Here is a 144,179-nt window from a genome sequence, read left to right on the forward strand (position 1 = left end):
AGAGGCCTAAACCAAAAGCTGAACCCTTCTCAGCAAGCCTGCAGAATCTAGCAACTTAATTCTCACCTTCAACAGCCTTGCTGTGCTGTTTGCTTCTAGCTAAGAACCCTGTGCTAGAACCCAGATTCAGACCCAGAAAGCAGAGCTGTATCCGGAACCCATCAGATCCAGTCCAAAGGAGTGAGCAGACCAGAGGCAGTGATGTGAGCGGAACCCAGTGACTGAGACCTGTCCGGTGGTGAGTGAAGTCAAATCCTTGACCAGATCTTTCATGAGGCGCATTCCATTCCAAAGCCTAGGAGTGAGTATCTAGTCTAGAACTGTCTTTAACCAAGCTCTTAGTTTCATCCTCTTTCAACCTGTTCAGAACTGCATTATAGAATCTTGTGTCCATCCTGTTGATTCCAAATCTGTATAGCGCGATCTGTCATTTTGATATCTTGACTTTTTTTCTGAAAATCTACCTCCACAAAAACCTCTGTAACTTTTGAACCACACGTCCTGAACCGAAATTTTAAAGCTAAGATCCTAAGCTTTCCAACAAACCCAAAACAACATTAGTTTTTCTGTAATCGCGTTTCACGCACACGGAAAAATTGCCACAAGTTGCAATTTGGCTCAATTTAATTTTCTGTCAAAATAGCTGTTTCTTGTTCTCAATTGCTGAATTTCGTTTTCAATCTGATAATCATTCATGAATCATTGCTAGTGTTGACCTGAACCAATCCAAAGTAACTGTCACTAGTGCTGAATATCCTTTAGTGAATTAAAATCAGTTTAGCATATTTTCCCTTTCATGACAATCACATTCAGAAGTATTTTGCCTGTTTTAAAATCATTCCTGTGTCTCTCTAAGCTTGCTGGGGGGACTGGGATTGAGCTGCATTATTGATTGTATCCCTGAAACCTGTTTGCCCTCATTTCCATCTCTTCATATTGCATACTGGGGGAGTGAGTAGTCACAGGGGAAAAAGTGATTATCTTGTCTTTTGATTGAAACCATATCAAGTTTATTTCTGTGTTGCATTTTTCCCATTATTGCATTTCTTTGAATCCATATAAAGTATTCTCTGACACAGTATCCTTCCTATTCCTACTCCTTACTGATTAAAGAGATAGTTGAGACTGTAATATTATCCATTGCTGATTACCGTTCATTTTCATAAGTGTCCTATACCGATATTATTTTATTCATAAAAGTGTGATATATATATTGTTTAATTCTTAAAATAAACCTTTTATTTACAAAACAAACCTACTTCTTGGCTCAGTGAGGTCAGGGGGATTCAAAGACAGGGGCGTTACATGAGGGTTCATCATCCAGATTTAAAGAACTTTGACAAAAAAAATATAAACAAGGGATTCTATTGGGCATCCCATACTAAGCATTGACTTGGTTGGAGTGCTGGATTGGAGTCACTTACAAACTCCATGTAATCTTTGTAAGTACTTAATCAAAGCTCAACTACGCTTCAACAAGTCCTTCCTCAACTTAACAAATTGAGGGTTTGTTGAGCTCAACTTGTTTGACAATTTCTATTTGACCAATGGTGGTGTTCAACTTACCTTAAATTAATGCTTGGTAAATGTTAATTTAAAGTTTGTTTACCAGCATTGGTGTTTAAAATGTGAAACCCAGACACTGCTATTTGGAATTACTAAATATTGATTTGCAATTTCTAATATTGAGTCCTTGAAATGCTGGACAAATTCAATTACTTAGTTTCAATGGATCAGATGAATAGTTTGGGTACTGTTCATTTAAAGATACTGCAATCTACTGAAACTTAAGGCAGGGTGCTGAAAACTGGTAGCAGCAATCTTTTGGTGACCTGGTGGATTCTTGAAAACCATTTCATGACGGCAGTCTGCCAGAGATTTCCCCATGACACTTTAACTTTAATGCTACCCCGTTAGGACTCTTCCATTTCACGGATGATAATTTCAAAAACTGTAGCTTTCTATTCCCAGGACTGATTATACATAATCATGTTGTTATCTTCATCATTGTTCCCAATGATTCATTCACACCATGCATGAAAAAATATTGTTTTGGGATCAGTATCATCCCTGCTAGAGATGATGCCCCATGCAGACCTCATTTTAATACAAAGGTGTTTTATTTCCCAAATACAAATATCCTGGGGTGTGACTGTACTATCTCTCTTCCACAAACAATGACCCTTTTTCCTCTAGAGCAAGGGCACATTTGAGCGTGTTTACTCAGAAGTCCATGCAATGCTCTTCTGGGAACAATCCAATATTTACACATACACATGTTTCTTTTTTAAGACTCTCAAAATAATGTCAAATGGCTGGTGCTGTGTTTGAACTAAACATTCTAGAAACAAAACATATAGGAGCTCATTTTGCTCCATTTCATAATTTGGAGTTTGGGAGCCGTTACGTGTGGACATATTTGTAGGCAATCCCATGCACACTTCTCTTTGTGTCTGAGACATAACTACTAAAATGTCTTTGCTATGTAGCTTTTTTCACTACAATGCTAATATACACCTCTATGAGCCTCTTTGAGCAGGAAAGTGTACAGTAGCACCTGGAGCATTCCAAGTGCCAGATGGAATTACCAGTAAACGATCTCAGTACCAAATAACTGGACAGACTGAAAGAATATAGCAAAATACTACTTTATTATCAGCTCAATAAAGTAGGGAAAACTGGTGAAAACAGAAATTGGAGCTCACACACTATTGAATACATTTCAATTACACAAAAGCTTTATACCTCGATGTACGTCAGCTATGATGTCATCCTATGTGAAAAATAGTAAAAACCTATCGAAAGGATGGATTGGTTAGGAGAACATATATCCCTATACTTCATGAAGGTGTCAGTAACACAATTGGGCGCCCGTTAATTGGTAGGCACGCCTTCAACTACTTATGGCTGTATAAAATACAGATTGACAGCATAATAACAGCCGCGTATTGGCTTCTGCAACAATGTATGGTCCATCTATACATAGGCTCTCATGATTGGTCGGCACTGTCTTCCAACCTTGGACATGTGGCTCGTTATCAGCATGTGAGCAAAACGAAATCCAGATGCGGAAAAAAAAACAATGGTCACTGTCCACTTGTCCAATTAGCCTACCATCTCTCATTGGTTAGGCCCTAAACCAAGGCTTCTTCTTTGTAGTTGACGTTGCTGAGTTGTAAGTGATTTCAATCCGGCATACACCGAAGTCAACGCATAGCATGTAATACGCAACTGAAATCCTTATTTATTTTTGTCTAAAAGTTCTTTTATTCTGAACAATGTACCACTCATATCACACCCCTCTGCTGGAACAGCCCCGGTCACATTGAACCAGGAATCAGGCTGGTTTGCACAGTTAAAATATGTATTTATGTATTTACAATTTAATCACACTATGTTTTAATGGGTATACAATAATCACCAGTAATCACATTAACACTGAATAATTTCATTAATACACCAGGAGTAATAATGAACAAAACAATTCAACACAGAAATAATACTGTGTGTGTGTGTATGCAGATCAGATAGCACTGTGGTTAAAGGTTCCCCCTGCACACCCCTCAACCCCAAATAGGCAATGTAAAGAGATAGGAGAGAGCAGGTATTCAGGAATGGTAGAACTCAAACAAAATCACAATCCCACTTTCCCCCAGCAAACACAAGAGAAAACAGAATTGACTGTCAAGCTGTCTGAATGGCTTTTAAAGTTATCTTGAAAATGGATTGGGCAAAAACACTAATATGGTCAAAATTGCTGAAATTGCTATCAATTCTTTTGGGAGCCATGTTGGATGGTTGCACACAAACACAAACAATGATTCAATACCAAGAAACAATTTGAAATCCTAAAATTCAAGTCGGGAGCAATCAAAAGCTGTTTTACACGAGTCAGAATTTCCCAAAAATGAAATTCGCGTCAAACTTTTCATTGCGCGATAATCGGGATGCGGTTTTAGAATTGATTTAAAGCCGGGGATGTTATGTACAAGCAGAAGTTGAAATATTGTTTCTAGCACTAATACTGAGGAAGTTTTGGATGTTTTAGTGGAGGTCGTTTTTTCGTGATAGGTGCAAGAATGGAAAATGGGAATGCGCTTTTAAAATGACAAATGGGATTTCTAACACTAGAGGATAACTATGAACAAAACGAATCCCCACAAGAACACAGCCACTTGATCAGAATGACTGCTTGCCCAGGACTCGCCTTCTTCAGATGAGAAACGATCAGTGGAAAGATAGTTTTAGCGATACTATTACAGGAGGAAAATAGGCGGGATAGGATTCCTATCCACTTGCGCTTGTCCTGTCTTCCCCCACCCACTCCCTCCTATTCTATGGTGCTCTCTATCTCACCAATCTTTTCTAACTGCTTCTCCATTGACTATCCTGCTCTCCTCACTAAATCTGGTAGGAACAAGTTTAAAAAGGACATCCTGGTCTCCAACCCAGGCCTCCCTATCGCTGACACCTACACTAGTGCCTCCTCCAAGGAAACTCTCACTGACATCCTCTTTTTCGTGCCTTCTCCTGACCTATTGACCCTTCATATGGTCTCTGTGCTCTCTCCTTTCTCCTCTTCCCCCATTAATGGTGGCACCCGTTGGGATGTCCTCTTGGCTTCCTTCCACTCCTCTAAGGCCATCATTAATGTCTATGCTAATGGGACCGTCTTGGTCCAAGGCCCTCAGGCCAACCTTCACCTCTTCGATAGACGCTTCCCACGCCTCATCAACTTCCTCTCCTCTCCTGCTGTGCCCCCTCCTCTGTCCTCGAATAACTTGCCTCTTCCCTCCCTCCCCACCCCCTCTCATGCTCCTTCTTCACCTCCGCAGGGCGTACCTCTGATCTGTACCCCTCCCCGGAAGTCCTTCAAAGATGGCAAACTTCTCCACATTGCCACTCTTAACTCTTGCTCTGCCGTCAAACATTCCTCTGATATCTGCCGCCTTCTTGAGGAACTTGACCTTGACGTACTCGGTCTCACTGAGACATGGTTCACGGCCAGCTCTGTCACCAGCTTTGACACACTCCTACCCGACGGTTACAAGATCCTCTCTGTGCACAGGCCCAACCGTGCGGGGGGAGGTGTGGCCCTTATCTTCCCTGAGTGGATTCCTGCCACTGTTACTCCCATGCAGACCTACTCCTCTTTTGAATGTCTTGTCTGCCGACTCTCTCTCTCTCCTAGCCATTCCCTTACCGTGGCTACTATCTATCGGCCACCTGGTCAAATTTCCTCCTTCCTCTCCAAGTGGGCGGACCTCTCCTCCTCACTCCTGTCCTCAACCACTCAACTCCTCTTTCTTGGAGACTTCAACATCCACCTGGATGCCTCCTGTCCCCCCTCTGGACTCTTTTGCAACCTCTGCGACTCTTTCTCACTCTCTATTCTTCCGTCTGGGCCGACTCATTCTGCAGGGCACACTTTTGATGCCCTGATCTCCTCTGACCTTCCCCTCTCTGTCCCTCTCTCCACTCCTCTCTCCTGGAGTGATCACTTTCTCCTCTCCTCCCACCTCACCCTCCCTACCCCACAGGCAAAGCCACCCCGATCACTGCCACCTTCCTTCTCGGTCATCCGACCCATGAAGCGCGTGTCAGTTGAGGCTTTCGCTGCCACCTTCTTGCCCCCTCCTCCCCCTTCGGCTGACTCCCACCCTGACACAGCCCTCTCCACTCTCCACTCCGCTATATCTGATACTCTTGATATCCTTGCCCCTGTCATGAGAATCCGCCTGAAGCCCAAAGCCAAATGTAACTCCTGGTATGACTCGGATCTCGTCACCCTTAAGCGCAAGTGCAGGGTGGCAGAGAGGAAATGGCGTGCTTCATGTTCATCCTCTGACAAACTGGCCTGTCGCCTGCTCCAAAGGCATTACCGGCTCTCCGTTCTCACCAAGAAGAGAGCCCTTATCCAAGCCCGCATCTCTGCGGCATCTAACAATTCGGCCGAACTCTTTAAAATCTGCAAGGAGCTGGCCAACCCTGCTGCAGTCTCTACCTCTCCTGTCCCCTCCCAGGCCCTCTGCACGGCACTGGCCTCTCACTTCATTTCAAAAACTCAGGACATCCTGTCCTCACTCTCCTCCTATAACCTCCCCCCCTCTATTCCTTGCCCTTCCCCTGGCTCTTCTGCAGCCACCCCTCCTCTCTCCTTCTCTTCCTTTCCCCTTTTTTCTGCTGACGAGGTTTCAAGACAAGTCCGATCTATGAAAGTCTCATCAAAACAGGTCCACCCCTGTTCCTCCAAAACTATCAAGGACCACATTGACTCCTTGGCTCCTGCCCTTGCTGACTTCTGAAATCACTCCTTCGCCTCTGGAGTCTTCCCATCCCCTCTCAAGCACTCCCTTGTGCACCCCCTTCTTAAGAAACCCTCTTCCGACCCTTCCTGCCCAGCTAACTATCGCCCAATCTCTATCACTCCCTTCCTGGGCAAGCTCCTGGAGAAACTGGCCATCTCCCAGCTTAATCTCCATGCTGAATGTGTTGGTAGTCTTCATGACCATCAGTCTGGCTTCAGAGCTGCCAGAAGCACGGAAACTGCTCTCCTGAACATCCGTGAGGACCTGCTCTCGAACCTTGACTCTAACATTCCATGTGTTCTCATTTTGCTTGATCTCTCTTCTGCCTTTGATACTGTCAACCATACCATCCTGCTCAACCGTCTCCGTGATAACCTCGGTATCACTGGTCAGGCTCTGACGTGGCTGACCTCTTTCCTCTCAAATCGACCCTCCCAGGTCCAACTGGGGTCTTTCCTCTCTGACAACTTCTTCTCTACCTGAGGTGTCCCCCAGGGATCTAACCTCTCTCCCTGGCTGTTCAACCAGTATCTGGCACTTCTCGCCCACCACATCGCCGCTCTCTGCCCCTACTTTCAGTGCTATGTGGATGATACCCAACTCATTTTCAGGCTACCCTCGGCCTCCTCTTCTCCTTCCCTCATCTCTGACTGTCTTTCTGCTATCCAGGAATGGTGTGCCGCCAACGACCTCTGCCTTAATGCCAGTAAGACTGAGATTCTACTCATCGGCACTCCCACTCCCTCCTTCCCCGCTGCTCTCTGGCCGGCCTCTCTGGGCCCTCTTCCTACTCCTACCTGCAAGGCAAAAAACCTTGGGGTCATCTTCGACTCCACACTCTCCTTCTCTCCTCACATATCCGACGTATCTAAGAAGTCACACTACCAGCTACACCTCCTCAGAGGTATCCTTCCTTTCCTCTCCTTCCCCCAGAAGCTCACTGTCTCTAGAGCCCTGGTTCTCTCTAAGCTGGACTACTGTAACAGCCTCTATCTTAATCTGCCTGCCTCTACTCTCCGCCCTTTGCAACTCATCCAGAACAGGACTGCAAGACTTGTCCTTGGCCTCAAGCCCAGGGACCGTATCTCTCCAGGACTGAAATCACTACACTGGCTCCCAGTGACTGCGAGGATCAAGTTCAAAACCCTCTGCATTGTCCACAAGGCCGCCTGGGGCCTTGGGCCAAAATACCTTCAACTCTCTCTTCCTAAATATCTTCCTTCTCGAGCTCTTCGCTCATCCGCCTCCAACTCCCTCAGGGTCAGCCGCTTCTCCAAACAACGAGTTGGGGGCAGATCTCTTTCCACTGCAGGGGCCTCCCTCTGGAACAGCCTTCCTACCTCCCTGAAACTTGAGGAGAACCACCTCCGGTTCCGGAAGCACCTCAAAACCTTCCTCTTTGCCTCCGCTTTCTCTCCCCCTCTCCCCTGCTAATACTACTGAAACTGCACTGAATCTGCAACTGGGCCATTCACCGTTCTCGGCCCAGCCACTCTCCCCTGCACTGCCTCCACGGCAACCCCTGCACTACGGGACTGTGTCTGTATCCATACAGCCCCCCTTCCCAGCACTTGTCTGCACTTACCTCGCACTTGCCACCAGCTGGCCCTTGTTATTTATCCTGTATGCTGTATGCTTATAACCCTGTACTGCACTTTCCCCTCTCCCTTCCCCCTTGCACTTTTCCCTTCCCCTCTACCCTTGCACTTGCGCGATCTGAATGACACCTGGCCTAGTAAGATCGTTGTCTGTCTCCCCTTGCCCCCCCCCTGCCTCGTCGCGCCTTGAAACACTTGTGTATAGGTGCGTTACAAATGCCTTATCATATCATATCATATCAGGATTGAGAGTTCAGCCAATTCAAAAATACTCCTAACAATATCGGTTCTGGATATGAGATAGGATGGGTTTAAGATAGGAATTAACTAGAGAAGGTACATAGGCTAGTGGCACAGTTCTATCTATAGATACTCACTAGATATGTTTTGTAACCTTAAAATAAACAGAACATAGATATGACATAGAGGCAGGTTGAAGAAATGTGCGAGAAATTATGCCAACAAGGAGAGATGGCATAGAAAAGAGATAAGATTGAAAGAAACGTATAGTTCATTTCACCTTCTTCAGGCCATGCCCTTTGAAATACACAGTATGTGTCTTGTGAATTGACTTGTTCTGTTGGTTGAATAACTATTTCTCTTGATTCAGAAATTTCTCATAAATGTACTAATTCTTGCAATTTCTACAACTGCTTTCCACGTTATCTCTTTTCTATACCTTCCCTCCTTTTTTGCAGAAATTCTCATGAATGTCTTCAAACTGCTTCTATGTAATATTTATGTTCTGTTTATTGTAAGGTTCATGAAATGTGTTTCACTAATACCTGTACAATGCCACACAGATTCTTATTTTGCAGATACTAGTTCTGTTGCTGCACTTTGCTGTTGTAACGCTCACCTGATTCCCGCAGAGGCGCTGGTCTTGACTGGGTGAATGCCGTATCTTCAAAGGTGATGTGTAACACACGGTTGGCTCTTTGGGCTGGACCTCTGTGCACTGTATGTCTGACTCGAAGAGTAAGATGTCTGCAGATAGAAAATATGGGATTAATGAACTTGGGTTATTGGGTGCCTCTCTCCTCTTCCCTTTCTCTTCTCCTGTAGAACCCCAAAGGTTAACGCCCTCACCTTAGGTAAGTGAACGCCGAGCTCTCCATCTGCCTCGGGGCAGGGTGCCGTAACCAGTTTCTTCACTGGATAAGGGTGCAGGCCTCTTGACCTCAGAGGACTGCTGTCCGTCGTTAACTGCACGAACGGTAAGTTCTGCGCACTTCAAATGTCTTAAAAGTCTTTTGTAATGATATCTCTTGTTTTGCAGGGTTCCGGCGATGGCGGATGGCGGGCTGATGAGAGTTGAGGATCGAACCCGCGTGAGGAATAGAAGCGCCTGGAAGCACGTAAGTAAGCGCTTGTAGCCTGCTTCACGATGCGCACTAACTGTCCCTTTTATCTTGCAGGTACAAGTTCGGAACTTTAGAGAAGCTGAAGGGTGCTGGAATACCCACTGGATTCGGCGTGGGAAGGAGTAATGGCATGTGAGTAATAAAGTTGCCCAATGTCTTTAAACGCACCTTCTTTTGTCTTTCAGATGCGGGATGCAGCGCTGAAGGCCTCCGGAGCGTGCGAAGAGCTGGTAAGCTTTTGTCTTTCAGATGCCGGAATGCAGTGCGAAGACCTCCGGAGCATGCGAAGAGTAGGTAAGCCTTTGTCTTTCAGATGCCAGAATGCAGCGCGAGTCGTTGGTGACAGCCGATGGACCAGGTAAGAGATGCGCTGCCACTGAAGACCGTAGTGCTAACCTGTTCTTTCTTTGTCTTTACAGGTGCTGCTGAATACTGGATTCCAGGATGGTAAGCCTTTGTTCCCTTAGGCCCAGGATCAGAAGCAGAAGACATGATGAGCGTTCTGCTGCAGAGAATGCAGAATAACACAAAGCAAGATTCATCCATCGGGTGTGGTTTAAATAGCCTCCTGTAGTGCTTAGGTGTCTCCTTCCACAGCCACGCCTAGGTAAGAAAAGAGTTCCTGCTTTCCAGAAGAGTTCCAGTGTTCTGAACCTAGGGAGTGGCTCCTGCCCCACCCAACAGGAAAAGTAGTCCCAAACAGAAGAGGATCAGGGGTTCAACTGGCAGGTAAGTAAGCAGCATGGTCTGCTGCAGGTAAGTCCACCCAAGCATTATGAGCCCGGCGCTTCCAGCGCTGGGACTGGGCATCTTTATGAGCCTGGTGCCACTGGCGCCAGGACAGGGTCCAAAAGGTCCCAATTGGGACTGGCTGGCACTCGGAACCGGGGTTATGGGTCTGCTTCCAAGGGAGTCGGGCAAGTCCTGATCTTTTGGAAGCAGAGATCATGACAGCACCCCCCCCTCAAGGCCCCTCCCAAACCGGGCTTCTCCGGGGGTTTGGGCTTGTTAGGAAATGTTCGATGAAATCTTTTGATTAGACGAGGCGCGTGGACATATTCTGCAGGTTCCCAGGATATTTCTTGGGGCCCGTAGCCTTTCCAGTCAATCAGGTAAAATAGTTTAGATTTGGAGATCTTGGAATCCAGGATGCTTTTGACTTCAAACTCGAGTTCTCCATCAACTAGAATAGGTTTTGGAGATGTAGTTAGTCGGGTTTGAGGTTGCACGAGTTTTAATAGAGAGACGTGGAAGACCGGATGTATCTTCATGTGAGGGGGCAAGTCCAACTTGACCGCTACTGGATTTACTATGGTAGTGATGGAATAGGGACCAAGGTATCATGGGTTGAATGTGCGTGGTCCTTTTAGAGGTAGATATTTGGTGGATAACCAGACTTGATCTCCTACTTGATATTGGGGGGCTTCCTTCCGATGTTGGTCTGCTCCTTTCTTGTATTGTTCTTTAGCCCTTTGAAGGTGAGAAACAGCTTCCTTAAAGGCTTGGGTGATTGTAGAATGCAGGTGGTCTACTGCTGGTGTTCCAAGATCTTGGAGTGGATCCAACTCTGAGGTTCGAGGGTGACTACCGTATAAAAGAAAAAACGGGGTTTTCCCGGTTCCCGAGTGGACAAAGTTATTGTAGGCATATTCGGCTATCCAAAGGATATCTTTCCAAGTTTTTTCAGTTTGTTGTAGCATGCAGCGCAAATACTGTTCCAGAGTTTGATTGGTCCTCTCGGTTTGTCCGTCGGTTTGAGGGTGGTGGCTGGTCGAAAGTCTCACATCAATTTGAGCCGACCGACAGCAACTTCGCCAAAAATGAGAAATAAATTGACTACCTCGATCCGAAATTAGAACTGAAGGAAAACCGTGCAGTCGGACGATGTTTTCGAGAAATTCTCGGGCCAGAGTTGCTGCTGTTGGTAAGCCTTTGAGTGGAATGAAATGCGCCATCTTGGAGAATAGGTCCACGATTACTAGGATCGTATTGTATCCGGAGCATGGAGGTAGATCGGTGATGAAGTCCATAGAAAGCGTATGCCAAGGGCGAGGCGGGATGTCAATATGGCGTAAGAGGCCGGCTGGTTTTTCCTTTTGACTCTTGTTTTGGGCGCATACTCAAGACGGCTACCAGAAGTAGCGCTTGATCTTTTCCGAGGTCTTGGTCATACCGGGATGTCCTTCCATTAAAGAATCGTGATAACAAGAGATTACCTTTTTCTGTAAATCTGTGATGGGCAGGTATAACCGTTCTTGGAAATATAATAGGTTGTCCTTCACCGTAAAGTCCTTTCCCTGCAGATGCCAATTCTGTATGTCTGCTGGAGTTACCAGTAGCCTGGCTTTATCCTTAACTTCCTCTATGGATTGTGTGGCGATTACACCTAGAATTCTTTGTTCGGGAATGATAGGTACAGGTTTAGGATTGATCAAATGTTCTTCCACTCCCATCCGAGAAAGGGCATCAGCTTTACCGTTTTTTGTACCAGGTCGATAGGTAATTATGAAGTCAAACTCGGCAAAGAATAGTGCCCAACGGAGTTGCCTAGAGGATTGAACTTTTTGCGGTTTTCAAATGTTGCAGGTTTCGGTGATCTGTAATAACAGTAACGGTGTGTCGGGCCCCCAGAAGATAATGCCCCCAAGCCTTAAAGGTGGAATTGATAGCTAGAAGTTCCTTATCAGTAATAGTGTAATTGATTTCAGGAGGCGAGAATTTGCGGGACCAAAATGCCACGGGATGCAACTGAATGGTTACTGGGTCCTTTTGTGATAGAACTGCCCCCATGGCAAGGCTCGAAGCATCAGTTTCAACGATGTAGGGGAGTTCTGGGCGAGGATGTTTTAAGATCGGTGCAGAGATAAATCTAGTCTTCAAATTCTGGAAAGCTTGTTCCGCCTCGGTAGACCATTCAAAACGTTTGTTTTTCTTTAACAAGGCGGTGATGGGCTGGACTATTCGAGAGAATTCGGGGATAAACCTGCGGTAAAAGTTAGCGAAGCCTAACATGCTTTGAACACCTTTTACGAAGGATGGCGATGGCCATTTGAGAATTGCATCGACCTTCTTTGAATCCATACGCACTCCGCTAGGTGATAATATGAATCCCAAGAATTCAACTTCAGTCACGTTGAAAACACATTTTTCCAACTTAGTGAAAAGTTTGTGTTGACGCAATCTCTCGAGGACCATTTTCACGTGTTTCCGATGTTCAGTTTCCGATGAAGAATAAACGAGGATGTCGTCAATGTAAACAACAACACACACATCTATGAGCTCTCTGAGGACATCGTTCATAAAATATTGAAAGGCAGCCGGGGCATTGCAAAGTCCGAAGGGCATGACCTGATATTCAAATAGCCCATACTTGGTGCGGAAGGCCGTCTTCCATTCATCGCCCTCTTTTAATCGTACCAAGTGGTAGGCTCCTCTAAGATCCAGCTTTGTAAATATGCATGCTTTTCTGACTTGGTCCAGGAGTTCAGGGATCAAAGATAATGGATATCTATTCTTAACGGTGATCTGGTTCAGGGCGCGATAATCTATACAAGTTCTAAGGTCCCCTTCTTTTTTTGGAACGAAGAACAAAGCTGAGGAAGCAGGGGACTTGGAAGGACGAATAAACCCATTCGCTAGGTATTGATCCAGGTATTGTCGGAGGTGAAGATTCTCAGGCTCGGTGAGGGCATACATTCTACTACAAGGAGGAGTAGATCCAGGTATCAGGTCTATCTGGCAGTCATAAGACCTATGAGGAGGTAGAGAGTTAGCCTGATCCTTCTGGAAAACATCTTGGAATTCTAGGTATTCAGGATGTAACTGGGGAGCCTCCGAGGAAATTGCTGCCAGTGCAACACCAGGTCGAGGGTGACAAGTAGAGACACATTCTGGAAACTGAACCGTTCTTGCTCGCCAATCGATCTGAGGATTGTGCTTCTCTAACCAAGGAATTCCTAGAATAACCTGGAACTGAGGGGCCTTGATCACATCGAACACGATCTTCTCATGGTGTCCATCTTGACTTACTAGCGTCACTTCTTGGGTGGTATGCGTTACTGGTCCGGAGGCTATCTCCGTACCATCCACCGTAGTAATGACGTCCTTTACAGCCTTTGGACAAAGAGTCAGATTCATCCTCAAAACCATTTCATGATCCACATAATTGCCGATGGCACCGCTGTCGACGTAAGCTTCAATCGCATGTAATCGATCCGGATGTTCAGGGCTAATGAGGACCATAGGTATCACGAAATGCGAGGTCACGGAACTGGTTTTAACGCTCGGCAAGAGGACCTCTATTCTTGTCGGGCGAGGTTGTTTCCCTGCTCAGAGTTTGTGACCCTGGTAACTGCAGCTCCTAGTGCCTTCTTGGCTGGTTTCACTGGACAGTCTCGAAGAAAGTGCCCCGAGTTTCCTCAATAGAGGCATAATTGCAGCTGTTTTCTCCTTTCCCGCTCCTTTTGTGTTAGTGGTCCTTTCAGGCCCCCTATTTGCATGGGTCCCCGGAGTCTACTCCTTTGGTAGGAGTTGGTGGTTTGGAAAATACTCGAGCATCAAACTTGGAACGATCGGCCTTCCTGTTCTGCAGTCTGTGGTCAATTTGAACGACTAAGTCAATATAGTCCGAACAGTCTTGAGGGGGATTCACTACTTGGGCTAACACATCTTTGAGCTCTCCACGTAGACCTCTATAAAACAGCTTAATCCTTTTGTTCTCAGGCCATCGAGTTTCCACTATCAGTCTGTTGAAAGACGCAATATAAACCAAAAGGTCTTGATTACCTTGTCGCAATGAAAGGCGCTCATTGTCCAAGGCCTGCCCCTGTGAATGTCTTGCAAACAGTTTTTCCATACTGAGCTGAAAAGCTTGAAAATCATGGAGAACCGGATCATCTTGATTAACTAGAGGGATCGACCAGTCTGCCGCATTGCCACTAAGGTACGAAAGCACAAAAGCTACCTTAGCTTGATCAGTTGGAAAGGCTGCTGGCCGGCATGAGAAGTGCAACCGGCACTGATTAATAAATACTGCAAACCTCTTTGGGTCACCAGAAAATCGTTCGGGCGGAGCCAGAGGTACATTCCCAGGTAGGTTGATCTGCACTGGGTTCGTAGAGGATGTTGAAGGAAGATTTGCCCCTGATGCGGGTAACGGAGTTTGTCCGGCTTGTGACTCTAGCAATTGTCTAGCGAGATTGTCTGTTCGCTCCTTGGAAATAATCAGTTCCCTTCTTAGAGCATTCGTTTCCTGACGGGCTGCATGCACTTCTGCTCTTAGTTCCCCAAGTAACTGGGCTAGCTGGTCGGTATCCGAGGTTTCCATAGCGCCTGGGTGGGAGTTTTGCGGTAGGCTTTGTGTTCTGTAACGCTCACCTGATTCCCGCAGAGGCGCCAGTCTTGACTGGGTGAATGCCGTATCTTCAAAGGTGATGTGTAACACACGGTTGGCTCTTTGGGCTGGACCTCTGTGCACTGTATGTCTGACTCGAAGAGTCAGATGTCTGCAGATAGAAAATATGGGATTAATGAACTGGGGTTATTGGGTGCCTCTCTCCTCTTCCCTTTCTCTTCTCCTGTAGAACCCCAAAGGTTAACGCCCTCACCTTAGGTAAGTGAACGCCGAGCTCTCCATCTGCCTCGGGGCAGGGTGCCGTAACCAGTTTCTTCACTGGATAAGGGTGCAGGCCTCTTGACCTCAGAGGACTGCTGTCCGTCGTTAACGGCACGAACGGTAAGTTCTGGGCACTTCAAATGTCTTAAAAGTCTTTTGTAATGATATCTCTTGTTTTGCAGGGTTCCGGCGATGGCGGATGGCGGGCTGATGAGAGTTGAGGATCGAACCCGCGTGAGGAATAGAAGCGCCTGGAAGCACGTAAGTAAGCGCTTGTAGCCTGCTTCACGATGCGCACTAACTGTCCCTTTTATCTTGCAGGTACAAGTTCGGAGCTTTAGAGAAGCTGAAGGGTGCTGGAATACCCAATGGATTCGGCGTGGGAAGGAGTAATGGCACATGAGTAATAAAGTTGCTCAATGTCTTTAAACGCACCTTCTTTTTTCTTTCAGATGCGGGATGCAGCGCCGAAGGCCTCCGGAGCGTGCGAAGAGCTGGTAAGCTTTTGTCTTTCAGATGCCGGAATGCAGTGCGAAGACCTCCGGAGCATGCAAAGAGTAGGTAAGCCTTTGTCTTTCAGATGCCAGAATGCAGCGCGAGGCGTTGGTGACAGCCGATGGACCAGGTAAGAGATGCGCTGCCACTGAAGACCGTAGTGCTAACCTGTTCTTTCTTTGTCTTTACAGGTGCTGCTGAAGACTGGATTCCAGGATGGTAAGCCTTTGTTCCCTTAGGCCCAGGATCAGAAGCAGAAGACACGATGAGCGTTTTGCTGCAGAGAATGCAGAATAACACAAAGCAAGATTCATCCATCGGGTGTGGTTTAAATAGCCTCCTGTAGTGCTTAGGTGTCTCCTTCCACAGCCACGCCTAGGTAAGAAAAGAGTTCCTGCTTTCCAGAAGAGTTCCAGTGTTCTGAACCTAGGGAGTGGCTCCTGCCCCACCTTACAGGAAAAGTAGTCCCAAACAGAAGAGGACCGGGGGTTCAACTGGCAGGTAAGTAAGCAGCATGGTCTGCTGCAGGTAAGTCCACCCAAGCATTATGAGCCCGGCGCTTCCAGCGCTGGGACTGGGCATCTTTATGAGCCTGGTGCCACTGGCGCCAGGACAGGGTCCAAAAGGTCCCAATTGGGACTGGCTGGCACTCGGAACCGGGGTTATGGGTCTGCTTCCAAGGGAGTCGGGCAAGTCCTGATCTTTTGGAAGCAGAGATCATGACAGCTGTCTGGCTTTTTTGAATTTCAGATATGTGTACTGGTTCTTCTCTTTGGTTTCTCCAAAAATACCTCGCATGATTAAAAAACCCATTAAGGCACAACTCAACTGGTAATGTCTCACAGTATCTGCTTCTTTTGTATCATATGGCAAGTCTGCCCCATAGGATATCTGCTGTTGATTTCCGTAAACATACACTTTAATCTTTTAACAAGTGTGGATTTATTTCTCCTTCCGCATGTTGTAACCTAAATGTATATTTACATGTGGCTTAACCCAGACACTATTTGGATCAAGGAGTAACCCTACATATGTAAACAATGGTGTATGCAGACATCCTTCTACCACGTCAGTGCAAGGGTACGTTCAATATGGTTGTCTGAGTGCATAGCGTCTCTCATATCTTCAATGCGGTATTGAGACAATACCAGTTGTCATGCACAGTTCTTTCTTGGTGTTTTTGCAGTATGACAGAGGTGAGCGGTCAGGCACTATAGATGACTTGTCCATATGCCTCTCTACAAACATGCTTTGTGTATTCTGTTTCAGTGCTAAAGACTACAAATGCTGGTTTAAGTACTGCAGTCTGTACTGCACTTAAGCATATATCACACTACTATCATTGCTACCTATACTTAAACATAACCTAATATATCCTCACAGAATATATAATATAAGATCTGCTTATCTCATTTAAACTATATATTCTAATCCACTCTTATAGCCAATGCTACAATATTTCTTTTTATTATGATGGGAGATTCTGAAATAAGATGGTGTGTTACCTATTCTTCTTCCCCGCAGAGTGCAATGATAGTGCAAAGGACTAAAATGACAAAAATGTTCTGGCTATGAGCCGTATACTTTACAGTGTAAATGTAATGGCTCTCTACTGCCAAATTACGCTTTTGACAAACATCAGCCCTTGTGGAGCTCATGTTTCATGAGCACATGTCGTAAATGAATGGTGTAAAAGCCTTGAGTAAGGGTTTTACACCATTAATTTACGTTACAGCTCATATTGAAACATTTGTATGGCGGAGAGAAGGGGCGGAACGTAGTGTGTTTCCACCACCTCCTTCCTCGCCCCCATACAAATTCTACATCGTCTGCGTCAGCGAGAATTTTCATGCCGGCGCAGATGCTGGTGGCTGGGGGTCTGCCTACAACCGCATAAATCAGGCAACCACATAGGGATCCATAGGAGTGTGTATCATTGAAATGGAACCCTCCCCAAGATGTGAGCATGTCGGGGAGTGTTTAATTTCAATTGGGAACATGGCCTACCATGCAATCATGGTAAATCATGTTCCCAGTTGAAAGGAAATCGTCCCCGACATTCTCGCAACTCGGGGCAAGGTTTATTTTTTATTGTGAGTGCTGCTTTCCATGCGAACATGGCAAGTGGCACTCACAAACAAAAGTAAACTTTGCCTGACATTCCAGCCTGCCAGGCAGCTTTTACTCACTTTGCACTGTGGAGTGCTAGTGTGAAGGACAAAACGGTGTCATACACGTTTTTACGCCACCCTTTGCTCTTTACATTTGCACCCTGCAGTGCAAATGATGAACATTTGGCGGCAGAGAGTTATTTACGTTACAGGGTGAACATAATGGCTATACTCTGCCAAATTACTAATTTTGCCAACATGAGCCACTGTGTTCTTTAAAGACGGAGGAGGAAAGCATGGCAGACATGCAAACTGCTTTGTGCCCCTCCTACTCCTTGGCAGGGGTTAAAAATAGTCTGAAGCACTGAAACAAGGTCTAAAGGCATGACGCTTTCAGGCTGTGCTCTTGACCGTTTTAAAATGACCCAATCTATTTTGATTTAATTTTCTTTTTTATGTTTTCTTGATGTAAGGATTTTTTAAATATATTAAACTGTATTCACCTCTACTAGAATCAATAGGCTCCCGAGTATTAAATTGGATCAAACCACACATAAAATGATTCAAGCATTATACGTGTTCCTTTGAATCCGCACACGAATCGGCTCTGAAACGGTTGGGCCTTTTCGAACCACTTCGGAGCACCATTTGAAGGATTCGAGCCCAGTGCTTACGTATCACCCAACCATGGTTGTAATCGTCATCTCTGGTCCTGTCTTTGTCCTGACCCTACACTAGCATAATTACTAGTCATATGCAAAAGATGTCTGTTGGTTTCAAACACAATGATTGCTCCATCCTGCTCTCATCTTGTACACTATGTCATTATAGATTCGGAAAAAAAGAATAATACCGAAGCCAGGAGTGAGATGCATTAGGGAAGATGTCCAGGGTACACCTGAAATGCTTCACATGGGAGTGAACAGACCTTGTCCGAGCTGCGTGAGATGGAATTACTGCCTTCTTACAGCTAATGCCTCCCAGAATGATCTATGCCAGCACTGTTTACTCCAGAAGCACCCCAGAGGGAGCGTGCTTCTATTGCTGTTTTTCTGCTATTGACGGTCGCCAATGGCTGCACTAAATTAGCATTGCCGCTTTTGCTCGCATTGGTAATCAAACACAACATTCCCTTTGTGCTCTTGATCCGCTTCCATATTAAAATTCAATTTTCGGAACTCGCGTCAGGGTACACAGCCGGCATCTTACTCTCATTATGGGATATTTGTCGTTCGTTCCCACAAGAAAGCTACTCATGCTTATGCTTTTAACCTGGTGAGGCTCCTGAGATGATGAACATTTTAGGAAGCCATTAGCTGGTATGCTCTCGGGAGGCAGATTGCTCTTGGCGAGCACATAGTGTACACTTAGGGACAAAATGGCACTGGTTATGTTATTTCTTTCCCTCTCAATTATTAAAATCTTTGAAGTTTCCACTGATGGGGTAAACTCTATAAACAACATTTGGCAGTATGGAGCGAGCCTGAGCAGTCCGGGCACAGGCGGAGGATTCTGGAATTGGAGAATGATTTTTCCTCTTTTGCAACCTGAGATAGGTGTTGTGGAGCACAGCTGCACAGTATCAATGAGACTCGGCTGTCCTCGATTAGGGCTGTCCATGGTACTGTAGTTGGCAATTCTGCATTTGGTTCAGCTGAGTGTTTCAGAGCCGATATTCAGAGCCGATATTGAAGATGGGGGGTGTGTGGTGTGGCCGAGGACTGTTGTGTGTATTTTGCTTGAATGCTGTGCATTGTGGCCAACGGATAAACATTGTGGGTACGAGTTGGGTATTGTTGTAAAGCGTTGCGTGGTCGTTAGCATTGTGGGTAAGGTTTGGGATTCATGGATGCTTGTTGAAGTTGTGGGTAATGTTTGAGAATTCTGGTGAGGGTTGATATGTTGGGTGAGGGTTAGGATTTATGAATCATGGTTCATATTGTGAGTGGGGTTAGAATTATGTTGAAAGAAGCATCTCATGTTTTCTTCTGGACCATTACCATTTCAAGGTTTGTAGGTGTTGGGCCAAAAGGGCTTACCCTACCAAACTATCAATAGAGTGCTCAAACAAGAATTTTCAACTACTACTCAGCTGAACTGAAATTGAGCAATAGTTGAGATTTTCACATGCACGTTGGATTGTTCAAATCAATAAAATCCTAGCAATTGCTCAATCAAAGCTCAACTACACAAAACAAGTCCTCAGTTTAACACATTGAGGGGTTGTTGAGCATTGGGTTAGTGAAAATGCTCAACTCTGAGCGCTCAACTTGCTTGGCAATCCCAATGGGTCTAATGGTGGTGTTCAACTTGCCTTCGATGAATGCTTGGTGAACGTTCATTTAACGTGTGTACCAGCGATGGTGTTTTCAATGTAAATCCCAGACACTGTTTTTTGGAGTTATTAAGTATGGTGCAATCCACAGTTTATATTTTGGGAATTGGGTGCTGCCTATTGATGACCAGCTACAGATGAGTTATTATATGTGCCTTCCTGAGATTTATTTGTTGTCAAATGTTACACGTGTGACGTTCGGTAGAATGACACCCTAAAGAAGATGAGCCATGCTTGGGCAACCCCCCCCCCTTTTTAATGGATCAACACACTTTAACTATATTGCCAATCTTTTTCTCAATGAATCTTTCTATGCTCACTACCCACAGTCGTTATATACCCTGAATATGGCAGTTGCTTCACATTAAATGTTTCATTGGACCATTTGAGTAGGTCCATGTTTTCTTCAGAAACATTCAGTGACATCTCTGGGGATATCTGATTTATCTGTAAACACATAAGGGGGAAAGGAATTTCAACAAGGAGGGCATGTTCTATATCATGCCGAGATATTCCTAATTGCGTGTAGGGTATCTTAGCCACACACAGACTTCTAAGGGAGTTTCAGTAGTATTGGCCATATAGCAAACATGCTGCATTCCGATGACTGTAGGATTTGTGCAGACTGGCCAACAGAAAAAAAGTAAGGCTGGATTTGGATCACTCTGGGGCGATTAGACTGGGCAGGTCTTAAATGAGAAGAGTTTTGGGGACAGATGCATTTGCAACCATCTAGGCAAACTGGAGTGGACTGGCTGGCCATTCGATACAGTAGATTTACGCCACATTTATCTTGGTACCCTATCATTAGTGCAGTCATTTGTCTCATTATTCTCCTGGGTGCCAGAGTCCCACCAAAGGCACTACCCAGGCTAACCTTTCTCTCTCTCTCTCTCTCTCTCTCTCTCTCTCTCTCTCTCTCTCTCTCTCTCTCTCTCTCTCTCTCTCTCTCTCTCTCTCTCTCTCTTTCTCTCTCTCTCTCTCTATCACCCTCTCTCTCTCTCTCTCTCTCTCTCTCTCTCTCTGTCTCTCTCTCTCCCTCTCTCTGGCTTTCTCTCCCACCAATCCAAGGCCCCAACCCCCGTCAACCCCAGTGGCTCTCCAGAAATGTGCTTGCATGAGAGGAGGACCTGCTCTATTATAGATGGTGCCCAGAGCACTCCATAAAATTAGACCTTCTGTCACAAGATTTGAATTGTCCATTTACCCTCTTATGCAGGGACTGTCATCCAAAGAAAGACATTTTGACTCTGGGTTCAGACACTTATCTCCTTCCTAATCAGGCTGCTCTTTGGCAGGATGTTGCTGGAAAATGACATCATTCACTTATCTGAAACAAAATCCCAGGTGGAATACTGTTAACTGTTTACTCAGAGCTAAAGCTAAACCCTCTTTATTTGAAGAGAAGCCCTTCAACCATGCAAGCAGGTTACATGTTTTACACCTTCAGTTGTCGCACTGTGCCTTCCTAAGAATTATAAATGGCAAGCAGAGAGCAGGGTTAGTCCTGAGGAGGCAGACTTAGACTTACGGAAAAGCGGGTGTCAAGATAAGGAGGAGAATGACATCTTGATAGTGTACCACTCCATCCTCATAAACCATGTCCATGATACACTAGGAATCATGGATAGGGCATGGACATGGCTTAACTTATTTTTGAAACAGACCATCAGAAGTGCAAATGAGTCATTTTCTCTCCTCCACCTCAAGCTCTACCTGTGGTGTTCCTCAAGGCTCTATCCTATCATCAAGTCTCGTCAACATCCACCTGGCCCCTCTTGCCTACCTGCTCTCCACCTTCTCCCCTCATTTCCACTGTTCTGCAGATGCCACACAACTCTCACTCAAGCTGCCATCCTCTACCCCCTTCCCCTCCTCCCTCATACATGACTGCTATGCATGTATGGTGCTCTGCCAATTATCTCTGCCTTAATGCCAGTAAGATGGAGATCCTTCTCATTGGGACCCTTGCTCCTTGACGCCCCACTCTCTGGCCAGACTATTTGGGTTCCCTCCCCTTACCCACTTGTCAGGCAAAAAACCTTGGTATTATCTTTGACTCCTCTCTCTCTTTCTCTCCCCACATAATGGACCTTGCCAAGAAGTCCAACTTTCAGCTGCACCTCCTCAGGGGCATTCTATAGTTCCTCACCTTCCCTTCAGAAGCTCAAAGACTGCAAAGCCCCGTTTTTTTTCTAGTCTAGACTACTGAATCAGCCTATTCATGAATCTGTCTCTGTCCTCCCTTCACCCACTTCAGCTAATCCAGAATAGGACTGCAAGTCTTATCCTTGAACACACATGAAGAACTGCTTGCATCCCTGGATTCCAACTCCCTATTTGTCCTCATCCATTTTGATCTCTCCTCTGCCTTGACACGGTCAACCACGCCATTCTCATTCAAAGGCTCCATGACACACTTGGTATCTTGGAGTGGGTACTGGACTGGGTGACCTCCTTCCTAAATGATTGCTCCTCCCAAGTCATCCTGGGCACCTTCTCTCCTACTTCCTCTTCTACCTGTTGTGTCCAACAAAGCTCTATCCTCTCAGCTTGGTTCTTTAACATCTACCTTACTCAGCTGGCACTGCTCGTCTTATCCTTCCAGTGTTATGAAGACAACACACCTCTTCTTCAAACTTCCTTCTGACCCTCTTGCGCCCTCCTCCATCCCTGCCTGCCTATCTGCCATCCAGGCCTGGTGCACTTCCAATGATCTCTGCTTCAATGCCAGCAAAATGGAGATCATTTCCATTGGGATCCCTGCTCACAGATTCGTCCCTTCACTCTGGCCTTCCTTGATGGACTCTCCCACTGCTCTTTCTTCTAAATCCAGAACACCTGGAGTCATCTTTGATTCCTCTCTGTCCTTCCTCCCTCACCCTCAGGAGATTGCAAAGAAGTCCCACTTTCAGCTCTTTCTTCTCAAAGGAATTCTACCTTTTCTCACCTTCTCCCAGAAGCTCAATGTTACCTGAGCCCTGGTTCTCTCAAGGCTTGACTATTACAATAGCCTCCTTCTGAATCTACCTTCTTCCACTCAGCAACCCTCCAGCTAACCCAGAACAGGGCAGCAAGACTTATCCTTGCCCTCAAGACAAGGAGCCACATCTCTCCTGCCCTAAATAGTCTTCAGTGACTCCTCCTGGTTGCCTCACCAATTAAATTCAAATCCCTGTGTTTCATCCACAAGGCTGTCTGGGGGCAGGCTCCTTAAGATGTTCCTCTTTACCTCCTCCTTCCCTCCTTCTCTCCTCTGCTAATCTCACAGTTGCTTGTTTGGTGTCCACGGGTCATATGCATCCACAGGGCCCTGACCACCCACACTGAATCACCTCCAGCTTCTGTCTATCTTCAGCATTTGCCTCAGCACACCCGCAACCCTGGAGGCTCACACTTACCATACATTGCACTACACTGGTTGCTTACCCAAGAGCACCCCAGCACCTATCCCATTCCCCCTCTTCCTGCGCTTGCACGTTCTGAACACTCACAAGGCATAGTAAGTTAGTCTTCCCCCTCACTGTATTTAATATGTGTATGTATTTTAATGCATCTCATCCCCATCTCCCCTCCCTGTTGCCCTGTGTGCTTTGAAACAGAATATACTTGCTGTATAAGCGCCTAATAAATCAAACAATAAATAAATAATTACCTACATAAATACATCCTTGACTTCAAACCCAGGGACTGCATCTCTCTAGTCCTAACATCTCTCCACTGGCTGCAGGTGACCACAAGGATCAAATTCAAGACCCTTTGCATCATCCACAAGTCTATTTGGGGCTAGGGACCTCTCTATATCCAGCTCTCCCTCCCTCCATAAATCCTCTCCTTCTTACTGGTGTTTGACTGTATGTGCCTCAAATTCCAATTCAGTGTGTCTCTTTATATGTATTCTTGTACTAACACAAGTGAAGTGTGTAGTAAATCTTGTATTGTTAGCAATTAAGTTTAAGTTTAACAGTAGAAAAAACATTCTGATAGCTTTCCAATCATTATTTTACTGTCTAATATAACCAGATTAATATTGTACTTCTGTAGTGCATGCTGAACCTATTTCCTATGTGTTTGTATTATTAGGTTGTTTTATTAACAAGAACACTCCAATATAACATTTCATTTAAAAGAGTACATTTTTTAATACATTAATTAGTTCATAAGAGGTCCCCCGAAAATCCATAATATGTTGTTACCAACACTGTACACACAACACTTTCTACTGACTTTTCATTAATATTAATAAGTGATATCATCAGTGATGCATCAATGACATTTGTCATGTCATCTTTGATGCCCTGGGTGTTAGTTTTAGTAGTGCAAGGAGGTGGCCCGAATTATGGTTTCATAGCTTTCCATAACTGGTGAATTTCAATGTTTTTTCAGTTTTACTTGTAACCATAACTTCCCTTTAACAATATTTTTCACTGAATTTCTTTCATTAGTGCAACTTAACCATAGCGTTCCTTTAACAATGCTTGTTCACTGAATTTTATAGGTTTTTACAAGTGCACCCTTAATCTGCTACAAGTTCCTTATATTGTGCTCACCCCCAATGTAGCAGCTGTAGAGTCAGCGGACAGTACGAATGTCTGCGGACAGAAGGTAGCATTCACAAACCCCAGAAGCACAGGGGAGAACAGAAAATGTTCTACCCATCAACCAACAAACACAAATACATAAAACAATGTATATTTACTGCACCCAAATATACCTTTTTGTACAAATTATTACTTGAAAATGTACACATTATTTTGTATTTGTAACACACAATATAATGGAATGCACCAAGCATAAACCATAAGTGTATACCTCATATTATCACTTCAATACAACTGTTCATGGAGACTAACATACATCAAGCACTTATTTTAAAACAATCTCTCACCAAACAGTATGTACACTGTATGTATTTCATTAATATTAGCATTCATTATGTAAACATGTATTATAAACAAAAATCAATATGTTTTCATTTTTGCAGAACTAGCAAACACACTTGCATGGTTAGAGGAGAACTTCCCAAAAGAAAAAATGAGTGACAATAACATCTCTAATGGTATACAATACATGCTTTAATGTAAACAAATGTCATTTGTACAGACCTCACTTAAATAATAATTTCTTATTTTTATTACAGTACAGAGTTTTCATGATGAAACCACATCCCAGTTTAATTATACACAATCGCAAGAATCACAAAACGAAGCCCTATCCCCAACTGTACATAATCAAATCATGAAATTGTCTACAAAATTGAATGAACTAATTAAAGATTTGAAATAATTTTTACAATCTGTGAACATTCATTTCTTTCAAAATGTTCCCAATCACTGTCCTTCTTGCACCTATCCCTCTTGTCACCAGCAATCATCCCCATCAAATTTCAAACATTTAAATCAAAGATGCTTTGATGAAACCTCATTCCCTTCCTCCCCTGATCAGTATTGTACTGAAATTCGTAATCCTCCATTTATGTTTCCCGTTCCGATACCCCATCCCTTTCATGAATAACATTTTTTATTATAATATAAATATGTTGTATGTCATTATGTGATATTTGTTTTATTTTTTTAAAGCCCCATTGTGATTCCGCAGACACTGCGACTGTCCAAGGTGATTTAAGCGCAGACACAGGGATTGTGTTGCTTCGCGTCTTTTTGCTTCTAAGATGAGCGTGTTGCCCCTGAGATAACTTCCTGAGATGTCCGGACATGTATGGTTTTGCATGATGCACTTTTACTTAGTTTGCAGACACTGCGCTTGTCCTATGGACTCCCATGCTCATGCGCCCAGAGATTCCCACCCGATTGGTGTCCGCAGACGGTCATCAGGGCCTTCTTTGAAAACTGCAATGAAATTCCACTAACGTACCCCAAACAGTTCCATCTTCAATGAACAACAATGATGTCCAGATGTTTTTAGTGAACCATATTCTCACAAAAAGGGAGCACGTCCACCCACTTCATTCCTAGCAACCAATACCATTACATTTCAAATTCACGATTTTCACCCAATCCACAGTGCTCAACATACACCTTCAGCCAATGGATCCAAGAGCCCCCCAAAAGCCATACACTCTGCCTTCTCAAAGAAATAGCCAAAGGCATTGTCAGTGCTCTCAAAACCCCTGCAAACAAAACTCCTGCTATCCTCTCTTCCTGTACACCACACCCAAGAATCCTGATTGGCTGAACCCCAATGTCGGCGGATACCAAATTTGTCCGCGGTCTGCACATTCCCCTTTCCATGCCAGGCATTCTCAAAAGACCTGGACATTGCATGTGCCGTCCGCGGACTACCATGGTGTCTGCAGACCGATCATCCAATTGAAGGGGGTGGGGCGGTTCACATGCCTTGAAACACTTGTGAAAAGGCTTGTTATAAATGCCATATCATATCATATCTTATCATATATTTAATTTAAACAATTTATTGTATAATGGTGGCTCTTAAAAGAGCCATTTTTTTAGTTTTGAATTTGTTTTTGCTTTTCTTTTATTTCCTAGAACTACTTACTCATGTTTTCATTGGCACTGTACACCCTTTTCACATAAAACTTTTAAGTGCATTTTGAATATTTACAAGAAACATCTGATTTCCAAAATCAGTGAAAATCACTCCATCACTCTGAAAATTGTTTGCACCATCCAACTTGATGTTTTCATTTTCAAAAGATGCCATGCCTACACCATTCAGAAAACACATACACCTTTATTTACAAGGTGCCTACCTTCTTCTAGTTGTGCACACAACACATTTAGGCATCTCAATACTTCCTTTGGATGTATTTCTGAAAAATATTATCTTTAAACATGGAAATAGTTCAATTAAGCCTCAGAACATATCTTTTAATGCAACCTGAAAATATAGTGGAGTGACGTAGCCCAAACTATTTCCTCCCCAATGAACAACAATAATATCTGGGCATTGAAATTGAGACATAGGGCCTCATTACGCCTTTGGCAGTAGCCATGCAGCTATTGGCAGCATGGCTGCCACCAAAACCAGGTCCGGGTCAGGTTCCCAGAATGGGGAATTACCGGGCAATTCTGAGTTTGGAGGGCCCGGTAATTCATCCCTCTGGCAACCCAGGCCCGGACCTTCCCCATTCCCATCTTAGCCCCCATAGGGCTCAATGGGAATGGGAGAGAGAGCTAACAACGGGCCGATTACGATCGGACCGTTGTTAGCTCCCTGGTTCCCTCGCGGGACCCAGTAATGACACAGAGTTTTACCAATCATCCTTACCGGGTCCCGCGAGGGGACCTCGTAATTTTGCATAATGGGTTTAACGGGTCCACCTCCATTAGCTGATCGCTTTAAATCTTTACGTAAAAGTCATAATGAGGCCCATAGTCTTATAAAATGATAGTAAACTCACCCATTTTAGCCCAGACTGTATAGCAAAAAACCTCAACTCTGTCCAAACCAATAGTACCAGAGATGCAACACAACTCAGTGTACTTTTTCACATTATTCATCCAACAATATTCAAACATCCACACAGTGAACTTTTCTTTAGCCATAGGTACATCCACCTTCCCTACACACAACAATCAAAACACCTATTATCCTCTCTTCCTATAAACCACAACCAGAATACCTCCTTGGCTAATCCCTACTGTCCTGTTTCAATGCCAGGCATCCTTGAAAGGCCTGGAAGTCCTACATGCTATCCACGGACTACCGTAGTGTCTGCGGGCCCCGCGACACAGAGGCATCCTTTCTACCCTTTCCACTTTCATGTTCTCAACACTCTCTCATCGGCTGCTTTCAATCACACATCCATCTACCAATCACATCCAAAAACTCTACACCTAAACCTGCCATCTCAGTTCAACACTTGAGATATAGACCTGAACTCTGAGAGTACATATTTCATGTTAATCACAGCCATCTGCATCTAACAATGCATAGTATAGGTATGCTTATATTCTTTAAAGTATTTTCTGCAACTCTTTTGTAAATATATATATATAGAGAGAGAGAGTGTTCCTGCTACTTACCCAGTAATAAGCTGTAATAAGCTTGTAAAAAAGCATATTCTTTTTTTTAACCACTCCAGCAAAATCCATACATTGCAGCATTCAGGACCTGTTCACATCAAGCAGCAGTTACTTGCAATGCTGTCATTTAAAAATGTATCTTTTTAGGAACTTTTTCGTGAAAGTAAAAAAAACTCATTTGTGCATTTACAGCAGCACTGTGTGTAACTTAAAAAAAGGAAAAGCACATTGAAAAGATGTGTACAACATGTTTAAATGCAATCAGTGTGTGAAAGTTCAATATGTTGGCAGTACATGCATACTTGCCAACATGACATATACCAATCTATAAGTGCTTAGAATATCTACTTCTTTCTTTGCATTCAATCACTTCTAATACCACTTCTCCAATTACAAAACTCAGATTACAACTCCCAGAATGCAAAGTAAAAACCAGGACTGCCTGGATGCTTGTAAAGTATGATATGTACTTACTACTATGATTTTAGCAACATTTTCATTAAAGCTATCACATGCATGTATATGTTTACAACAGCTCTGTGTTTATCATCTTTGAAAAAAAGAAAGCAAATGCAAACAATGTTTACAATGTTTTTAAGTGCAACTCAGTGTGTGCAAGTTTAATAACTTGGAAGCACATGCATACCTGCTAACATAACCCATTACAATCTGTAGGCGCTTTTCCAGTCCTACATTTCTCTCTGTATTCTGGGACTTGTAGTCCAAATTTACTAATAGGAAAAGTACAACTACAACTTCCACAACACAAATACAAAAATCAACACTTAATTAGCACCTACATATTAGAATGCATCATTTTGGCAATTATACAGGCACTGCCAACATATTAAACTTCCACACAAGTGTCACTTAAAAATGTTCTACACATATTTTCCATCTGTGTTTCTTTTCTTTTACAAAAAAAGTTACACATGGAGCTGCTATAAATTTGCATATCCATGTTTTAACTTTCATAAAAAACAGCTTGCATTTACCATTATTATTATCATTTAAATGCCACACTTTCCAACCTCACTCATTACATCCCTTACACTGCCACCGTTCTCTACCTGCTCACACATACATGTATACCACCAGAATATTTATATTCAACACATCCCTTACCTTCAAAGTACTCTTCTTTCCAAACCTCTACTATAAGACACCAAACATTGCTGCAACAACATTTCTCCATTGCATTACTATTGTGCAACACGTTCCCTATTGTTTAAACAGTGCAACACATTACAAATACATTGCACCAGAAACACAGCTATTATTTCATTACAATAAGCAGTACTAAAGTAACCTATAAATGTACCTTTTTCGAACACATATGTTTGTCCTGTTCCTTCTAGACTCCCAAACAGCACTACTCATACTCCAATTAATCTAACAACATAGTTAACATACTTTAAAAGACCATCCAGAACATAACATTATGAACTCATTTTCCCAACAACTCCTCCTACATTCATAAATAACAACCTCTTTTACTAAAAATACTTTACCATTACGATGCATTCCCATTATGTTTCTTTTACAATTATAGGAAAGAAGAACATTCACAAAGACACCAACCAAAATAAGACTACTCTTCACATCCTACAATGTAAGTGCATTACTATATTATCAATTTCTCTATTATTGTAACAATGTTGTTTTGTTGGATACAGTATTCCTTTCAAATCAACAACATGTATTTCACTCTTACTGATAATATTTCAACATGCTCACTCTTTCTTTTCTCATCTAAACACCATCATTATAACACACAGTGTTCTCCTAAAAACAGCATAATGTCCCTGCTTATTCAATCACACCCCTACTCTCTTACTCACTAACCGAAAACCTTGACACCTCTTCACACTCTCACTCTTACAACCTTTCCACCCACAACTATCATCCAACTGCACAAATACACAGTACTCTATTCATCTGTACCATCACATTCACACACCCATTCAGAATACATCCATACATTCCACAACTTTCAAACCCAAACTTTATTTTTGTTTAACAGACACAACATTATGCCTACTATAAAGCAACTCCATAGAAAACAAGGAAATTATAGAGCAGATAAAATAATAGCAAGCCTTATACTCATCCACCTATAAAACGTAACGTTACTCAACAAAACTCAACCAGAGACCACCAAAAAAAGAAAGGCCCCTCTTCCAAACACAAAAAGTAGCATAGAAATGTCTAAACAAAAGGAAACCTACTAATGAACCTAACACTATATCGACCAATGTTAATGTAGCCACACTAAAGAATTCCCAAAAATGTATTTTACAAAAAAAGTTCCACTGTAGAGTACTTCACAATCTTATGAAGACAGCTGAAAAGTCACAATCTACCCTTACAAACTACTGCAGAAGACTAATCCTTGAAGCTCTAGTTGACAGTGCACTTCTACTAAAAACAAAGTTGGTTATATTAATTTTAAACAGACTGAAACCACTAAGTAAATTAATCAGTACATTACAAAAAATACTTCTGAACATGCGCAATGCCAATATAGATACCTTTTCAAATTTCTGTGAAGGTAAATGGATTCACACAAGCAGCACAGACAGTAACGGCCAAGGATATTAAATGGTAGGAGAAACCCTTATAGAAAAAATGCCCCCAACAAACTTTCAACCAACTGTTGACAATTCCTCAATCATAATGAAAAACTAAAAAAGAGAAGTATAATTAATACTTTACAAACCATGGACTCTTATCAAGTGTGCAGCCGAACTGCACTACAAGGACATTTATTGGCATGCATTTCAGGAACTGCTTGCAAAAGCACCTTCCAGCACATCAAAATGTTAGCAACACACCATTCCACTAGACGGAATATTTTGCATAGACTGTACTGTGCAAAAAGTCCTGCTCTACAACTTCAAAATGTAAACAAAATTCTCCTACATGAAACAGCCAAACATCTCCTTCAAGAAATAGAGCACATACAAAGTACATTTTTTGGAACTGAAGTACCATCAGTACTTTCAGAAAACATTAGTGAAAACCTTACACACACTAACCTCCTAACAAACAAATGCAAAAAAAAAAAAATTGCAAAGTTTCAAAACACATCTGCTGGAATACCAATCAAGTATGTGTCACTTGTCGCCAAACTTTTTATAAAAATATTACAAAAATAGTAGATTTGTCCTAAAAAATATAGGACAATGAGGAATCTGAATGGTTCCAATTAGCTTAATAAATACAAAATAACTGACCCCTCAATAGTTTGCACAAACTGCAATACAAAGTTTGACAATAACCCAATGCCATCACGTGCTGTGACTAATAACTTAGAAATATTTCCACTTCCAAAGGTTCTCCAACAGCTTAACAAGTATGAGAGCATTATACTCCAAACAGTGGGCCTCATCACGAGTTGGGCTGTAGCCCTTAAATGCGGTGGCAAAGGTATTACAGCCGCAATTAAGGGCTGGCCCTATCACGAGTTGGGCGCTAAATTCTCTCTGGAGGTGAAAATCCCCTGTTTTCGGCTGTATTACCGCCGGCTGTATTAGCCCACATAATTAGCGCTGAAAATACCCTATTGAATCCAATGGCCCAATTGGGAATGGGGATTTACCGTTAACACCCAACTCGTGATCCGGCAGTAATACAGCCGGACCGGTCAGTGCTAGGGCTATTACAGTCAGCGGTATTACAGCCCAACTCGTGATGAGGCCCAGTATATCCATTTCAAGCAATAATACGCCTTCAACCCAAAACAGCCAAATTACCTCGTTCCGGGTTACTAAAACACATTTGGGGCAAAGTTATATATATATATATATATACCATTAGATCTCAAAGAAAATGTAGAAACGCTAGGAGTACAATGGCCAATTGATCAATCTTTGATTATACTAGGTAATGGTGTACCAACAAAAGACAAGCACATTTGGCAACAACTAGTCAACATAAACAAGGATAGGCAATCCCTACACTAGCCTTAAGAAAACAATGAATACTTCAAAGATATAAACATAGAGGAGAACTGAATGATTTGAACATGTAGATCCTATTACTGCAGCCAGCATTTTGGACCAGTATACACTTCACCCATTACACTCCAAAAACACCATAGAAGATGCATTAGAAACATATCAAATGTGTCAAGCCAAAGGATATCCAATGAGCATATGGGAAAAAGTGTAGAAGTGCGTTCCTTTCCTCTACATTTTCTTACAGGAAAAGGAGGAAGATATGATGAAAGGTCCATACAAATAACAGTATCAGAATATCGCTCTTTACAAATGTATTCTGTAGACCCCAGATTCAGACAAAATGTAGAATACATTTTCCACCTCCTGTTTGAGGGTGAACTAGCAACTCAATGTTATGGAGCTGCACACAAATTAAAAACAGCCTCTAATTTTTGTAACATGTGTGCTACCCAACTGCTTCAAAAAAGAATAGAAAAAGATTACTTTTTGCAGTCAAGTATCACACATCTCTTGGCAAACATGCGTGGTACAAAAGAATACAGTTTCTGAAATCATGCTGATGTATGGTTTCTGCTAAGAAACCTGGGCCCACCCACATGGTTTATTACTTTAAGTTGTGCAGAATACACCTGGGGTGACTTGCATGGCCTCTTATGCATAGCAAACCAAAATAAAGAAGGAATAGACATAGAAACTCCAGGAGAACTCTGTTCTTTTGACCCTGTCAATTTATAACGGTACTTTCACAATTGCTTTATTGCCATGCTGCACTTCATCTGCAATAAAAGTACCTCTCCACTCGGAGAAGTGGGATACTTCTTTTGGCGAAAAGAATATTAATCCGGAGGAGCACCACACATCCCCATGCGTTTTTGGATAAATGATGCCCCCCAATTTGGACATGACAGTGATTTCACTGTTTAGAGTTTATTCAAAAGTACAAACCTGCAACATCCCTTCAGAAACCACACATAGTGACCTGCGTACACAAATCTTATGCTTCCAAAATTGAAAGTGTGGCAAATACTGCAGGGATAGATATAAAAACAAAGGTAAATACTATACCAAGCATTGCTTTGGCTTCCCTAGTCCAGTTTTGGCAAAAGGACAAGTACATAGTTTGATGTCTTCTGTTAGACACAGTGTACAAGGTAAATCCCCTAGAAACACATACACCATTAAAAGGGATGAAGCTGCCAAGTATGTCAATGACTATAATGCAATCATTTCCATCTTGTGGAATGCAAATATAGACATACAATATATTTCAGACAATTACACTGCTGTTGCAAGATATGTCACAGCTTATATCACCAATGCTGAGAATACAGAGCTAAAAGACCTCTGGGAGGACATATTATCTGATAAAACACTGTCACAAACATTGTACAGCTTCGGTATAAAAATGCTCTCCCATAGAGAATGCGGGTGCTAAGAAGCTGCAGACCGTTTAAATGGTAAAGGCTTAGATGGCAAATTTGAACACATTTTCTGGCTAAATCTTGGTCCACCTTCATCCCGAAAGAGAGTTCTGAAATCCTACCAAGAGATAGAAACCATAGTAACAAATGATCCCAACAACCAGGACATTTAAAAAAAAATATTAATAGACACATACTTTAAAAACAGAAGTACTGCTTTGGAAAACATGTGCCTGTACCACATAGGCCAGAACTACTCTTGCAAAAATATTGTCACACAAGATGAAACAACTTGCAACAATTTAGTCTCAACTTGTGAAGGAAGCCTAGTCAAACTTACCAAACCAAGCCTAATTAATCATGTACAATTATCATTTAAATCTCCACAGCATAGGGAACTTTAGTACATGGTCCTACTGTAACTTTTTAAACCATGGAGAACAGAAGAAGAATTATTAGGTAACGTGACTCATTTGAAGCAGCATTCAATGAAAATCAAAGCACTATAACACATGTCAATTTCAAGTAAAACAAAACAATGGTGGACAATGAACGCCATCAAGAGGAAGAAGTTGATGCTCCACTAGATAAAGACACTACTGAGGGCAGTCAGCCTTCCCTTACAGGAAGCCAAGAGCCAGTTGGAGAACCACTCATTCTAAATGAAGCCAAAATAACCCTAATTAAAGTAGAACAATACCATGTATCAATATAAACAATTGGAAGAAACCTTGTCAGTGCTCGAATCACAGCTAAATGATGAACCATTCAACATTTATCTAGAAATCACTGAAAACATTGAACATGGTTTTAAACATGAAACTAAAATGTGCACCTGTACAAATTATACACCTCTGCTCCTGTATGTAAGTGGTGAAGCTGATTCTGGAAAAACATACTTAATTAAAATAATCAGCAAATGTCTACAAAACTTAACAAGCAACAACCTTTCAGCTGTTGTAACAGTCCCCACAGGTTTAGCTGCCTATAACATAGGAGGTGTAATTTTAGACCAACTACTGCTCCTTGCAGTCAAACACCAAATTAAATTAGAATACTACACATTATCAGCAGAAGCTGTTACTGAAGTGTGCAGAATTAATAGACAAAGTAAGAATGGTTTCAAACCTCGTGTTGGCTTAACTAAGAATGCAAGAAGTCCTAAAAACTGACTATGAAGAACTGTTTGGAGGAAACACTTTATTGTTTTCAGAGACCTCCTACAGTTAACACCAGTAAAAGGTGAACCTAATTTCAAAACATTAGGACACAAATAATGCCGCAAAATACTCAGCAGCATAGGATATTTAAATCTCTGGCAACATTTTCAGTACAAAGAACTAATTCAAAACATGCATCAGTCTGCAGACCTCACCTATGCAACCATTTTAAAAAGCATTAGAACCGGTCTGCTTTCTAAAGATGCAAAGTCCATCGTAAATAGTGAACTAATCCATGAGCTATATGAGTGAAACACATCTGATCCTGATTGAATGGAACAATTAACTCAACAAAATATTAAATGCATGTCCTTAATGGCAACCCTAGCAAGCTGAACTCAATATAATGAGACAATGTTAAAAAAAGAAATGCAACCCATAATGCATATCGAATCCACAGATAAACTAGAAGTGCACAGCATGACACTCCATATGTGTCATCAAGCAACAGCATGACTAAATAGCTTGGAAACATCTATCTCCAACAAGGCTGGATTGGAGAAAAATTGTAACATTGCGTCTTAACTGCAGAGTAATCTTAAAACGTAGCCTTAACGTAGAACAAGGTATAGTGAATGCAGCAATTGGTACAGTTGTTTGCTACCAGACAAATCCACATGACAACAACATTCAGTTTGTCATCATCCACTTTGACAAACTTGCAGAAATTAAGATAGGGCGCACAATAGCATGATTTCTTCTTTTCAAAGACATGTACGTACCTAGAGAACAATTATCTGTGTCGCCTTCATATTCTGTCGATTCACAAATCGCAAGTTCTAACCCTAGATCACTCATTGATTGACATTGAAAGCACAGTCTATAACAAAGGTATGGGTTACGTAGCACTTTAACATCTACAAACACTCAAATGTCTATTCCTAGTCAATTTTGATGCAAACAAAGTCAACGCTGACCTTACTTGCATCCTAGAATACAGCAGGATATGTTCAACCTGCACCCCCAATCTACATATGTACCCTGTTCCTCAAACAACTAAACACTTAAAAAGGAAAAGTAATACAAACAGAACCTATAAGAGATCTCCCAACAATACCACCAAAGAAACAAAAAACAACTGGTACTCCATCAAGCAATACAACCACAAAACTGTCTAGTGCATACACAAGGGCACATCCATCAGAAGACAGAAAAACAAATATTTCTTCTAAAAATAAACAGTGCAGGCTCATCAAATGACACAGAGACACAACTCTCTTGTCCATTTAAATTTAGCAACACAACTGGAATAAATTGCAATGCAAATGTTGTAATCAATCTTCTCTTCCAATTACCACCAATTGTTCAAAACATTTACTTAATTGGCTCAGACCAGTTGTGTTTACAAATGCTCGTCCTTCATAGAAATGCAACAAATAATCCTGATAACACGTACAGTGTCTCGGGGATAAGGCAAGAATTGGACTACTGTATAGGAATGGTAAAATATACCATAAACACACAGGGAGATCCTCAAGCATTTCTAATTTACTTACTACAAGGACTGGAAACCACAAACATACCTATAAATGAAATATTCCAGATTTCATAGACATGGAAACATGCATGCATTCTTCAGAAGAGAACATCCCTAATGAACAATTTGTGTATGTATCCATACCAAATTGTATATCCGTTCAATTTCACCAGCTTCAGCACAATGAAAATCATGGCATATTATGCACTTTTTGCAGTTAAATTGTTCCACCATACAAATAAACTCACATAGCCAATATCTAATATTAATGCTTTTAAGGTACAATGCAGATAGTACCACAAACAACTGCAAGCTTATCAGCTTCATACATTGCCAAGTATCTATTGGCAAGAACACCTTCCCAACAGTAGGTATAATCTACCAAACTGGTTCCACAATCACTGCAGGACAATATACTTCATATGTCAAAAAAAGAAGTGGTTGGTTTGAATGTAATGATAAGTCTGTTACTATAAAACATAGGTTACCAGCAAATCTATAAAATGCCTACTTAATATGCCTTAAACTCAAATTAAGTCACTGAACTGTAGCACAATAAAAAATAGAATATGCCAACTAGTATCTAACTATATCCATAATACTACAATACTACTTTTAAAAGGCAAAATAGAATATGCTAACTACTTTAAAAATACCCTTCATTGCACTGTACTCCAAATACCCCATCACAATTCTTCCTACTACAAAACTTCTTACAATGTCCAATATTCTTAAAATACAGCAACACATATCTAACCACTTTAAAGATTCCGTTAATTACAAACACACTTTGAATTAACATGCTGTCACACTTACACTCACATAATTGAAATTGTTTTTTTTATCCTCTATGGATTTTTTTTTTCCAATTGCCCAATGATTATTGAACGTCAATACAACAACTGTATACCACACGCTAATGCTGTACCAAACATACTACATAGAATGTAATGATTATGAGGGTCTAAAAAGTACATGAATATGTGAAATTGTATGCAAATAAACATTTTAAACGATCCTGCTTAACATATTCTACTGTTTTTTGTTGACATAGAAAGAACCAAAGAGTCCACCTGCTTTACCATCTGCATCTCAGTAACCCTACCAAATGTAATCCATTTGTTATCTTTATAAATAAACAAATTCGATAAGCACTACCCTCAATTGTACTACAATCATAAATACTATTTAAACTTCAATTGTATTATATCACCATAATACAAATACAGTATACTCCACCTACAGTACCTTTAATTACTCTACACATATTACTATAGTGTATATGGCCAGTGAGCAGATTCTTGGGGGCATGGCACATGGCTAAAACCCCAAGAATTTGGCCACTGGCCACAGCCACCACAACATAATACAAACATATAACAAGTATATCCATACATGTTGAAATAAGATAACTCACCCAGAACACCCTCCAATTGAAGTAATGTCAGCGGTCACCAAAATAGACCACTGACTTGTACGCATCTGCTAAGCCTTTTTTCACCTATAAAAACAGCTCCATATCATCTTCGTTTCATCAGTTCCAGAACCTCTTTCTGCCACCAAATGATATCAAATGTATTTCCCAAGCGTCCGTTCACCACGCTGTCTGCGGATAACCATGCTGTCCACAGACTACTGTAACATATGCACACCCATTTTCCATCCATAAAAATAGCTCTATATCATCCTTTTTCAACTTGCCCACCCTTCCCAGTCCCTCTTTCCACACCAAATAAACCCAAATGTGTTTTTCACAATTTTCTCCACTGTGATGTCTGTGGTCACCGACGGCTGTCTGAGGATCCAACATGGTGGGTGTCTCCAAAAATATTATGCACCACATGTTTTTCACCATCCAATCAGTGGGCGAGTCCATGGACAGCACAATGGCATTTCGACCAATGCAAGGCCTGTCCGCAGACTGAAAAGGTAAGTGAGTCCATGGAGCGGACCCAGATATCACTGATTTTTTTGTACCTACTTTTTAGCCATTGAAAAAACTACTCGATGGATTCACACCAAATTTACAAAAACACACTTTTCGGTCCAAGCTGCCGGTCCTGGTGCAAATCTGGTGAAAATCCATCAAGCCGTTTGGGGTGTAGGCGTGAGCAAAATGTTTTTTCCATTGCATCTATTGGGAAAACCAAACATATATTCAGTGAAAAAACTTTCATGGTAATTCATAGAATTTCGCACAAAAGTGGCACACGCGGCTGGCGCACAGTGTGCGCGTGCGAATGTCTGCGTCAGCCATGTGCGCTAAAATTGATATCCGCGCACAGCGTATTCATGGATTTCAGCCTCCAAAACCAGCTGTGGCGCAGAGTGGTGCAGCGACCCTGCAGCTGCGCCAGTTACGCCCCCAAGAACGCCCTCGCGCAAGGAAAAGCCATCAAAATTCACAATTCATCGCAAAGGGTTGCGCTAACCCTGGACCAGTATACAGGGCTGCCAAACAGCAAACGGCGAGCGGGGAACGTGTATTACTGGGGTGCGCGGGAAGTTCCACACACGATTTCAGCAGGGTACGTGTATTTCTGGGGTGCGGGGAAATTCAACACGCGTTTACAGCAGGGTACATGTATTACAGGGGTGCGCGGGAAGTTCCACGTGCGATTCCAGCAGGGTACGTGTATTTCTGGGGTGCAGGGAATTTTTACACGCAATTTCAGCAGGGTACCAGTATTACTGGGGTGCGTGGGAAGTTCCACATGCGATTTCAGCAGGGTAAGTGTATTTCTGGGGTGCGGGGAACTTTTACACGCAATTTCAGCAGGGTACCTGTATTACTGGGGTGCGCGGGAAGTTACACACGCAATTTCAGCAGGGTACGTGTATTTCTGGGGTGCGGGGAAGTTTAACACGCGATTTCAGCAGGGTAGGTGTCTTACTGGTGTGCGCGGGAAGTTACACACGCGATTTCAGCAGGGTACGTGCATTTCTGGGGTGCGGGGAAGTTTGACACGCGATTTCAGCAGGGTAAGTGTATTACAGGGGTGTGCGGGAAGATACACACGTGATTTCAGCAAGGTACGTGTATTTCTGGGGTGCGGGGAAGTTCAACACGCATTTACAGAAGGGTACGTGTATTACAGGGGGGCGCGGGAAGTCCCACACGCGATTCAAGCAGGGTACGTGTATTTCTGGTGTGCGGGGAAGTTTCACACGCGATTACAGCAGGGTACATGTATTTCTGGGGTGCGTGGAAGTGTAACACGCGATCACAGCAGGATACCTGTATTACTGGGGTGCACGGGAAGTCCCACACGCGATTCCAGCAGGGTATGTGTATTTCTGGGGTGCGGGGAAGTTTCACATGCGATTTCAGCAGGGTACCTGTATTACTGGGGTGCGCGGGAAGTTCCACATGCGATTACAGCAGGGTACGTGTATTACTGGGGTGCGGGCAAGTTTCACACGCGATAGGCCGTGTGCGAGTGGGGTACGTGTATTTCGGGGGCGCAGGTTAGTCCTACACGTGAATTGGCAGTGTGGGTCCTCACAGGTGTTCCGTCTACACCCTCCACGGCCCCTGCAGGCAGACCACACCACAGGGGACTACCCTGCACCCCTGGTCATGTCCCGCAGGCAGCCCATCCACCATGGGCATGCCCCCCCAGCCAAGCCACATGTCACCTTGCATAGTGATCACCAACGCATTACCCCCTTGTACCCCCACCGCACAGCAGTGCAGGGCACCTGCCAGCAGGCACACACTCATCTCCCTCAGCACCCCCACCCCCAGAAGTGTGGGGAACCTGCCAGCAGGCCCCCTCTCACGTCCCACCCATGTCCCCTTGCACCCCCACCTCCCAGCAGTGCAGGGCACCTGCCAGCAGGCCCCCACTCATGTCCCCATGCACACCCACCCCCCAGCAGTGCAGGGCACCCGCAGCAGGCCCCCACTCATGTACCACTCATGTCCCCTGGCACCCCCACCCCCCAGCAGTCAGGGGCGCCTGGCAGCAGGCCCCCACTCATGTCCCCTTGCAGCACCACCCCCCAGCAGTGCAGGGCACCTGCCAGCAGGCCCCCACTCATGTCCCACTCATGTCCCCCTGCACCCCCAGCCCCCAGCAGTGCAGGGCACCTGCCAGCAGGCCCCCACTCATGTTCCCTTGCACACCCACCCCCCAGCAGTGTGGGGCACCTGCCAACAGGCCCCACTCATGTCCCCTTGCACCCCCAGCACTGAGGGGCGCCTGCCAGAAGGCCCCCACTCATATCCCCTTGCACCCCCACCCCCCAGCACTGAGGGGCACCTGCCAGCAGGCCCCCACTCATGTCCCCTTGCACACCCACCCACCAGCAGTGCGGGGCACCTGCCAGCAGGCCCCCACTCATGTCCCACTCATGTCCCCTTGCACCCCCACCCCCCAGCAGTGTGGGGCACCTGCCAGCAGGCCCCCACTCATGTTCCCTTGCACACCCACACCCCAGCAGTGTGGGGCACCTGCCAACAGGCCCCCACTCATGTCCCCTTGCACCCCCAGCACTGAGGGGCACCTGCCAGCAGGCCCCCACTCATGTCCCCTTGCACCCCCACCCCCCAGCACTGAGGGGCACCTGCCAGCAGGCCCCCACTCATGTCCCCTTGCACACCCACCCCCCCAGCAGTGCAGGGCACCTGCCAGCAGGCCCCCACTCATGTCCCACTCATGTCCCCTTGCACCCCCACCCCCCAGCAGTGTGGTGCACCTGCCAGCAGGCCCCCCCTCATGACCCACCCATCTCCTCTTTCACCCCCACCTCCCAGCAGTGCAGGGCACCTGCCAGCAGGCCCCCACTCATGTCCCCTTGCACCCCCACCCCCCAGCACTGAGGGGCACCTGCCAGCAGGCCCCCACTCATGTCCCCTTGCACACCCACCCCCCAGCAGTGCAGGGCACCTGCCAGCAGGCCCCCACTCATGCCCCACTCATGTCCCCTTGCACCCCCACCCCCCAGCAGTGTAGTGCACCTGCCAGCAGGCCCCCTCTCATGACCCACCCATCTCCCCTTTCACCCCCACCTCCCAGCAGTGCAGGGCACCTGCCAGCAGGCCCCCACTCATGTCCCCTTGTACCCCCACCCTCCAGCACTGAGGGTCACCTGCCAGCAGGCCCCCACTCATGTCCCCTTGCACCCCCAGCACTGAGGGGCACCTGCCAGCAGGCCCCCACTCATGTCCCCTTGCACTCCCACCCCCCAGCAGTGCGAGGCACCTGCCAGCAGGCCCCCACTCATGTCCCACTCATGTCCCCCTGCACCCCCACCCCCCAGTAGTGCAGGGCACCTGACAGCAGGCCCCCACTCATGTCCCACTCATGTCCCTCTGAACCCCCACCCCCCAGCAGTGTGGAGCACCTGCCAGCAGGCCCCCACTCATGTCCCACCCATGTCCCCTTGCACCCCCACCCCCTAGCAGTGCAGGGCACCTGCCAGCAGGCCCTGGCACATGTCCCCCAGCCAACACGTCATCACAATCTGGATCCCTGGCCCTTATGGCCAGCCTTCACATGCCAAAGACCCACCCAAGTATTGCACCCAACCACATAGAAATGCCAATTACATGCCACAACCCCAATGGCAAGTATGTAAATGAAGATATGTCCCTCACACACACACAATGGGTGCAAGTGAATCTCAAAACCCATATCATGACATGCATGAAACCAATGAGATAATACCACACATCGAAGTTTGAAGAAAAAAATGTATTAAAAGCAACATGAATGGAATTAAAATCAAACAAACGACAAAGGGAATTAAAAACGAAAAGCTGCATGTCCGTAAAATAATGAAAAACAACAAATCATAATCCAAAGGAAAGGTGTCCAAAGTCACAGTTCCAAAAATTAAATCCAAGGGAAAAACAAAAGTGAAAACCATTGCTCCATGGGGAAATCCAAACAAAAAAGTAGAATCCAACAGTCAACTATATACAGATGAACAATCCAGGGTCCATGATCCCAACTGAATAAATGAAACCTATTAAAAACTCCTACCTTATAAAAAAAACTATATACAAAAATGTGGTCCATTGTCCAAAAGGTCCAAAATAAAGAAAAAACCAAAGGAAACCTAATACTAACTAAATAACTATTTACAAGGGCAGCGGGCAAGTCCAACGGCTCACATGTTGATGTTCCGGGCCAGGGCATCATCGAACTCCTGCTCGATGTCCTGGGGGCGGTCCTCTTCCATGGCCCCGAGGGTTCGCAGGGACGATGACATCTGGAACTCCAGGTCCCTGCGAATGGCCTCGAGGCACTCGGCCCGCCTCAGGGCTCTACACATGGAGTTCTCCGCCCTGACCATCGTGAGCCATTCCTCTTCCGCCCGCTGCTGCTCCGCATCTATTGCATGGCCCAACCGCTGCCTAATGGAAGACACTTCCCGTCCAGGGTCCTCCTGCCCTCCGGCTGATGCCTGCCCCTCTGATGTTGATGGCCCCGAGCCATTATTGCTCCCACCTACAGCCTGCTCCTGCTGCTGCTGTCCATATGCCCTGTCCGATGGTGCCTGCACCTCCTCCATCTGCTGGTCTCCAGTTGTGGTATCCACCCCTGCTGGACCGCTGACTCCCGACTGTGGCAGGGATGTGAGCTCCACCAAGCTGGCTGTGTTGGTCAGGCCAGGTCCACAGGGGGCCCTGGTGGAATCTGGGCCAGAAGACGATGTGGAGAACGAGCGGCACATAGCCTCCACAGAGGAGGAGAGGTCCGCCAGAGTGCGCGTCACATGTAGGAACCCTCCGACCAGGGCCCCTCCCAGCAGTGCCATGTCACGACGCTGCTCTTCGTGATGGTGTGCGTTCTCCGCCCAGGAAGAATGCACGTCATCACGAATGACACGCGTGCGCAACGCGACACCCACCAGGACGGATCCCATATGGTCGCGGGACCCCTCGTCTGCAGGTAGTGGAGAGGCAGGTGATATGGCACTCTCCCCTTCCTGCGGACGGGCCTGGGACGGGGAATCCCTGCTGGTGCATGATGGTGCAGTCACAGGGTCAAGGACAGCGACATGCACAGGCCCCTCCGTGGTGACCTGTGCTGCCTCCTGACCCTGGCCCTGGACTGCACCACTTGCACCAGTGGTACTACCCCCACCAGGCCCCATGTGCGGCTCAGTAGCGTGCTCCTCCTCCTCTGTGGAGACCACCAACCTGGACGTCTCCACACCGTCTTACGCCATTGGAAGCCCCTGTGGGGGCTCACCCGGCCCTTCCGCCATAGTCGTTGAGGCAGACGCAGCACCAGCCCCCTCGCTCACGGATGATGGCAATTCCTGGGAGGGTGGCTGGGCCGTGCGTCGCTGCCCAGTGGAGGCATCCCCGCCGCTTGGCTCAACAGCGCCGTCTCCGCCCTTTTCTTCACTTGACGCTGTGTAGAGGGAGACATAGAACACAAGCATCAGGGTACAGTACAATATACCCTAGACAGGAAGCAATAACACATGAGTGGCACTGTCAAATGTCACTCCATCCTGTCATTCCACAACACATGGGTGAATGCACACAACACACATGCAGAAACAGTCCGTGTGCCTGCAATCAACATCAACATCCATGTAGAAGGGCCCCTGTAAACCAAGATGTTGCCTTCAAAGTCACATGCATCCATGGCGTTTCAAAGTCACACACACACTTCTCAGGCACACACACACACACATGTGCACCATACATGTACATGACATCAGCACCCATTCCTCACCCCCCCTCCATGTCCAGGAACAGAGGCAACCATGCATTCATATGTGCATTCCACATAGAGCTCCCCATGTTGCTTTAAAACACATGCACCAACCATGTAGCTCACACATAACTGGTCTCACATGCATGACCATGATGTCCCTGCACACACACATATCCATACATGGCCTATGTCACACATACAGGCAAGCATCAGACTACCAGCACACGGCAACATGCACTGTCTCACACAGCAATGCTTGGCCACTTACCGCTGAACTTCAGACGGGTCTGCCTCCGAAGGATCTGGGCGTGGAGCGCTGGGCCTACGCGTTCCAGGACCCTCATCTGGATGGCACTCAGGTGTGCCCGGCCCCCCTCCGCGAGGCGCCAGGACTTGTGGAGGGTCCTGGACCTGAAGTCCTCCCAGCGCTTCTTGACGTGCTTGATGTCACGGGTTGCCACCCCCTCCGCGTTGATGGCAATCACTACGTCGTCCCAGATCCTCTCCCGTCCTTCCTTGTTGGCACGTGATGTTCCGAAGAGGGCATCATAATGCCCCAGTACATGCTCCACCAGGACACCAACTTCGGTGGCAGTGCAGCTGGTGGCCCTCTGCCTCTCTGGCTGGGGGTTGCCAGTGGTGCCAGATGGTGTAGTGCCCGACATGGCAACGCCAGAGGCAGGAGTGGGTGGGCAACTGGGTCCTGGGGTTGGGCTGTGAAGCGATGGAATCCCAGTCGGGAGTCTTCTGTTCCAGCAGGGGTGGACACTTAGCGCGTATACACGGAAGTGACGTTGGACGTGTGGGCTGGTTCAAAAGGCACGTGTAGGACGTCATTTCCTTGTACGTGCTTTTTGTGGAGAGCGAGTGGGTGAATTCTGTACTTCTTGTCGGTTCACAAGTGATTTACTTCACAGCGTTTGTAGTTCGTACTCCCTGTTACCTCTGACAGCTTTTTTCTGATTTTCTGTTGGGCCTGTTTCCTCAAACAGCGTTCACTTCTTCTTTTGTCCTGTCTCCTCAGACAGTGTACAATTCTTCTTTTGGCGGGGGTGTTGCCAGCGCGCACACGCGCGTATTTTTCACGCTCATTTTCCAGGCAGACGGTGAGTCGCGCACGTATTTACCAACTGTGCTTGCCCGTGTTTCGTGTTCCCCTTGAGAGGTCATTGTAGGCTGCGTGTAACACGCGTACGTTCATTTTTGTGTTTCTGGGTGCCACAGCATAGTGCGGGTTCATTTTTCCACGCATGTGGTCTACGAGGGGTTGCATGCACGTTATTTTCTGTTTTTGGGGTGCCTGTGCGTTGCGTGACCCGTCATCTTTCCCCAGGGGTCACATACAGCCTTGCTAGAGCACTAGGGTACGAATTCCATCTAGTACCCTACCCCTTTGACACCCAATTGCCCAGGACAATAGTTTACTGCAACTCCCATACGCACAACAACATCAGTGCCATGGTTGGGAGGCGACCAAGCGGTAAGGGTGGCAAAGGTGGCCGAGCCTCAAGAGGTGGCCGGGGTGGGCACAGTAGGGGATGTGGCCGGGATTTGCAGGGTACCCCTAGCCCCCATGTGTGGAGGACCAGTCAGGGACACCCATGCCCCCCCATAGTTGAGGGAAACGTGGCTGACACCATCTCTGCTCAGCCCTTGTTGGACCGGCCCATTGTGGCACCTGACCTGGCAGAAGGTGACTCCCAGGCTGACTTCCAGGTCACCAAGTCTAGGCCACCAGTGGCGGTGCAAGTTGGTGTCACCAGGCCACGTGGATCAGGGGCAGCTATGTCATCTGCTGCCCCGAGTAGGCAGGGTGGGGAGGCTGCAGGGGCAGCTGCAGCTCGATCCACCCCAGCTCTGACTCTCCCAGCCAGGGCAGTGTTGGTCCCAGTCCATCTTGCTAACGTTCCCCCTGACTACGTAACACTTCAGCCAATGCCTGCACCAAGTCCCATGCTCAGTGTGCATTCCCACACTCCAACTACCCAGTCCACCGGTGCTCCTGCCCCTACTGGCCAGAGCGGCGTAGGCCACTCAGGATCCCCATCACCTTCCAAGAAAAAGAGGAAGAGTGCTCGTCCACTACAGGCTGATACCCCAGACACGGCTACACAGTCTGGCACACAAAGGAAGCCTAGCTTCAATGATACCGAACGTGATGCACTTGTGACAGCGAAATGTTGATCACTTCAGGGTGCAAGAACACACCTGCTCAATGTCAGGCACACTGGCAGACCGTCGTGGACATCATAAGTGCCCTTGGATTAGTGAGGCGCACAGCTGGTAAGTGCTACAAGCGCTGGAATGACCTTAAGCGCAGGGCAAAGAAAAAGCTGGCCTCAAGTCATGCCGCTACTCTGGTGACTGGAGGTGGGTCTCCACAAGAGGACATTGAACTCACTGTACATGAGTCTGTTGCTGGGACCTACGTCACAGAGGAAAATATCCAAGGTGTGGGAGATCTGCCAGATTACGAGGCATTGTCCGGTGAGTGCACTTGCATGTGTGTGTGATCCATGTGTATGTTGTCTGTGTGAGGGGTTCTGATTGAGTGCCAGGTGAGGGTGCGTGTGCCTGAGCGGTTTGGGTCACCCATGTGCTTCATCCAAAACATTCTGCACCCCTGGATTTGGGTATTACAGTATCCCTTCTGCCCACAGAAGACTTTTTGTGCAACATCACGTCAGTTGCCCTTGAAGTGGCATCTTGCAACAACATTCTTCCGTATTTCTCATTGTTCATTCAGGCTGATTGTTTCGATCCCCCCACTTTCACTACGCATTTCTTAGCCCTATTGTCAAACGATATGTGACATGCCTATGGTACATGCCATCTGTGTGATGGCATGTGTCATGTATGTGAATTGGACATGCCACTCACAGGCCAATGTGTGATGGCTCTGCTAGCCAGCATGCAGCTAATGTGTTGCTCTTCCATCTTGGTGTCATCAGTGTCTGAAATTTTCCTCCCCTTCAAACTCAGTGACAGTGCATGCATGTGAGGGTTATAGTCATGTGGGACATGTGTCAATCAAGTACTGGTTCTGTAGCTTGTGAGGCCTAATTGTGTGCCATGGTGCTAATGCCTGTTTCCATTTTTTGTCTTTCATGTTTCTGCAGGGGAGGACGCACTTGATGCTGTTGAGGGTGAGGAGATGGTGCAGACCCAGGAGGGATCTCAGGCACGACTGGGCACCAGTGGGGGACGGGGTGTGGTGGTGGGTGAGAACCCACCCTTGCTGCAGACCGTTCTCTCCAGGGGTGTCTCTGGGTGCACCTCCCCAGACCTTTTTTCGGGTGTTGATTCGGATGATGAGACCTATGTGGCTTCGCAGGTAGGTGTTTCTGGGAGGGATTCTGTTCTGTCCGACCCACCTGCACCAGGGGTACAGCCCACTATGGGGATGTCAGTGTTGGTAGGTTCGCCTTTGGTGGTTACGGATGCAGGGCCACACTCCGCAACATCTGATCCTGTTCCTGGGCCAGCAGATCAGAGGGGGAATGTAGTCCTGCAGCCTCAGGCAGTGCCGACACAGCAAGGCACAGTTCGCCTTGCCCCAGACAAGTGTGGTGTCCGCCAACACAGTGGCCGTACACCACCAGGCAATACCGCATGGGAGAAATCCATATACGGTATGGCAAACCAACAGGCATCAGCATCTGAGATGATGGCTCAAGCTATGGAGAGGGTGGCCACTTCCATTGTCCCCCCAGAAAGGCAGATGGAGCAACTACAGCAGGCAACAGACTCCATTTGCCAATCACTCAGGGAGGACATGTTGGCGTCCAACAGGGACAGACGGGCAGCCATGGACACTCTGCGGGAAGCCATTTCTTTAGAGTCCCAGGGCCAGAGGGAAGCCCTGAGGGTAGAAGTCCGTCACCTCAGGCAGACTCTTCTGGAGCTTGAGGCTTCCACTGTCACGAGGACAGAACAGCTGCTGGAGCGGGTCACACGTACGCTCTCAGCAGAGTTGCAGGCAACTCGGGAGGAGGTCCGGGCATCACGTCAGGTGGTGCATGGGGCTCTCCGCACCATATTCCTCCAGAACGAGACCTTCCACACCCGCATGATTGCTGCCATGGAGGACCAGATTAGGGCTTTGCGAGGGCTGCCTCCCATAGCACCACCACCTCCTGTGGCGGCAGCAGCACAGAGTGATGAGAGCGACCACAGCGATTCTGAATCTCTCACGATAGTGTAGCCGTGCAGGCCATGAGCCCATGGAGGTGTTTTTTTTTCACATCATCCACACAGGTGGCTGTTGGTGTGCACCTTGTCCTCGGACCTCCTGGGTGGCCTCCCCCACACCCCCCTGGCCCCACATGGCCATTTTTGATTTTTGATTTTTGATTTTTGATTTTTGATTTTTGGTTTTTGGTTTTTGAGTTTTTGTTACAGTGTGTTGCCTTGTGTGGCTCCCGTGGGCATCCACTGTATTCCGGCTGGGCACATGCAGGCTTGTCATGAGTTTGGGTTAGATGCTTGGGTTCGTGAGACACACACCCCTCCTGCTTCCCGTTACCATGGGCTTGCAAAGGGTGTGCCCAAGTGACAGTAACTTACACAGTGACGTAGGACTCCCATGACATGTGTGGGCAGTCTGTAGTCAATATTGTGTATACATTCTTTGTGCATATTGTTGTAGTATTGTCCACTGCATGGTGTATTGATGTGTTTTTGTGCATCCATGTCTCCCTCCTAATTTGCAGGTTCATTCCTCATGTCTTCACGAAGCCGTCTACTTTGGAGATGGAGTTCATGTTGTAAGCAGTGCACTTCCAGATTTGCGTGGCACCAACACTATACAGTTGGAAGTGGTCGATGTGCTAGCATCACCAGGTTGTAAGACTACGTATCCTTTAACTTAGTACTGTCATGTGAATGCTATGTTTGGGGTGGCTAGCTGCATTGTATTGTGGTAAGTCTTTGGTCATGTGTGTTGTCAGTTCTACATTAATGGGAGCATATTGTGTGTGGCCATTTTCCATTCGGGACACTGTACTTTGTGACACTTGTGTCATGTTTTGGGGATTCCTTTGTTTGCTCTCACATAGCATGACATGCCATGGTGTGTTGGGTGGCAGTGCCGGGGAAGTGTTAGGTTGCAAGGGGGTAGTTATTTTAGCAGCATAGAAGTGTGTCTTTTGATGACACAGCATTGGTGGTGTTTGTGTAGGTAGGGATGCACACAATGGAACACTATCAGGCTGAACACTACCAGGTGAACAATCTCAGGCTGGTATGGTTGTGACAGTTGACTGTCACTTGACTCATCATCATTGATAGTCAGCTGTTATGTGCCAGGGCTGTGAGCACTCCACAGGGGTGTGATTTTAGGTGAAGCAATTAGCCACCAGCTGCGTACGGGCTGCCTCACCCGTGCCCTTTCCCCTCCCATGCGCAGCGGGCGTGCATGTGGTTGGGGATGTGGGGGCACCACCATGTCCACTGGCAGGCCCCGGCGTGTTGCAACATTGTGCAGGAGACATGCTGAAACTATGATCCTGCACACTACTGGGGGAGCGTATAACAGCTGCCCGCCAGAACGGTCAAGGGAGCGAAAGCGTGACTTGAGCACTCCGAATGTGTGCTCCACTATGCCCCGGGTTGCAATATGGGCTGTGTTGTATCTTACCTCGGGTGGCGTGGTGGGGTTCCGAATTGGCGTCATCATGAGGGTGCTCAGAGGGTAGGCACTGTCCCCTGGGGAGGTGGTGATGGGTATCATTAGTGGGGTTGTGACATTACTCAATATCTGACATGCATCCATGTGCTGTGTCATTTATACTCACCAATCAGCCATGCATCACCATGCCGACCAGCTTCTAGGTCCCGGTTTAGGGTTGACATTCTGTAAATGAAACTGTCGTGGGTGGACCATGGATAGTTGGCATATACTGAGGTGATGATTCCCTTGGCATCACATACTACCTGGACGTTGATGGAATGCCAGTGCTTGCGGTTTCTATAGATGTGCTCAGATGCCCTTGGAGGACGTAGAGCCACATGGGTGCAGTCAATTGCACCTAGCACTTTGGGGAAGTGTGCCACCCCGTAAAAATCCTGGACGACAGCCTGCCTTTCTGCGGGTGTTCTGGACAGATATATGTGCCTGCGTACTGATGGGCGTGCAGTCATGATGGCCAAGACCTGGTGTAGGCAGCGTGACTGCGTGGCCTGTGACACCCCCCCCACTATGGCACTTGTCCGCTGAAATGATCCAGTGGCCAACAAGTGCAGTACATTAAGGACCTTTTCCAGGGGGCTGAGTGCTTGGGAGCAGAGGGTGGGTGATGTGAGGTCATCCTCCCACTCACTGACCAGGTTGAGTATTATGTGAGATGGAAACCTGTACCTCCCATACACATGGTCATCAGACATCCCAAAAAGGCTGGTTCTGGGTGTAAAAATTCTGGCCCTGACTATCCTCCTCCTGCGGTATCCCATGGCAACTGCTGCTAGGAACGGTATATTCATCCTGGCGTCTGAGCTTGTTTGTTGTTTGCGTGCACTTTTTTGCTGCGCGGGTCGACGTACGCCTGCTTCCTGCTTGCATACGTGTTTCTGGATTAGCGCATCTTTTTTGGCGTGTGCGTGTGGCCGTTCCGCGCATTTGCCTCCTGTACTTCCACGCCCACCACAGTAATACACGTACCCCGCTCGCCCAGGCCCAATCGCGTGTGAAACTTCCCGCAAGCCCCAGAAGTACACGTACCCCACTTGTCCAGGCCCAATCGCGTGTAAAACCTCCTGCGAGCCCCTGAAGTACACGTACCACGCTCGCACAGGCCCAATCGCGTGTAAAACCTCCTGCGAGCCCCTGAAGTACACGTACCACGCTCGCACAGGCCCAATCGCGTGTAAAACTTCCTGCGAGCCCCTGAAGTACACGTACCCCGCTCGCCCAGGCACAATCGCGTGTAAAACTTCCCGCGAGGCCCTGAATTACACGTACCCCGCTCGCCCAGGCACAATCGCGTGTGAAACTTCCCGCGCACCCCTGAAAAACACGCTATTTTGGACACAGCGGGTGTCCGTGTTTGTTGCGTACCAATTTGCATGTCATTTGTCCTAGAGGGCCACAGTATGGGACATTCATCGGAGCTGTATATACGGCTTTTTGTTAGCGCACATTTTTTTAATGCGCAGGGACGCTACCGCCTGCTTTCGTGTGGCGGACCTGTGTTGATGTACATAGTTGACTTTTGGTTTGTGTTGTGGGTTCGCCATTTCACTGCTGGGGGATGGGTGTGCAGGGGACATGAGTAGGGGCCTGCTGGCAGGTGCCCTGCACTGCTGGGGGGGTGGGGTTGCAGGGGGACATGAGTGGGGCCTGCTGGCAGGTGCCCTGCACTGCTGGTGAGTGGGGGTACAGGGGGACATGAGTGGGGGCCTACTGGCAGATGCCCTGCACTGCTGGGGGGTGGGGGTGCAAGGGGACATGAGTGGGACATGAGTGGGGACCTGCTGGCAGGTGCCCTGCACTGCTGGGGGGTGGGGGTGCAAGGGGACATGAGTGGGGGCCTGCTGGCAGGTGCCCCGCACTGCTGGGGGGTGGGTGTGCAAGGGGACATGAGTGGGGGCCTGCTGGCAGGTGCCCTGCACTGCTGGGGCGGTGGGGGTGCAAGGGGACCTGAGTGGGACATGAGTGGGGGCCTGCTGGCAGGTGCCCTGCACTGCTGGGGGGTGGGGGTGCAAGGGGACATGAGTGGGACATGCGTGGGGGCCTGCTGGCAGGTGCCCCGCACAGCTGGGGGGTGGGTGTGCAAAGGGGCATGAGTGGGGGCCTGCTGGCAGGTGCCCCGCACTGCTGGGGGGGTGGGTGTGCAAGGGGACATGAGTGGGGGCCTGCTGGCAGGTGCCCCGCACTGCTAGGCGGTGGGTGTGCAAGGGGACATGAGTGGGGGCCTGCTGGCAGGTGCCCCGCACTGCTGGGGGGTGGGGGTGCAGAGGGACATGAGTGGGGGCCTGCTGGAAGGTGCCCCGCACTGCTGGGGGGTGGGGGTGCAGGGGGACATGAGTGGGGGCCTGCTGACAGGTGCCCCGCACTGCTGGGGGGTGGGGGTGCAAGGGGACTTGAGTGGGGGCCTGCTGGCAGGTGCCCCGCACTACTGGGGGGTGGTGGTGCAAGGGGACATGAGTGTGGGCCTGCTGGCAGGTGCCCCGCACTGCTGGGGGGTGGGTGTGTAAGGGGACATGAGTGGGGGCCTGCTGGCAGGTGCCCCGCACTGCTGGGGTGTGGGGGTGCAAGGGGACATGAGTGGGGGCCTGCTGGCAGGTGCCCCGCACTGCTGGGGGGTGGGGGTGCAGGGGGACATGAGTGGGGGCCTGCTGACAGGTGCCCCGCACTGCTGGGGGGTGGGGGTGCAAGGGGACATGAGTGGGGGCATGCTGGCAGGTGCCCCGCACTGCTGGCGGGTGGGTGTGTAAGGGGACATGAGTGGGGGCCTGCTGGCAGGTGCCCCGTACTGCTGGGGGGTGGGTGTGCAAGGGGACATGAGTGGGACATGAGTGGGGGCCTGCTGGCAGGTGCCCTGCACTGCTGGGGGGGTGGGGGTGCAAGGTGACATGAGTGGGACATGAGTGGGGGCCTGCTGGCAGGTGCCCCGCACTGCTGGGGGGTGGGTGTGCAAGGGGACATGAGTGGGACATGAGTGGGGGCCTGCTGGCAGGTGCCCTGCACTGCTGGGGGGGTTGAGGGTGCAAGGGGACATGAGTGGGGGCCTGCTGGCAGGTGCCCTGCACTGCTGGGGGGGTGGGGGTGCAAGGGGACATGAGTGGGGGCCTGCTGGCAGGTGCCCCGCACTGTTGGGGGTGGGTGTGCAAGGGGACATGAGTGGGGGCCTGCTGGCAAGTGCCCTGCACTGCTGGGGGTGGGGGTGCAAGGAGACATGAGTGGGGCCTTCTGGCAGGTGCCCTGTACTGCTGGGGGGTGGGGGTGCAAGGGGACATGAGTGGGGGCCTGCTGGCAGGTGCCCCACACTGCTGGGGGGTGGGTGTGCAAGGGGACATGAGTGGGACATGAGTGGGGGCCTGATGGCAGGTGCCCTGCACTGCTGGGGGGTGGGGGTGCAAGGGGACATGAGTGGGGCCTGCTGGCAGGTGCCCCGCACTGCTGGGGGGGTGGGTGTGCAAGGGGACATGAGTGGGGGCCTGCTGGCAGGTGCCCTGCACTGCTGTGGGGGGTGGGGGTGCAGGTGGACATGAGTGGGACATGAGTGGGGGCCAGCTGGCAGGTGCCCTGCACTGCTGGGGGGGTGCGGGTGCAAGGGGACATGAGTGGGACATGAGTGGGGCCTGCTGGCAGGTGCCCCGTACTGCTGGGGGTGGGTGTGCAAGGGGACATGAGTGGGGGCCTGCTGGCAGGTGCCCCACACTGCTGGGGGTGGGTGTGGAAGGGGACATGAGTGGGGGCCTGCTGGCAGGTGCCCCGCACTGCTGGGGGGTGGGGGTCAAGCGGACATGAGTGGGGGCCTGCTGGCAGGTGCCCCACACTGCTGGGGGGTGGGGGTGCAATGGGACATGAGTGGGGGCCTGCTGGCAGGTGCCCCGCACTGCTGGGTGGTTGGTGTGCAAGGGGACATGAGTGGGGGCCTGCTGGCAGGTGCTCCGCACTGCTGGGGGGTGGGTGTGCAAGGGGACATGAGTGGGGGCCTGCTGGCAGGTGCCCCGCACTGCTGGGGGGTGGGTGTGCAAGGGGACATGAGTGGGGGCCTGCTGGCAAGTGCCCCGCACTGCTGAGGGGTGGGTGTGCAAGGGGACATGAGTGGGGGCCTGCTGGCAAGTGCCCCGCACTGCTGGGGGGTGGGTGTTCAAGGGGACATGAGTGGGGGCCTGCTGGCAAGTGCCCCGCACTGCTGGGGGGTGGGTGTGCAAGGGGGCATGAGTGGGGGCCTGCTGGCATGTACCTCGCACTGCTGGGGGGTGGGTGTGCAAGGGGACATGAGTGGGGGCCCGCTGGCAGGTGCCCCGTACTGCTGAGGGGTGGGGGTGCAAGGGGACATGAGTGGGGGCCCGCTGGCAGGTGCCCCACACTGCTGGGGGGTGGGGGTGCAAGGGGACATGAGTGGGGGCCCGCTGGCAGGTGCCCCGCACTGCTGGGGGGTGGGGGTGCAGGGGGACATGAGTGGGGGCCCGCTGGCAGGTGCCCTGTACTCCTGGGGGGTGGGGGTACAAGGGGACATGAGTGGGGGCCTGCTGGCAGGTGCCCCGCACTGCTGGGGGGTGGGTGTGCAAGGGGACATGAGTGGGGGCTTGCTGGCAGGTGCCCTGCACTGCTGGGTGGGTGGGGGTGCAAGGGGACATGAGTGGGACATGAGTGGGGGCCTACTGGCAGGTGCCCTGCACTGCTGGGGGGGTGGGGGTGCAAGGGGACATGAGTGGGAATGAGTGGGGGCCTGCTGGCAGGTGCCCCGCACTGCTGGGGGTGGGTGTGCAAGGGGACATGAGTGGGGGCCTGCTGGCAGGTGCCCCGCACTGCTGGGGGGTGGGGGTGCAAGGGGACATGAGTGGGGGCCTGCTGGCAGGTGCCGCGCACTGCTGGGGGGTGGGGGTGCAAGGGGACATGAGTGGGGGCCTGCTGGCAGGTGCCCCGCACTGCTGGGGGCTGAGGTTGCAAGGGGACATGAGTGGGGGCCTGCTGGCAGGTGCCCCGCACTGCTGGGGGGAGGGTGTGCAAGGAGACATGAGTGGGGGCCTGCTGGCAGGTGCCCCGCACTGCTGGGGGATGAGTGTGCAAGGGGACATGAGTGGGGGTCTGCTGGCAGGTGCCCCGCACTGCTGGGGGGTGGGGTTGCAAGGGGACATGAGTGGGGGCCTGCTGGCAGGTGCCCCGCACTGCTGGCGGGTGGGGGTGCAAGGGGACATGAGTAGGGGCCTGCTGGCAGGTGCCCCGCACTGCTGGGGGGAGGGTGTGCAAGGGGACATGAGTGGGGGCCTGCTGGCAGGTGCCCCACACTGCTGGAGGGTGGGGATGCAAGGGGACATGAGTGGGACAACAGTGGGGGCCTGCTGGCAGGTGCCCTGCACTGCTGGGGGGTGGGTGTGCAAGGGGACATGAGTGGGGGCCTGCTGGCAGGTGCCCCGCACTGCTGGGGGGTGGGTGTGCAAGGGACCATGAGTGGGGGCCTGCTGGCAGGTGCCCCGCACTGCTGGGGGGTGGGGGTGCAAGGGGACATGAGTAGGGGCCTGCTGGCAGGTGCCCCGCACTGCTGGGGGGGAGGGTGTGCAAGGGGACATGAGTGGGGGCCTGCTGGCAGGTGCCCCGCACTGCTGGGGAGTGGGTGTGCAAGGGGACATGAGTGGGGGCCTGCTGGCAGGTGCCCCGCACTGCTGGGGGGTGGGGGTGCAAGGGGACATGAGTAGGGGCCTGCTGGCAGGTGCCCCGCACTATTGGGGGGAGGGGGTGCAGGGGAACATGAGTGGGGGCCTGCTGGCAGGTGCCCCGCGCTGCTGGGGGGTGGGGATGCAAGGGGACATGAGTGGGACATGAGTGGGGGCCTGCTGGCAGGTGCCCTGCACTGCTTTGGGGTGGGGGTGCAAGGGGACATGAGTGGGGGCCTGCTGGCAGGTGCCCCACACTGCTGGGGGGTGGGTGTGCAAGGGGACATGAGTGGGGGCCTGCTGGCAGGTGCCCCGCACTGCTGTGGGGTGGGTGTGCAAGGGGACATGAGCGGGGGCCTCCTGGCAGGTTCCCTGCACTGCTTGGGGGTGGGGGTGCAAGAGGACATGAGTGGGACATGAGTGGGGGCCTGCTGGCAGGTGCCCCGCACTGCTGGGGGGTGGGTGTGCAAGGGGACATGAGTGGGGGCCTGCTGGCAGGTGCCCCGCACTGCTGGGGGGTGGGTGTGCAAGGGGACATGAGTGGGGGCCTGCTGGCAGGTGCCCTGCACTGCTGGGAGGTGGGGGTGCAAGGGGACATGAGTGGGACATGAGTGGGGGCCTGCTGGCAGGTGCCCTGCACTGCTAGGGGGGTGGGGGTGCAAGGGGACATGAGTGGGACATGAGTGGAGTGGGGGCCTGCTGGCAGGTACCCTGCACTGTTGGGGGGTGGGGGTGGAGCGGGTCATGCGTTGGTGATCAGTAGTGCAAGCTGACATGTGGCTTGCCTGAGGGGCATGCCCATGGTGGATGGGCTGCCTGAGTGACATGAAGTCCCCTGTGGTGTGGGCTGCCTGCAGGGGCCGTGGAGGGTGTAGAGGGAACACCTGGGAGGACCCACACTGCCAATTCACGTGTAGGACTCCCCTGCACCCCAGATATACACATACCCCACTCGCCAATATAATATATCAGTTTTACTCATAGCCATAATGTTGCTTTAACAAAGTTTTTCAATGAGTTTCATGAGTTTTTACAAGTGCACCCTTATTTGCTACAACCTTCTAAAATCATACTTACCCCCAATATAGCAGCATTTGTGGCAGATCTAAAAAGTGTCATTCCCCACCTCATAGGACATTCTTAACACTTCTATGAACTTTCTAAAACTTTTTGCACCGTTTTTTCTTCGCCGACGTTCATGAACGTCTGACCTCATTGCAGACTTTCTGGACAGTATCACATGACCACGCGCTTATGCGCGATGTGATGACATGTTTCCGAATGGGTCCACGCTTCATGAATGGGTTCATGCTTCGCAAACAGTTTGAAACTTTACTTTCAGCTGATCAGGGAAGTTTCAAGCTAAAGGTTTACCCTTCCCTGAGTCCTAGTCCCATTCGTACCCATGTTCCATCTGCATTCCAGGAGAAAGCACCTGCTTCGAAGAGCATTGTACACCTACTATTTAACTTCAACAATGGCATCAGCCATGGCCATCGCTCCTCCCCAAGAGTCACCACCACCAACACCCCCACCCCCACCAGCTGGAGGGCCTGTACAAGGGAATAGGAACAATGATGTTTAGGAGGCTCAAGAGGACCAAGAAGATGAGATAGAGGAAATGCCTACCTCCAGCAGCCAGAGAGAATCATGGGTGTGGCAGTTCTTTAAGACCGTGAAAGGGCTACCAATGTTGAATGCATTGAGGGTGGAATCATACTCAGTTGCGGACATCACTGGCAGTACTCTTTTGGTACCACCTCCATGCATCGCCTCCTCACACCATCCAGGTTCTCTGACAAAGGCTATCCCTTTCTCAGTACTCTCTATATACTGCAACACACCACTATGCAGGGGAGAGCAGTTTCAAAGAGCTTTTCAGGATGCAGTCAGGGAGAATGAGAAACGCTGCCCCTTACCTTAGATTTAACACATGCCCAAAATCTTCCCCTGTCCATCTGCCACCACCATATCTGTGGTTGGTGCTCCTTCCCTCATATTCCTCCGCCACCTTACTTCATGGCTTCTCCTGCAAAAAAAAAAAAAATACAAAAGCAAAAAACACCCCGAGTAAAGGTTTCTTTAGAAACCACTTTTCACAGTTAAAAAATAGAACTAAAAAAATAATCTTATAGACTCCATCTACTTTACATTTTTCAGTAAAGTAGTTAGACTCTCTAACATTTGCATTAACATTTTGTACTATGCTAATGGACAAATGGACAAGTGTATCCTAGAGAAAAAGAAAAAAGCACAGAAACATTTTTCTGTCCCAAATACTTTTCTCTAGCATACAATAAAGACCATAAAGCATGGACATTCATCACTATCTGTGGTCTCCGCAGCCCCCTTTCCAGGCCATGCATTATTAAAACACCCTGGTGGCACGAGCACACAATTGCACAGGACAGCCCTTCATCCATTTTTACTGTTATGTTTGTAACACTCCCTCATTGCCTACTTTCAAACAGTCACACATCTATCCACCAATCACTTCCAAAAACTCTACGTATAACCCTATCAACATATTAAACTTCCACACATCAACTGCCACTTAAGAATGTTCTAGAAATCTTTTGCATCTACATTTCCCTTGCTTATACAAATAATTGTACACACTGCTGCTATGAAGGCACATATGCATTGTGCAGTAAAAGAAGTGCATGAATGGAAAGGGTAGTAGGGATTTCCAATTTCTGTTAGGATCCCAGAAGGAAAGTGCCAGGGGGGCCAAGGTGGGATGCCACTGGCTAACTGCTGGGGTAGAGTCCCAATGGTGGGACACAGCCGTTAGGTGGTAGACCCAGAGGGCACTGCTGAAGGGGTGAGAGGTGTACTGGTGTCAACTAGATAAAGGGCCTGTAACCTTTGAGTTCATGGGAGACCAGGCCACAAGTATCAGTGGCAGTAGAATGAGTTAGCAGGGAAGAGATTAAGTGAAACAGGAAGAGAAAATCACATTTTTCAGAAGTGTACAGAACTTAAAGACATCCAGATCATGCCTAAGAGGAGCAAGAAGGCTGTTCCAAAGATAGCCACCGGACGAAGAGAGGGACATGTCTCCCGCTCTCTGTTTCGAAAAGCATTTGACAAGCAGAGAATTGGAGTTAGAGAAAGAGTATTTAGCGAGACAAAATTGGAGCTAGCTTAAGTTGCAGATAGTGTAGTCCCAGACCCCAGAAAGCCATGTCAATGATACAGAGGATTTTGATTTTTATCCTTGCAGCCTCTAGGAGCCAATATAGACATTTTAGGGCTGCAGCGATACAATCCCTGGGCGTCAGACCAAGGAAAGGTCTTGCAGCCCTATTCTGGATTGGCCAAAGGGGGCGTAAACAACAAAGGGGGAGATTGAGGAAAAGGCTGTTGCTGTAGTCCAGCCTACAGAGGACAAGGACTGCTGAGACATTGAGCTTCTATTGGAACATGAGGAATAGTAGAATGCCTGTAAGGAAGTGAAGCATAAACTGGGCCTCCTTTACAAGCTCTGAAATGTAAGGAATAAAGGAGAGAGAACATTTAAAGATGAACCCAAGGTTGTTGGCCTCACAGGATGGTGAGAGTAGAGGTCCCAAAGAGGGAGGTCAGAGGGTATGCGGAAATTAGGGCACAAGTGCCACAATAACAAAGGTCTCTGTCTTACTGACATTGAGACAGAGATTGTTAGCCACACACAATGCCTGGATGGCGGTCAGACAATCAGGGATAAAAAAACGAGGAGAAGAACTTAGTAGAGGAAAGTTTCAAGGAAAGCGCTGCGCAATTAGCATAACACTGGAAATGAGAAAAGGAGAAGGACATCAGGAGAGCCAGAGGGACGAGATAAATATTAAATAGTCACAAAGATAGGATAGAACCCTGGTGTACGCTGCAGGTAGAGAGTGATGTGGTGTAGTTCAAATGGACCAATTGCAGATGGGAAGGGAAGTTAGTGAGGAAAACAGATCAGCCAGTCTAGTGGCCATTCCATGATGCTAAAGGTATCATGTAACCGTTTAATGAGGATAGAATGGTTGACCGTGTGAAAGGTGGAACAGACATCAAGGTGCACTATGATCAATTGTCCTACTATCAGAAAAAACTAAATACATTTCAAATATCTCATTCCACCATATTAGAAATACGTTATACACACTCATAGTAACTATAATAACTATACACATATTACTATACGTATGTGAACAGTGGCCACAACCACCACAGTACAATTAAACCATATAACAAGTATGTAAAGGTATGTACAATGCAGCTTCAAATAACAATGCTAACCCAGACACCCGCTCCCAATAGTTTCCTCAAACAGATATACTAACAGCAGACACAGCAGAACCTGCACAGCTTTTTTTCACCTGTAAAAAGAGCGCTATTTCAACATCTTTCCACTCCCTCACCCTTTCCAGGTCCTCCTTCATCCGCAAAATAAACCCAAATATATTTTCCAAACTTCTTTTCATCGTTGCACCGTCCACAGACAAAGGCCATGATCCACCCATTCAATATGGCAACCATTTCTAAAATGATGACACACCTCGTATTTCCAAAGATCCAATCAGCATGCACCTCTCTGCAACGTTTGGTAACCATTCGCCAAACAACACCAAAGTTATAAGCTGCAAATAAATGACTCTTTCTATAAGTTAAGCAACTTATATAAACATTTCTCATAAACAAATATCACCATTTCTTGTTTAAACAGAAATGGCAAACACACTTCAGCGGTTAGAAGATTTCCCCAAAGAAGAAATGAGTTAAGATAACATCTCTAATGACAAAAAATACATATTTCAATATTAACAAATATTATAACTTATGAAGAGCTCATTAAAATAATAATGTATCATTTTCATAGAGTACATAATTTAGATAAAGAAACTACAGCACATATCAAATATACAGAATCCCAACAATCAAAAATGCAATCCCAAACCCCAATTGTAAAGAATTAAATAATGATTGTGCCTTTAAAATTGAATAAACTTAGCAATAACTTTAAAGAACTATTAAATGATGTTAAAAATTATTATAATACAAATTGTGTATTATCACTCTCCTACTTGTACCGGTACACCTTTTCCCCCAGTACTCACCCCAATCAAATTCACAAAACATGTAGCAAACACGGTTTGATGAAATATCTCTCACTCCCTCCCCAGATGATAACTTTATTATAATTCCAAACACTCCAATTTATGTTTCCCATTCTGATACTTCTTTCATAAATAAATGTATTGTTTCTACATTACTTCTAAAAATATAATGTATATTATTGTGAAATACATTTGTATTTCTTTTTTAAAACCCCAATGAATATTCCTCAAACATCTCAACCATTTGGAGGGTCAGTTTCCGTAATGTGCCCTGTCCGTGCATGTCCGGTCTCGCACAGCGCATTTTAAATTAGTCCACAGACAAGGTGCCCATATGCAAACATCCCCACACATGCGCCCAGCATCTAATGCTCACCGATGTCTGCGGATACCCACCACAGACGCTCAACAGACATCATTATGTCGCCATGCTCATGCAGCGTGCCAACGTGTCCACAGACATTGTTCATGACTGGGGACAATTTGAAACTGCATTTCCGGCAAATCTAGAATGTTTCAAGTTGAAAGTATTCCCTTCCAGAGCTCTGAAACCTATTCTTAGTTGATCTATCAACTTTTTTGACGGTCTCTTTTCAACTCAGTAGTCCACGCATAGTCACAAGGTCCACAACTGTTCAACTGAAGGGACCCACCTATTACTTTTAGTCCTTCTCAATCTGGCAGACTAGGAGAGAGCATATTTTCAGAGCTACTTCCAGGAGACTTCCAGAAGTTCAAGAATGGCATATATCATGACCAACCCACCTTCCCATTGGCCATGACCACCACCACCATCACCACTGGAGGACTGGAAACAAGCATTATTATGCAGAGGAGGATGAATCGGAAGAGGAAGATGAGGTAAAGGAACTTCCTATCTCCAGCACCGAGAGAGAATCATGTGTGTGGTGGTTCATTAAAACTGTTGGGGGTGTACCAAAATCTGAGGCTGCCAAGGTTAAATGCAATGAGTACAAGGTCGTACTCAGTCGCGGAAAACCTGCACAGTACTCTTTTGTGACCACCTCCATGAGACACCACAGGTGTTCCAAGAAAGGGTATTCCTTTCTCACAGAGAAGTAGTTTATCTTCCACTACCCCATCTTCCTCAACCTCTCCTACCACCACACAGGCTATTCCTGTGATGCAGAAGATCCCAATGGCTGTCTCGCATGCCATACAGAATGCTGTTGATCCTTACCTTTCAAAAGTCACAATACTCTGTTTATACTGTGACACACCATTCTGCCGGGTGAAGAGTGCTTTTGATGCCATGGTCAAGGAGCATGAGAAACACTGCCACCTACTTTAAATTTAAGGCACACCCAACATCTTCCACTGTCCACCTGCCCCTCTGTATCTTTGGTTGGTGCCCAATCCCTCCTTTCCCTCCACCCCCGTACCTCCATGCCTCTCCTACAAAAAAATAAAAATAAAACAAAATCAAGCTAAAAATAAAAATATAAATCACCTTTTGCAGTTTGCATCATCCGTGGACAGTACAAAAGGTTGCAGACATCTGGAACATTACAGCCTTGGAGTGGGGGAATTAAAATCAATTAACTTGTGTTTCATTCAGAAATGATGGTACTTAAAATAACCTTTTTATTGTTTTGAGGGTTGTATATACTCACAAATAAATGTTCTACTGAACTTAATAATTTTTTCTAACTTTCACAAAAACTACTTCTATTTTTTCAGTTTTAGTTTTTTTATTTTACTACAACTACTAACAAAATCCTTCACAACATATTTCACGAGTTCCGAAACATGATTTGAGTGCATTTTGGATATTGAAATGAAACCTCTCTTCTGATCAGTGATGTCATCAATGAGATTTGTGATGGCATCTTTGATTAATGGGTGTTAGTCCTTGCAGTGCACACTGGTGGTGCGAGTTATGGTTGCTCACAATTATTTTTTCCGTTTTACCTGCAACCATAACGTCACTGTAACAATGTTTGTCAATTGAATTTCATAGGCTTTTACTAGTGCAACTTAACCATAACGTTCCTTTAACAAGGGTTTTGTTAGTGAATTTTATAGGTTTTTAGTAGGGCACTGTAACCAGAACGTTGCTTTAGCATTGTGTTTTCTGTAAAGATAATAGCTGTTTGGTACTGCAACAGAACCATAACTTCCCGGTAGAAATGGTCTGTTACTGATTCCTTGACGGCCCTCATGATAAAGGTGTGGAAAGGCCAAATTGTCTGCTGTATGTATCCATGTGCGATACCCCTTTCTTTTCTGAATAGTGTTGGTGTATTTTAGCAATTACAGATGTACATGGTAAATGTTGGTGAGTGTTTGAGTAGTTTCTCTTTTTGTGTTAACATTGGATGGTGAACCTGTGCAGCACAGTACTGGCCGAGATGACTACAGATGAGCAATATGGACATTTCCTAGGGAGACTGCACCTATTCAGCGTATGTGCAATCATACTGCAAGTATCTGTAGGACTCTGCATGTCCGCATCTTCTAAGGCACCGTTAAATAGTTGTGGAAGGGCACGTGTATCTGTTCCACACCTCTACCCAAGCATAGGTCATCCACTCTGTGCTGGTAACACCGCCCCTGTCGCCAGCCCTATGGATTCATACGGTAGGCTACTGCATTTCATGTACTCCTGCAGGCTATGTGGGTGGCTCTGCAAACCTACCAATGTGTGGCTAAAGCACACCTGACTGTATGATGCCCATTGGTAAACAAGGAACAGCAACCTGCAGTGTAACGTAGGCATGGTAAATGTCACATTAGTTTCATTGATGTGCTGCTTGCCTTTCCATGACCTGTGAAACAGACACATCATGTCTGCACTGAGAAGTGTGACACAAAGTGTCAAGAGGTCGCCTGTGGGTCAAACGGTTGAAGAAAACATGTAACTGCAGGTGGGGCAGTTTTGTAGTGAGTCTGCAAAATGGCAAAGCTGGTGCGGCTTGGTCACGCACATACTAGTGCATGTAAAGGCAAGTAAGCAAACAGCAGAATGTGTAGAGCGCAAACAATGTTAGTGATATTTAGAAAAGTACTGTAGCTGCATCGGAGGTAAAAAACAAATGGCTTCCTGCTGCACATAATGAAGCTGTGTTTTGCGTTGTTGTAAACATTCTTGTATTCCAGAATATATGCATCTCCGTAAACGCTACTCCTAAGACTAATGGTGTAGCATGAAGTGTTCGTACTGCATATGACGACAACTGAAATGAAAGCAGAAGGGACCAGTGGGCAGTCTACCGCCCTTCCAATAATTACATAGGATAATTTCATGTACAGCTTTTCTCACATCTGCTGTGGGCAACAAGAGGGGCACTCCTGTAGGGTAAAGGAGTTCTAAAACATCCTTGCAGACCATATGCCGCACTTCAGACCCTTATCTGGCAAAGGGCATTGTATTGTGCATTTACTGCAATGCACTACTCTACAAAGCGAAGGTACATGGTAGTACATGGAAGTGCGTGGGAAGGGTCCTTCTGGGAGCATGACAATGACTGGCGCCGTTGTAGGGGAGGGCTACCCAGTAATTCCGTCTCTCGGCACGTCCCCTATGGGATCCATGCAGGTGCTGCCCCTTCTTTACTGGACCTTTCCTGCCGTTCCTTCTGTGGCGTGTGTCAGAAGACCATAATAAATGGAAATGAACTGGGAAAGGAAAAAGAGAAATAAAGAAAGCATCTTTTAGAGATGAACAATGGAATTGCCAATGAACGGATGTAGGGCGGGAGGCGTGGCACTGTGCAAAACACTGTGGTTGAATTGGTTGGAACGGGGGTCACTGTCACTGTTTACATGTTGCACAGAGTTTTGAAGAGTGTCAGTATGCAACACTTAACACAAATAATTTTCACTTCTTTCAGGAAAAGCACCCAAAAATTTGGATGGGATGTGCCGAAATCGGGATGGCAGGCATAGTTAGATTAACGTTATAGCTGGGGAAATCTTTTAGTGCTGATTCCAATGTGTGAAGTACTCCATTTGCACATGTCCTACAAAGGCACAAATACACTTATTTGCAATGTACCGTGCTTTCTCCATTTGCAGACCAAATAAAACATTACGCAGTCACATTAGTGTCTGCATAATGCACTAGAAAGTTATGCAAGAGATCGGAAACAAACACATGACCTGGGCAAGTGCCTCCTTCATCGCAAACGGCACTGAAACGCATGTAACATGCTGTGCAATTTTTCCTCCACAATGAACAACAATAAAATTGGCATGAATGCGTGTCACCAATGTGTCACACATACAAACCAAAATCAGTCACTTCATTGTATGTACTCCAAAGCACTACAAATCCACATGATAGCTTCCAAAATGAGCAGCCATTGCACAGTGTTTTCCATTCTCTTTCAGTCAATGTATTTCAAACTCCCCTAAAACCTGTACGCTGTGGCTTGTGAAACACACAGCCATAACCGCACCCTCTGCATTTCTGTTGACAAATACACCCAGAAACATTATTGACCAATCCCGTAGCTTCTGCAGGCCCATTTCTATGGCAGGCATGTTCAAAAGGGGCTTATCTAACACGTGCCACCTTGCAACTATCGAGATAGTCACTGACATTTTGTGCTGTGCGCCCATGGCAGAGAGGGAATAACTTTCAACTAGGGTAAGGGACATTGTTAGTTGTGGTGGCTCTTGAAAGAGCCTTTTTTAATTAATATTTTTAAAGGTGCTTCCAAAAAAAACACCTTTTTTGCGTTTTTTATAAGAATTTTGTGTTTTCAACGTCAGGTCACATTCTTACAATAGGGTCTTCAGTGCAGCCTGTAGATTGTGAAAGAAAATGTCATTGCCACTGTTCGACAAGGGCATGCCATTTCCTTTGAAAAGATTTATAAATTGAGAATATATCACAGGAGAACTTCCCAGCAGCACTCAAGAAGTCACACACGCTTCTGTTGATGAGACCACTTCTAACCTCAGGCTGGCGACATGAATCACTGGAATACTTCCACACTATTCTCGGGCGTATACATGAGAAAAGCACCTTGGCAGTGGGAAAAATGTGCTGCACTGCTTTCATCATCTTCTTCAGTTGACGGTACACACGGCACCAAGGCATGGAACCCAAAAAGAAGGCTCTAAAGTACACAACCACAACATGTACAGTTGCCAAAGAGGCCATGCGTCGACATTCTACAAGAACTCCGCCAAACAGCATGCTTCGACAATGCAGCACAAAGCGTCCACTCCCTCCAAACCGAAATTGCCACAAAAGCCTTCATGGAGGGCATATACGAACAGAGCTTTCACAAAGGCACCAACCATGACGAAAACTGTGCATCTTGCCATGTTTGCCAGATGTACTAAGCAAACTGATAGAAAAAAATGATTGCCGTCCTTTCCTGTGACGCGCACGTGATTGGACATTCCCCAAAGTCCCATTTCCATTGGCAACCATGGTGAGAAGTGCAGAATGTGGCATGCGCCTTTCCCCAAGTTCCAAGAGGGCCGTGCCCCAGTGGAGCAGGAGGAGTCCTTCTCCCTATTTGTGCTCTTGCCTGTGACGCACACCCTGAGCACCTGATTGGCCAAAGGCCATAGTCCCATTTCCATTGGCCAGCATGGTGAGAAGCGCAAAATGTAGAACACACCCTTCCCCAAGTACCAGGAGGGCCGCAGCACAGTAAAGCAGGAGGACTCACCATGGTACAACTTATGGGTAAATGCTCATGTCATGTGCACTGCACTCCCCATTTGCAATTCAGCCTGCCAACTTTCACCCCAGGCACATATTTGCACGCTTGGCTTCATAATGTTGCATTGGGTGTGCTGAACGGAATGGAGGAGCCTGTGTACATTAGCCATAGTTTACATGTGTGCTGCTGAGCATGGCCATTCATGCTGCAATATCTTACAGCACTCCCAAAAGCGAGGGAATTATAAGGGCCAAACCATAGGAAATGCACATGGTGGCATGAGGGTCCCTATTGTTCAACACATGCAATGATGATAAGTGCATAATTTGTGTCTGTGTTTGGCGGTGGCTAACACCGGCACTCTTTTTTGGGTACCGGAACATGATTGGGCAGGCTGGCCACGTGTAATTGCTTTGTTGTTTCAACTTCCGTGCAAGCTTCCATCATAAATCATTCATTGGAGTCACTGTCTGCTCTGCTTGCAGGACCTTGCATGGGAGTTCACAACAAGGACAGCCAATGAAAACCAACATTGTGTTGTAACTATGCAGTGTTTGATATATTCTGTATAGTAACACACAGAATGTACAGTTTTCATTGGCTGTTCGACTCCATGATGATGTGTGTGGGGGGAAGGTGAGTGAGTCACGTGTTGTTGTTGCAGAGTCAGCAGGCAGTTCACAAGCACACTTGACTTGTTGAGGCGTGGCGTGAATGACTCGTGAAAGCCTGCTGCCCTGCACGTGTGGTTTCAACTTAGGTGCCGGGCCTGGTGTTGCAGTTAGCATAAGTTCCTCTGGGGCAGGCCAGGTGCTGGCATTCAAGCGGTATGTACTCTGGATTATTTTACATTAAATGTATTATTGCATCTGCCTGCCGTGTGAAACTTTTCACAATCATCCACGGTGGCGTAATTCCATGACCGTACTCGAGCTCCCCTCCACCCCCTCCCATGCCCCCCCAACTTTGAATGCAGCCGGTGTGCATACTGCTTCTCCTGTGTGCCGGGCCGTACCCGCCCCGCGGCCCACCATATGGCAGGATTTGGCCTGAGAGCTGGCACTGCAGGCCATGGGGCTGTGAGGTAGTACAAGCGGCTGAGAGAATCTGATGATCACATAGTAATGGTAAGCGACCCACGGCTGCAGCCAAGGGGCGCTTACCGTACTGTACTCTTTGAGTTGTTTATCTGAAACTGAAAGGGAGGGCATTTTTCAAAGGTTCCTTTAAATCATGTGTAGCACCCACTGGCAGATTTTCAGTGTGCTTGTACATTTGTTTCTTAAGCAAAATGACACAATGCTGTTTTATTTATATAGCGCCTTAATCCAAAGCGCTTTACAGAGAACATATTTAATTTTACATACAATATCACCCAACCGAAGTTGTGATCATCAGATTCACACATCTGCTCGCATTTGGCACAGCAGGCCATAGGCCTGCAGGGCCGCGAGGCAATGCGAGCGGCTGTGTGAATCTGATGATCACATAGTAATGGTAAGCGACCCACGGCTGCAGCCAAGGGGCGCTTACCGTACTGTACTCTTTGAGTTGTTTATCTGAAACTGAAAGGGAGGGCATTTTTCAAAGGTTCCTTTAAATCATGTGTAGCACCCACTGGCAGATTTCCAGTGTGCTTGTACATTTGTTTCTTAAGCAAAATGACACAATGCTGTTTTATTTATATAGCACCTTAATCCAAAGCGCTTTACAGAGAACATATTTAATTTTACATACAATATCACCCAACCGAAGTTGTGATCATCAGATTCACACATCTGCTCGCATTTGGCACAGCAGGCCATAGGCCTGCAGGGCCGCGAGGCAATGCGAGCGGCTGTGTGAATCTGATGATCACATAGTAATGGTAAGCGCCCACGGCTGCAGCCTTGGTCATCTGACCTAGGCTGCAGCCGCAGGGCACTCACCATTACTATTTGATCATCAGATTCACACAGCCACTCGCATTTGGCACTGCAGGTTGCAGGCCCACGGGGCCGCGAGGCAATGCGAGCGGCTGTGTGAATCTGATGATCACATGGTAACGGTGAGCGACCCACGGCTGCAGCGACCTAGGCTGCATCCGCAGGGTGATTACCGTACTGTAATGTTTGAGTTGTTTATCTGAAACTGAAAGGGAGGGCATTTTTCAAAGGTTCCTTTAAATCATGTGTAGCGCCCACTGGCAGATTTTCAGTGCGCTTGTACATTAGTTTCGTAAGCAAAATTACACAATGCTGTGTTATTTATATAGCGCCTTAATCCAAAGCGCTTTACAGTGAACATATTCAATTTTACAAAAAATATCACCCAACCGAAGTTCTGGTACTCATGTATCAACCTCAGAAGGATGAAAGGCTGAGTTGGCCTTGCTGGAATTTAAACCTGTGACCTACAGCTCACTGTCACACCCAGAGCACAGCAGCAAGCGTTCAGCCCTGAGCCCACTAATCTATTACCACTTTGCAATTCATACAGAGCACGGTGAAGCCCATCGCATGTGTAATAGGACTTCCCGAGATGCCATGCCATCACTGCCTTGGTAGGTTTGGGGGCGGGGGATGAGTCGCCTGGCCACCCCCTTCATGAAGTTGTGAGCCGCGTCTGAAGGCAGCGACCTTCTCTTGTGAGCATTCGTTTGTTAAACATCAACTTGCCACACGAAATGCACTGACTGGAAGTAGCTCTGCTGCAAATCCCTCTCAGAGACCCTTGTACTGGACCTCATCATCGCCAATATGCACATAACACGCGGCCCTAGAATATTTCCCATTCTCGAAGGACTATTTCATTTCACACCGTTTTATACCGAACCAAAAATCCCTTTTTTTGGTCTGCTGAACAGTTTCCATAGACTGTCAAGAGAAACTATTTTAACCCGGAAGGCCCAGCTTCCCTTTGCTTTTTCCATAATATGGGGGAACTGAGCCCCTCTTCTGCCTGTAGCATTCATGTTGCTCCGGATATAAACATTATTCCAAAACAAGTTACCACACCTTTGAAATTGTTCCCAATGTCGCTGGCCCATTATTCGGCAGCGATGGTAAATGTGCTTCCTTACTGTTGTCTACGCAGCACAAGATGGCTTCCCACTTTAAATGTGCACAGGTGCCAGGCCAGCGCTCTCCTTGATTTGCTGCTTACCCGGATCTCTGACTTTCTGGGGTTCACGCTCGTAAAATTATCAGACTGGATACATTCTCTAAACATTACCCATGGTGGATAACCTGCATACCCTACCCTGTACGTAGTTAATATACATCCTGCACACTTTTTCCACCAAGCTTTTGTTCTTGCTAAATTGGGTACAGCATGGGAGGGTCATTTTGTGATGAACTAGGCTGTGACTGGTGCAGAATAGAATATTCTTAATCAAACCTAATATTTTAAATACAGTCTATTATCTTTCCTAGTGTACGTCAAAACAGAAAGATACTCTCACTGTGAGCTCTCACAAGAGACCCCAGCTCCACTCAGAGCCATTTGGGGAACAGGGCGGTGGGAGGGGCTGGGCGGTGGGGGGTCATTCTACAAAATGGACAAATAAGATAACATCCACAGGTTTGCAACAATTTTATCAAATGCATTATCACTTTGAGGACAGCAAGTATGGTACAGACCTCTAACAAGTGTGATATAGAATTTAGAAGTTTGTTCAAATGCACTCTTTTGCCTCTTGGTTACCAGAATGCTGGAATCATTACACCTACCATAACAAGTGTTTTCCAACTTTAAAGCATCATACTTTCTCAACCCATGTGTGCCTTTCCCCTTCTATCCCACTACTAGCCTGTGCCAGCAGTTGCTGCAGTGCCAAACATGTGACATGGAGCAGCAGCAGTGTGATGGGCCGATCTAGGTCTAGCACTGAACTGGCGCATGCCGCTTGCCTGCACTGTGGACGGCACCACGCCTGGCATTATGGGGCTAATATTTTTTGGGTACTGGCACTTATTTTTGTACAAATTAAACACTTGACCGTATGCTAATGTACGCATACCAGCTCACTTCTGCTGTTGTACCAAGTCTACAATGTCCTCCACAACCATTTTGTTAAAAGTCACTAACTTCAAATGCATGCAGACACCATCGTACACGCTATGTTTAAATGCTCATTTCATGTGCACTGCACTTCCCATCTGCAATTCAGCCTACCAGCTTTCACTCTGGGCACATATTTGCACGCATGGCTTCATAATGTTGCGTTGGGTGTGCTGAACGGTATCCCGGGTATGTTAGCCATAGTTTCCATGTGTGCTGCTGAGCACAGCCTTTCATGCTGCAATATTTTACAGCACTCCCAAAAGCAAGGGGATTATACAGGCCAAACCATCGGAAATACACATGGTGGCATGTGGTTCCCTATTGTTCAACAGGGGCAATGATGGACACCGTATGCTAATGTACGCATACCAGCTCACTTCTGCTGCTGTACCAAGTCTACAATGTCCTACACAACCATTGTGTGCAAGTCACAAACTTCAAATGCATGCAGACACCATCGTACACGCTATGTTTAAATGCTCATGCCATTTTCACTGCACTCCCCATCTTCAATTGAGCCTGCCAGCTTTCACCCTGGGCACATATTTGCATCCATGGCTGCATAACGGTCCATTGGGCATGCTGAGCGGTATGTAGGAGGCCGTGTATATTAGCCATAGGTTACATGTGTGCTACTGAACACGTCATTTCATGCTGCAATATCTTACAACACTTCATAAAGCAAGGGTCTTCCAAGGGCCTAACCATAGCAAACGCAAATGGTGACATGTGGCTCCTGTTCTTGCTTGGTTTACTTTGTTTCTTTCGGATCACACACAGACCCTCGCTATGCCACCGTTCCTTTCCCCTTCCTGTTTTCTCACTTGTGGTGTCCCTCAGGGATCCTCTTTATCGCCTATTCTGTTTAACATTTACATCTGGGCCCTGATCTGTCTCATCCGCTCTTATGGGCTTAATTGTTACTCATATGTGGATGATACTCAAATCCTGATCCGTCTGGATCAGGATCAGTCTGAGGCCTCTGTTTGCTTCCACGATTGCCTTAAGGCAGTCGGGATTTGGATGGATCAGAATTGGCTAAAGTTAAATGGTGATAAGACGGAGGTACTGTTGGTAGGCTTCCCCCCTAACCCCTCCTTGTGGACCCCTGCTTTTTGGCCCTCTGCCTTGGGCCCGTTACCCAATCCAGTTAGTAAAGTAAAGAACTTAGGAGTTATCCTTTCCGCTTCTTTGTCGATGCCTAACCAGGTCACGGCCGTGTGCCAGTCCACCCACCACCAGATTCGAATCCTCAAGAGGGTCATGCCCTTGATCCCGGAAGCCCTCCGCCCCCCTGTGGTGGCCGCGTTAGTCCTCACACAACTGGACTATTGCAATTCGCTCTATCTGTCTCAACCTATCGGCCTTATACACCGCCTCCAGCGTATGCAGAACCTTGCTGCTAGGCTGGCCACTGCATTGGCTCCCGGTGAACCAGCGAATTCATTTTAAATCTCTGTGCATTGTTCATCAGGCAATTCATGGTCAGGGAGCCGAATTTTTGCAGCTTAAATTTACCCGATAACTTCCGGACAGGGACCTCCGCTCTGCTACTTCTAACCTGCTTACTGTCCCAAGGTTTAACCGGGAACAGCCTCCCTGTGTCTCTTAGGGCCACTGTTAACCATCTTGGATTCAGAAGAGCGTTGAAAACTAATCTGTTCTAAGCCCGACCACTCCATTGGTCTTCTTCGATTGGGTAGCTTCCTTTCCAATGCCATGATGCCTTTGGGCGAAAGTGCGCTTTACAAATGTAAAAAAAAATAAAAAAAATAAAAAGATTGTGCAACAGTGACAATGATGTGCACTGTATCCTAATGTACGCATAGCAGCTCACTTCTGCTCCTCTCTGTGAAGCAAGGGGCTTAATGTGGACAAACCATATGAAATGCACATGGTGGCATGTGGTGCCCTATTGTACAACAGGGGCAATTATTTACACTAGATGCTTATTTATGCATGGCAGCTCTCTTCCGCTAGGCGACCAAGTGCACAATGTCCTCACCAACCATTCTGTAAAAGACACCAACTTAAAATGCATGCAGAGTGACAACTACATGGCTGCAATAGGTTGTGGTGACTGTTATAAAGGCCTAGGCTGTTGGGTGCAGGTGTGGTGAACAGTATGTAGTAGGCTGTGTGCATTGGCCATGTTTACATGTGTGCTGCTAAGCACATCCTTTCATGCTGTCATATTTTACAGCTCTTCCTAAAGCAAGGGTCTACCAAGGGCCTAATCATATCAAACACAAATGGTGACATGTGGCTCCCTATTGTGCAACAGTGGCAATGATGTGCACCGTATCCTAATGCACGCATAGCAGCTCACTTCTGCTCCTCTACCAAGTCGACAATGTCCTCCACAACCATTGCGTACAAATCACCAACTTGACATGCATGCAAACTAACAAGTGCATGACTGCATTACGTTGTGGTGGCTGTCATGAAGACCTATCCTGCTGGGTGCATGGCCTACGACCTATGGCCTTCGGCCATGCACCCAACAGTCTAGGCCTTGCCCACACCCACCACAACATAACAAAGCCATGCAGAAGAACATGTAGGCATGTGCCACAAATCAGAAATGAAACATAGGCACTGTCACTTCTACCCAACTCCCTAAAGCAGGAATTAATGCACAAATGTTCCACTTATCGTAATGCACAAACATACCACAGGGTTTGGCACCTCTTCCCACTTCCATTCAGAAGCCATTGTAATAATGCCAACCAAACAACACAATCAGCACAACATTGATCCTGTTCTCCACACTGTACTACGTGCACACAAGCAGTACTGCATAGTGCACTGCAGCACTTACTAATCTGCGCAATGCACACTATGCAAGCACATGTAAGAATGAGTTGCACCGTAACCTCTTCCATATTTACACTATTCCATTTGTGCACCAAGTGGACACAGTACACGACTGGTCACCGCAGCATCTCCTCCCATACACAGAAAACTGTACGATGTTGTACAAATTACCACACCCATGCAGCCAACAATGTGTTCAATGCAGCCAAACCACACACACAAAGCGACAATGTGGCACCAAATTTCAACCAGTGGACATACTTTTCTGTGCAAGGTCTGCAGCCATGCATTAAAGGGGCTACGGACTTACCACACACAGCACACCATAGTACACCCTATCTGCAAATGTGCCTGTCTTGTGGAATGCACTCCCCTTCTGCAAATGTGCCTGCCACCATTCATCACAGAAAGACATTGCCGCTGCAGCTGGCATGCCATAACGAAGGCTGCCTGCAATGACCACACAAGATTGTTCACTGTTGAGATAACCGCAAATTGGTGTAACATGTACGGATACCGCTAGAACAACACCATCTTCTTCTAATGAGATGTATCACTTACAGCACTTCTCACTCCCCCACCCTTTCCATCCCTTCTTCTCACCATCATATGCCATAAACTATGGTTTCCAGGCCTGTTCGCCGCTGCACTGCCTTCGGAAAAAACAGGCCAGCATTATCAAAAACTATTCACACACAACACGTCACCGTACACTGAAGTGCAATCACATTTTTCACTGCGCAGTGAACAGGGAAAAGGGACGCCAGAGCAGTGGCAGATATGAGTGCATTTAGTGGCCACACAGTTACATACAAGAGGACAGCCATGAACACAATGCATTACGGGCTTGGCACACACACCACAACATGTCCTCCGATTTACCATGGCGGTGTATCTTAAAACCTTTTGACGCACAGCACGCTTTCCTCCAGGCAACCACCAACCATGTCCAATTTTCGCTGACAGCACGGCATACCGCAGGCCAATGAGACTTCGGTCCCCGTAAGTGAACAGGGTAATGTGTCTGCGGAGTTTACCCAGATATCACACATTTTTGGGGATGTACATTTCAGTCCTTTGCAACAAAAGTACTGGTCGAATTTCCAACAAACACACAAAAGCATGCTTTCTCACCGAAGTCCCCGCTCCTGCCACGAATTTGGTGAAAATGTGTTCAGCTGTTTGGCCTGTAGCCATGTGCAAAGCTTTTGCCCATTCAGTCTATGGAAAAATGTTTTGGGACCCAACCTATTACTTTGCCCCCCTGCATGAAACCTCATCCAACTTGGCAAAAACATTCAGACCCGGCCATATACTTTTTTTTTTGTCTTGTAATATAAATATATATATACATATATATATTACACGGCCTGCGGTAGCAGCCATGTAGTTATGGTTAAGTTGCTCAACTCCTAGGAAGACCACTTTTTGGGTGGTTTATAACTTCGCTCCCCGTGGATGAATCCTTACCAAACCTTGCAAAAAAAGTATATGACCCTGTCTGAATTTTTTTTGGTGAGGTTACGTCAAAGGGGGGCAAAGCTATAGGGGGTGTCCCAATTATGATTTTTTCCAGACATAATGGAAACAATGCTTGCTCACTCCTACAACCCATACCGCTGGATGGATTTTCACCAAATTTTTGCCAGGAGTGGCAGCTTGGTCCTAAAAGCGTGCTTTTGTAAATTTGGTGTAAATCTGTCAAGTATTTTTTTTCAAAACATAAAAAAGTAGGTTAAAAAGTATTAGTGCTATCTGGGTCCCGTCCACAGTCCCATTTCCCTGTTCGGTCCATGGACAGGCATCCGATTGGCCTAGAGGCGGTGGGACTTTCTCAAGAGGGGGCTAAATTAGAGGGTGGGTCTCAACATTTCTAGATGGCTTATAACTTTGTTGCCATTTGATGAATGTGGATAAAAGTTTTTAGAAAGATTATAAACCCAACCTTCAATGTTCGTGCAAGGACTGAATAGATTTTGTCAATTGGGGGCTAATTTATATGACTATTGCATGTACATACATTTTGACACTTTTGAAAAAATAAAACATGGGCGGATTTCAAGCAAACTCGTGTAAGGAGCATTACCAAGGACCTTAAAGCATGGTTGGGCAAATGTGCCCATGTTTTATTTTTTGTACCCATGTAGGTACAAAAAATAGTGATATACCTTTGGTGACTGAGGTATAGCCTGTGGCCATGAGCAGTGGCCAAATTGTCCGGGCATGGTATAAGGTCATGACTCGGACAATCTGGCTTCTGGCCATCACCGTGAGGGAATACAAATGGTGTTAAAGAGGCCATGCCCACCTGTGACCGGCTATGTGGTAAAATTATTTGAAAATAGCATAGGTTTGGAAGGGAAGAAAAATGTGCTTGTGATAATATGGTCATAGGGTTCTTACTTCGCCTTCTGCAGGCTGCCATGGAAAGGGACGAGGGGCTCTGTATGGAGCCCGCCCATCTCTTTCCATGGTGGCCATCTTGAAGAAGTATTGTCCTTCCTTCAGCTGGATGCCATAGGGGTCCCGCGGTAGGAAGAAAAATCTATTTTTTAGCAGCCCGGTTCCCGCTTTGGGAACCTGGGTTGCTAATGGCCTTTATCTCCCATTGAAGGGGCTGCAATGGAGGATAATGGTCCAGAACCCTCAGTATTTATTTATGTATTTATTTATTTATTTATAACGTGCCAAAGCCCGCAGGCATCAGAGTACACACAGACACACTTTGCTGGGCTGATAACTTGGGCTGCCGGGCCGTTATCCCTCATTCCGGTCCCTGGAACGATGCATGAACATCACATTACTCCCATTAGCATAACTAATAGAAATGTTGGAAAAACGAATCGAGTCTGTGTACTTTAGTGAGAAATATAAGTATGTGAATTCTATACAATTTTTTTAGTTCTATTTTTTAACTTTGAAAGGTGGTTCCTTAAGGAACCTTTCTTTTGTTGTTTTTAAAAATATTTAAAAACATGTTTGCAGGAGAGGTTAGAACGTAAGATGGGGAGGGAAATGAGCAGCTTTCCTTGATGTTTTTGTTGTTGTTACGTGATGCTGTCTTGACAGCATGAGAAGGGCAAATTACATTAGTGCTATGGTATTGATTTTTTTCACTATCATTGTTGAAATATTTAAGGTTTTCTTCATTTCCTTCACCTCCATTGTATAGTCGGAACATGTTAAATTGATGTTTAAGTTCAGCCTCCTTTTTGCTACCTAAAAATCAATCTTTTTTTCATTAATGATTTATCCACGATAGTAAAAACTGGTGGTTTGTTATCTATGTTTTTATTCCATGCCGAACATGTGCCATACCATATCAATAGATCATGCATTCATTGCACACAATTTAAACAACTGCTGCCTATTTAGGAAGTCCAAAGAGAACATAGTTATTATGAAGACTCTGGACATCCAATGGAAGATTACTTTTGATACTTTGTTCTTCTTCCCATTTATTCCATTTTCTGAATTTCTCCAACTAGCCATGACTGCATTTCAAATTCTTCTATTTAAGTCTCTTAGATGGGAGGAGGGAGCATGGGCGGACTGGCCTATCTGATATTCTGCCACTGGCAGATTCAAAATGGAGTTTTGGATGGCCCTGGGGCCGATTTTATAAGCTTACTAAGTGTTAACTTTCCTTTGATGGTGCACCAATAGCATGACTTGTGGGGCTGCCAGTGCCCCATCGATTCACTGGCTTGATGCCAGGTAGGCAGCTTCATGTTCTCTTTGAGAACACCAAAAATTCCTGTTGTGATTGGTGGACTCTACATTGAGTTTGCTTTTGCCTGCTTTGAACGGGGGCGGGGCGGGGCTGACCCGGGGAGGACTCTTCAGCCTTGCCCCCTCTCAGGACAAGGTCAGGGGGCCTGTTGAAATGTAGCAGGCTGGCAGTGGCAGTCATCATGCTCAAAATGCGTGGACTGTCATGCGTATTGATGTGTTGCTCTCTGCCACACCCAGCACAATGCACAGATATTCGAAAGGAAGTTTTGATGAAAGAGGAAGGAGCAGGCCTCAAGCAAAGCACACTTGACAACAACAAGGAGCCTATTTGAGCTGACTTGCCTAGCAGTGAACTGTAATGGGGAGTGTCTGGAAACAGTATTTGTGCATTTGGGTTACACACAGTAAGTAATAAAAACATAAAATTGAATGGGCCAGCGGGGGTCGGGAGTCGGAGAAGAGGCAGTCTCTCTGAATGAGAGCTGTCAAGTGAAGTGTACTATCCCTGTTAGTTGAGAAAGGGCCAGAGCACTGCCACTCAGTCAGTGTGTGTCATGGCCATTGAAAGTAGGAAGTCCCCCAAAACACAAATAATACTCCCCAATGAGAGTCAATAATGGACATACCCCAGGAGGGATTGAGACTAAGACCAAGTATGGGTGAAGTTAAAGGTAAAGTTTATCTAAACCAAAATAGGGCAAGCAGAGGACTCTGCATAATCTAATAGCGCTCTGCCCAACATTGCACTGTAATTGCATTAAGAAGGGTTACAGCATCATAAGTGACGAAATTGTATAAAGTACAAAAGGTTACATTTCATTGAAGGAATCGCAAATCCAGTATAGCTTCATAGGCGCCACCTCCAGATGATTGGATAGTTGTTTGGTGGGAAGGTGGGCATCACTGGGCTGGTCAGCATGAGGTGAAGGTCATGTGGGTCTGGATAAGGAGATTGATACTAGCTCTCTAAACTAAACACCACTTCAAAGTATACAATAAAAGACACTCATAAAAAACAACTTGTGACATCATGACAGTTGGGGGGAGAAGAACATATTTCACTTGTTATATTTCCATAAATGTATCTTTTATCACTGAGAGGAAAAAGATATGGGGGTCGTCTGTGTCAGGGGGCATGCAATTGAACACTCCGTGCGGGCCCAGTGGAAGGGAGAGAGGTTACATTTGTTTCATTATGGCATCAGTGAGAAATGGGCCTCTGGTGGCAGCACTATCATGGGTCTGAGGACAAAGGTGGTGGCTGGTGTGCTCTCCGTGCGCGGAATTGCTGGACAGGGGAGACTACCCTGTGACTCTCCAAGTGTGGCCTATTACAATACATGAAGTTATAAGTAAACCATTAGGATGGGATTCAAACATGTCTTCCAAAACCTCATTTGCAATAGGTAAAGAGGGGCTTCTGTTTCTGTTGGGCTATGTCTTTATATATACAATAGTCACCGTGTTACAGGATTACTCTGTTTACATTGGCTCTGTATGCCTGCTGCTCCTTTTGCATTACAACACAGGAGTCTCTTAGAATCTAATACATTTGCAAGTGTACATGGTACTGAAAAAACAATGTATCTTTATCATAGAACAAGGGCATGTGGTTCTAAATATCTTATTTGTTACAATCTGTTAGTCAGGTTTTTTTCTGTTACATCTCATAGAGGTGGTTTCATTATACATTACCTTAGAAGAGAATTTATGGTCGTAGGTAGGATTAATACCATGGATGATGCTGGGTGGCACACAGTCGTTGGGCATGCATCTGCTTCATCAAAGCAGGGTATGAGCTCGGGGGCTATACAGGTTATATATCTTTTGGGCAACGTCTGCAAGTGAGGAGGCAGGTTTGTGGAGATAAATCTTTTTTCCAGGGTCAGGCTCTGGCCCGGTCATTCACAGGGCAGTGATGTAAGGAGGAAGGCGAGAGCTACACTGTTTAGTTTGTAGCCTTTCGTGCCCTGTCTTCTGTGAACAGGGCAGCTGCATGGACACCAGAGGGGAGGAGGTGGGGGGACTAGCTAGCTAACTGTGCACGGCTCCAGGGGAGAACTGAAAGCCTGCAAGCTGGTGTTGCTATGAGGCCTGCTTGAGCACATACAAAATGGAGTCAGAGTTCATTACAAAATGGAGTCGGATCCCAGACCTCTTACAGGTGTTGTACCTATGTGTCACCCCAAGGCTGCTGTGCACCTTTGGCCAGTGGTGTGTGACCAGCCATGGGGCGAGCGTAGACAGCATGCAGGGATAGGGAATGAAGTGGGGGCGGGTCCAAAATGACCTTTCCTCCCACACACTGTGCAGTCATCGTGTCAGCATGACAAACAACACATGCAACTCAAACCATGAGGGGATGTTTGAGCACAGAAAAAAACAAAAATGAAAAATAAAAAAAACATTTCCAATCAGACTAAATGAGTGTCTTTTGAATGAAGATCAGGTTTTCTCAAACACCTGTTACAGGCATCAGCATCCCTCGCATCCATGGCATATTATGGTGGGAGCATGAGATGACTTAAACTCAATTCTGTTCCTGCTGCTGTATCTAGAGCTGGTGCAGAAGGGAGCCTTGTCTTGGTATGCATGGGTCATTGCATGCAACACCTGGATCAGTGTGGGCTAGACAGTGGTGGAGGGCCAGCCTTTGTAATAGTCCTAGTCCTCACAAAAGTGCACCATGGCAGAGGGTAACACTGAATCCTAAATTTACCTGTGTACATACATATGCGCCTGAGGATTGCCAATTTGAATGAATGCCATAACAACACGCTTAAAGTAGTGTGGAGTTGGCCCACATGGAAGAGCTTCTACGGAGAGACCGGGTGCACGTAAAGGTGAAAGGTCCTGTCTTAGTGGCGCATGCAGGGCCTAGGTATCTTAGTTGATGTGAAGTTTTCGGAAATAGTATCATTGTGCAGTCTTTCATTCTACTTATTGAAGCGTTGACCTGCTCCAAATTCCCATTCGCCTTTTACCTTTATCTTCCTGTCACCACCCTCCATATTGTATCAAGCCTGATTCCAAGTACTCAATTGAATCTGATTTCTCATAATGTGGGCCCAGGGGGTGCTAGGGACCTGGCTGTCCATGTTGCTCATCTGTGCATAAGGCGTGTATAGTGCAGCTCAATTGCTTTGTTGAAGACAGCCCCTCTGATGCTCGCTGGTGGGAACTGGGTTTCTGGTCGCTGGTGTGAGACAGTCTTCGCTTGTCTATGGCCCTCATTACGACCCTGGCGGAAAGGGGTTTACGCCGGCGTAAACCATGGCGTGCGTACCTTACCGCCTGAGTACGAGTTCCCCTAGCGCCATGGTGATTTTAACGCCTGCTTTTTGCAGGCGTTAAAATCCATGGCGCTAAGGGACCTTGTTGTTAATTACGCCACCGTAATTTACGGTGGCGTAATTAACGCCTTCCCCACTCCCATTATGCCCTATGGGGCCAGGAATGGGAATGGAGAAGGGTAAATGGGGATTGGGGACTTACCGCCCCGCCAACCTCGGAATGGGGCGGTAAGTCCGCCAACCCCCATGGCGGAGTTGGCAGCTTAGCGCCATGGACCATGGTGCAAATTGCACCATGGTCCTCCGCCAAGGTCGTAATGAGGGCCTATGTATTTTAAGATAGATTGGGCCGGGCATGGGCCCTCACTTCTTTGGGGTGCTACTCATTGAGAGGGCTCCACAAATGGAGGAGGTCCAACTGCAGTTTAGACAAATCAAGCGGGACTGGTTTTGAAGTGGTTATCTGCTGCAGCAAATTCAGGACAGAGTTACCAAATGTGCAGCCTAATGTATAAAACATTAATGCTGCTCTGCGATGCTACTCAGCGAAAGAGAAGTTTACGCTGCTGTCAAAGGTGCTACGCTCCTGTCAGTGCTACTTTGTGTTAAAGGCATGTGAATGTGATGGTATTCTGTGGTGAAAACTCTCAGTGCTGCCCAGTGGTAAAGACATTTGATGCTACTCAGTGTGTCAGTCTTAAAAAAGCACGGTGAATGCGGTTAATTGTAAAGGTTTAAATTGGGAGGTGGGCCTGGGAGGGAGTGGTGTCGATACAGTATTTATGTGGCTCCAGTGTCACAATAAATATGTGCAGGAACCTCTATGTTTTGACCTTGGCTGCCCTTGGTCTATGTTATCGTACCTGCTGGCTTCTTCATGCAGTGAGATTGTAAATACGTATGTCACACTTATCAGGTGATGATTGAGCATTTCTGAAAGCTCTCTAAGACTGAAAACAAACTGCATCCATGCCAATGGTCTCTTTTTAACACATGAGCGAAAGCTCTTATCTTCTACAAATGTCTGAATTTTAGACATGGACAAACCTCTACAGGCCAGGAGACATATTTATAATTTTAGTTTACAGAAATGGAAATGTCCCTTAAACTGTAGTAAATATTGCTGCATGTATGCATATTCTGTGCATGCCCGTTGACTAGGAGTGTATAATGCACAGTGCTTCTTGTAAGAGCTGATTTCTTAAATTCCAGTGTACAATTATAGGACACAGACAGTCAAAGGTACTTCTGCATTAGGTATAAAGTGTGGCAAGCACAAGTGTGCACTATAATTTGTCATAATCTGGTCCTTTTGCTCTCAGTCCAAACTGTTGGCTTTTGAGCCTAGTGTTTGACCTTGCTTCCAAACTTTGCAGCATATGGCTGTTGCGTTCTGGAAGCCCTAGGATTGTATCTCAGAATGTTCTTTATATCCAGAATATGGGGATTAAGGCAATCAGCAAAAACTAATTTAATTAAAAAAAAAAACTATTTCCCAGAATTCCTTGCACACTGCTTCCTCCTTACTTTTGCAGTTCAAGGATGGTGAAATAAAAAGAACATTTGTGCTGGCAGACGTTTGCATTTGCTGTTACCTGTGGTGTACGATCATTATTCTCTCTTAAAGCTCAGTTTTGTTTATTCCAACATTAGTCACATTCTCTGGCATCTAAACGCTGGCCCTTATTCCAAACAGCCTACTTTAATGTATATTGGGTGAATGGTTGAATGTACAGATCCTACCTTTTCATGTGCCTGTGCACTTGCACAGCTGAACCCCAATGCACAACATGATATGAAACATTGGTTTTTCCGTGCTTCCCTGTTCATTGGCAGTTTTGTTACAGGCCCCTCAGTAAGGGACATCTCAGAGGCTGTGTATGGTACAGATTCAGTGGCTGCATTGAGTACCCTTTCTGAAAGTGCCCGTTTTCTGAGGCCATTTGTGTGCATGGGAGGGAGCCCGAGTAATATATGGATTATTTCATTGTATTTCCTTTGAATACATGTTTTCTGATGTAGGGAATGTTGGCTCAGGGTTTTGAACAGAAAACAGGACGTTGTGGAAAGTGAGAGCTTCTCACTTCACTAAAGTCTAAATGCAGCGATCCAAAGCCAGGTTATCACTAATGCCTGTTCTGCAGCTCGCTGTGTCATACTGGTATGAGCATCACATGGTGGTGCTGAGGACAGGTTTTCCTAATTTTCCAGCCAGCAATCGCACCTCAGTAGTTTAGGGGTATTACCCTGATTTAACAAATGATGGTTCTCACAGTGTAGAATTGGATAGAACTAGGGAGATGGTAACCGTAGTGTGGCAGTGCTTTATATTGGGAATTGTCTGAGCGCCATTAGGTATGTGGTGGCACCAGGGTGGCATCATGGTTGTGGTGAATTGTGGCATTGTTAAGTCATAGCTGAAACTGCATGCTTGCAGTCATCAGCCTTCCCTGGTACCTTACCCGCAGAACTAGACAACACATACAAGCATTGTAAATCCTGATCCGAAATCCTGTGAGATATTTATACCTAGAGAGACCCAGATGTGGGGTTCATGCATGCTTAGATTAAATGCTTCTGTCTGAACATGGATTTATGACACTCTCATGCTGTCTCAACTAAGGGATTGTTGATGCAGCTGCCCTTTGGTATCAGCTGTGATGCAAGAATGCTGCAGAGCCTATCATTGCACTCGATTCGAGTGCACCCTAGCCTGTGACTGTTTGTGCCTTCCCCGTCTTTGACGTGCAAAAGAATAAAACAAACACACCACTGACGGGGAATAAGGAAAAGAGAGCAGGCTGCGAGAGTTCAAGAAAAGGTTTTATCTGATGAATAATATTCAAGAGATATCTGAGAGTGCTCCGTACAAGTTATCATTACATTATGTTTTATAGGGTAAGTGGCGCAACCAGGGATGTTGCTAGGAGGGGCGAAGGGGGCTATAGCCCCTGATCTTTTGGTTGTAGCCCTGGATAGAATCTCAGGAGCTACAGCCAAAAGTCTGGCTATCCCCCAGTCCCAACAGTTCTGACATCAGCTTAGCCCGGGGTCTTTTCCAGACCTAGCAACTCCCCTGGGTGCAACTAACATAGGATACTACGTTGGTCCCGGATTGGTCAGTTCACTCGATGTCTCAGGTGGGGTGGCATCTGTTCATCCGGGTTGGTCGGTTGGTTGGCGGGAGGATTGACGTGAGTGTTAGGGATAATTCTCTGTTTAGGCTGAATTTCCTAACCTAGTGAGTCCCCCAGCACCTTTGCTGGATTTCTGGAGTTTGTTTTTTTCATCCTGCCAAGAGTGAGACTCTTTTTCTCCCACTCTTGGACATGATTTGTGGTATTTCTTTGAATGTTAATGTGTTCTATGGGCGATGGGGTCTTTTACTCCGTAGGGTCTCATGTGTTTTGCTATGTGTGTTACACAGCACCCTCCGTGCCGTTACACTGGGGTGTTCTAGGTGACCCCGACCATAGACTCCATACCCTGGGACTGACTACTGTCTCCCAGGGAATGTAAAGTCACCATTGGCATTACTAGACCTAAATTTACTAACAGAACCAGTACAAACCATCCTATTGTGGACGTACTGGTAGGGTCAATTCGATTACCCCTGGGTCTGTTGTTCGAGGGGCACTGTCGCGTCCCCCCTCGTCGAGTTTTGACCGGTGGCAGTGGATACTACGTTTTATATTCGACTGCGAATATATTCCTATGGGATTTTCCCATTGTTCGAGGCTAATACTTTTTCTATGTAGCTTCGGTCATACCGCCGGTTTATTAAATTAAAATGAATTCACCGGTTGGTATTTTCTGCCAGAACTCGGTTTTTAAAATGGCGTATGTGTTTGCCTCTGTAACTCCAAAACCAAAGGTTCAGCCCTTTGTTCCACTTTTGGCAGACTTCTGCACAGAAGCCCTCCAGGGTGGTGCCATTCTGTCTGGGTACCACAGGGGGTGTGGGAGGGGGTTTAGGCACCCTGGACTGAGTTGCCTTGCCAACTCAAGTCGCACTCTGGTGTGATTGGCCCAAGTGGTGAGCCGCCCCACTCACCACTTAGCATGTTTGATTGACAGCTAGGCTGAATGAATGGGGGTTTTCTGCATAAAAGCAGGGCTTTGGGGACTGGAACTTCAGAATTCGCCACAGGACCTAAGAATCCGACGAGGGAGAAGCTGAGCTGACCTGCAACGACGACACCTCCGGTGGAGCCCTGCTGAACCAACTCACCACTTCCCAACGACAGAGGAGATCTCCCTGCTGGAGAGTCTTCTTCCCTTTGACTGGTGGGAACAACCAGTCCCTTGCTTTTTCTTCGCTTCCAGGACGTCTAGTGGTCGAATTGCCCGTGCTGAGCACCCCGGCAACCGGATAGCCACTAACCACTGTACCGCGACCAAAAGGTGGTGCCTGTGACTGAGCACTCCGCGGCTGGTCTCTTCCCTGGTGGTGCAACGATCTTCAACTTTCCTCTACGACGAGATCGTCTCTTCTTCTGGCAAAGCCCCGACTTGCATCCACCACCAGGAACAACTGCCCCTGCCGGAGCTGTCTCTTCACTTTCAAGGTACTGTGTCCGCCTGGCTTCCCTTGTGACGGTTAGCGTGAGGTGTCTTAAATCCTTACCTTTCAACTGGGTCACCTCCAGACCTTCTTAACTTTTGTTCTAAAACTGGACCAACCTTTCTGTGACATTTTGCTACAAAGACTTGAAGTGCATTTCCACTGTGGTATTTTCAGGACATACCTCCTTGCCTGTCTCCGAGTGGGCCTGGCCTCTGAACTTTGTGATCTACAGTAGACCCTGCCTTGCTTGCCTTGCATTTGCTTTGTAAAAGTGTTGGTACTGAGTTGGTTTCATACCCTGCCTTTTTCACTCCCTTTCTAACGAATACTAGAGTGCCACCTAGTTTAAGCACTCACCTCTGTCTGCAAATAAGTGGTGTCTTTGAACCTAGACTTATCGAAATATTGTTATGGGATTAATATATACTTATAGTAACTGTGATTGAAGTTGTTTGCCATATTAGTGCCAGTGTGTTTTTCATTGATGTGTTTTTAAATAAATAATTATATATCTTTATACCCAAGCTCTGATCCGGGTCTGCTTGTTCTACTGTGTAAATTGCCCTATCGTGTATACTCCATATACTGCCTAACTCGTCTTGAGAGAAGTCTGACTGCTCAGCCACAGCTACCAGGTAAATCTGGGTGGTGCAGACTGCTACCAATTGGGTTTACTGCTAACTCCTGTAGTCTTAAACTTTTTCAGTGGTCCCAGAGGGAACTGCACAGGTTTCTGCCTAACACTGGTGTACAGCGGTGGGATATTTTATCGAGTATATAGTTTAGAGTGCTTTTCAACACTTTAAGATAACTAACCACAAAGCTTAGCACTAAAAAGCAACTTTCCAAAAACATGTCTACCATGGAAGTTTACAGTCAAGAGTCCTTGTCAGGTGAAAATACTGAGAGTTTGAGAGCTCTCTGTAGACAAGAGAATCTTTCTGTAAGAGGCAAGAAAATAGAACTGATAGCAAGATTGCTGGAAACCAAAGACTGGGTACTGGTTCAGAGGAACCGACTTCTCCAGCAAATGTAGATAACAGTAATGGTGTTGATCTAAATCAAAGTTCTGATGATAGTGATGAAGAGGCTGAAGAGGAAGGAGAGGCTAATGAAACTGTCTCCCCTACCCCTCTGACTGCCTTACCAGCTGTACCTACTAGGCCTATAGCAGGTCCCACACTAAGTCCTCAAGTCCTTGAACTAGAAAAAATGAAAATAGACCTGGAATTCAGAAGGATTACTTATCAAACTGAACAGAAACACCAAGAAATGCAACACATTCTTAGGCTCAGAGAAATGGAGCTCAAGCATGAGTTAGAAATGAAAAAGTTGTTTGTTGAAACTGCTTCTGTAGTTAGTTGTTAGTTTGTAGCTTTTTGTGCCCTGTCTTCCGTGAGAACAGGGCAGCTGCATGGACACCAGAGGGGAGGAGGTGGGGGGACTAGCTAGCTAACTGTGAATGGCTCAGGGGAGAACTGAAGGCCTGCAAGGTGGTTTTGCTATGAGGCCTGCTTGAGCACATATAAAATGGAGTCGGAGTTCATTACAAAATGGAGTCGGATCCCAGACCTCTTACAGGTGTTGTACCTATGTCTCAACCCAAGGCTGTTCTGCACCTTTGGCCAGTGGTGCGTGACCAGCCATGGGGCAAGCGTAGACAGCATGCAGGCATAGGGAATGAAGTGGGGGCGGGTCCACAATGACCTATCCTCCCACACACTGTGCAGTCATTGTGTCAGCATGACGAACAACACATGCAACTCAAACCACGAGGTGATGTTTGAGCACAGAAAAAAACAAAAATGAAAAATAAAAAAACATTTCCAATCAGACTAAATGAGTGTCTTTTGAATGAAGATCAGGTTTTCTCAAACACCTGTTACAGGCATCAGCATCCCTCGCATCCATGGCATATGGTGGTGGGAGCATGAGATGACTTAAACTCAATTCTGTTCCTGGTGCTGTATCTAGAACTGGTGCAGAAGGGAGCCTTGTCTTGGTATGCATGGGTCATTGCATGCAACACCTGATCAGTGTGAGCTAGACAGTGGTGGAGGGCCAGCCTTTGTAATAGTCCTAGTCCTAGTCCTTACAAAAGTGCACCATGGCAGAGGGTAACACTGAATCCTAAATTTACCTGTGTACATACATGTGCGCCTGAGGTTTGCCAATTTGAATGAATGCCATAACAACACGCTTAAAGTAGTGTGGAGTTGACCCACATGGAAGAGCTTCCCCGGAGAGACCGGGTGCACGTAAAGGTGAAAGGTCCTGTCTTAGTGGCGCATGCACGGCCTAGGTATCTTGGTTGATGTGAAGTTTTCGGAAATAGTATCATTGTGCAGTCTTTCATTCTACTTATTGAAGCGTTGAACTCCTCCAAATTCCCATTCGCCTTTTACCTTTATCTTCCTGTCACCACCCTCCATATTGTATCAAGCCTGATTCCAAGTATTCAATTGAATCTGATTTCTCATAATGTGGGCCCAGGGGGTGCTAGGGACCTGGCTGTCCATGTTGCTCATCTGTGCATAAGGCATGTATGATGCAGCTCAATTGCTTTGTTGAAGACAGCCCCTCTGATGCTCGCTGGTGGGAACTGGGTTTCTGGTCGCTGCTGTGAGACAGTCTTCGCTTGTCTATGCATTTTAAGATAGATTGGGCCGGGCATGGGCCCTCACTTCTTTGGGGTGCTACTCATTGAGAGGGCTCCACAAATGGAGGAGGTCCAACTGCAGTTTAGACAAATCAAGCGGGACTGGTTTTGAAGTGGTTATCTGCTGCAGTAAATTCAGGACAGAGTTACCAAATGTGCAGCCAAATGTATGAAACATTAATGCTGCTCTGCGATGCTACTCAGCGAAAGAGAAGTTTACGCTGCTGTCAAAGGTGCTACGCTCCTGTCAGTGCTGTTTTGTGTTAAAGGCATGTGAATGTGATGGTATTCTGTGGTGAAAACTCTCAGTGCTGCCCAGTGGTAAAGACATTTGATGCTACTCAGTGTGTCAGTGTTAAAAAAGCACGGTGAATGCGGTTAATTGTAAAGGTTTAAATTGGGAGGTGGGCCTGGGAGGGAGTGGTGACGATACAGTATTTATGTGGCTCCAGTGTCACAATAAATATGTGCAGGAACCTCTATGTTTTGACATTGGCTGCCCTTGGTCTATGTTATCGTAACTGCTGGCTTTTTCATGCAGTGCGATTGTATATATGTATGTCACACTTATCAGGTGATGATTGAGCATTTCTTAAAGCTCTCTAAGACTGAAAACAAACTGCATCCATGCCACTGGTCTCTTTTTAACACATGAGCGAAAGCTCTTATCTTCTACAAATGTCTGAATTTTAGACATGGACAAAACTCTACAGGCCAGGACACATATTTATAATTTTAGTTTACAGAAATGGAAATGTCCCTTAAACTGTAGTAAATATTGCTGCATGTATGCATATTCTGTGCATGCCCGTTGACTAGGAGTGTATAATGCACAGTGCTTCTTGTAAGAGCTGATTTATTAAATTCCAGTGCACAATTATAGGACACAGACAGTCAAAGGTACTTCTGCATTAGGTATAAAGTGTGGCAAGCACAAGTGTGCACTATAATATGTCATAATCTGGTCCTTTTGCTCTCGGTCCAAACTGTTGGCTTTTGAGCCTAGTGTTTGACCATGCTTCCAAACTTTGCAGCATATGGCTGTCGCGTTTTGGAAGCCCTAGGATTGTATTTCAGAATGTTCTTTATATCCAGAATATGGGGATTAAGGCAATCAGCAAAAACTAATGTAATTAAAAAAAAAACTATTTCCCAGAATGCCTTGCACACTGCTTCCTCTTTACCTTTGCAGTTCAAGGATGGGTGAAATAAAAAGAACATTTGTGCTGGCAGACGTTTGCATTTGCTGTTACCTGTGGTGTACGATCATTATTCTCCCTTAAAGCTCAGTTTTGTTTATTCCAACATTAGTCACATTCTCTGGCATCTAAACCTCGGCCCTTATTCCAAACAGCCTACTTTAATATATATTGGGTGAATGGTTGAATGTACAGATCCTACCTTTTCTTGTGCCTGTGCACTTGCACAGCTGAACCCCAATGCACAACATGATATGAAACATTGGTTTTTCCGTGCTTCCCTGTTCATTGGCAGTTTTGTTACAGGCCCCTCAGTAAGGGACATCTCAGAGGCTGTGTATGGTACAGATTCAGTGGCTGCATTGAGTACCCTTTCTGAAATTGCCCGTTTTCTGAGGCCATTTGTGTGCATGGGAGGGAGCCCGAGGAATATATGGTTTATTGCATTGTATTTCCTTTGAATACATGTTTTCTGATGTAGGGAATGTTGGCTCAGGGTTTTGAACAGAAAACATGACTTTGTGGAAAGTGAGAGCTTCTCACGTCACTAAAGTCTAAATGCAGCGATCCAAAGCCAGGTTATCACTGATGCCTGTTCTGCAGCTCGCTGTGTCATACTGGTATGAGCATCACATGGTGGCGTTGAGGACAGGTTTTCCTAATTTTCCAGCCAGCAATTGCACCTCAATAGTTTAGGGGTATTACCCTGATTTAATAAATGATGGTTCTCGCAGTGTAAAATTGGGTAGAACTGGGGAGATGGTAACCGTAGTGTGGCAGTGCTTTATATTGGGAATTGTCTGAGCGCCATTAGGTATGTGGTGGAACCAGGGTGGCATCATGGTTGTGGTGAATTGTGGCATTGTTAAGTCATAGCTGAAACTGAATGCTTGCGGTCATCAGCCTTTCCTGGTACCTTACCCGCAGAACTAGACAACACATACAAGCATTATAAATCCTGGTCCGTAATCCCTTGAGATATTTATACCTAGAGAGACCCAGATGTGGGGTTCATGCATGCTTAGATTAAATGCTTCTGTCTGAACATGGATTTATGACACTCTCATGCTGTCTCAACTAAGGGATTGTTGATGCAGCTGCCCTTTGGTATCAGCTGTGATGCAAGAATGCTGCAGAGCCTATCATTGCACTCGATTCGAGTGCACCCTAGCCTGTGAATGTTTGTGCCTTCCCCGTCTTTGACGTGCAAAAGAATAAAACAAACACACCCCTGACGGGGAATAAGGCAAAGAGAGCAGGCTGCGAGAGTTCAAGAAAAGGTTTTATCTGATGAATAATATTCAAGAGATATCTGAGAGTGCTCTGTACAAGTTATCATTACATTATGTTTTATAGGGTAAGTGGCGCAACCAGGGGCGTTGCTCGGAGGGGGCGAAAGGGGCTATAGCCCCTGATCTTTTGGTTGTAGCCCTGGATAGAATCTCAGGAGCTACAGCCAAAAGTCTGGCTATCCCCCAGTCCCAACAGTTCCGACATCAGTTTAGCCCCGGGTCTTTTCCAGACCTAGCAACTCCCCTGGGCGCAACTAACATAGGATACTACGTTGGTCCCGGATTGGTCAGTTCACTCGATGTCTCAGGTGGGTTGGCATCTCTTCATCCCGGTTGGTCGCTTGGTTGGCGGGAGGACTGACGTGACTGTTAGGGAGAATTCTCTGTTTAGGCTGAATTTCCTAACCTAGTGAGTCCCCCAGCAGCTTTGCTGGATTTCTGGAGTTTGTTTTTTTCATCCTGCCAAGAATGAGACTCTTTTTTTCCCACTCTTGGACATGATTTGTGGTATTTCTTTGAATGTTAATGTGTTCTATGGGCTATGGGGTCTTTTACTCCGTAGGGTCTCATGTTTTTTGCTATCTGTGTTACACAGCAACCTCCGTGCCGTAACACTGGGGTGTCCTAGGTGAGCCCCACCATAGACTCCATACCCTGGGACTGACTACTGTCTCCCAGGGCATGTAAAGTCACCATTGGCTTTACTAGACCTACATTTACTAACAGAACCAGTACAAACCATTCTATTGTGGACATACTGGTAGGGGCAATTCGATTACCCCTGGGTCTGTTGTTCGAGGGGGCACTGTCCCATCCCCCCTCGTCGAGTTTTGGCTGGTGGCAGTGGATACTACTTTTTATATTCGACCGCGCATATATTCCTATGGGATTTTCCCATTGTTCGAGGCTAATACTTTTTCTATGTAGCCTCGGTCATACCGCCGGTTTATTAAATTAAAATGAATTCACCGGTTGGTATTTTCTGCCAGAACTCGGTTTTAAAATGGCGTATGTGTTCGCCTCTGTAACTCCAAAACCAAAGGTTGAGCCCTTTGTTCCACTTTTGGCGGGCTTCTGCACAGAAGCCCTCCAGGGTGGTGCCATTCTGTCTGGGTACCACAGGGGATGTGGGAGGGGGTTTAGGCACCCTGGACTTAGTTGCCTTGCCAACTCAAATCGCACTCTGGTGTGATTGGCCCAAGTGGTGAGCCGCACCGCTCACCACTTAGCATGTTTGATTGACAGCTAGGCTGAATGAATGGGGGTTTTCTGCATAAAAGCAGGGCTTTGGGGACTGGAACTTCAGAAGTTGCCACAGGACCTAATATTCCGACGAGGGAAAAGCTGAGCCGACCTGCAACGACGACACCTCCGGTGGAGCCCTGCTGAACCGACTCACCACTTCCCAACGACAGAGGAGATCGCCCTGCTGGAGAGTCTTCTTCCCTTTGACTGATGGGAACAACCAGTCCCTTGCTTTTTCTTCGCTTCCAGAAAGTCTAGTGGTTGAATTGCCCGTGCTGAGCACCCTGGCAACCGGATAGCCACTAACCACTGTACCGTGACCAAAAGGTGGTGCCTTGTGACTGAGCACTACGCGGCTGGTCTCTTCCCTGGTGGTGCAACGATCTTCAACTTTCCTCTACGACAAGATCATCTCTTCTTCTGGCAAAGCCCCGACTTGCATCCACCACCAGGAACAACTGCCCCCGCCGGAGCTGTCTCTTCACTTTCAAGGTACTGTGTCTGCCTGGCTTCCCTTGTGACGGTTAGCGTGAGGTGTCTTAAATCCTTACCTTTCCACTGGGTCGCCTCCAGACCTTCTTAACTTTTGTTCTAAAACTGGTCCAACCTTTCTGTGACATTTTGCTACAAAGACTTTAAGTGCATTTCCACTGTGGTATTTGTGGGACATACCGCCTTACCTCTCTCCGAGTGGGCCTGGCCTCTGAACTTTGTGATCTACAGTAGACCCTGCCTTGCTTGCCTTGCATTTGCTTTGTAAAAGTGTTGGTACTGAGTTGGTTTCATACCCTGCCTTTTTCTCTCCCTTTCTAACGAATACTAGAGTGCCATCTAGGTTAAGCACTCACCTCTGTCTGCAAATAAGTGGTGTCTTTGAACCTAGACTTGTCGAAAATATTGTTATGGGATTGATATATATACTTATAGTAACTGTGATTGAAGTTGTTTGCCATATAAGTGCCAGTGTGTTTTTCATAGATGTGTTTTTAAATAAATAATTATATATCTTTACACCCAAGCTCTGATCCATGTCTGCTTGTTCTACTGTGTAAATTGCCCTATCGTGTATACTCCATATGCTGCCTAACTCGTCTTGAGAGAAGTCTGACAGCTCAGCCACAGCTACCAGGTAAATCTGGGTGGTGCAGACTGCTACCAATTGGGTTTACTGCTAACTCCTGTAGTCTTAAACTTTTTCAGTGGTCCCAGAGGGAACTGCACAGGTTTCTGCCTAACACTGGTGTACAGCGGTGGGATTTCTATCGAGTATATAGTTTAGAGTGCTTTTCAACACTTTAAGATGACTAACCACAAAGCTTAGCACTAAAAAGCAACTTTCCAAAAACATGTCTACCATGGAAGTTTACAGTCAAGAGTCCTTGTCAGGTGAAAATACTGAGAGTTTGAGAGCTCTCTGTAGACAAGAGAATCTTTCTGTAAGAGGCAAGAAAATAGAACTGATAGCTAGATTGCTGGAAAACCAAAGTCTGGGTACTGGTTCAGAGGAACCGACTTCTCCAGCAAATGTAGATAACAGTAATGGTGTTGATCTAAATCAAAGTTCTGATGATAGTGATGAAGAGGCTCAAGAGGAAGGAGAGGCTAATGAAACTGTCTCCCCTACCCCTCTGTCTGCCTTACTAGCTGTACCTACTGGGCCTATAGCAGGTCCCACACTAAGTCCTCAAGTCCTTGAACTAGAAAAAATGAAAATAGACTTGGAATTCAGAAGGATTAATGCTCAAACTGAACAAAAACACCAAGAAATGCAACAAATTCTTAGGCTCAGAGAAATGAAGCTCAAGCATGAGTTAGAAATGAAAAAGTTGTTTGTTGAAACTGCTTCTGTCTCTGGCTGTTAGTTTGTAGCCTTTTGTGCCCTGTCTTCCGTGAGAACAGGGCAGCTGCATGGACACCAGAGGGGAGTAGGTGGGGGGACTAGCTAGCTAACTGTGCACGGCTCCAGGGGAGAACTGAAGGCCTTCAAGCTGGTTTTGCTATGAGGCCTGCTTGAGCACATACAAAATGGAGTCAGAGTTCATTACAAAATGGAGTCGGATCCCAGACCTCTTCCAGGTGTTGTACCTATGTGTCACCCCAAGGCTGCCCTGCACCTTTGGCCAGTGGTGCGTGACCAGCCATGGGGCAAGCGTAGACAACATGCAGGGATAGGGAATGAAGTGGGGGCGGGTCCAAAATGACCTTTCCTCCCACACACTGTGCAGTCATCGTGTCAGCATGACGAACAACACATGCAACTCAAACCACGAGGGGATGTTTGAGCACAGAAAAAAACAAAAATGAAAAAAAAATATATATATTTCCTAGTAGACTAAATGAGTGTCTTTTGAATGAAGATCAGGTTTTCTCAAACACCTGTTACTGGCATCAGCATCCCTCGCATTCATGGCATATGGTGGTGGGAGCATGAGATGACTTAAACTCAATTCTGTTCCTGCTGCTGTATCTAGAGCTGGTGCAGAAGGGAGCCTTGTCTTGGTATGCATGGGTCATTGCATGCAACACCTGAATCAGTGTGGGCTAGACAGTGGTGGAGGGCCAGCCTTTGTAATAGTCCTAGTCCTTACAAAAGTGCACCATGGCAGAGGGTAACACTGAATCCTAAATTTACCTGTGTACATACATGTGCGCCTGAGGATTGCCAATTTGAATGAATGCCATAACAACACGCTTAAAGTAGTGTGGAGTTGGCCCACATGGAAGAGCTTCCCCAGAGAGACCGGGTGCACGTAAAGGTGAAAGGTCCTGTCTTAGTGGAGCATGCAGGGCCTAGGTATCTTGGTTGATGTGAAGTTTTCGGAAATAGTATCATTGTGCAGTCTTTCATTCTACTTATTGAAGCGTTGAACTCCTCCAAATTCCCATTCGCCTTTTACCTTTATCTTCCTGTCACCACCCTCCATATTGTATCAAGCCTGATTCCAAGTATTCAATTGAATCTGATTTCTCATAATGTGGGCCCAGGGGGTGCTAGGGACCTGGCTGTCCATGTTGCTCATCTGTGCATAAGGCGTGTATGGTGCAGCTCAATTGCTTTGTTGAAGACAGCCCCTCTGATGCCCGCTAGTGGGAACGGGGTTTCTGGTCGCTGGTCTGAGACAGTCTTCGCTTGTCTATGCATTTTAAGATAGATTGGGCCGGGCATGGGCCCTCACTTCTTTGGGGTGCTACTCATTGCGAGGGCTCCACAAATGGAGGAGGTCCAACTGCAGTTTAGACGAATCAAGCGGGACTGGTTTTGAAGTGGTTATCTGCTGCAGCAAATTAAGGACAGTTACCAAATGTGCAGCCTAATGTACAAAACATTAATGCTCCTCTGCGATGCTAGTCAGCGAAAGAGAAGTTTACGCTGCTGTCAAAGGTGCTACGCTCCTGTCAGTGCTGCTTTGTGTTAAAGGCATGTGAATGTGATGGTATTCTGTGGTGAAAACTCTCAGTGCTGCCCAGTAGTAAAGACATTTGATGCTACTCAGTGTGTCAGTGTTAAAAAAGCACGGTGAATGCGGTTAATTTCAAAGGTTTAAATTGGGAGGTGGGCCTGGGAGGGAGTGGTGACGATACAGTATTCATATTGCTCCAGTGTCACAATAAATATGTGCAGGAACCTCTATGTTTTGACGTTGGCTGCCCTTGGTCTATGTTATCGTAACTGCTGGCTTCTTCATGCAGTGAGATTGTATATATGTATGTCACACTTATCAGGCGATGATTGAGCATTTCTTAAAGCTCTCTAAGACTGAAAACAAACTGCATCCATGCCACTGGTCTCTTTTTAACACATGAGCGAAAGCTCTTATCTTCTACAAATGTCTGAATTTTAGACATGGAGAAACCTCTACAGGCCAGGACACATATTTATAATTTTAGTTTACAGAAATGGAAATGTCCCTTAAACTGTAGTAAATATTGCTGCATGTATGCATATTCTGTGCATGCCCGTTGACTAGGAGTGTATAATGCACAGTGCTTCTTGTAAGAGCTGATTTCTTAAATTCCAGTGTACAATTATAGGACACAGACAGTCAAAGGTACTTCTGCATTAGGTATAAAGTGTGGCAAGCACAAGTTTGCACTATAATATGTCATAATCTGGTCCTTTTGCTCTCAGTCCAAACTGTTGGCTTATGAGCCTAGTGTTTGACCATGCTTCCAAACTTTGCAGCATATGGCTGTTGCGTTCTGGAAGCCCTAGGATTGTATTTCAGAATGTTCTTTATATCCAGAATATGGGGATTAAGGCAATCAGCAAAAACTAATGTAATTTAAAAAAAACTATTTCCCAGAATTCCTTGCACACTGCTTCCTCTTTACCTTTGCAGTTCAAGGATGGGTGAAATAAAAATAACATTTGTGCTGGCAGACGTTTGCATTTGCTGTTACCTGTGGTGTACGATCATTATTCACTCTTAAAGCTCAGTTTTGTTTATTCCAACATTAGTCACATTCTCTGGCATCTAAACGCTGGCCCTTATTCCAAACAGCCTACTTTAATGTATATTGGGTGAATGGTTGAATGTACAGATCCTACCGTTTCATGTGCCTGTGCACTTGCACAGCTGAACCCCAATGCACAACATGATATGAAACATTGGTTTTTCCGTGCTTCCCTGTTCATTGGCAGTTTTGTTACAGGCCCCTCAGTAAGGGACATCTCAGAGGCTGTGTATGGTACAGATTCAGAGGCTGCATTGAGTACCCTTTCTGAAATTGCCCATTTTCTGAGGCCGTTTGTGTGCATGGGAGGGAGCCCGAGTAATATATGGATTATTGCATTGTATTTCCTTTGAATACATGTTTTCTGATGTAGGGAATGTTGGCTCAGGGTTTTGAACAGAAAACAGGACGTTGTGGAAAGTGAGAGCTTCTCACTTCACTAAAGTCTAAATGCAGCGATCCAAAGCCAGGTTATCACTAATGCCTGTTCTGCAGCTCGCTGTGTCATACTGGTATGAGCATCGCATGGTGGCGCTGAGGACAGGTTTTCCTAATTTTCCAGCCAGCAATCGCACCTCAGTAGTTTAGGGGTATTACCCTGATTTAACAAATGATGGTTCTCACAGTGTAGAATTGGATAGAACTAGGGAGATGGTAACTGTAGTGTGGCAGTGCTTTATATTGGGAATTGTCTGAGCGCCATTAGGTATGTGGTGGCACCAGGGTGGCATCATGGTTGTGGTGAATTGTGGCATTGTTAAGTCATAGCTGAAACTGCATGCTTGCGGTCATCAGCCTTCCCTGGTACCTTACCCGCAGAACTAGACAACACATACAAGCATTGTAAATCCTGATCCGAAATCCTGTGAGATATTTATACCTAGAGAGACCCAGATGTGGGGTTCATGCATGCTTAGATTAAATGCTTCTGTCTGAACATGGATTTATGACACTCTCATGCTGTCTCAACTAAGGGATTGTTGATGCAGCTGCCCTTTGGTATCAGCTGTGATGCAAGAATGCTGCAGAGCCTATCATTGCACTCGATTCGAGTGCACCCTAGCCTGTGACTGTTTGTGCCTTCCCCGTCTTTGACGTGCAAAAGAATAAAACAAACACACCCCTGACGGGGAATAAGGCAAAGAGAGCAGGCTGCGAGAGTTCAAGAAAAGGTTTTATCTGATGAATAATATTCAAGAGATATCTGAGAGTGCTCCGTACAAGTTATCATTACATTACGTTTTAGAGGGTAAGTGGTGCAATCAGGGGAGTTGCTAGGAGGGTGGGAAGGGGGCTATAGCCCCTGATCTTTTGGTTGTAGCCCTGGATAGAATCTCAGGAGCTACAGCCAAAAGTCTGGCTATACCCCAGTCCCAACAGTTCCGACATCAGCTTAGCCCGGGTCTTTTCCAGACCTAGCAACTCCCCTGGGCACAACTAACATAGGATACTACGTTGGTCCCGGATTGGTCAGTTCACTCGATGTCTCAGGTGGGGTGGCATCTCTTCATCCAGGTTGGTCGCTTGGTTGGCGGGAGGATTGACGTCAGTGTTAGGGAGAATTCTCTGTTTAGGCTGAATTTCAAACCTAGTGAGTCCCCCAGCAGCTTTGCTGGATTTCTGGAGTTTGTTTTATTCATCCTGCCAAGAGTGAGACTCTTTTTCTCCCACTCTTGGACATGATTTGTGGTATTTCTTTGAAAGTTAATGTGTTCTATGGGCTATGGGGTCTTTTACTCCGTAGGGTCTCATGTGTTTTTCTATGTGTGTTACACAGCACCCTCCGTGCCGTAACACTGGGGTCTCCTACGTGACCCCCACCATAGACTCCATGCCCTGGCACTGACTACTGTCTCCCAGGGCATGTAAAGTCACCATTGGCTTTACTAGACCTAAATTTACTAACAGAACCAGTACAAACCATCCTATTGTGGACATACTGGTAGGGGCAATTCGATTACCCCTGGGTCTGTTGTTCGAGGGGGCACTATCCCGTCCCCCCTCGTCAAGTTTTGGCTGGTGGCAGTGGATACTACTTTTTATATTCGACCGCGAATATATTCCTATGGAATTTTCCCATTGTTCAAGGCTAATACTTTTTCTATGTAGCCTCGGTCGACCGCCGGCTTATTAAATTAAAATGAATTCACCGGTTGGTATTTTCTGCCAGAACTCAGTTTTTAAAATGGCGTATGTGTTTGCCTCTGTAACTCCAAACCAAAGGTTGAGCCCTTTGTTCCACTTTTGGCGGGCTTCTGCACAGAATCCCTCCAGGGTGGTGCCATTCTGTCTGGGTACCACAGGGGGTGTGCGAGGGGGTTTAGGCCCCCTGGACTGAGTTGCCTTGGCAACTCAAGTCACACTCTGGTGTGATTGGCCCAAGTGGTGAGCCGTCCCGCTCACCACTTAGCATGTTTGATTGACAGCTGGGCTGAATGAATGGGTGTTTTCTGCATAAAAGCAGGGCTTTGGGGACTGGAACTTCAGAAGTCGCCACAGGACCTAAGAATCCGACGAGGGAGAAGCTGAGCCGACCTGCAATGACAACGCCACCGGTGGAGCCCTGCTGAACCGACTCACCACTTCCCAACGACAGAGGAGATCTCCCTGCTGGAGAGTCTTCTTCCCTTTGACTGGTGGGAACAACCAGTCCCTTGCTTTTTCTTCGCATCCAGGATGTCTAGTGGTCGAATTGCCCATGCTGAGCACCCCGGCAACTGGATAGCCACTAACCACTGTACCGCAACCAAAAGGTGGTGCCTTGTGACTGAGCACTCCACGGCTGGTCTCTTCCCTGGTGGTGCAACGATCTTCAACTTTCCTCTACGACGAGATCATCTCTTCTTCTGGCAAAGCCCCGACTTGCATCCACCACCAGGAACAACTGCCCCCGCCGGAGCTGTCTCTTCACTTTCAAGGTACTGTGTCCACCTGGCTTCCCTTGTGACGGTTAGCGTGAGGTGTCTTAAATCCTTACCTTTCCACTGGGCCGCCTCCAGACCTTCTTAACTTTTGTTCTAAAACTGGTCCAACCTTTCTGTGACATTTTGCTACAACGACTTGAAGTGCATTTCCACTGTGGTATTTTCGGTACATACCGCCTTGCCTCTCTCCGAGTGGGCCTGGCCTCTGAACTTTGTGATCTACAGTAGACCCTGCCTTGCTTGCCTTGCATTTGCTTCGTAAAAGTGTTGGTACTGAGTTGGTTTCATACCCTTCCTTTTTCTCTCCCTTTCTAACGAATACTAGAGTGTCATCTAGGTTAAGCACTCACCTCTGTCTGCAAATAAGTGGTGTCTTTGAACCTAGACTTGTCGAAATATTGTTATGGGATTGATATATACTTATAGTAACTGTGATTGAAGTTGTTTGCCATATTAGTGCCAGTGGGCCTCATTACGACCCAGGCGGTAAGGGGTTTACGGCAGCGTAAACAGCGCCGACCCTTACCGCCTGATTCCGAGGTCCCTTAGCGCCATGGAGGATTTAACACCTGCTTTTAGCAGGTGTTAAAATCCATGGCGCTAAGGGAACTTGTTGTTAATTACGCCACCGTAATTTACGGTGGCGTAATTAACGCCTTCCCCACTCCCATTATGCCCTATGGGGCAAAAATGGGAATGGGGAAGGGTAAATGGGGATTGGGGACTTACCGCCCCGCCAACCTCGGAATGGGGCGGTAAGTCCGCCAACCACCATGGCGTAAACGTAGTTTACGCCATGGTGGTAAAGGTACGACCCAGGCGGTAACTTACCGCCTGGGTCGTAATGAGGCCCAGTGTGTTTTTCATAGATGTGTTTTTAAATAAATAATTATATATCTTTACACCCAAGCTCTGATCCGTGTCTGCTTGTTCTGCTGTGTAAATTTCCCTATCGTGTATACTCCATATACTGTCTAACTTGTCTTGAGAGAAGTCTGACTGCTCAGCCACAGCTACCAGGTAAATCTGGGTGGTGCAGACTGCTACCAGTTGGGTTTACTGCTAACTCCTGTAGTCTTAAACTTTTGCAGTGGTCCCAGAGGGAACTGCACAGGTTTCTGCCTAACAGTCAGTCATCTGTGCTCCGCATGGGTGAAGGTCAGGTCGCTGGGAGGCAGGATGGTCACTATCTAAGCTAACATAATATATTCTCAAAAAATGCATGCACTAAATAATGATTGTTCAAAAGACCTTCAGTAGTTTATCATGTCTCTATAAAAGTCACACATATATCTATACTATCAATAAAATAGGATTATACAAGTCTTAGGTTAAGGGTCTTGACTGCTATAATACACTGGTTGAAGTTAAGGTCCGTACACATAAGAATCTCTGGTATGTGGCATTTATTAGTGGTAGGCAATGATATATTGCAGCAGGGGTCTAATATTAGTTGGGGATCTGCTGGGTGGGCATCATGGCATGGTCAGTGGTCTGGCACATGAAAGGAATATCTTGCAGGGGCACAGAGTCACAATGGCAGTAAGTTTCCACTGGCGAGGGTGCGGGAGGGGCAATGACACGTTTGTGGAGATGGACGAGCTTGTGCTTAGCTCATGCTGGTTCACATGCAGGACAGTGATCTCAGGGGAAGAGCGATGTGTTACATTTATTATTGTGTTGCAAGCATCTCCGGCTTCAGCGTGAGAATTGACCCGCAAAGTTTTCCAGTCAGAGTGAAAACGGGGGTGGCGGCCCTGTGCCCTGCGCGCCTGGCCGGGCTGCCGTGAGAAAAGGGAAGAGAAGAATTTTTGTACTATCGCAGTGAGGCCTACTCACCAAGATGGAGTCAAAAGGGGGTATAAAAATGGATGCCCCGTGTCCTGCTCAGTGGTCCCATCTACGCGAAAGTCAACCAAGGTTAACATCCCATAGGGCAAGGGGCGAACCCAGTTCTAAGACTGATATTGTGTCATGAAATTGAACATATAGGCCCTGATTCATGGGATAATCTGCCTCATGGCCCCTCGCTCCCACACATTACCCATGTACAATAATGTATCTTTAACTGCTATTTTCCAACATAACAATGGGTTAGGAATTACAGAGAGTGAGGAAGGAAATAAATGAGGAGGAATGGCAGAAGAGACTAAAACAGGGAGGGTATAAGGATGTGGGTAAGTTAAGAGGAAAGATGAAAGGGAGACAGGAAGCAAACAATGTGAGAGAGGAAAGAAAGGAGGAGATGAAAGATGCCAATGAATGAAACGGGAGAGAATGGAAGGGGAAGCAAGAAAAAAGGAAGGAACAAAAGAAAAAAATAGAAAATCAAGAAGAAGGAAGGAAGGAAGGAAGGAAGGAAGGAAGGAAGGAAGGAAAGAAGGAAGGGAGGAAGAGGAAGGAAGGAAGGAAGGAAGGAAGGAAGGAAGGAAGGAAGGAAGGAAGGAAGGAAGGAAGGAAGGAAGGAAGGAAGGAAGGAAGGAAGGAAGGAAGGAAGGAAGGAAGGAAGGAAGGAAGGAAGGAAGGAAGGAAGGAGGAAGGGTGGTATAAGGGAGTGGTGGATGATTGGAGGGAGGAAGGAAGGAACTGCTTGCTCCTCCTAGATTTCTCCAGTAATATAGACCAGCAGGTTGAGCGTTTGCTTTCGCTGCTGCAATCTATGCATGATCTGCAGGTAGCAGGTTCAAATCCTGGCATGCCCAACTCAGCCTTTCATTAATCAGAGGTTGATAAATGAGTACCAACTTCTTTGGTTGGGAATGATTGTATGTAAATATGTCCTATGATCATTATCAAATGACGGCCCATGGAAAAGGAATGTTATCACTTGTTTTCTCAAGTGTTTCCACAAAACATTACATGCAACAAACACCCTTAACCCTCCATAAGTAGCATTTTCTGTAAAGTTATGATTTGACATGATTAACGAATGAGGGTCACTTTTTTTTGAGGTGTCCGGAACCATTTCTTGTCCCAGTCCGAGCCTGGGTTTGTCTACTTACGAGCGCCACTATTTTCATTGTTTTAATTTGTCTTAACAAATCTTTTTAATAACTTTGCTGCTACTTTTGTTTATACATTTATATTGTTAATCTTAGGTAACATGCTCAAGGGCAATTTGTTTATCATGAACAGCTTGAGGCACAGTGCGAGTTAAAACAGGATTAGTTTCCTGCATGCACTGTATTGGGAAATCAGTACATTTCCCAGCAGCCCTGTAGTTTTTGCTGCTATTTACCTTTAAACCTGGAGCGAACGCGCCAGCGCGAAGGAGTCAAGCCGGTCTGTGCAAGTCTGTGACAGACGTGAGCACGACTGCTTCTCCTCTCTGTCCTTTTTTGGACCATATCTCACAGGGCTTCAAGAAGTTCTCGCAGCCATTGCTACTGCCAGAAACATATTCTCTGAAATGCTCTTCCACTCTCAGAGGTACCTATCCCAAAGGTAAGACCCCTCTCTGCTAACCCTCCATACTTTAACATACGCCTGTCCTCACTGCCACCCGTTACTCTCTTCATCCCACTGCCCGACAATTTACCCTCTCATATCCTCATCTACCAATTTACCATCTACTGATTCTCTCATTATTCGTCCGGTAGGAACCTATACTCTTCCAATCAGCACACTCCGGTGCCTTCTACATAATACCCGGTCATTTATTAAACACGCCTTGGAGGTCAAACACTAAATTGCGGATAATGACCTCGACCTTTGTGCATTAACAGAAACCTGGGTGTCTAGCTCGGCTGGTCCTTCCCTTAACTTGGCGATTCCAGCAGTCTACACTCTATCCCTCCATGACCGCACAACGGGGAGAGGCGGGGGGGTTGCTTTTATTCTCAAAGATACCCTCTCAATCTGGATTGTTCAAAACCCGGACTTTGAAGGAGTCGAATCCCTGCACATTAAAATAGAAATGAATGCCGAATCTACAGTGAACTTTCTACTCGTTTACCATCCACCTTCGCTATCACATAACTTCATTACCTCCCTCTCTAACTATCTGCTCTCACTCCTTAAACCTAATACCCGGCTCATTCTTCTCGGAGACTTGAACTACTGGTTAGGTCATAAGGAGGATCCATTTGCCGCCGAATTAGAAGTAACCCTCTCTGATTTAGGTTTTAAGCAACAGATTCATGAGCCTACTCACCAATCAGGCCACATCCTTGACTGGGTCTTCTCGATTAACACCCCTGCTACGACACCCAAATCAAGCCTTGTCCGTGGTCGGATCACTCATTCTTTCATTTCTCCATAAGAGTACCTTTTCCAGTTAAACCTAAACTTCACAAGTCCAACTTTATTATTATGTGCAATCTTAAACATATCACCAAGGACAAAATTGGTCCTCTCCTCGACCCCGCAATACAGTTTTGGGACCATACCACCTTACTAGATATGTCTTCCATCCTTACGTCCAACCTGGCGTCCATCTGCCAGTACCTTGCATCTACCAAGTCTAAAAAATCGCTCGGCTCTAATAGAAGCAATTCATGGTTCACTAAGGACTTACAAAAGTCCAAATCGTCTACTGCCAAGGTTTCTCATCAATGGAATGTCAATCCTACTAACCTCACCCAAGCTGCATACAAAACTGCCGCTAAGGCCTACAGATTAGAGCTTACAGTAGCAAAAAAGACTTACCATAACAATCAGATCCTCAGTACCAAATCCGATACTAAAGAATTGTTCAGGATCCTAAAACATTTGGAATCTGTCCCGGAACCACAGGGACAAGCTCCACCATTAGATGACTCCTGGTGCCTACAAATCCAGAATGGAATGCACAATAAACTTCTTGGCATCGGAGCCGACATCGTACATAAACAGCCCGCTAAACCGGATTCTGCATATAGTAAACCTTTCATTAGAAATCCCTCTATCATCGAATTTCATTTTCATTCAATCTCTGAGGCTGAACTGAAATCTATCATCGAACAACTCAAACCTACTAAGTGTAAGGGTGATCCCTGTTCTTCCCTAATTTTACAATCCTGCCATTGCTAAAAGCAATTTGTACTTTTGTTAATACTTCCTTATGAGAGGGCTGCATCCCCGACAATGTTAAAGCCGCCTGGATCACCCCCATCTTTAAGAAGCCTGGACTCGCCCTTGATAATCTGCTTAATTATCGCCCAATCACTAATACGCAATTCCTTCTGAAAATTCTTGATCGAGTAGCTTACTCACAAATAGCCTCCCATTTGAACCAGCAACCCATCCTAAACATCTACCAATCTGGCTTCAGTAAGGGCTATGGCATAGAGACCTCTCTCGTAGATCTTAAGTTATGTCTACTTGCTAACATGGACAAAGGCCTAGCAACTCTTCTTGTGTCTCTGAATTTATCCACAGCATTTGATTTTGTTGATCACCCCACTCTGGTAGCCAGAATGACCAAGGTGGTCAATTTCACCCCCTCCGCTGCATCATGGATTAATTCCTTCCTTGTTAACAGAGAAAGCAGCGTCTGTATAGGGCAATTCGAAGCGGACCCAATCCCAGTCTTTTTTGGGGAACCACAGGGTGCTAGTACCTCCCCCTGCCTTTATAACATCTATACTGCTCCCTTCTTTAAGATGCTAGGAAGAAGGTATCTCATTCTCTAACTATGCCAATGATACCCAGGTCCCAGTAAACATTTCTGGGGTATATTCCCAGGATGAACATGAGCTAAATAGAATTTTCTCACTTATAGAAAATTGGATGATGGCCAACAATCTTGCTTTAAACAAAAGCAAAACCGAGCTGATGATCGTGGGCAATACAAACTACCTCATCAATTTGGACCCTAGGTATAAATCATTTAGGCTGGGCTCCGAAATTAAAAATACTGGGTGTCGTCCTGGGTCAGTCCCTTACCATGAGAGCCCACGTTAGTAGTTTTATCTCTGCTTCCACTTATTATGTAAAACTTTTAACCCATTTAAGACCTTTTATCTCCCAAGCCAATGCCAAGACAATTGCAAGAGCCATAGTCGGGGCTAAGGTGGATTATTGCGGTAGCCTCCTGGTCGGATTGGGAAAAATTGATTTCAACAGACTTCAAGTAGTCCAGAATGGGGCTGTCTGGGTAGTCACTGACTTGGCGCGACGTGACCATGTCTCATCCATCCAACGCTCCTTACACTGGCGAAGCCCATGTTAAATTCAGATTACTTACAATTGTCTATAAATGCAGACTTTGCACAATGCCCAAATATCTGCTTGTTCAAATTCAAGACAAAGCCAACCCTAGGGTACCTAGGTCTAGCAACCATAACTTGTTATCTCTTCCACGCTGCAAACTCAAGAAGGTTGAGAATGGAGCCTTTTACACTGCAGCACCCAAACTCTGGAATTCGCTTCCCTCCATGCTTCGCCAGCAAGCTTCGGTCTCCTCCTTTAAAAAGATCCTCAAGACTCACCTTTTTCAATAGTCAATCATTTTCTCATCCACCAATGGTGTTCGGTTCCATCACATTCGGATGTTGTGATTTTCTTCCCTTTCTGCCTTATGTTTTTTTTTTCTTCTTCTTTTTCGTACTTGTTTTGTTATGTCTCACGCCATCACGCCTTAGGGTTCACGGCTGCACATTATGGGCCTCATTACGACCTTGGCGGAGGTCCATGGAGCTATTGGCACCATGGACCATGGTGCTAAGTTGCCAACTCCGCCATGGGGGTTGGCGGACTTACCGCCCCATTCCGACCTTGGCGGGGCGGTAAGTCCCCAATCCCCATTTACCCTTCCCCATTCCCATTTTTGCCCCATAGGGCATAATGGGAGTGGGGAAGGCGTTAATTACGCCACCGTAAATTACGGTGGAGTAATTAACATCAAGGTCCCTTAGCGCCATGGATTTTTACACCTGCTAAAAGCAGGTGTTAGATCCGCCATGGCGCTAAGGGATCTCGTACTCAGGCGGTAAGGGTCGGCGATGTTTACGCTGGCATAAACCCCTTACCGCCTGGGTCGTAATGAGGCCCTATAAATTGAATAAAGTAAAGTAAAACTGGGAGGGAGAATATTTGAGAACTCTGTATATGCTCTGCCTTCAATTCAGGAAAGGTGTAGATATCTGAGAGTTGGTAAATTAGCTCAAGATGTTACTATTCGGTCGATATCTTTGGGCAAAATAGCCTCCTTGATTTCACGCATCGGATCACACCGCATGGGCAAGAACCTTCCATGTCATATATTGTAACTCCCCTTACCTCATTTGTTACCCTAAATATGTACAGTGCTTTGTTGCTTCTTAGACTAGCTTTGTGCTATATAAATCCACTAATACAAATACAAATCTTCCTTCCGTTCAGTTTCTGGTGTTTTTGGCACCCGATTTCTCTGCTATTTTGGGATGTTTTCAGGTGTGCAAGCCATGAATGGCACTTCCACATTCCTACTAACGTTTCAGAGTCACTGGCCTGTTGGGACATTACCGCTAAATGCCTCTTGACGACTATGGCTCTGAACAGGACAATTCCATCATTAGATTAACTCAGAAGTAGGGTCTGGAGAAAAATGCAAAACTGATCTCACACAGTGATAGTGGTATCACCTTCACGTATAGCACAGTTTATTAAGTGGGAATTTGGTTCCAGTTCTAACATGTGTATGCATGTTTGTGTTCACGTTTCTGCTGTTATATTAAGACTATTGGTTCCAAATATGGAAGTATTATTTTTACCAAATAACAGATTAATTATGATTATTACATTTAATCAATATGCTGAAGTTCCAACATTCTCTTTTCCATTTTCTTTAACTATCAAATGTGCCTCCTGTTGTATTCTTCTAAGCAAAACTAAATTCTATTTTATCACGTCCTGCATTATCAATATATTAATCAGTACCAAAACAAGAGCGCTTTTCGTTAAACGTAGATGTTGAAATGTTGATAGAGTTGAAGGATGCTTTGTGGTCTAGCTGTTTCTGGATTCTTGGAGACATACGTCAGAGAAACCAAGATTGCACATCAATTCTGAGTGATGGCAAAAAGAGGCATCTTTATTCATTGTTTTGCAAACCTAGGCAACAGCAACCTGCACCTAATGGCACCAACCACACAGGCCTGACCCACCTGCCAGACCCTTTACCTGTCTAGGCCATCATTCACCTGACCTAGGAAGATTCGAGAAAACTAGCACTTGGCATTTCAGCATACTTTCCCACCTCCTACCAAAAGAATTAACCCATTAATACAAAGGGCCTCATTACATGGACGGCGATAACCATGGTGCTATTAGCGCCATGGTTGCCGCCGGTATTTTACCGAGTCCCCCTTGGTGAATGGGGGAATTACCGCCCCATTCCAAGGTTGGCAGGGCGGTAATTCCCCATTCACCAAGGTCCTTCCCCATTCCCATTTGAGCCCCAATAGGGCTCAATGGGAATGGGGAAGGAGCAAATAACGGTACCGCTATTAGCGGTACCGTTATTTGCCCTGAAGTCCCTCAGCGGGTCCCTTCCTTAACGTGTGGTCTGGCCACACGTTAAGGACGGTACCCGCTGAGGGACCTCGTAGTATGGCGCTAAGGGATTAACGGCACTGGTGCCCTTACCGGTGCCAGTAATCCCTTAGCGCCATCCGTGTAATGAGGCACAAAGACTTTTCCTAGTGTCCACTTCCTTGTAGGATGTCTTATGATGACCTTTGGTGTGCCAATCATTTTCGAAGGACATTGGACCTCCATCACCAAGACAACTGTAATAGATTATGATTGGCACAATACTTTACAATTCAGTTCTAAGACTGATATTGTGTCATGAAATTGAACATATAGGCCCTGATTCATGGAATAATCTGCCGTGAAAAATGTCCCGTTCGTTGATTCATGGAACACAATGCATGGGGCATTGTCGAGGAATCTGCGCCGATCCACCATGACACTGCAACCTGACGAATGCCTTGTGCGAGACTCCATGAGAAGGACCAGCAGGGCCTGCGTAGCTACATAGAAAGGGGGCGGAACACGTGGAATGAGGCAGTACAAGCAAAAATGTGGGCGTTAAGCGGGATGTACCACCGTCGAACAATCACATATCCCAGACGTACGCAACGCAAACATATTCATTGAATTGAACAGGGAACACAGGCACTCAAAAAATCATGTGCAAAACCTGAAACACCTAAGCCACGCGAAAGCAGGAATAAACATGAACACGAACACTAACAAATGCATTAAACACAAGGAATCAACAAATGCACGGATACAGCAAGGTGAATGCACCATTTCTTGCAGCAAACATCCATGGACACCGCAGCAGGAGGAGGATGGCCAGGGCCCGGATCTTCACCCAAAGGATCAGCATTTTTTGGATGCCTGATGACCAGGTCTATGGCAGGTATATTTTCCCACACATATCATCCTCAACATGGTCATGGGCCCTCATTACAACACCTGAGGTAACCAATGGCGCTATTAGCACCATGGTTACTGCCGGTATTGTAACGAGTCCGCCATGGTGCAATGGGGAATTACCACCCCATTCCAAGGTTGGCGGGGCGGTAATTCCCCATGCACCATTGGCCCTTCCCCATTTCCATTTTTACCCCATAGGGCTCAATGGGAATGGGGAAGGCGGCAATTACGGTACCGCAAATTTCAGTACCGTAATTACCTCCAACGTACCTTTGCGGGTCCCTATTTTAATGGCTGGTCCAGCCGTTAAGGTCGGGAGCCGCAAAGGGACCTCGTAATTAGGCGCTAAGGGGTTAACGGCACCGCAGCCTTTTACGGCATCGTTAACCCTTTAGCGCCATGGTCGAAATGAGGCCCATGGAGTGGGAAGATTACCTCACATCATCCACCATGTGCTCCCAAGCACTCAGCCCTTTGCAAAAGGAGATCACTTCTCTGCATTTTTTGGCTACTGGCTCATTCCAGAGGACCATTGCCTTAGTAGGTGGCATCTTCCAGGCCATGTAGTCTCGCTGCTTACAACACTGCCCATATTGCAACTCAGGGCATAGTGGAACGCAAATTCGGAGTGCTCAAGTCACTTTTCTGCTCCCTTGACCACTCTGGTGGTGTGTTGCTATATGCACGACCAGTAGTCTGCAGGATCATTGTGGCACCATGTGTCCTGCACAATGTTGCAACACGGCATGGTGTCTCGGTGGACATGGTGGTGGCACCCAATCCACACCCACAGGCACACTGCTTGAGTATGGCCACTCAAAGGGCATGTGGAGAAGCTGCACAAATACCCAGATTGTGCAATCTTTTTACACCTAAAATCCTTCCCCTTTTTATGGCCAAATCCACTGTGCCCACACAACTACCCTGAGATAGTGCCCTTGGAAGTGCACATTTGTGTGCATGTCTTAGAAGTAAATATACATTTTTTTTGTGTTTCCATAAGAAACACATTGAAGCAGGAGGACACCACTACCACCCTGCCAACTATTTAATTAAATCACCCCTTTGGCACCACAAACATCCCATCTGACTAACATACCTGTCAAATGTGTATACAGTGATAAATCCTGAAACATCATATCTGAGCTGCAAGCCATACATGGCTTCAAAAATTAACATGGACACAAAATACAACAAGCACAAAGGCATATACCTACACACATGCACACATTGTGCATGATGCACACCAACACGTCCCTATTGTGGGGTGTGCAAAAGCAGTGTAGTATCAATCCACATGTTAGTCAATGTGGCAACTTTACCACAATAAACCCTCTCCCAAAAAAGAAAAACAAGAGGTAATTTACAATTGTCACAAAGAGGAAGACAGACAAGCACTGCCACATCCAGTCATGCAGCAGCTAAAGTAGCCATTCCATAACAATCAAGATAAATGCCCATCTTACCTGCCCCCTTGGCATGAAGTCTGCAGTCAAATTTCATCCCATGAAATAGCCATCATTTCCTTATGGAAGGATATGCAGATATGAACAAATTGAAACAGAGGGCATCTAACACATCCATGCACCCAAAAACTCAAGACCGATGGGCCCCCTCAGTGACATACAGCGCATGCAAACAACAACTCACAAGATAACCATCAACATGTGTCCCATCACACATGGTCCAACACCTGCACAATTCATGCAAATCAAACACACAAAACACACACACTGAATAACAACAACAACCCCACACTGCCTGATCCCCTAAATGATATGCATCAAATGTGCATGTCACATATCCCAAATCACAAGATGGTGGCACATACACAACACGCACATCTGTCAACATGCTGCATGAAAATGAGAAGATATCACATATGCAGATAATTGAGCCCCCAAAAAAGCAGAGACACCCCTGGAAGACAACCAATGACATTCCAAGGCATGCCTTTAACTGCTTAGTATCGGGACATTGCACTGGACACAGTCTTGGGAGCCCATGATGCAAAGCACAAGAATGCAAGTACACAAATACTCACCTCTTGCACTCCAGGCAGGATCATGCTTGACGCAGCAATTCACAAAGTCCGATGTCAGACTGGAAGGCTGGTCACCAAGGTAGTTGCCATGGAAAATATAAACAGACAAGACAAAGCAATATGATACAGCAAGCAAGAAAATATGCATGCTAAATGTATGGGAATCAAAGTAAAAGTGCATGGACAAAGCAGACTTTATTTTGACAGCATGCAATTGGTACAATTGTGCATTCAATTGAATGCAGCAGTACCATGCACCCAGCTGTGGTCAACTTGAAGCTGCAAACACCATGGTGTAACATGCATGGGACATGCATGTGAAAACACCAAAACCGCAATGGTTCCATGGCTGTGGCTTGTAACTGGGGCTGCACACTGTAATTGGGGAACACTAAGCAAGAGAGGCCAAATGGGCCATCGACCCATTACCCCAAAAACATTGCAATGGATGTGAAGTGTCACTCAGTACACACGGTCAAAGTGCAATGAAGCACACACATTGCCATGCATAGGAACAACAGAAAGAACATGCACATCCATGACAACACATGAATGGATCCATAAAATATGCAGATAGCACCCACTGAAGAAGTACCACAGTGTGCAAGAGGGCGACTGTACATAGATTGTGATCTGCCCATGAGTGCAGTGTACCACAACAGAGAGAGGGAGAAACAGTGACAGTGAGAGGGAAGGCCAAGTTAAACACACATCAAGGAGTGCACTGGCTATATTGGAGATGGCCAATGACATGCGCTACACCACAGTAGGTGCAGGCATAGATGTGTTTACCGAGGGAGGTACCACAGTGACATGCGTGCCAACTTAATAACCCTCCTGGCATGGTAGCATGCAAAGCACATATAAGTATTGTTTAAAGGTTATTATTACATTTTGGCATAAATATATGACTTGAATGGAAAGCGACACACTGAAATGCATGGTTGTACCTAATCAAATGCCAATAAAAACATTTTAAAATAAACACATGCAGCAAACATGGGGACCAATGACGCATGATCAACATGCTTACACGCGGACTGCGCCGGCATGGTGTGACTCCTGCCTCACCTTCACCAGGAACTCTGTCTCCAAATTATTGACAGGAGCGGCAGTGCCTGGTAGAGGACATGGGGAGCATGGATGTGAAAGGGTGCAGGGTGTATCGACCGGATAGCAGTCACCGCCACATCACAGATTACTGAAACAACATGGGAGAAGGCATTACAACAGGGATAGTGAAGTAACATACACAGCACACATGTGCGAGGATACACTGAATCCATAGTTACCTGGACATGCCATTCTGTGCACCACCATGCAAACATGCATGTTGACCTCACTATGCATGCCTGCATGTCCACCACTGCAAATGTCATGGCCTGACTACACAACTCAAGGTAAACATTATAAGAAAACATGGAAAGGGCAACTCAAAAATGAAATTGTTATAAAGCTCAGTCCAGGCAGCTTTAGGTTACTTGATAAGTTTACTTCAGTTCTTATGTTACAGTTACAGTTACAGGATTAAGACATAAGCAATAAGGAGAGAGAAAGACAGAGACAAAGAGACACCGGCACCCATCACCCAGGGAGGGAGGGCTCAACTGACACAATATAGAACTCTCATCACAGCATTCTCCCACTCATGCATCAACATTCCACATGCACTCTGGTGACATCATAAATCACATGACAGACCACATCAGACTAACCAAGCACATCACAACACATCTTCCCCCTTACAAAACACACTTGCAACAAAAGCTTCACAACACATCTCCCTCCTATCAGACATTCTCACAAAAGCACGACGCACATCTCATCCAGACCCAAGAGCAATGGAGGTTTCACTTGAAAAGCCCACAACTATGCAATTTCAGAACTCCGCCTATCATTCTTAAACACCATCAATAACAGCACTAATCACCTCCCATCCACCCCTGCCACGAGCAGACTCTAGTCTCCCACACTAGACACAAACCAGCCCAGATCCAAGGCTATACCTAACCCACAACACCATAACCATCACTAAATAACTTTGGTCCTCCTGCTCGCCCCCGCCACAGGCGAGCCTTCAGGCTGCCACCCTGAAGCACCTACTTGTCACCCCGACGCAATACTAGTCATCAGGATGACAACGAAATCACCATAGACAGATAAGAGGTTCAGTAAAATTCTACAGCTCACTAACACACAACCAGCAACAGGCATGCCTCAGAAATACACAAGCATATACATATGAGCTTGAATTATACACAGTTTCAAACTCAGATTGCACACTCTTAAGGAGAGAACCACTCCAATTAGGTGGATGTGGCATGTATAACTATGCAATCAGCATAGGACCAACAACACTAAAATGGCCGCCATGAGCCGACCTCGAATGGGCTGAGTTTTGAAATGGAGTCCCCTTTCTATGTCGGCACAAAAGATTGCCGCACGCTCTGCCTAAGGGTTTAAAACTCTATGGTTTAACAGGAACGAATTGTTGTGATCAAGCGGCGAGGAAGGCCGCGAAACGCGTTAACGTTCCTAAACGCGCACATTTTTTGCACTTTGGGAGAGCCTTATTTCCATGGCTTTTTAATTATATTTTGCCACTTTGCAAGGCACTAATAAAGAACATATCTTATTTTCTCAACTTGGATGTCCGGACTTTGTTTATTTCGAAACTATGAAGAGTGCTACTCACCCAGCCTGACGTCTTTTCAGTGCTTTAAAGATACATATATATATATATAGGCGGACCAAGCCAATCAAGCAAACCTGACCATACCATGGTGTAAAACTCCTCAAACAGCTTGGAGATGCTGGCCAGTCAACTCCAAGACCATCTTAAAATACATATGGTTGACTCTAACTCTCTTCTAAATGGCAGTACAATCCGTTCCCATTATCAAACCCTGACCAGATAAAATAGCCAGGATCAACACATAACACATAAAGATAAACAAATCACCCTGGGATTCTTCACCTCGAACAGCATCTTCATCTTTATCATAGTGTTTACTGGAGGGCGTCCCCTACCAGCAACCCGCTTCATCTGACTTTCACAAGCTGTCCTTTAGGATAAGAATCATTTCTTCAAAGATTGCACTACTTCCAAAACAAAAGCACTAGGCTCGACTACCGCTATAGCAAAGACACTAGACGCTTGCAGTACCAACCATACTTGTGCAACTCTCACTAACCACTCTAATTAAAATTCCTGACAAGGCGCTACCCTCAGGCTTCCCCTTTCTAACACATCAAACCTACCGAGGCGCTACCTCACTTTAGTTACATCACTATACTCAATCTCATGACCTAAACAGCGTTAACTAACACCGATAGAGTGCACTTCTAAGTGGCGCTACCACCTAACCTAACTCTTCTAAACAGAGAAACTTCCTACTGTTCATACCAAACGGAGGCGCTACCTCCCTAGTATCTAAAACTTCTAATTAAAATGAATGTTGCACCCATTCATTCTTTCATACATCCATGCGCATTCTAGCTAATATGCCCGTGACATGCCTTCACTTCCATACCTCAAGTGCATGGATATACATGACAATTTTTACATCATCATTTAACATTTTCTTTTTAAAGTCCAACATATTATACCTAGCATATGCAATTTTCCTTCACTTCTCGCTTAGATTTCACATATGCCTAAAAGTCCATGTTGTTGTGTAACAACCTACCCCTGAAAATCCTCAAAACGTTAAATAGGTCAATTCACATAGTCTTCACCTCACATCATCATATTGCATTGCATTCCGCTGTGCACAATTTAATCGGAAGTCCACATTCCTGCAAATCCATGAAATATGTTAGGTCCCTAACATATTTGCTAATTTACTAACCACTCACCCTGAAATGATCTCCACATCCAACTTCTGACTCATCTCGCATATTCATCGCATTCCCCATATGTATACCGGATGAATACATATAACTGACTGTGCATATTTCCTAAAATGCATTTGTCACTTCACTTCAAACTTCATGCACATTCTGCACTCCGACTAACATTCACTTCCCCATTAGTTCCTTTCATTACTAATGCAGCATAAACCATGAATGTTCTCAAAATATAACATGTTAAAAACAACATTGCAGAGATGCTTCATTAACATCACAACCCTGTGCTCTGTAAGTCAATGTGCCTTCTGCCCTCAGGCACTGTCAAAATCGAGCACCCACTATAATTTACTTCACCAGCAAATAAACACCTCGTAGATTCGTGCCTCGTACTCAGCACGGCTGCTGTACCTTTAATCAGGCTGCTCTCTGGTCTTGTGGCAATAACATTCCATTTCACACGGCAAGCAAATGCAGAAGCTTTCATTTCCATGAAACCCGATCACACGGCAAGCAATCCAATGCAGAGGTATATCTCCATGCCCTGCTGTTCAAAACGAATACATTTTTTTTTTTTTCCGGGTACGTCATCACGCTTACCCACGTCTCCAAGGCCTTTCCTTTGATGCGGCCTCCTTTTGAAACCCAAAACTCCGGAGCTCTGAACATGAAGAAAAAAACAGATGGCGCAGGCATTTTTCGTGTGTTCCAGCCAACGCAGGGGCTCGAATGGGCGCGCGCCACTCAAACCAAAGCGTTCGATTGCTTCACCGGATCCCTCTGCTACTGAACTGACGTCATCAGTGTCTAAAATGACACGGAGCACAGAAGAACTCCTGCTCTGACCAACGGCCACTTCACAGTGCAGAAGTGTACAGGTTCGCAGTGCCTTTCTCCATTCTTCATATTTAAGTGCCAGGTTAAACATCAGACTTGTGTACTTCTCGACCTCTCTCATTCTCAAGGAGGCTTTCCCTTTTTAAATTGTTTTCCCTTCTTGCCTTAATTTCTACATTAGCTTTCTTGAAAAAGTCTTTCAACCCCATAAAGCCGATGGGGCACTCCCCATTCATGGGAGATCAGACAATTAGGGAGCCTCTCTTTCACTTTTAATGCCAATATTAACACTTAAACCCCCGGACTCAGCACTCCCATACGCTTAAGGGTTGCTATCTGGTATCTCCGTCCAAAGGGGCTTTCTGCTGTGGGCCTTGGACCCCCTCCCTTGTCCTGCCCTGGGTGATGGTTTTGCTTACTTGGTTATTTGGGGGCGGTGTCGTCTATGCTTCTGTTTCCTGTTTCTTCCTGCACCCCCCGCAGCAGGCCACTTCAATCCTCAGCTTCTTCCTTAGTTTCATCAGCTTCCTCTGCATGTGGTTCTTGATTTTAAGAAATCCTCGTCGCCATTGTTATAAAGCTCAGTCCAGGCAGCTTTAGGTTACTTGATAAGTTTACTTCAGTTCTTATGTTACAGTTACAGTTACAGGATTAAGACATAAGCAATAAGGAGAGAGAAAGACAGAGACAAAGAGACACCGGCACCCATCACCCAGGGAGGGAGGGCTCAACTGACACAATATAGAACGCTCATCACAGCATTCTCCCACTCATGCATCAACATTCCACATGCACTCTGGTGACATCATAAATCACATGACAGACCACATCAGACTAACCAAGCACATCACAACACATCTTCCCCCTTACAAAACACACTTGCAACAAAAGCTTCACAACAGAAATGCCAACATCTGGGCCTGTGTCAACAAAAGTATCAAAAAATTAACACAGAAATTAGAAAGGGAGGTACACCCAGGAGGGGGGATGGGCATGGTGCATATCAACATCCAAAACATCCACCCACAAAAAACAAAATCCCCTCCGTGGGCTCACAGACCGCATGGCTACGGTGGACCGGGAGGAATGTCTCTGCTGGCACCACCATCCTGTGTTGATTCAGAAGGTGGGGGTGGTGCTGGAGGCTCACAACGCAGTGCACTGGCCTGGTCCTCAGAGGCAGCCACCATGAATGACACTGATGAATGCACCAGCAGACTGAAGGCTTAGATGTCACTATGCACAGGCACATAGGTTGCACAGAGTTCCTCTGCAATTGTCTGCCTCAATGATAACATATCCTGGCAGAACAGACCTCTGCTGGCTGCCTCTTCCTCACAGATTGCTGCTCTGTGGGCCAACAATTCATGCATTAGGTCTTCCCTATGTGCCCGACCCTCTGCAAGCAGGGATGCCTGCAGACACTACAGATCTGCCCATCAGCCCCTGATGTTGGCCTCCATGAGCAATCTGTGGTAGGGGCATGTGGACCGCATGACCTGCAGCTGTTGCTACATCTGTGTTGCTGGGGGGATTATGGAAGTGGCCACCCTATCAATGTCCTTAGCCAAACTCTCAAAGTGAATGCAATATCTACTGCTCCCACTTGGTATGCCCAGCATGCACATGTCCCCTATGTGTGCAGGGCCCATGCCTGCCTGATCCAAGGGAGCATGGCCCTTGCTGTGATTCTCCTGTCCCTGGCTGCATGACTGCAACACGCCCTTGACATCTGTCCCAGGACCAGAAACCAATACATGGGAGTATGGCCTTGCAGCCGTAACCACCACAGACAGATGTGCCACCACTGACTGGCCTTGTAAAGGCACCTGACCACCTTCATACTCACAAGCCCCAACAGCTCCACCCACTGGTTCACTCGCCTCTGCCAGTATTGAGGACTGCACATCCAGTTCAGCATCAGAGCTACTTGAGTTCAAAGAGTCAGAACTGTCTGCAGCACGGCTCTGGATGGTCTGGAGCACTAGTGGGTTCTAACAGCCTGCCACACCACGTCCTCCACTGGTGGTCTGAAGCACCATAGACTCTTCTTCACCCTCTTCCTCCTCCTCTGCATCTGGTGCCTCCTAACCTGTACATGGACAGAAAAAGACATGTGGAGTCATGTGCAACGTGTCTACAGTAAACATGTGTATCACATTGTTGTCATGCAACAAAATGCTGGGCATGTCACCATATGAAATATAGCATCCACACACTATGGACAATAAGCTACCTGAGCATGGCATATGCAGACTGCCAACAAAATCCCCTGCTCAGGGCCATGCTACCAGTGGACACGTTGCCAACCAACAGAGTTGTTAAGAAGCACATTATGGGCCATGGCACAGCAAACTGTTGACTAATACCAGTTAAATGGGCATGGACATGTGGTTCTGTGACGTGCAATTACAACACATGGATTTTTATTTGTATTTGTATTTGTATTTTATTTATTTATATAGGTCACCAGGCCCAAGGGCATCTGGGCGCATCACTTAGGTTGCAACAAATTATAAGCATAGCAGAGCAGGAAAATAAGCAGTACAGGCAATAATAGAGCATTTACAGAATTATATACAGATTCAGATTGTAAGGACAGTTAATTACATATTGTGGCAATAGGCAGCCACACATCTCCACATCCATGTCCGCATCCATCACATGCCACACCAGTGTTGTCCTGGTGCAGGGACTGTACACAATGGGAAAATGCCATAAGCCTGGGAAAAATGAAACAGCCCCAGTTGATGCATGACTGTAAGAGTATCACCTTTGCAAGGTCTGTAAAGTGGAGATAGTAATTCAATGGAGTTGAGAACAAGGTATTGTGATCCACAAGATGGAGAGAGGCATGGAACCATGGAGTCTGAGCTGAGTGTGGGAGGGTAACAAGGAGCATGCATCACAACCATTTTCCTTGAGGAGACTTTGACATTGGGGCAGCAGGGATGTGCACAGTCAAGACATATGCATACTCATTCAGGGCACACCCTAAGGCATGCTGTTTGTCATCAGGGATGTTCTATGTGGCATGAAAGCACCTACATACATGAGTAAAAAGAGATTCTATACCCTGCAGGGCATAAAGAGTAACTCCTGTTTCGGACACTTGCACATGTCTAGCAGAGCAGAGTCACTGACATCAAGGATGCAGAAAACAACCGTGCACATTGAGGTATCATGTTGCAGATGTTGTGGGGGTATGCTATTGGGGGATGAATACTGTTATACGGACATGTTCAACTGAGGTAGAACACATGGTTTGTAACCACTCTTGTGTACACTGTACAGGGGTCAGTACACCACATGCCATGGTTCAAACGGGGCAGTCATTCTAATGCAGCCACATGTGCAACACAATTAAACATCTTGGTGATGCTTTTCTACCCTTAGTAAGTATGCACAAAGTTGGGCAATCACCGGACGTGTCCTTGTAATTCTGCAGGCTTCTCAAGCCTTATACCTTCACCAGTAGAATTGAATGCTCATAGCCCCTTCATGCACGGTCAGCTATTCCTCCTCTGGTGACTCCCTCCAGTTGCCAGAGCAGAGGCTAGGTTGGCACCCAGCTTGGTTTGGTATGACCGGTAAGATCATTGCAGTGGTTCACTACTTCTGCAGCAGTGCACTCCTCAAACCCTGAGGTGTTGATCTCATCCGTGACATGCTGCAGATGCACCATACGCTAAGCAGGTGTATGTGTGCTCCCCAGTTGCGGGTACATGTCACGGTGGTGATTGGTCATGTAGTCGCTGAGGATCTTGAGTTCTTCACCACAGAAGTTCTTCTTCCTCAATGTGCCCTGTCATGAGGTTGAGCTTGTTCTTGCTGTGCAGGGTTTGCCTTCTTGGCACAAGGTGTTGGTGTCACCCCTGTGTGGCTGGGACTACTCTGGGCTCCAGAAGCCGGACCACAAGTAGCCTGGGGCATGGCTTTACCCATGGGACTGGGGTAGCTGCCACCACAGCACAACCATTAGCCTTTCGTGCTGGGACATCTTCCTCTGCAGCATGTCCCTGAACCTTTGGGGCTGGTACATCTGCTTCTGCATCACATCCCTGAACACTTGGGGCTGGGACATCTGCTTCCGCATTACATCCTTGAAACCTTGGGGCTGGAACATCTGCTTCTGCAGCACATCCCTGAACCTTTGGGGCTGAGATATCTGCTTCTGCAGCACGTCCCTGAACCCTTGGGGCTGGAACATCTGCTTCTGCAGTACTTCCCTGATCATTGCCACGTCTTCCCCATTTCCCTCTTGGGGCCTTTTCACTCATGTTCCAATTGTAACGGAAATATGGAAGGCACACCAAGTATTTCTCCTGGGCAATTTGAATGAGGGGGCAGTCTACATGATGGAAGACGTAGTTCGGTGATCTAGCAAAGCTCAAATTTACCCCAGGTGTCAAAAATACGGTATACAAAACGCACAGCAACCCCCCCCAAAAAAAAAGGATTGATGCATGCACGATACCAGGATAGCATCCAAAAAAGAAAAAATGGGTACACAATACGCAGTGGCACCCAGTACCACAAAAAATTGGTATGTGAACCCCAGAAAGCTACCAGAAAGGTAAGAATGGTGGAACGCAGTACATAGAGGGACACATAGTTGAGAAAAATGCATACTCAACTCACCATTAGCCTAAAAATAAATCAAAAGTATTTGCTCATATGCACAGAGGCTAATCTCCCATCAAAATAAGAAGTTTGTACGGTCCCTGAAGTGAACGGATTGTGTGGCACCCCAAAATACACAGTACTCTACTCTATCTCCTCCCCTTTGAAAGCACGCTCAGAGTTGCTTCTATACATACTAATGTATCCCTCAATATGGTGTGCTGACGCCTGCATGCAGCGTGTGTCAGGTACGTTACGTGCTGAGAGCCTTTCCTCGGATTTCACATGTTTACACTTTTCCCATTTGTATGCGCAAAGTCCCTTCATTCTGTTTCTGGCTGCCTACATTGCAAGACACAGAAGACCCAGGCAATTTTACCTGCCACCTACTTCCCTGTGCTGCCTCCAAGTTAGCCATCTGCAGCTGCCTGTTCACTGTGTATCCCTGCTGCCTAATAGCACTGCGTTTGCAGGGCCTGCTGTCCAGCCATTGCCTTTTCTCATGTCTTTGGCCATGTCACCACCTCAACTGCTTCATTGGACTCCCTCGTGCCATTCCACTATGACCGCTCCACAGCCAAGCTCCAGACCACCTTGCCCACCCACACTTGCCTCAGGGGTTAGCATGTCAGCACTTTCATCCTCTGACCAGAGTGTCAACCCTGTGGCAGAGAGGCAGAGGGCTGTAAACTTCACCTCCAGGGAAGTTGACATGCTGGTGTAGTAGGTCCTGCAGAATTATGATTCTGTCTTTCACCCTGTGATGCAATGTGGCAAGGAAGGATGTTAGCAGATCTGGGACTTGATAATGTATGGCATCAACATGGAGGGGGGGCACCTCTTCAAGAGCCTGCACAAGCGCTGGGAGGACCTAAAATCCAGGATCCATGGCAAGGCCCTCGGCTATGGCCTGGCCGGTGCCACCACAGATGTGCACTATGCGCACAGGTGCCGGATGTCGGCGAACAATATGCAGGTCCTGGAGAAGTTCTACCCGGCACTGCACACCCAGGTTTGCGAGTTACGTGAAAGTCTGGAGTCGATTGGTGAGTAACCATGAGTGGCAATTCTTACGGTGCATGTGCTCTGTGCATGTACCATCATGTTGGCAGTGATGCCCTTAGGCTTGCAGCTAGTATGTTTCTGAGATGGATGTTTGCATGGATTCCCCAGACATTGCTCTCCATGTGTGCATTCAGACCTATATGTATTTTAAATGTGATATCACTTGCATTGTGTGTTGTTGTGCTGGCTTGCAGACCGTGCACATGCAATGTTACATGTGTCTGCGACATGCCAGGGTAATAGGTGTGACAGTTGAGGTAGTGTTGCCCATGTCATGTGCATGCATGATGCTCATGTGTATGTGCCAAAAATGGGAATGTGTGACTTGGCATCACTCACGCCTGGATGCAACACGGGCAATTGGATGTCTGCCCTATTCACGTACAGACATTGCAGTTCACAGGACTCTGATGTGATTGGTCATCGCACTGCTTGGGGCCTCTCAGTTGATGTGTGTGCATGACATGTGTATGTGCTTGTTGCTGTGGCATGCTCACATGTGAAAATATTGCATGTGGGTATAGCATATGCAATTGGTTGGTTGTGACAGTGGAAAGTAGTTTGATGTGATTGTGTGGAGTTATGGCCAGGCAGGTGTCTGCATGGATGTGGATTGCATATCCATCTGTGTGGGTCTGGAGGTTGATGGTTTTTCCCTTGGCAAGTCATGTCCATGTGAATGTTGGTGATCTCATGCCTGATTTGGTGCAGTGCACTGATGTTTCTGTTCTGTGTCTCCTTTTCCACAGTTGCATCTGGTGATGAGGGTGGATCCAGTGCTGTGAAGCATGGCTGCAGGGATGCCTGCACCAGGCAGATGTGCAGGCCACAGCCACACCCCTGTGACAGCTCATCTTCGGGGAGCAATGTGGCATCAGCAGTGTCCGTGACATCGGGCATGGCTGCTGGGCGTGAGACCAAGAAGGTAAAGGTGGGAGGGGACTCCTCAACAGCGGTAGGGACAGGTGATGCCACACAGGGGCCAATCATGGCAGAAGACGCCCAGAATCATCCAGGTTAACAGAGTGGTTGGCGGAGGAGGTGGTCATTGTAGCCCAGCCCATGGGGTCAGGTACGAGTTTTGAGGTGGGCATGCCTACATCAGTCCTGTCCAGGGGCATGAGGCTGTGCAGGGCACCATGGAGGTGCCTTTGAAAAATCTAGTCCCTTGGCCATCAGATGCAGCAGTATGCTCCTACCAGGATGCCGCCATCCAGAACCACCACCCGGTGTCGGCTGATGTGTCCACCCAGACCGACACACCCTTACCATCTGGTGTTTCCATCCGGGATTATATGCTACCCCTGCTGGCCGGGTTGACGAGGTGGACAGGTGTCATACGTGATCATGTGCAGGTTACTCATAGTGTGCTTGCATATCATCACAGTGAGCTTTAACACCTCATCGGCTGGCTTGCAACATGCTTGTTCCATGGTGTCCTCCATGGGATGTTCACTGCTGCAACCACCTCCTCACCTTCCTCCTATGTGCACCAGTCATCCTCTGGGGTGCCTTCCGATACCACCAGGGCCCCCTGTGCACCAGTCCCAGCCATAGTGCCCGTCTGTTGGAGACCACCTCCCTGCCCGAGTTGGGAGTCCAAGGCACATCAGCTGAGGTGGTCACTGTGCCTACCTAGGCTCTAACAGGGGCACCAGCAATGGAGTGATGGCAGGCACCCATGAACAGTGCAGGTGCCGCACACCCCTGGGTATCATCATCAGCTCGGAGGGCAAACCCACATAGCAGGCACCGGGCACTTTGGCAGCAGGTGGCAATGAGGAGGGCGCTATTTGTTTCAGTGCAGACCACCGAAAGGAGGCAGATGCGACACGTGAACCTGAGGGAAAGGATGTCTTCCGTGTTTGGAGGATATGAAGAGCAAATCGGGGCAGAGAGGCTGCAGGCTTGGGAAGCAAAGGTAGAGATGGCCAGGGCTAAGATTGCACTGTGTAGGGCAGGAAAGCGGGCTGCCATCCTGGAGGACAGTTGCAGGGACACACAAGTGATAGAGATACAAATGCTGGAGAACCTGCAAGCCCTGCAGGCAACAACTGAGGCCCACCTAAGAGGTGAAGTCATGGCACTGGGCTCAGCCCTGGTGCAAAGTCTCACAGATAACCATGATTTGGTCATAAAACCGGCAGATAAGTGGGGGATGTATCGTCATTATGACCACTGACCAGTATTCAAACATGGTTATGGCACTCCAAGATGACAAGGACAGCTACCAACCACTCAAGTAAGATCCTACAAAGGACTTAAAATTGGAGATCTCTGAAATGGTATCCTTTGCGCTGGAATGTGACTGGATTATGGAGAAGGACTCTTCTTTCTTTACCACATATGAGGGGAGAACTCCTTGTCTTTATGCCTTACCCAAGATACATAAGGATTCTGTGAACCCCCCTCGTAGACCGATAGTCTCTGGATGTGGGTCTGTATTAGAACCCCTATGTAAATGTGTAGACTTTTTCCTCAAACCAATCAGCATTATGACAGCATCATACATCAGGGACAAGATGCACAGTATACACATTTTTGAGAATGTGGACTTTGACCCACAAACTCAATTCTTGGTGACTATGGACTTCAAGTCCCTATATACAATCATTGCGCAATTAGCTGCCATTGATTGTGCCTATGAACACCTGATAGCAACAAATGTGCAGTCACAGGTTCCACCGCCATTTATTGGCGAATTAATTTCTTTAGATTTAACAATCAGTTCTACTTAAAGACGAAGGGAACACCCATGGGTGCTACATTCGCCCCAGGTCTGGCCATCTTTTTATGGACACGTTTGAGAACAAGTATAACCTTAGCCAATTAAATGTCTGGCAATGCAATATTAAACAATGGCGTTGGTACATAGACAATGTCATCTATTTATGGGAAGTCTCTGAGGACTCACTTATGGCTTTTTTTACCTGGCTCAACAAATGCAGCAGTGACATTCAGTTCACTATGGACTACAGCAACTCCTCCATTCATTTTTTGGATCCAGAGATCAGCCACTGTGAGGGCAAACTTTCATGCAGCATATTTCGCAAGCCCACTGATCGCAGCACTCTGCTGTATTTTACCAACAATCATCCTAAACATATTAAAGATAACTTGCCCTACGGGTGCTTCCTTAGAATTCGAAGGCATTGCACTTCCCTTGATGATTTTTACCACAATGCCACACTCTTGAGTAAAAGATTACTCCAAAGAGGGTACCCCAGAAAATTGATTTCCCAGTTCAGGAAACGGCCCCGGTTTACATGCCGGGATTCCCTCCTGATCCCTAAAACATCTACTCCTCAAGACCGAGGAGACCAAATCACCTATGTGGTCACCCATGGCCAGTACATATTTGATATCAAAAAGATCATTCACAAGTATTGGCTGATAGTCAGGCTTTGCATACCTGACCAACAAAAAGCACGTTTTGCACTAAAAAAATCCTGCATTCTGAAAGAACATTTGGTCCACTCATCGTTCACCAAGAGGACTGCACGGAGCAGCCTCTGGAATTTTCGAACCACAACTGGACCTTATCCGTGTGGTTCTTGTTCGGTTTGCCAGTTCACCAGTAAGATACAACATTTTCAAGTGGGAGAATTTACATGGACTCTGAGGGATCTGTCGAATTGTAAAACAAATCAAGTTGTATACTGTGTGGAATGTCCATGCAGGCTGTGATATGTGAGGCAGACCATGCACAGTGTAGGTGTCCGGATATCGGAACCTTGTTCATGGATTTGCTGCAAAAATATGTCTTCCCCATTAGTGCAACATTACATTGAAAACCAACACACTCCTAATGACTTGAAATGGTGGGTCCTTGAATGAGTCTGGACTGGCCCTAACATCCAAGGTCGATTATTCGACCTAGAGTGCAGATGGATTCACAGGATAGACTCTGTCGAACATGGGCTGAATGAACAATTCATTCCTCACCGCTAACTAAGTCTTAAAACCACAGCCATTTGACCGTCAGAGGAATTGACCACTAATCAATTTGAATCCTCATACCTTGGAGTCTGTTGACCTTTAGACACAAGCCATGCACTCTGTATGAGGAATGTCACTATTGTGAATCAACTTTCCGATTCACTACATTCTTCTTACGATCACTTGCCCACCACTAGCACATGCAGTTCTGCCCTTCTGCTACGACCTATGTCTAATGCATCAAGTGGCACATGTTACCTTCAGAGGATCCACGGTGTGATTTAAACCAATCCACCCACAGGAGCTCTTTACTAATTTGATGAGTTGACAAGTTAACTCTTCGCTCCCATACAATCAGGAGCTCAAGTTCCAAAATGACTTGAGTGGTTAGCAGTTGCGGGAGTGATTTTGAGGTGTAGCTGTGGGCTCTATTATTAGAGCTACACACTCCGCAGAAGAATTAGGAGAAACATCTTCTGTCACTTGAGTCATAGGCCTTTCTGACCACACCAAACACCTTCTTAACTTTTTATCTTTTTTCCTCTCCTGGGCTTCACCCAGTTTAGGCAAGTTACACTATACAGTGCCAGCACGCACACTACTTTTAGCAATTCAATGCAGTCCATTGCATTCCACAGGGCCGGGTGCCACAGCCACGCCCCCATCCTGGCTGTCAAGGCAATCACATGACAGACCGCTTGGCTAGCTTTTACCAAGTCAGTCCTGTTCCTCTTCTGTGTTGCAATGTCACCAGCAATCAGACTTCGGTTTCCCCAAGTGTCTGATTGGTGCTGATTCACACACCCATCGCACACGATTCGGCTGATAAGGCCGGTATTGGTGGTCACCGCGACACACCCAGACTTTCCCCCTCCTCCCTTATATATAGTGTCGGGTCTTCATGGTGACAATCAGCAGGAGCAGAATGGTGTCCCTTTCCTTTTGGCAACAGGGAGCACGTCGGATGTACGGTTTCATTTAGAAACCCTATCTGCAGCGTCTCACTTGTGGTTATCAGAAGGAGCACATTGTGAGGACGACTTTATTCAGACACTGCTACTGGAACTGGAGCTGTCCCACACACATCTTTTGTGGACAGTGTCCCTCCTCGGAAATCACTTATACAGGTATATTATGGTTGGCACTGGTTCACTATGATACAGGAATTCATTACCACTTGCACGCCCTCTCTGACTGATTTCTACCGGTCTTCATCTTTCCCTTTTAGCATATTGGGACACGTTCCATACTTTCTACATGCATTCCAGACACTCAGGGTTTCGACACAACACTGATCCTGCTTCATCTGCATATTTCACATGAACCACATGGTGTGGGCATCTGACTCCGGACGGAATCCACCTTTGGAAACAGCCAACACAGGCACAGGTATTTCTTTCCAGTCTCACTAGCACATAACTGTGCAGAGAATTCAGCATCACATGCATGTGCTTTTTGACTTAATGGTGCCATTCTACATCTTTGCCTCCTCTTCGTTTTAGCAAATTTGGGCATGTTCTTTCAATGTGCACACATGCAGGGATTCGAACCAATGTGGATCCCGTTCTACTTTTATTATACACATAAACCTCATGGAGTGACAATTCCGCAACGACAGACCGGGTGACAGCAGTGGGAGAGGGTCATTCTTGTGAGAAAACATAAGGGTTCCTGAGCCCCCGTGGTGAGTGATTCAATTGTTTCCTCCACGGTGTGCCAGATGTATACAACAATTTATCTTTTCCACACCTTTATATACATTATGAGACCATTTGACAATTAATTTGTTTATGAATGCCAAGAAGGAGACACACATAATTAAGGGTTTTCTTTCCCTTACAGGGTTCATCCACCCCGCCCTGAAGAAGGCAGCCATCTTGATTTTCACCCCAAAACATTTTTCCTTTTTTCGCCACCGAAACGCAATCAAGGCAAGGGGGAGTTTACATAATATTTCTGTCTGGCGGACATGGGACTTTTTAGCGTACAGTGCCAGAACTGTTTTTGTCACCTGCTGCGTTGGCAGAATTTTTTTCTGTGAACTTTGAGACAGAAACTTTTTTCATTTAAATAATTCTAGCAGGATGCGTTTCTGTGAACTTTGAGATGGAAATCTTTCCTGTCTGAATAACTTCTGCAAGCACCACCAGGCTTCAATTGGCAGAATGTGTTTCTGTGAACTTTGAGACAGAAACATTTTACCAGGCTTCATTGGAAGAATTTGTTTCTGTGAACTTTGAGACAGAAACGTTTTTCATTTAAATAATTCTAGCAGTGTGTGTTTCTGTGAACTCTGAGATGGAAATCTTTCCCGTCTGAATAATTTCTGCAAGACTAATGTTTTTTCCTTTATGTTTCACTTGTTGTTTTGTGTTTATGTCAACTATCATATGAATTTGTTACTAGGTCCTTAAAAACATGTTTTATCTTTGGTTGTCTTATGTAGTTGTTTGTTTGTTTGTACAAAATGTAAATTACAGCAAAATCCAGAAAAAATATAGTTGATTGACTTTACCCGTCAGGCTCTCTGCGTGTTTCCTTCAGGCATTTTTTATGTTACATGAGTAATCTAAATTTGCATATTGGGGTTACCGATTAGGCTTTGATTATTACAGCCTTTGTGGTTTTTACCCGCTGGTAGCAGTACCTCTCTTCTTGTTGATTTTTTTCATAATTGCCTGAGTCTGCTACCTGTCACCCCGGGCAACTGAATCCTTGTTTGTGCTTTGCAAAGGCTCAGTGCGACTGGAGAAGAGGACTAGCCCGCTGCCTTTGTACCTAGTTATTTAGGTGTAGGTTCCCTTTATTTATTTATTATTTTCCCAAGACTTTGAAGACTTTCCTTCCCAGTTTGTATTGTATATAGTTGTTTAGTTATAGGATATTTGTTTAATTTCATATTTCCCATGGACTACTTTGAGCTCGATTCCCCAATTTTATTTTTGTACATATGTGTTTCCAATACATCATTCTGTTTGTTACATTCCATGCTTCATGCAGTTTATTTGTGTGTCAGCCTTTTTAATAGTACTATTTTCAGCCAGTGCATCTCTCCATTGCAAATCATGTGTCTTGTGGTGTGCATGTGTGTGTGTTGTTGTGGTTGCGATTGGTAGGATGCAGATGTGTCTGACATATGCGGGGGGGTTCCATCAGACCATTGGGTTGGCACTGTATCTTTTCATTTACATGTAACTGTGCTGCATCACTGTGTGTTTGGCATCAGTGTGGTTGGCATGGAGGGATGTGGGCCCACCGTGGCGGAGTTCCATGGTCACGTTAATAGCATGTGTGTTTGTCATTGCTATGTAAAAGCCATGTCATGCAGACATGCCCACCAGCAGGTGCAGTCACACACTGTCTTCTCTCATGTGTCGCTCAACCTCTACCTTCCGGAGTGGCAACACAATTCTCCAGTCTCTGTGACTCATGTATCTCTGACTGCCCATCCATCACCCATGCATGGCCCTGTCATGTGAATGTTCCATGATAGGTATTTTGCCACACATTCCACGCAGGTTAGTGATGGTCAGGCTGTGACACGCCTGCCCATTACTTGTGTATCTTGCAACATCTTTTAGTAAGTTTGCTTCTGTCACAGTTACACATTCAGTTATTGTGCTTTGATGCCTTGGAATTTTGCCATGGACAACATGCACATGGATTTGCATTCACTTGTCATATGACTATGGGGGTGGCTGATTAAGTCTTTTAAGGGAGCGAGCAGATGCTCCACTCATGGATGGAACTCCGGTGCTTCCAGTTGGTTGTATTTGCGGTGTACACGTTGGTGTTGCACTTCATGGTGCTGTCAGACCATGGAAGTTCAGGTGAGCTGCAGGGATGCATTGCACTAGTAGTGTGGGAGACTGTCAGGGGGCTGCCTGTGGGGGGTGTCCAGTCATGAGGGGCCTGCCTGTGGGGGTGTCAAGTCCGAAGTGGTCTGCCTGGGTGGGTGTCACAGTTGAGGGGGGTTAGGTGGAGGTTTCCAGTCTGAGGTGGGCTGCCTGTGGGGGATGTCCAGTCTGGAGGTGGATGCCTGGGGGTGTCACTGGTGAGGGGGGCTGAGGGGCGGTGTCCTGTCTGGAGGGGGCTGCCTGTGGGGTGTCCAGTCTGTAGGGGGCTGCCTGTGGGGGGTGTCCAATCTAGAGGGGGCTGTCTGGGTGGAGTCACAGGTGAGGGAGGCTGGGGGTGGTGTCCAGTCTGGAAGGGGCTGCCTGTTGGGGGGTCCAGTCTGGAGGGGGCTGACTTTTGGGGGGTATCCAGTCTGGAGGGGGCTTCCTGTGGGGGGTGTCCAGTCTGGAGTGGGCTGCCTTTGAGGGGTGTACAGTCAGGTGTCACGGGTGATGGGAGTGGGGAGTGGAGTCCAGTAAGGAGGGGCTGTCTGTAGGGGGTGTCCAGTCTGGAGGGGGCATCCTGTGGGGGGTGAAGTCTGGATGGTGCTGCATGTGGGGGGTGTCCATTCCATTCTGGAGTATGCTGCCTGTGGAGGGTGTACATTCTGGAGGGGGCTTCCGGTGGGGGCTGTCCAGTCTGGAGGGGGCTGCCTGGGGAGGTTTCCAGTCTGGAGTGGGCTGTCTGTGGGAGGTATCCAATCTGGAGGGGGCTGCCTGGGGGGTGTCACAGGTGATGGGTCATGGGGGATGGTGTCCAGTCTGGAGAGGGCTGTCTATGGGGGTGTCCTGCCTGAAGGGGGCTGTCTGCGGGGGGAGTCCCGTCTGGAGTGGGCTGCCTCTGGGGGGTAACCAGTCTGGAGGGGGCTGCCTCTGGGGGGTGTCCAGTCTGGAGTGCACTGCCTCTGGGGGTGTCTAGTCCAGAGGTGGCTGATTGGGGGGAGTCACATGTGAGGAGGACAGGGTGTGGTGCCCAGTCTTTAGGGGGCTGCCTGTGGGAGGGGTGTACAGTCTGGAGGGGGCTGCATGTGGGGGGTGTCCAGTCTGGAGGGGCTGCCTGTGGGGGCAGTCCAGGCTGGAGTGGGCTCCCTCTGGGGGGTGTCCAATCAGTTATCACAGGTGATGGGGGTGGTGTCCCGTGAGGAGGGGCTGCCTGTAAGGGGTGTCCAGTCTGGAGGGGGCTGCCTGTGGGGGGTTTCCAGTCTGAAGGGGGCTGCCAATGGGGGTTATCCAGTCTGGAGTGGGCTGCCTGTGGGGGTGTCCAGTCAGGTGTCACAGGTGATGGGGGTGCGGGGTGGTGTCCAGTCAGGATGGGCTGTCTGTAGGGGGTGTCCAGCCTGGAGGGGGCATCCTGTGGGGGTTGTCCATTCCGGAGTGGGCTGCCTGTGGCGGGTGTCTAGCCCAGAGGTGGCTGCCTGGTGTGTGTCACAGGTGAGGCGGACTGGGGGTGGTGTCCAGTCTGTAGGAGTCTGCCTGTGGGAGGGGTGTCCAGTCTGGAGGGGGCTGTCTGTGGGGGGTATCCAGTCTAGAGAGGGCTGACTGTAGGGGGTGTCAAGTCTGGAGTGGGCTCCCTGTGGGGGGTGTCCAATCAGGTGTTTCAGGTGATGGGGGTGGTGTCCAGTGAGGAGGGGCTGCCTGTAGGGGGTGCAGTCTGGATGGTGCTGCCTGTGGGGGGTGTCCAGTCTGTAGGGGGCTGTGGTGGGGGTTGTCCAGTATGGAGGGGGCTGTCTGTGGGGAGTTTCCAGTCTGGAGTGGCCTCCCTGTGGTAGGTGTCCAATCTGGAGGGGACTGCCTGGGGGGTGTCACAGGTGAGGGGGCATGAGGGTGGGTGTCCAGTCTGGAGTGGGCTGCCTCTGGGGGGTGTCCAGTCTGGAGGGGGCTGCCTCTGGGGGGTTTCCAGTCTGGAGTGGGCTGCCTCTGGGGGTGTCCAATCCGGAGGTGGCTGCCTGGTGGTCGTCACAGGTGAGGAGGACTGTGGGTGGTGTCCAGTCTGTAGGGGCTGCCTGTGGGAGGGGTGTCTAGTCTGGAGGGGGCTGCCTGTGGCGGGTGGCCAGTCTGGGAGGGGCTGCCTGTGGGGGGTGTCCAGTCTGGAGGGTACTGCCTGTGCAGGGTGTCCAGTCTGGATTGGGCTGGCTGTGGGATGTGTCCAGTCCGGAGGGGGCTGCCTGGGAGGCTGTCACAGGTGAGGCGGGCTCAGGAGTGGTGCCCAGTCTGAAGAGGGCTCCTTTGGGGGTGTCACAGGTGAGGGGGTTTTGGGGGTTGGTGTTGAGTCTGGAGGGTGCAGCCTGTGCTTGCGATTGAGAACCTGTGTTTTTGCTGGGGTTCACCCTGGGCTTGCGAGGTGAGTCATGCCTTCTCACAGGGGTACTCGATGCTGGGCCAGGGGTGGTAGGGAGGCTTGCACCATGTTTGCCACGTCTGGAGGGTGCAGTCTGTGCTTGCGAGGTGAGGTGTGCGATTTTGCTGGGGTGTAGCCTGGGCTTGTCAAACCTTCTCACAGTGGTACTGAATGCTGGGCCAGGGGTGGTACGGAGGCTTGCGCCATGTTTGTCCTTTGCTTGGTTTTTTGTGTGCTTGGGGGCGTGTAGTGGGCGTGCCTCACGCCGCTTGTTTTTACTTGCATGACAGCTAGTAATGCGTCTATAAATCCATGAATACGCATGGCGCACAGTTTTTTATGTGCCACGGCTTGCGCAGGGTCCTTTTAAGCGTGCAGAGGTTGCATCATTTCTGCATCCCATTCCATGAATCGGGCACTTAGGATCCAATTCATGGAATTATTTGCACCGAAAATACGGAAATTGCGTACCAAACTGCGTGCCTGATCCCGTTCGTTGATACATGAAATCGAATGTGTGGGATGTAAATTGGACTTGCGTGGATTTTGTGGCACCCGACTTGCCTCTGCGAGCGGCCGAGTGCCTTGCATTAGACACCATGCAGAGTGTGGGCGTGGCTTGCGCAGAGAGCAGGGAAGGGGGCAAATCTCTGAGTCTAACAGTAGTTTTGTGTCACAAACGGCACTACTCTTTGAATCCGAGATTTTATTAACTGTAAAACACGGTATGTAGTATATGCCATCATTTGTGTCTGTGGTAAATTATATATAGGAAGTACCATGGGACAATTGAGAATAAGAATTAGAGAGCATTTGGCGAGTTTGAGGAATGTAGAACCTAAATCACCATTGGCCATTCATTGGCAAGAACAACATCAGATGAAAAACAAAGATGACATAAGATTCATAGGCCTAATGAAAGCTACGGTGGGTAAACAGGGTAAACAAGGTGGTAATCTCAGACTTACTCTGAGGCAAATGGAATGTAAACTTATATGTTTTATGAGACATACTCAAGTCGGTCTCAAGTGTGATCATGAGATGCATGTTTTTCTGTAACAACCCATTAACCAATAACTATGAAATAGATGGGATAACCACTTTTCGATATAGGTTTTCAAATTAACACAACCAGAGGGAGAGATGTGAAGCCATTCTGTCTGTATCCAGATCTTTAGACTAGTGTTTGCAGACTCAGGACCTAGAACCCAAGGTAGTGTGTTGGTTTACAAAATAATTAAAGAAACAGGAATGAGTATTCAAGTACTCCCATCATAATACATATAATAATTAGCATTATTGTGTGGAGTTTAAAAGTAATGATAGAAGAACCCAAAATACAAAGAATTTTTATAAGTGCACAACATGTGGGGGCAAAAAGAAGCCTTTCTGAACAGGATGCATGTAGATTAGATGGGATATGCTTTTGTAATGGTCAGGAAAACATATCATTGATTTTTTTTTTGTTTGACCTCACGCACAGTTGCGTGGGTCCCATTGTGTAATCCTAATCAATATGAATCAGGTTGGGACAAAATAATAAATGGTGAAGCTAACGGTATATATTTTTTCTGGATAAGTCATGCATTTTTAGCATCCCCATATTATGAAGGCAATCCATTCACGGAAACAGTCCATAGCGTACCATGCCAAAAAGATATCCTCTTTGGTTTACAGCAATATTTGATTATATAAGGAGTTTGTTTACCTTTGACGTCACCACGTAATGGATTCATTTTTAATTAGTTTTCTTTGAATGGCTAGTGCCAACATAAAATAAAGTTAATATGCCCTTGAGAATAATTTAAGAAACAGCCAGTAATTTTTTTGCAAATAGCCATGAAAAATCAAGTCAACCACAATGAGTTTGTTTACATTAGACGTCACGCGTACTCACACGTGACATTATCACGTAAAATACACATTTTCCTGCGATTCCTCCGCAAACAGCATTCTGCCAAACGGGAACGCGGACCACACGGGATAGATCCCTCCAATACTCGTTACTGAATAAGCTAAACTATAACAAGGGAATAAATGGTATACTGTGCATTATAGGTAAAACTGACCGTGTTAAGAATATTACAGTGATGACATCAGTTAAAATACAATCTAACACACTACAATGGGCATTGGGTACTATAGTTTGAGGAGGGGGTTACTAATAAGGATGAAGACCTGCCATCTAAAACTTTAGTTGTAATAAGATCACACAATTTTTCGAACAATTTTTTATCATGGTTTAAGAAAATATTGCATAATACATTGTTTTATTATATCACTACATCTATAGGTGACAGAAGCTATTGACAGCTGTGAATTTCGCTTTGGGCTTTTGGAAGCCACAAATAATCTGGTTTAAGGAGACGATCGTTAATTTGCAGGATTGTTTTTCTGGTAGCTACAGCATTCTGGTAGGTTACCTTTTTTCATTCATTCTTTCCCTTCATTTTGGGTACTCCAAACACCGTATTATCTACTTTAGAGGCCTCTTAACTAATTTCAGGGCTTTTTGTTTACAGTTGACCAAATAATAATTGAAGACCAAGCTGATATGCAGAATTTATGACCAAGCTGATACATAGAATTTATGACAACTAGCAATTTTTCCCTATTTTCACAACAGGGTTATTTAATCAAACGGAACATTTACCTGGAAAGCTTAATTACTTAACTATCTGTAATTTTTAGGTGTGGAATTTAAGGGAAGTATAGTACAATGAACATCGAATAGCGTTTCTACTTAAGTTATCTGGTATCGGATGGAATGGCTCCACAATTAGCCAGTTATAAAGGGGGAATGATGTATATATTTATTCCAAATGTAATCTAATTTCACTTTTAATGGCACTAGTCCGAGATAACCAATTTTTGAAAAAGTATACATAGAAACATTTCTTATTTTCCCTTATTTGTTATTTTTCCTTCCACCACCCCAAACCCACCTGTTCATCCTGACCCGGTGTTGTGACACAATATGGTATTATTTTCATTTTTAACTTTTTGTGCAACCAATTTCTGCTTATACACATGTAATATACTTTGGACATTTTCTTTTTACTTTGTGAAAAAACCAAATGTAATAATATTTTATCATTTGATTGTGTATTTTGTACACCTACCTGCATGTCCAAATACTTAATACAGCCTTGAGGACGACCAGTGGTCGAAACACGTGTCGGCTGTTCACCATATTAAAGAACTTTTGTGACATTGGAACTCCTTTTATAGTGATTTCTCTGCAATTTTGTGATGCCTTTATTCGGACTCTATATGTTACTAGGTTTGAGCATGGGCCTTGACAACCCTCCCATTTTCTGTTGATCATTTACCATTTACAGAACTTTGTGGGAAGCTCTGTGGGAGTGGAATTGCCCGCAGCCAACCGTCTCTCTTTCTTTCTCTTATACATACATTTGGAATCAACAACTTTTCTGAAAATTTGAGAGTGGTCACTAGCGCACAGTTGATGCACGATCCCACACTTTATATTTACATGTTTTATTAACTACATTTGTTGCATAATTTGAAGAGAAATGTAGTAAACACCTTTATGTTATTGTGTTATGCAACACACCTTGCATAAAAAAATTAAAAAAAACTGTCTGATTCATGTTTGGCCTCATGCCAAACATGGCATGATCATATGCTAGATCATATGGACTGTGACAAAATCGGTTTGCTCCATTTTGTATTATCAAAGTATTTGCTCACTTTTTTGCACTGGTGTAAAAGTTAGATAATCTGGCCCCAAGTTCTAATTATTTGCACCATTTGCATGTTGTCTATCAATTTAAAAGAAAGTGTCCCAGATGTCCCAGGCTTTACAGAAGTGTGTTTGTTTTGCTCTAAATGTTTGTTTTGACATGTGTGCCTATCTAATATAGTTAACATTATTGATCATTATCACTTGTAACGGTGTAGATGTTCCCCTCATATGTTTTACAATCACCAAAGCCCCAATATACCTCCTACTCACCAACTCAACAGCAACTCAACCCACCTCCTGCAATCAAAATGATGTCTGCAGACACCAAAATCGCCTGGGGACCCGACGTCATTTCCAAACCCTTTTTTCACCTATGAAAACAGCTCTACATTCCTTCATTCCACTTGCCTACCATTTCTATGCCCTCTTTCAGCCATCAAATAACCCCAAATGTATTTCCCAAGCTGTCCGTCAGAACGCTGCCTGCAAACTATCCTGCAAGCAGCTATGGCACCTGTCTGGCCTTTTTCAAACTTCAAAAATAGCCCCATATCATCTTTTTTCCACTCCCCCACCCTTCCCAGCCTGTCTTTTCATCAACAAATGAATCAAAATTTGTTTTCCAGACGTTTTCCAAACCGAGCTGTCCGTGGTCTGCAATGACTGTCCACGGATGCAAAATGGCAGGCCTTTCGCAAAAATGTGACGCACCTCCCGCTCTTCACCATCCAGTCAGCGAGTGTGTCCGATATCCGCGAACATCACACCACCCCTGAGTTTTGTGAGGATTCGTCCAGGACGGGTGAAGTTATAAATCGGCCATAAAGAGCTCTTCCTATAGGTTGAGAAACTTAACCATGGATGTCATGTAGAGGTCGCCAGGAGTTGCAATTGTGACCCCTGAGATCTCCCTTGCTACCCCTATGGTCTCCCTGTCTACCCCTAAAAGAAAATCTAAAAAAAAAAAAAAAAACATTTGTTTTTGTTTTACATTGAGGTTCATTGGCTGTGGCCAGCAGCATGTGGCTCTTTTCTATAGCTATAGCCGGTAAGATAGCTCAGTGGATTGAGCACTGGCTTCTGCAATGTGTGTGTGATAATCAGGTTGCAGGTTCGACTCCGAGCAAGGTCAATTCAGCCTTTCATGCTGCTGAGGTTGATAATAATAATAATAATAATAATAATAATAATAATAATAATAATAATAATAATAATAATAATAATAATTTGGCATTTATATAGTGCTACAAACCCTCAGGTATCTAAGCGCTGCTTATTACCCACGGTGTGTGGTGCTCATTTATCGACCTCGGAAGGATGAAAGGCTGAGTTTGGCCCTGCCGGGATTTGGACCTGCGTTAGCAGGCTCTGCAGGGATGTCAAAGCGAGCGCTCTACTCGCTGTGCCGCTTGATGTTAGGGAGAATTCTCTGTTTAGGCTGAATTTCCTAACCTAGTGAGTTTTGGTGGTTTTGCTGGATTTCTGGAGTTTGTTTTTTTCCATCCTGCCAAGAGTGAGACTCCTTTTCTCCCACTCTTGGACATGAATGTGGTTAATTCCTTTAAATGTCAATGTGTTCTATGGGCTATGGAGTCTTTTACTCCATAGGGTCTCATATGTTTTACTATGTGTGTTACACCGCACCCTCCGTGCTGTAACAATGGGGTGACCTAGAGGGCCCCCACCATAGACTCCATACCCTGGGACCGACTACTGTCTCCCAGGGCATGTAAAGTCACCATTGGCTTTACTAGACCTAAATTTACTAACAGAACTAGTACAAACCATCCTATCGTGGAGGTACTAGTAGGGGTAATTCAATTACCCCTGGGTCTGTTATTCGAGGGGGCACTGTCCCGTCCTCCCTCGTCGAGTTTTGGCTGGTGGCAGTGGAAACTACTTGTTATGTTTGACCCCGAATATAACCCTATGGGATTCTTCCCATGGTTGGAGGTTAATACTTTTTCTCGTTAATCTCTAAGATACCACCGGTTTATTTATCTTAAATAAATCTATCGGTTGGTATTTTCTGCCAGAACTCGGTTGTTAAAATGGCATCTGTGCTCATCTCTGTGACTCCTAAACCAAAGGTTGAGCCCTTTGTCCCACTTTTGGTGGGCTTCTGCACAGAGGCCCTCCAATCTGTCTGGGTACCACAGGGGGTGTGGGAGGGGGTTTAGGCACCCTGGACTGAGTTGCCTTGCCAACTCAAGTCGCACTCTGGTGTGATTGGCCCAAGTGGTGAGCCACCCCGCTCACCACTTAGCGTGTTTTGAGTGACAGCTAGGCTGAATGAATGGGGGTTTTCTGCATAAAAGCAGGGCTTTTGGGACTGTATCTTGAGAAGTCGCCACAGGACCTAAGAATCCGACGAGGGTAAAGCTGAGCCGACCTGCAACGACGACACCTCCGGTGGAGCCCTGCTGAACCGACTCACCACTTCCCAACGATAGAGGAGATCTCCCGGCTGGAGAGTCTCTTCCCCTGACTGGTGGGAACAACCAGCCCCTTTGCTTTTTCTTCGCTTCCAGGGCATAGTGGTCGAATTGCCCGTGCTGAGCACCCCGGCATGCGGATAGCCACTAACCCGTACCGCGACCAAAAGGTGGTGCCTTGTGATGGAGCACTCAGCGGCTGATCTCTTCCCTGGTGGTGCAATGATCTTCAACTTTCCTTCGACGACGAGATCATCTCTTCTCTTGGCAAAGCCCCGACTTGCATCCACCACCAGGAACAACTGCCCCCGCCGGAGCTTTCTCTCCACATACAAGGTACCGTGTCTTCCTGGCTTCCTTTGTGACGGTTAGCGTGAGGTGTCTAAATCTTTGCCTCTCCATTGGGTCGCCACCGGCTTCCTTTGTGACGGTTAGCGTGAGGTGTCTTAATCTTTGCCTCTCCATTGGGTCGCCACCAAGCTTTCTTAACTTTCTGTTCTGAACTGGTCCAATCTTTCTGTGACAATTTGCGCCAAAGACTCGAAGTGCATTTCCGCTGAGATACTTTTTGGGGACATATCGCCTTGCCTCTCTCCGAGTGGGCCTGGCCTCTGAACTTTGCGATCTACAGTAGACCCTGCCTTACTTGCCTTGCATTTGTTCGTAAAAGTGTTGGTACCGAGTTGATTTCATACCCTGCCTTTTTTTTCTCTCCCGTCCTAACGAATACTAGAGTGCCATCTGGGTTAAAGCAATCACTTCTGTCTGCAAATAAGTGGTGCCGTTGAACCTAGACTTGTCGAACTATTGTTAGGGGGATTGATTTACTTATAGTAATTGTGATTGAAGTTGTTTGTCGTATTAGTGCCAGTGTGTTTCCCATAGATGTGTTTTTATAAATAAATAACTATATATCTTTACACCGAAGCTCTGTTCTGTGTTTGCTTGTTCTACTGTGTAAATTGCCCTATTTTGTATACTCCACATAGTGTACTGCCTAACTCTTCTTGAGGGAAGTCTGACTGCTCAGCCACAGCTACCAAATGAATCTATGTGGTACAGACTGCTACCAAGTGGGTTTACTGCCAAACACCTGTAGTCCTAAATCTTTTGCAGTGGTCCCAGAGGGAACTGCACAGGTTTCCGCCTAACACTGGTGTACAGCGGTGGGATTTGTATTGAGTATACAGTTTAGAGTGCTTTTCAACACTTTAGGATAACTAACCACAAAGCTTAGCACTAAAAAGCAACTGTCAAAAACATGTCTACTATGGAAGTTTACAGTCAAGAGTCCTTGTCAGGTGAAAATACTGAGAGTTTACGAGCTCTCTGTAGACATGAGAATCTTTCTGTAAGAGGTAAGAAAGTGGAACTGATAGCGAGATTGCTGGAAAACCAAAGTCTGGGTACTGGTTCAGAGGAACCAACTTCTCCAGCAAATGTAGATAATAGTAATGGTGTTGATCTAAATCAAAGTTCTGATGATAGTGATGAAGAGGCTGAAGAGGAAGGAGAGGCTAACGAGACTGTCTCCCCTGCTTCTCTGTCTGCCTTACCAGCTGTACCTACAGGGCCTATAACAGGTCCCACACTAAGTCCTCAAGTCATTGAACTAGAAAAAATGAAAATAGACTTGGAATTCAGAAGGATTACTGCTCAAACTGAACAGAAGCACCAAGAAATGCAACAAATTCTTAGGCTCCGAGAAATGGAGCTCAAGCATGTGTTAGAAATGAAAAAGTTGTCTGTTGAAACTGCTTCTGTCTCTGGCTCCTCTAGAAGCTCCAGTCCCAAAAGACCCCGGATGCCGAAGGAATTAATTGGTATGTATGAACCAAAGTTGGATGTGTTGGATTGGCTGAGTTTGTTTGAGTACAATCATGGGCTCCAGAACATCACAGGTAATGAGTTGCTTACCTGGTTGTTCTCTAGGCTCCCCCCTGTTGCAACTGATGTGGTAATGGAGTTGGGGGAGGAGGATAGGAAAGAGTACGAAAGTGTGAAACTAGCTTTGATAGCTAGATTCGGGAAGACCCCTTCCCAGTCTCTTAAGAGGTTTAGAACCCTCAAAAAGCATGATGGTACCCCTTGGGCTACCTGGGTGAGTGAAGGGTTGAAAACTTAGAGGAATGGATTAAGGGTTACAAAGTGAACACTTATGAGGGTATGAAGAATCTTTTTATGTTGGAGTCGATTTATGATGCCTGTTCTCCTGAGCTTAGACAGCAGTTGGCTGATTCGAAGGAATTCGATTCCAGGAAGCTAGCTAAGGCTGCTGACTTGTGGGTTGCCAACAGGGCTACTCATAAGGATTATGGGGCAACTCAGAAAAAGCATGAGAGAAAACAGCCTAAGAAAGACTCAAAAGAGAATTTGAATAACTCAAATTCCAAAGAGGGCCCCAAACAAAACCAGAAGGGTAAGCCACAAGGAAAACCGCAGCAGAATAGTGTGCCTTCTGGTGCCAAACCGGAAGGAGGCCAGAACAAGCCACCATTCCAGAAAGCATTTGGTAAATACTTTGTTTGTGGCTCGACTGACCACGTGAAAGGAGATCCCAGATGTAAGGGTAAACCTTCAGGGGTCCAGCTTGTCTCCTTAGCCTTCGCTCCAGAGGAGGAAGTCCAAATGGCAAGTGGAAACTTTCTACTGCTGGCTGATGAACCCATTGGAGTCTCAGCCAGTGTTTCTTTAATGTCTCTTGGTTTGTGGGAACAACAGAATTTAGATGTCAATAACTCCATCCCAGATAATACTAAAGAGTATTATAAGGACAGTGTCCAGGTGAATGGTCAAGAAACTCCTGCCATTAAGGACACTGGGGCCAGCATAACTGTGGTGGATAAATCGTTTTTTCAGGCTGAGGATGTTGCTAAGGCACCCAAATGCCTCAACAAGTTAGCTGGAGGGCCTGTGCAGATGCTTTCCCAATTACCAGTTCTCATCCAGTGTAATGACATGACTGTGAAGATACCTGCCAGCATACAGAGTGAGGTACCAGGACGCGTTCTGTTGGGTAACGATTTGAAAACTCTCTGAGTTGTGTCGCATACCCTCAGACCTCCTAGTAAACGGTTACAGGAGCTAACCATACCTGCAAGGGAGAGAACCATGCGAGGTACTCTCCAGGAGATGATGAAGAAAGATATCACTCCTGCTCCACTGGAATTGTCAGCTGCAGTCTCCAAGAAATCAGAAGCGAAAGGGAAACCTAAGATTTCTATACCGAAACCAGCAGACATCATTTCAGTGCAGCCAACAAGGACTTCCCCGCAGTTGTCCAAAGTTACACCCGTAACTCCCCCTCCAGCCGAGGCTGAGAGGGAGGTACAACCCTGTGTGGTAGAATTAGACTCTGAAGAAGAGCTAATGGAAGGCCAGGAACTCATTGGAGATCTGAATCCTGTTGACCATCCTTAGCTGCAGTCTTTACTGGCAGAAGGTGGACCCAGCAGAGCAGACTTCAGTAAGGGACAGATAGAATGTCCAACTCTGGAAGGTCTTCGCCACCAGACAGAAGCTCAGGCTGAAGGGCAAGAGCCTGGGAAATACAGGTTGCACTGGGAAGATGGCCTCTTCTACAGTGAACCGACCAAGTCTGCACCTGGAGACTACAAACGACTTGTAGTACCCCAAGAGAACAGACCACAGTTCTTGCACTTAGCCCACGAGATTCCTTTGGCTGGTCACTTGAGTTTCAAGAAGACTAAGGAAAGGCTCTCTCTCTACTTTTATTGGCCGAAGATGGGGGCCAAAGTAGAAAAACACTGCAGGAGCTGCCACACCTGCCAGACCTCTGGTAAGGTTGCGCCAAGAATGTGGCACCTTTAGATCCTCTCCCAGTTGTGGGAGTCCCATTTGAGAGAGTAGGGATTGACATTGTTGGTCCCCTTGATCCTCCAACCTCCTCAGGCAACAGGTTTATACTTGTTGTAGTAGACTATGCTACTAGGTATCCTGAGGCAATTCCTATGAGGACTGTTATAGCTCCGGCTGTGGCTAAGGCCCTCCTTGGTATTTTTACCAGGGTCGGGTTTCCTAAGGAAGTAATCTCTGACAGGGGGTCAAACTTTATGTCCCACTACATGAAAGCCATGTGGAAAACCTGTGGAGTTACTTACAAGTTCTCAAAGGCTTACCACCCACAAACCAATGGGTTGGGGAGAACGGTTCAACCGAACCATGAAGAGCATGATAGGTGCTTTAGAAGAACCCCTTAAGCGGAAGTGGGACCTTCTACTGCCATGCCTTCTCTCTGCTTATAGAGAAGTCCCTCAGGAGGGAGTAGGTTATTCTCCCTTTGAGCTTCTCTATGGTCATCCCGTCAGAGGTCCATTGGCCCTGATTAAGGAGGGGTTGGAGAGTGCTCCTTCCCCCAAGCCAGTCAGAGAGACTGACTATGTGATAGGTCTCCGGAGGAGAATGTCGCACATGATGACAGAAGCAAGTGATAACTTGAAATCTGGACAGGCATTGGTCAAGCACTGGCATGATCAAAAGGCTAACATGGTTGAGTTCTGTAAGGATATTTGGCGTGTTACAGCACAGAGTACAGCACTACTGCACAGGTAGCATTTGTTTATGCAGCACCACTACATGGGTGTGGTGCATTGCTATATGTGTTGCCAGAGTAACATGGACATATAAGTAAAGACAGGCTATTCAGTCAAAAACGATTTTTACATATAAGATGCAAATCCATTTTTACAGTTAAAAGCACACATCTGCGCATTCAAAATGCACACTATTTTTCACCTGAAATGCCTATGTTGCAAGAGACACATTTGAAAATTAATAACTAACCTTATTAATAACTAACCTGACTAATAAGACTTCATTTAACATAACCCACTAATAAAAATATGTCTCCACTGCAGAATTAGGCCTACTATGAAAGTGAATTTTTAAACGCACATTCATTTTTTTTTCTCTGCTGCTCTGTCCACATAACTACAGGAAGCAAAGAGCTCGAAGGAACAGGAAATCAGTTTGTTACAATTGCCACTGTAGAAGTGAGCCATTGTGTAGTGAGGGAGGAGATGACATGATTGATTCTGATTGGAGCAGCGTCATAGCAAGTATCATGCTAGAGGCTGTGATTAGAACTTTGCGGGAGAAGCTTGAGAAGAGGGGGAAGGAGTGGACATCTTGCAGAGCTGGGAGAAGGATCTCTTTCCTGGCTGGGGCATTCCTGCTGCAAAAGCTGAGAGCGCCAGGCAATAACCCCGGTTTGAGAACGGCAGACGCTTGTTCTCACTGGGGTTGATCTTCAAGGGAGCCAAATTCAGAAAGAGAATAGCCGGAGAAAACTCATGCAGAACAATTAAGGTAATTACAGAAGCGAGTGGGAGCTGTGCGAAAGTGTGCGAAGCTGTTCAGTCAGTGTATTAGAGGGAGTCTCAGTCTCTTATCAGCATATTTAATGTTACCAATTGAATATATTCTCGCAGCTCTTTGTTCATTTTATCACAAATAATGTTGTACCATTTTATTTATTTCTGTAAAAAAAGTTAAACTGTGTTTAAATGAAATTTCTATAATACAAAAATATTTGAAAACAGATAGCTAGTGTGTATTATTTTTCTCTTTCATTTTGCATGGGGAAAGGTTTAAACGTGGGTAGATTTTTAAACAGTGCAATTGTCATTTTAAAGCAGATGTGTGCATGATTCTATTCAGTATGGACAGTTGTGAGTGACTGTAACATAGCCTGTTGGAGGTACATGAGTCAACGGGAAGAGAGACTCTCTGGACATAGTTCCCAACTGTATATGAGGTAGTGGAAATTACCACACAAATACCACAATTGCCCATGGTGGCACACAACACTAACACTAAAAATGTGGTATCCCTAAAATGTAGGCCTGAGGTCTCTCTAGTGATCAAGAACAATCTAGATAAAAACAAGGGATGTTGGATATTGGGGCCACAAATAAACCAACCATTATACCAACCAACCACGCAAGCTACCGTGCATACCATCTAAATAGGTCTGAATTCTGAAATAATGCAATGTATTATTGTCATGTGTGACCCAAAATGAATACAGAGAGTGATTATTGCTAAAGGTATTTTGGCGGTAAGAAAATACTGCAAAGCCCCAAATATCCACAAAATACCCAACAGTTCGCTCAAGACCAGCTCGTTCTCGTTATGATCCCAACAAGGCAGAGGGCCTTGCAAGACACATGGATGGGACCCTTCAGAGTTGTGGGTAAACTCGGAGAGGTCAACTATCTGGTGGACTTGGGCAAAACACAACTTTGCACTTTTTTTGCCATGAAAGTCCACAAACAGTTTGAATGTTCGTGAACAGTCATGTGAAGTTCACGGACATCTCTGCATTACAGGGTTGGTGAAAAAGCAGTATTTGGATGGCTTATAACTTTGGTGCCACTTAATGGAACTGCATTAAATTTTACAATCATATTCCTGACCTGATCCCGAATGTGTTTGCTAAGATTAGTGGGATTCCGTCAAGAGGGGGCAAAATTAAAGGGGGGGTCTCAAAATAATGTAAAGACTTATAAATGAGGTGCCATTTGACAAATCTACACTTAATTTGGCATGCTGATAATACATATAGATATAAACGTGTTTTCAAATTTTGGTGGGATTTTGTCAAGAGAGGGCAAAATTTGAGGTGGCTCCCAAAATAATGTCATGGCTTATGAATGAGGTGCAATTTGACAAATATACACTTAATTTGGCAAACTGATAAAATATCTAGATATACATGTTTTGGCGGAGTTTGATGGGATTTTGTCAAGAGGGGGCAGAATTGCTTATAGGCTACTGCACGATAGAGCTGACTGCACGATGTCTCAGATTAGGTGTGTTTTGGGCAGGAGGGGCGGATTGTGGGTGGTAATGGCCATAGGTCTTTGCATGGCAAAGCGATAAATGGGTGTGCAAAATGCTAAACAACTTCCAAACGCTATGTGTCTCCCCTCACTCCCCATATGCCTCTTCCCTGTACCACTTTACCAATAGATGTGGCTTTTAGTTGCTGCTAGAGGACCACTAAGTAGCCTGAACTGAAAACAGGCCGTAACAATATTAGAGCTTGTTTTTTTGGTCATCCCGATTATGGGCCTGTAAACCTATAAGTGGGCAACCATCCAGACCATCGTTCTTCGTTGGCCAAGCCATTATAAAAGGGAAAAGACCATATGCAAATCATGCTTCGTCCCACCCCAAAAAAGGGCCATGCAGCCCAAACTGCTTGGTCACATTCCTTCTGCATGAGACCTCATGCATCCCCAAACATGTTTCAGCCTTGTTGGGCCTCATCAGTGAGGAGTAGCTTGGGTCTCTAGGCCCAGCACGCACAGGACCCACGTGTTTTTAAGTTGCGTAAATGTTTTTTTGTTTTAGTTGCATACCCAGAGCACGGACCGGGGGATCGACCGGGGGATCGAACGTGTGTTGCTTCGTGTCGTCTTGCTTCGAAGGCGAGAACGTTGCCGCTGAGCTATCCTTCTGGCTGCACGCTTTTTGTAATGATGCAAATAGGCTAAAACATGGTGTTATGTAAGGTTCCCCAGAGCAGTGCCATTGGTTCAGATTAATTCAAAACCGTCCACCCATCGGTTTTTTGGTCATGGTGGCATTACCTCCATAACAATTCCAGTAATGGTGGCATCAGTATTCTCATCAGTGGAAAATCATCCGTTCCCAAAGAAATCTAATGAGACTTAGAAATGGGGAATAACAGCAATCTCCCAATTAGAAGTAGGGGCAGCGGTTATTATTGATGATAATGGTAATTCATTTTGGCGGTATTAGTATTACTATAATACCAAACGTGAAATGGAACCTGCATACCCGAGCTCTGTCACACCATCATGTGGAAAATGTGCAAAAGCACTGCATAGGTTTATGAAGGGGCACCAGCTCTGTCAAAACAATTATGAAAAGAAGTTGGAACAAAAAATAAATATGCACATTTCAGAAAAAAAGAAATATTAGGCTCCATATATAGCATCTAAAAGATTAATTTATAGTAATTATCCCCCTACTATGTCAGATAGATTTTAAAAAAAAAGCCATATCCCTGTCTTGACAGCACGAGAAGGGCACATTTCATTAGTGCTGTGGTATTGATTTAGTTTCACTATCAATGTTGAATTATTTAAGGTTTTCTTCATTTGTTTCGCCTTTACTGTATAGTCAGAACATGTTAAATTGATGTTTAAGTTCAGCCTCCCTTGTGC

The sequence above is a fragment of the Ambystoma mexicanum genome, chromosome 11, assembly GCF_040938575.1.
Source record: "Ambystoma mexicanum isolate Mex_15411 chromosome 11, UKY_AmexF1_1, whole genome shotgun sequence".
In the NCBI taxonomy this organism is placed as follows: domain Eukaryota; kingdom Metazoa; phylum Chordata; class Amphibia; order Caudata; family Ambystomatidae; genus Ambystoma; species Ambystoma mexicanum.